Raw genomic sequence first — 116,461 nt, 5'->3', positions numbered from 1 at the left:
TAAACCTGAATGGCTTTCACTCCAAACTCTGTTGTGCACGTAGGAGGCTCTAAATCTGAATGATTGTCATCTGAACGGTTCTTACAGCAAATGTAGCAGCATGCTGAATGACAACACAGATGCTGGTATTTGCATTTCCACCATCTTCCTGATCGGTTACTTCATGGTGGGCCTCCCAGTAAATATGTGGATGGTTTGGCTCATTTGTCATGGAACCAGAGAGGCGTTGGCTTCAGAAATCTTTTTCTAAACCTGGCTGCTACTGAGATATTTTACTGTTTGGGAATTCCAGCACAGTTGTACTGTTTTTACAACTTTAAACATGTCAGTGAGGCCTCTGGTATCACGTTGATGGTTCTGGCGATCACGGCGTGGGTCGGGCGGCCCATCTTCCCGAGCGTTCTCTGTGTGGAACGTTACATTGCAGTGGTCCACCCGTTGGTCTTCTTCAGGTAAATGTTGCAGCATATTTTCCACAGTCTTAAAGTCAAGCCTGGTTCATTAAGTTATACCGCTGTGTTTCCATTCCCAGGTTCAAGCCCCTGAAGTACAAAGTGGCGCAGTGTGCTCTGGCCTGGGGCATCTTCTTTGTGGTCCTTTTACTTTTGTTCACATTACGAGGAGAAGACATTGTTTTATGGAGTCAATGCGTTCCCACATTTAGCATCTTTTTGTTTTGCTACTTCTCAGTTCTGAGTTCTCTGAAGCATCCCGGTCAGGAGAGAGCCAGGGGGACGGGAGGAGAAGAGGTGACAAGATAAAAAGAAAAGCCTTTAACACCGTTATGGTTCACCTGGTAGGTTTCTCGTTCAATTATCTACCCTTTATGATAACTGCATTTTCGAAAGAATACATTTATAGTTCACACGTTTTTACTGACCGCCTTCTGAATGCGGGAGCGGTCTGTGGGATCGTCCAACACTTACTTTACCTGCACAGGGCTGGGAAGCTATGCTTTGTCAGAGGGCGCTGAGCTGAAGCTTCAATGTGCAGAAATGTGTTTTAAACCCGGTGGTAGATGCAGTGGAGCGAGGTAGCTACATCTAAACAAACATGAACCAAAACATAAAATAATACTAACTACGTTATTGTTTCACAGCAGGTTGTGGATCATATCCTGTTCAATTATATATGAAATATAACAATGCAATGTCAGATACAAATGATTACGAAAATCCTACTCTCTAAGTCTTAGCATGTTCAAGATTTTTGAAAGATTGATTTGGGAAATTTTATTTCCACTTCCACTATTTTTCGAATGCATTCAATGACTTTTTAGACCTTTTTTAAGCATCCACAGGAACCACAGATAATACAGTTAGTTTTTGCAAAGCAGCAATGACATTGGAATTTGTCCCTTATATCTTACATGTAGATCCTGTTGGGAAGGGACATTTGGTGTGTCATCATGAACAGGCTTCATATTGACCTTAAAGTTAACACACGCTGTGACAAAACTTCTTTTCATCTTGTGCGATTACATGGCTGATCAATCATTAAACCAATATATCAACGTATCGAGATTATTGATACATCTTACTGACAGCCCCTATAGTCTTGTGCTTTATTACTTTTAATCCTTGCTGTTTTGCTGATTGCATGTCTACGTCTCTTTAGCTGAAATATCAATATGTTATAATAAAAAAGGCTGTATCCTTATGGTGTAATGACAAGCTGAGTTGGTTGGATTTTTAGACCCTTTTCAAATAAATTGTGTATTTAGTAGAATATCAATTTGCACAAATCTATCTCAGCTCATATTCAGATCAAAAAACCTCTTCTATAACTGGATTAAGAGCTGATGTTGATAAGATACTGTTTCACACTGCTTTCTCTCTTTCATGGGGACATCTGCTTTAAAAAACCATATACAGTGGGGCAAAAAAGTATTTAGTCAGCCACCAATTGTGCAAGTTCTCCCATTTAAAAAGATGAGAGAGGCCTGTAATTTTCCTCATAGGTATACCTCAACTATGAGAGACAGAATGAGAAAAATCCAGGAAATCACATTGTAGGATTTTTAATGAATTAATTGGTAAATTCCTCGGTAAAATAAGTATTTGGTCACCTACAAACAAGCAAGATTTCTGGCTCTCACAGACCTGTAACTTCTTCTTTAAGAGGCTCCTCTGTCCTCCACTCGTTACCTGTAGTAATGGCACCTTTTTGAACTGGTTATCATTATAAAAGACACCTGTCCACAACCTCAAACAGTCATACTCCAAACTCCACTATGGCCAAGACCAAAGAGCTGTCAAAGGAGACCAGAAACAAAATTGTAGACCTGCACCAGGCTGGGAAAACTGAATCTGCAATAGGTAAGCAGCTTGGTGTGAAGAAATCAACTGTGGGAGCAATTATTAGAAAATGGAAGATATACAAGACCACTGCTAATCTCCCTCCATCTGGGGCTCCACGCAAGATCTCACCCCGTGGGGTCAAAATGATCACAAGAACGGTGAGCAAAAATCCCAGAACCACACGGGGGGACCTAGTGAATGACCTGCAGAGAGCTGGGACCAAAGTAACAGAGGCTACCATCAGTAACACACTACGCCGCCAGGGACTTAAATCCTGCAGTTCCAGACGTGTCCCCCTGCTTAAGCCAGTACATGTCCAGGCCCGTCTGAAGTTTGCTAGAGGGCATTTGGATGATCCAGAAGAGGATTGGGAGAATGTCATATGGTCAGATGAAACCAAAATAGAACTTTTGGGTAAAAACTCAACTCGTCGTGTTTGGAGGAGAAAGAATGCAGAGTTGCATCCAAAGAACACCATACCTACTGTGAAGCATGGGGGTGGAAACATCATGCTTTGGGGCTGTTTTTCTGCAAAGGGACCAGGACGACTGATCCGTGTAAAGGAAAGAATGAATGGGGCCATGTATCGTCAGATTATGAGTGAAAACCTCCTTCCATCAGCAAGGGCACTGAAGATGAAGCGTGGCTGGGTCTTTCAGCATGACAATGATCCCAAACACACCGCCAGGGCAACGAAGGAGTGGCTTCGTAAGAAGCATTTCAAGGTCCTGGAGTGGCCTAGCCAGTCTCCAGATCTCAACCCCATAGAAAATCTTTGGAGGGAGTTGAAAGTCCGTGTTGCCCAGCGACAGCCCCAAAACATCACTGCTTTAGAGGAGATCTGCATGGAGGAATGGGCCAAAATACCAGCAACAGTGTGTGGAAACCTTGTGAAGACTTACAGAAAACGTTTGACCTCTGTCATTGCCAACAAAGGGTATATAACAAAGTATTGAGATGAACTTTTGTTATTGACCAAATACTTATTTTCCACAATCATTTGAAAATAAATTCATTAAAAATCCTACAATGTGATTTCCTGGATTTTTTTTCTCATTTTGTCTCTCATAGTTGAAGTGTACCTATGATAACAATTACAGGCCTCTCTCATCTTTTTAAATGGGAGAACTTGCACAATTGGTGGCTGACTAAATACTTTTTTGCCCCACTGTATATATAACCTGTTATATTAAGAAAAAATGTGACTGTCAAGAAGTAAAATCCAACTAAAGCTCCAGATATTTTAACAAAATTCTAATATTTATTCATAAAAATACATTTATCTCTTTTACAAAACACACATCAAATTGTTGATGAATAGAAATGGCAGGAATATGATTTGTTCTTCCTCTCATATTTTTTTCTCTGCAATTTAGTTTGTAAAACAACTCATTTGTTCCACTTATTAGCTCATGCTTTAAGAGCAACCTTACCAAACTGCTATACATCCATTATTTTCATTCTGTATTTCGGTGGCTATCTAGCAACCTTTTTAAGAAAGGAGGAACCCCTCTTCTGCAGTACAGTATATTTGACGATAGCTTTCAAAGTAACAGCGTACTACATTTGCAGTTTGATCGATCTTTCAGTCCAGTGTTTGTTGTTCATACGTCGTCTTGGTTCAGCAGCTGGTGAGAGTAGATCACATCTTGGTAGCGGTATTTCTCTGCTATCGCCATGATGGAGTCATTGCACCGGATTCTACTCAGAATCTTCAGCACCTCAACCACTGCAGACCTACAGGAGAACAGCACACAAAAGTGGATTACAGTATGGTCGGTTCAAATGTATGAAGTAGAGTCGTGACATCCGAGTGAATTTATACTGAATGCATTTCACATTTTGTCACTGAAGCTGCATACGTGATATGATGGGGCAATAAGGAATCGATGCTTAAGTACAAACAAAACAACAGCCTTTTTAATAAATACAAGTATTACAATTTAGCATTTGCTCGGCTTTTTGAAATGTGAACTTAATGCCATGCTGCATTACGACATAAGAGTCTTTTTTTCATTTCACTGTGACCAAGCTGAACTTAGAGCAAAACACAAGCTATTTTTCTTACTTGGTGTTTGGATCTTTAGGAGGCTGTTGTTTGCAGATGTTGTGAGCTTTCTGAACCAGGTGGTTTCTGAAATTCTGGAGCTGAGGCAAACATGAATTCTCTCCTTTGAACCAAGAGAGAGGCAGACTGTCTCCTATCTGTGCAAAGAGAGGGAGTGTGAGGTTAAGAACCTGAGGGGTAGTTTACAAACAGCCAGACCTTTATAAATCAAGCATAGACCAACACTGAAAATACACACATTCCTCATATAATAAATGTAAGCACCTTTCTGCATGCATGGACATCACTGTTGTACAGCGTCTGGCTGCACAGTGTGGTCATCAGGTATCGGTTCAGAAGTTTGTCCAACATCAGTTCCTTCAATACAGACTCAGGAAGCAGCAAATCCCATTTCCCCATGTTACCTAGCAGCTATATAAACACAAAACAACAAACATTTCCTTCACTGAGGGAAAAACTGAAACAACATATTTAAGTATTCATTTGTAAGAGAGCAGTACCTTTATGGCTGTCCAGAACTGCTGATCTCTGAAGCGACACTGAGCAGACGAGTTGTCTTCTAGGAACCTGTTAGAAAAACCAATGGCATTAATAACAGATTGAAAATGGAACATTATAAAGTAATTTGACATTATTTTCATTGACCTGATCGTTAAAACCTCAAAGTTAACGGATGTTGATTGTGTACTGTACACTCTGTAAAGTCCACTGAGACAAATGTGTCATTTCTGATATTGAGCTTTATAAATGATATTTCATCGATTGACAAACTTATCATAAACAGGGAAATATGTGTAAGAGTAACAATGATAACGCAGGATTAAGTATTTCCTGCTTTCTCCTTGTTCCTCATCCAAATGTTCAAACTAAAACAGGCAAGAAAAGAAACTGACGTTTTTGGGTACAGAGGGATGAACACATCTTCATCCACGCAGCTCCTCAGTTTGCTGATCACAGCGTCTTTGAAGGCCTGCAGGGGACATGAAGACAATAAATAACAAAATACATATTGAATATTAAATTACACTGGGGTTCATACAATTAAATATTGAGGACTCTTTAGTGTAACTTAAAAACCCTGAAGTAATAAAGCAGGGTCGTTTCTATGTGTTGGCTTTACCTTGACCGGTTTACTCTGCTCTCCTTCAAAGATGGAGTAGTCCTCCTTCAGTCGGTGACAAACCTCAGACAGACAGACCGACTGTTGGCGGGACATGGGATCCCACACTAGCTCCACATAGCCTGCGCAGAGACAGAGGAAATAAAAAAGATCCTGTTTCTGTAGTTTGACACATCTGTGGTCTAAACAGACAGAGGAGGTGAAGTGTATTGTTGAGGGATTGTTGAAACAAAATAAATAACTCAGAGGATTCCTGCTTCATATTTTGGAGCAGAAGCCTGTTAATGGAGCAGGGAGTGGAAGAGCAGGACACGAGGGGATGAGGGGGATTAGGAACATTTTGTTCTTAAAGAACAACAGGTACAGAAACTGGTAAGAATACATTTTTCTCTCGGAAATCGTGTACAGTCTTGTTCAGACTTGCCAGACTACATTTGGGCAAAACTACATTTTCAACCTGAATATAACGGCTTCACCTCCAAGGCACTTGCACCTCCAAATACACCTTCAAATAACAGTAGCTTTTTCCAATCATCAATTAACCTGCTGATTAATCTTTTTAGAATAATCGTTTCATCTTTTGGTTTAGAAATGGTCAGAAAATACTAAAACATTTTCAACCCAGTTTCTTAAAGTTCAAAGTGGTGTCTTTAAATGTCTTGTTTTGTCAGTCCAAAACCTAACAATATTAATATAAATATGATCTAAAACAGGCAGGAAATGTTTAGATTTGAGGCTGAAAAAGCGTTTCCTGCCAGATTTGCATTAAAAATGATGGGAGTTTCAATGAATCGATCAGCAAAAATAGTTAAGAGATTATTTTTCTGTATCTGTTCTGTTCTGTTCAAATAGCTTTTACCAACTGCTTTGTGCTCTTCATATTGCTTTCTAACATATTAAATGGCTCATTAGTGAGTGTGTGTATGTGTTACCTGTCATTTTGGGTATGACTGTCTTTTCTATGACGTTGGACAGTGTCTGTCTGTCCATGTTCTCGAGCTCTTCGTGGCCATGACCGTGACAAAAGGTCTCCACTGCTGCGAACCACGGGAGGTTTTCAAAGTCCACACTATCGCCCTGTAACAAACCAATTATAAAAGGTCAAAGTTGTGCTATGGCATCTGTGTGCATGTAAGAGCTAGTCTCTGTGTTTGTCTCCACATGTACCTTTAGTGGGTTCCAGGGGAGTAGCTGATGTCTTATGATGGGGTTCAACAACTTGGGCAGACACAGAGAGATGTAGGCACTGTGGTAAGAGTCCGAGTAAGACCCTCTCCACTCTTCAAATCGGGACAAAATCTTCTTAACGCTGCAAAAGTCGTCCTGGACGTCAGAAAACACCGACTTGGACATCGCCAGGATATCAGCTGGAGAGAGAGCAGAGGGAAGTAAGACATAAGCAACACTTCATCCAATTTTTCTTCATCAAGACTGTATCACACTTTGCAGAGTTCAAGCTGTTAGAATAAAATCTGATGATTCCTTCTCACCCGTCTTCTTCTGCAGCTGCTCCTCCTCTTCTGCTGAGGGCTGGGTGTCTTCCGGTATATCAAAATCTGCTTCAGCTTTAACACCAGAGTCTGCATCGCTGCAACATGTCAGACAAATAAAGTAGAGTATAGTACCTATTTCACCTTGTACACCCACCCAGCATTTATCCTTAACTATAGCAGCCATCTTGTTTAAGTAAAGGACATATTAAATATATAATAGTTCTAAAGAAAATAAGAAATAACAACATCTTTTTTACACTCACCTTTGAGTTTCTGTTCCATTAGTTGAACTTCCACCCTGCTCATTGGCGCTATCTAAAATGGTGGAATAGATAAAGCTGGGTCATGTAAATATTCTTTCCGGAAACCATTTTGGGACACATTGTACATTGACACAAGTGTAAATAAAGACAGGTGGACACACCAGTGTAACTTACAGCTGATCTGCTGAAGGCGGTCTGCCTGCTCCCTGGTCCTCTGTCGTCTCTGAGCCAACAGCGCATCCATGTGGTCAGACAGCAGGGAGTGCAGCTCCAGTTCCAGGGAGTTGATCTCAACTACCTGCCAAACATCAGTAAATGATCCCTTAACCAGTCAGAACATTCTGCAGCTTCCTGTTGTTTTAAGCCCAGGAGTAGAGAAACATTTGTTGCATATAAGCTTTAGTGTAAGCAAAACTGCCTGATTATGACATAAGAGTTTCGAATAGAAAGACAGATCAAACTAAAAGTAATGTGTCACATTATATGAAGTTTAATAATTAATGTACATATTAGCTTTTATATAACAGTTAAAAGTGGACATTAACAGAACAGATTTTCTCATTTTCTTACCTTCTCCCGTAGACACTCCACCACGTTGTGGACATAGAGGTTCATGTCCCTGTAAAACCTCAGCTGTTTCTCTGAGGAACTTTCCTCCAGAGTCTCGGCGGAGGCCCTAGCGTTCTCCGCATCGCCCTCCATTCTCCTCAGCTCAGCCTGCCGGGCTCTGTGCACCTCCTTCAGGGACTCTAGTCTAAAGAGAAAAAATGTAACTGTAATTATACAAATGTTATCAATTTAAAAGTCTTAAGAATGTTTTAAATATCAATATGAAGTTATATCAGATCAGTATTTCATTCATATATGTTATCACTGTTGAGTATAAAGCTAGGGGAAACTTACTTTCCAGTGATCCTCTTCTTGACCATCGACACACTGACGGCAGGAAAAGTTGGTATTTTGAGCCCTTTAGATTTTTTCCTTTGTCTGTTTCGCCTGCTGCCACTGCTGCTGTAGCTGCTGGATTCACTGCCAGATGGGCTCTGAAAGAAAGGAAACAGAAGGATAAAGGATGTCACAGCTGTAGTATTTAGGGGGATAGTCACACTTATGGAAGTCTTGAGTGTTTAGAAAAAGAGACAGTTCTCCTACTTAGATACAAAAAGAGCAAGACACAGAAAAATGACAGTAGAAAGAAAAGAGGAGGCAGTCCAAATATCTTTACCTGTTCTCCCGTCCGTCTCTTGACTCCCTTCTCGATTTGTGTCTCCTCCCAAAGATCCTGCTCATCTACATCAGATCCTGAGAGATTGTCATCACTGTCTCCTAGATTTTAAACAAAAACATACGAAATAGTAAACATCACATCCCCACAATTTGGTGCATAACAGATAGAGATTTTCAGACAGCCGGTCTAATAAAATGTAACTTTCAAACAACAGACCCTTTTAGGTTAGGTCTATTGTTAAACCAGTTAGAATGAATTCCCCCTGCTTCTCATACCAAGTTTCTCTGCAATCCTCTCCCTAATGCTCTTCAATCTTGGGGCGAATTCAATTCTTTTCTCATGATCATCTGGCTCATCATCGTCATCATCAACTCTGTCTTCGTCATCTTCCCTGCTGTAGTGATCCGGGGTGCTACCAGCAGAGCTGTGGCCATCTCTACCGAGGGAAAGGAATTCTTTCTGGGCTCGATTGGAGCGACGCTGCCATCTAGCTGCCTTGATTTCTTTAGCATTAGGGATGACTACTGTAAAGACAAAACGACACACGCATCGATTCAGGTATACTATATATATATGTATACATGTATGGCATAAAAAACAGTCTTAAATATTCTTAAACCTTTAACATACACATGCCAACAACTATCAGTGGATTTAAAATCCTGATGTTTTCCTCCCTGACACATATATATAGTATAGATACATCCACCAAAAACTCATACCAGGTTTAGTAGCAGAGCGGCTGGAGTCTGAGCTAACTGAGGGAGACCTGACATCATATCCATCACTTTCATTGCCATCATCATCATCATCTTCGTCATCCTGATTGCTGTCATCATCATCATCAGTACGGTGCAGATCATGTGGTGAAGCCTGATTGTCATAGTCTTGCCTGGGAGAAGCAGATGGTGGGACGACTTTACCTGCTGGGGCGGTGAGAAAGGAGAGGGACATGTGCCAAAACATGTTACAATATGATGATGTTAGCCCATATTTTTTCATTATTATCTGAATATATTTACAGAAATATGAGCAGACGTCTTACTACATGCATACCGTATATAAGCACCATTTAAAAATAAAACACCTATACACTCTTCAAAAATGTGTTTCCTACCACCGTTCGTTTTATATGTAGTCTTCCGTCATTTACATAAAAGTCAGACAAAATATTAGGGACGAGGACATTAGATCTAAAAAGCTTGCATATGAAATGTGTTTATTGGACGCACACTGTGTTTTAATACAAATCTATATCTGTAATACCACATCTATTAGAGTGACCTTCTGAGGATCATGTGTGTTTCATATGGGCCACAAACCTGTTCTTTGTTTGGTCTTGGCAGGTGATGCCTCCTTCTTCCTCACTTGGAACAGCACAGCTTTATCAGAGGACTTCTTTAGTTTAAATGTTGGTTCCTTAGCTAAGAAAATAATAAAGAAAATAGATCCATGAGCAAAAGTCTTCAAATGCAGCGGAAATAGGGATAATAAAATACATGTAAGTGACGATAATGAAATGGAGGATTAAATCCTAAAGGAACATTTCTAATAAGATGCATTCTGTCAGTACATCTACATTTTAGCTTGATATTGACTTTTTATTTCATATATGTTATTATTCTGATGTTGCTCTACGTTGGGTAAACGCCTGACCTGGCTCCATCTTTAAAACTATTGATTTAAAACTCCATATCTACACTTATTTACCTTCTTTTTCGTCAGAGAAACTGAGTATTGAGTTCGTTTTCTTCTGAACCTCATCTCTGTCTTTATTTTTCTCTCCTCCTTCTTCTGTCACTTCGAGCGTCTCCCTGTCCTCTCCGCTGCTGCTATCCGGCTTTGGAGGCGTCGCTTCCCGCTTGGAGCTACACGTAATGCCGCGGCCCTGGGACAGTTTTTCCGGCTTATTTATCGCAACCGGAGCTTCCTCAGTTTCCTCGCCATGTCCCCGGGGTTTCCGCTCTTCCTCCTCGTCACTGGAGTTGTCTTTTCTCTGTCGAAAGTTCCTCCGAGGCTTTTTATTGAACATGTTTTATTAACTTACATGGAGGTGGTAACTGGGTTGAAGAACCGTGGCACGACAAGTCAGAAAACGCTTTCACTGTCGTAAAGCGTTGTTGAAAGTAGCCGCAATGCACTGTGGGCTATGTAGTTTTGTTTGATTGAGCTGGCCATCCTGAATAAAAAACGTAGGCAACGTGAGTAAAATGTGGCTTTATTTTATCTTTACGGCACTGCAAGTTAAGTAATCTCCCATAAGTGTGTCAACTGTAGTTGGGGCTACTCTTTATTACCACTTCTTATTGGACCACCTGTTCTACTGAGTAGGAATAATATTCAGGATACATTAATAATGTATGGCTGTTGCCTCAGAAGATTATTCTAGGTAACATGTCAGCCAAAACAGGTGATGTGAGGAGCAAGACAGTCCTCATGTAATTTATACAGACTTTATACAAACTATCTATGAATCCACATATTATATGTTAGAGCACTCGTATGTCTCCTGACTGAAGCGCATTTCTGCAAGTATGCTTTAAGAAAAAAACAAGATGAATAACATCCCATAACATTAAGTACATCCAAAATAAGCTTCCTCAAAATAATGGGTAAGTTTTTCAAAAATAACAATATAGTTTCTCTATATATTAGAAATTATAATGACAGATATTCTCAAATTAATAGGTAAAAAAAAGAATTTCAATATAATGACAACGTTTTTGAAAATAAATACTAAGATCTCAAAAATAATAACCAAGTATTAAAGATAAATAACTGAAAGTCTTTAAAAAAACAAAAACATTTTCAAAACATTGACCTAACATTTTTTTTTAAATAGCATAGTATCTAAAAAAAAAAGCGTAAGTGGGCTATCTCAAAAGTATGACTTTATATCTCTAGATAATAACACCATGTCTCAAATAATTCATTGTTCTTTGACTCATACCACTAATATAGGTCACTATTTTGTGAAGGATTCTCATTATTTTGAGTAGGATCTTTCAAGCAGTTCAATCGGAATCAGAAATCAACTTTATTTAGGTACGTTGAAATGTGTAAAAATATCTTAATTTTCTTATACATCTTTGCTTAAAAAAAGACAGAATTGGGGTTGTCCTGTGTTGTATTCTCCCTTGTCTATCTCCCATGAATTGTCCCACTCTCCATCTGTTAACTCCCTCTCTCTCCTCCCACTCGCCGGACGCTCACACGTTAACAGCGATCCCTCGACGTCAGCCATGTTGTTGCTGTTGCACACTGAGCTGTCAGCAACAGGTTACTTTGAGGAGCGACGCTGCTAAACTTTAACATTTCTCCCACACATTCTGCTCTCTTCGGATTATAAACCTTTGCAGTGTGTCTGGGAACAAGTCCCGAAGTGGCGGATGATAGCTTTAGGGCCACCGGAAGCTCGGAAGTTGGTGTTTTTCTGGTCGTTGTGAGAGAGGTAAGCAAGCGAAACTGCTTATCTAAGCATGAGTGTAACTTTAATACTGTTAATGTCTCCATCGATTACTTTTAAGTTGCACACACGCTTTTGGACTTTGTGCATTTACACATGTTGATGTTTGTTTAGTTTATTCGATTCAGGAATATAAAAGGAAAACTATATTTAAAGGAGGTGATGCTTGCTGGGATGGGAGTTAGGTTAGCTATAGCTAAGTTATGATTTCATGATGGTATTATTATATACTGTGGTGTAAAGTAACGAAGAGGATTTACCAAGGTACTGTACTTAAGTACAATTTTAAGGTACTTGTACTTTACTTGAGTATTTACATTTTTTGTTACTTTGTACTTCTATCACATTACAATTCAGAGGTAAATTGTGTCCTTTTACTCATCTACACTCTCTGCACCTTTACCAGCTTTGGTGAACACTTTAATGCATCAATATTTATCATCAAATCAGATCTAATCAAATCATATATAGATTATTCTGAATTATCCAATCTGCAAAATACTGCAGAGTAGTTTTCTGTTTTTACTTTCAAGATTTTGATTGCAGGACTTGTACTTGTACCACAATATTCCTAGACTCTGGTACTTCTACTTCTACAATATAAAAGTACAATATCTTTTTCCACCTCTGATTATCGATACCTACACACTTAGTTCAGTGTGGTTTGGAAAGTTTGGAAAGGCAGATTTGCAGGTCAATCTCCTAAATTTTCTCTCTCGGTTCAAACGAGTTGAGCAGGTTGCAGGCTGGTGACAAGTGATCAGGGAATGTAACTCTATCAGTTTATCCTTCAGACTCACACAGGGAGGATCAACTCCCTTAGAGAGTAAGGGAGTTGAGAATTTTCTGGCCTCTTTTAGGGTTGTCCCATAGTGGGTGTCCTGTTCTGAAAATGTTCTTAAATGATATTGTCAGATCAAACAGTAAATAGCCATAATTTACAACTAGGGTTGCTAGGGTCACCACAGATTAATCTACTAATAGTTTGGTCATAGTTTATATATAAACTATGACAACCTTGTGGAAAAATGTCCATCCCAGCTCCTTTGTCGCACAGGATGTCTTTTAACTGTGTTATTTATATCCCAGAAACAAAGTTATTGAGGGACACAGAACAGCATTTTCTGTAAGGTTTGCACAAATATGACTTTAGTGATGAATCAAAATAGGATCCTTATTACACATTTTGTTGTTATTTAATAAGTATTAACTTACAGGTTCAACTCAGCGGATTGTGACATTTTTACCACCCAGTGCTGTTGCATACTCTTTTGTCTGATGACTCTTAAAAAAGTAGATTTTCAAGCACCTCTCATTATTTATTTATTTGATCAAATTTGCTATCTCTGAGTTGATGAGTAGCTATTTCTTTGCTTAAAATCTTAATTTTCAAATCACTTTGCTATTTTTTCTACACAGACGGATGATGCTTAAAAAGCTATCCTGCAGCAAAACAACATTATTTTATATTTAGCGTTCATTACCTGGCACTGATTGTTTGCACGTCTACAATTCAGCTTACTCTCATAGAGGCTTTTCCATATTCCAGGAACCATGGGTCTGTTGTTTCAGAAGTTCAGTATGGTTGTTTCAGTTGAAGGTCCTAATGTTGAAGAATCTGCTACAGGATGGAGAGTAGCAGCTGTTCTGTGTAAGAATATGATGCTAAATTACTTAAGTGACCCCAAAAGTGAAAGTGTGTGTTTGCAGGCGCATTTGGTTGTTAAAGGACTGTGTTGTTATATTATTGCTTTAACACAGTTTAATACAGAGATTGAAGGCTTGGCAAGCAGCTTTCATTGCTGTCACTACCTGTAACCTTGAAACCTTGAAACCTTGAAACCTTGAAACCTAATGTAAGAGACTCTCTGTTCTAGGCAGCTTTCTTCAACTCTTCGTACTTGAATGCTGAACATGGGCTTTAATTGTTGCCCTTTACCTAACTATTATTATATTATAATTGCTTGGCAGAGAAGTCAAAAGGAACTGATCAACCTGGTTTGACTCAATGTTACCAAACTTTCTGTAGGCTGAATATTCTTCAAAGCAAGACTTCCAGCTGAGCTTTACCTTTGACTTTTCTTCAGAGTTAAAGGTCAGGATGGCCACGTTAATCATTATAACAGTAGTAACATTATCAGTATGATAATCATAGGCTGCTGTGCCAATTTATTCCTTAACTGTCACGTTACTTGAGATTATCACCACTGTTGCAAGTGTGACAATATGCACTATTCCTCTCGATAGGCCCAGTATTGATTTGGTAAAGAGATCTAAAGTCTTATATCCCTACTCCTTCTTTATTAACTTGCATGAGAGGAAACCCATGCGCATATACACACAGTACTGCCAGAAATGCACTGTTTTAATTCTATCTCTAGTTCAGTTTTATAATATAACAATGTTTCTCCTCTCCTGTCATAACCTCCTGATATATTGACAAATCAGGGCGGGCCAAAGCAGACTAAAGGAGGGAGAGGCCTGCCTTGCCTCTTAAAAAAACAAAACAATCTGAAACATTTCAAAATGTCTTTGCAGCACTTGCTGAGAGAGGGAACCAGACAGAGAGACAGGAACAAACATAATAAGATGAATAGTCAAATACGCATAGGGTGATTTTTCTGTACATAGAAACTCTCTCTCTCACACACACACACACACACACACACACACACACACACACACACACACACACACACACACACACACACACACACACACACACACACAGGGAGATAGAGTCATCGGATGGAGTTGATGTCATTGGTGTGAGGTCATTGAGCGAGGCGGCTGAAAATCTATCATTTCGCTGGACAGACAGTGCTTGTTCAGAACAGAGAAGTGATGAGGACAGGTCAGGGTCACACAACTGGTATGGTATAGATTTAGCGATGGGGAGATAGATTTAAAATGACACATGAAAAGACAGAGAGAGAAAGAGGAAAAACTGACTGAAGACAGCCAGAGAATGAGGAAGTGAAGGGATGAAAAAAGGAGAAAAGGTTCATTGTAAATCCTCCTTTTTCTGTCAGGTTCTTCATTGTGTTCTGTATTTTCTTCTGTCAATGTTAAATAGTCTAAATGACAGCAAGGTGCAGTATAAAAGGTGCATACTAAACAGAGTACATGTCAAGCACAGACACATACAAAGAGAAAACTACATGCCGGGTTCAAAGCTACTACTGACACTGCCAAGGTCAGGGGCAGCCAGGCTATTTATCCAACAGTTTTCAGTGTTGTATAAACTAACGGAGAGAAGGAAATGTCCCAGTCTTTCAGCAGAAACCAAAGCAGAAATGAAGGTGAGGTTTGACCGCCATAAGCAAGGCATAAATGAAAAGAAACACTGCCCGCTGAGGAATTGTGGTGTGTCTTTTACCACCATACTCAAGCCAGGCATTAATTCATTATTATGTGTTTCACCATGAACTCTAAAGATATACTTCAATGTAACTGTTTATTTAATCCATATCAAAATGTGTGGGCTGAAAGAAGCTTGTAAATTTGCATTGGTTTGACGAACAGCCGTGTGTTAGTAGTGTTCAGGGCTTGAGAGTAACGTTTAGTAAATCCAGACTTTTTTAACTGCTTCCCCTCATTCATTTATGTCATAATGATCTTTCTGACATTAAACTGTATTGCACTGTTGCTTTTTTTCTTACAAAACACCTTTTTGTGGACTTTAAGAGAAGGCAGCAGAAGGATTGTAGGATGAGCACAAATGCTACGAGCAACCGGCTGTGCAGGGTGGATGGCTGAGAGTTTAATACAAAATTGGTCTCATCCAGTGGCCATGTAGCCTGAATCCACAACTGAAATAGTCCAAGGAATACTAAAGTATCCCTAGCTGTTATTACTCCTGTCATGGAGTACTGTGTTGTGTATAGAGGTAATTATGCTGCAGTGATCTGCATTGAATTGAATGCAATTCTCATAGAAAGCTACCACTATCTGTCTCTACTATGGACAATTGAGTTTGGTGACCTTTCAACCTGCAGGGAGACATTTTTTCTAAAGAATGTGGTCATGCTATACCGTTTGCATCTTCACCTGGCTGTTGCCCTTCCCCCGCTCCATGACTGTGGACGGGTTATTACGTAATCTACAGGTTGGGATTCAATATGAGTCATATGTCTATTTATGTATTCAACCATGACAGCAGTAATGGGACTACTGTGTTGACACAAGACCAGCATTAGGCCATTTGGAAAACATAGTGCTATCTTATTCTGACTTAATTCTTGTAATGTGTAACTGCAATATTGGTGAATTTACATTGTGGGGAGACGCCTTTTCAACTGTGTTGTATTCATCAGCTTTACGTTGTAATGCTGTGATGCTTCAAATAGGGTGTGTTGTTTTTGTATTATTGTTATCATTATTTAAATAACACGCTGATAGCTGTTGCCATACATTTATAATGTTTTATATTAGTAGTTTTTAATCTGATTTGTTGCTTCACAAGGACATTCAATAAGACACTAAAATATAGTTGTATCTGATTTGTTATCAGGATTATGCTTAATGCAGATTTTCCCAATCTGGAACAAACTTTTACAATTATTCCGAAATCAGCTTCACACAATGGTGTAGCTAGAGTTTAAATCAAAGTATTGCTTTCTGTTGAGAATTTATTATTATTGAAATGATTTTGTATCCAGAATGAACAGTTTTTTCTGAGCTCATAAAAATTGCTCAGCATGCTTTACATGTAGAATTCCCCATTGTTAAACAAACGTGTAAAGTTTCTCCTTTTTTGAGCTGCTGACGTCAAACCAGTGCATCTTTTACAGCAGCATTCCCGTAGCTTTTGTTATTCAGAAAGGTTTTGCATGAGGTTTGCAAAGCTGAGTCTACTACTGAAGGTAGTCAGTCCGTCAGGTAGGCCTAAACTCAGGGAAAGCCAGACTCCTCTCTCACTTTGGAAACAGTAAACCTGAAAGCCCACAGAAACTCCTACAGTGTTGCATTACTAGGGGTTAAACTTCATGACAAGAGCCTGACCTATTGTGAATGGTGGATAATGTCGCCTTATCACTCTCGTGTGTTATTGGCATGTTCGTTTGCGGGGACATATGCACAACAAGTGTTAGAAACATTATCAGGGACTCCAAACAGTGAACTACCTGAGATGTTTGGCATCTTGGGCAGAAAATTGTTGCAAGGGTACCTGTCTTTTGATGTTTCTGAGCTGGTAGTCCTTCAAACATGACCACTGAGTACATTCTTAAAGAAGAAGTGTCTATAAACAGACACTCCTACTTCAATATTTCACAAAGACTGCATACAAAGAACAAGGGCAGAGTGAAGGGGAATGAGACAAAAACGTGAGATTGAAACACAGGAGTCAGAAGGACTTGACACAGGAGGAATGAGGGAGAGAGCGACAGATGGCAGGCCGTAGATTAGCCTCCATGCTGTTCTTTGCCCCTTGTGAGAGCATGCATGTTAACAAAAACAGCACACTTCCACTCCCATTCTTCCTTTATCTCATTCATGCTTTCTTTCATGTGCTCATATCAGCAGACCAGTCATCAGTCATTTAGCTTCCTTTTAAAAAATCACTTCTCAGTCTGTTTTTCTTGCCCTGCCTCTTTTCCAACCCTAGCTCTGACTCTGGGTCAAAAAAAAAAAGAGTCTTGGACATCAAAGCTGTCTTTGGCCAAAATCCATGATCACTTCCTGTCAACTGACGTCTGACGAGGAAATGCTTGTGTCCGTGGATTACTGGGCAGGAAGTGTTGAGCAGAAGGATTGGAATTTCTTTCCTCCTTTTCCTCCTCCTCAGACTACATTATGTGAGTCTGACTGCAGGCTGATGGGGGAGATAAAGTCATAGAGGAAGCAGGTGTTCAGCACGCCAGTAGAGAATGTAAAAGCTACAGCACCTGATGGTGGTCTGATATCGAGTGTCTTTAAGATTAACGTTAAAAATAGATTTGAATGAGGTATTATATTACTTTTCTCATTCTGAAGGTAATTTAGTGCAATCCGAAATGAGGGAAATAAAACAATAGAACAACAAATGGATGCAAAACATAACGTGAATGAACATATGATTAGATTAGATTGAACTGTATTGTCATTGCGCATAGTAGAACGAAATGCATAATAAAATCATATGCGAAGGTAAAGTTATACAAGACTGCACATTATACAGATATTATTGTTGTTTAAATGTCTTAAAATGTTATCCTGAGAGTTGACATGGGGTCTTATGTTATCAGCCTCTTTATCGAAGCAAAGGTCTACACTTTACATCCATTGGGAAATCTGTTTTGGATCTGAAAGCAGGTTTGTGTTGGTTTTTCAGCCGGTGAAGCGGCGCTGCAGTCACAACCGTGTTGAGACCTACCATAGCCTTCCCTTTTATCATCCCAGGCAATGCTTAAAGTCACAGTTCCAAAAGATGTGGTCAAATACAGAAGCTCACTAGTTAGCTGACTGTCTTATCTATCATCGCTTCTGAGACATGGAGACACCGACACAGTGACACAACTCCACTTCGGCACTGAATATTGTCAGTAATGACAGAAAACGCACACAGTGTAACCTTGCAGAAAAAGTGTGTCCTCCCACTACATTGAACAAACAGGTTCATGTGAAGCAGCTGCTTTCCCACACTTTGCATCTGCTTGACTCAACAAGAGTGGGTTTAAAGCATGATGCAACATACATTTGAGGAAGGTGTGGTGACAGGAAGGAAGGTTTGAAATGAAACTGCAGAGTTGCTTAGATGGTGAAGTCATCATATATTTATCCGTCCATTACTTGATTCAGACTGAATTATGTCAACAACTGCAGGATGTATTGTCAAAGAATTCTGGACCAAGCCATTTAAGGTGAGATCTCTCAACTATGGGATGGATTGGCGTGATATTTGTTACACACATTCATGCCCTCTTCAGGAAAACCTGATGACCAATACCTTCAAAATATTTCCATAAACTTCAACTGAACTTTGTTAAGTGCAAATGAGCAAATATTAGCATGCTACCACACAAAGTAAAACAGTAAACATTGAACCTGCTGATACTCATAGTGGTGTATTGTAAGTTTGTAATCAAAGCTTACAATGAACAAACAACAACAAAAAACATGTCTTTTTAAATGTTTTTTAAACCCATAATAGATAAATATTGCTTTGGATCGTCACAAATAATAACTTGCTCACCATTGTCCAAAATGTAACATGTAGCCTTCAAATCTGGGCCGCACCATGCAGCACTGATACATGTACCAGGACACTAGAGGCCAAACATAGAGCTGAATAGAGTTTATACATCTGTTAATAGTGAGGATAAATCTAATGTGTGTTTTTGAGTCTAGCTCATTGGTGTTTTGTCTCTACAATGGCCCATGTGGGTAGTTTTAGAGCAGTAGTGTAAACGCTTTGGGATCTGGCCAGCTGCTCCTGACTGAGGAAACAGGAGGAGCCCTGTTTGACTCTGCTGACCGACCAGAATCTCTCTCCCTGCAGCCTCTCCTCCCTCGCTCCTCTCAGTGACACCCCTGTCCTGTCCTCGCTGCAGTATTGACTGATGACTGGGCTGTGACTGTGTGTTTTGCAGATGGCTGCGAGCGGTAGCTGAGGACGCCGTCAGGATTTCCCCCCCCTCCTCTGCTTTTTCCACCTGCAAATATGAATGGTAAGATCACTGCAGTGTGTGTGTGTGTGTGTGTGTGTGTGTGTGTAGAGTGGTTTGTGTGTGTGGCTTTGCTGAGGCTCACAGTGTTGGTTCTAGTAATAATTTCCAGTTTGATGCGGATGTGTGGCTGCACAACTGTCATAAACATGATTTGTTTGTTACTCTTTCTTACAGTTTGTATGAAAAACATTTAATCTGTTTAACAATCCACTGTCCTTTTCTTTAAATCTAACTTTTAGTACTTTTGTTCTGCTCTGTAGGGTTGCAACAGTTCTAGCTTCTAGTTTAAAAAAATAGCAATCTTTTAAAACAATGTCCTATAATTATATTAACAATAAACATATAGTGTAGTGTAAGAGTGTAGCCAGACCGGTCCTTGCACACACTCTTACTTTTACTGTATATATGATGACCATCAATTTTCATACCAAGGTATACTTTGACGAACGTAGCGCTCCGTGGACATCATGAAATCCATTTCTCTCTGTTTTGTCATGATGAAGTGAACAGTGCATTTCCTGTCTTCTGACAAACTGTGGTGTAAACTTCGATTAGTAGTCAGCCTCGTGAAAGTGTTGTTTTGCCCTCCTGTTTGCAGAAAGAGGCACAGTACCGTGTGTTTTATAATCCTTCATTATCACTTTGTCAATATCAGTTCACTCCCAACTCCTGACTGCCACCAAGCCTGGCCTTCTTCTCGTGTGTGTGTGTGTGTGTGTGTGTGTGTGTGTGTGTGTGTGTGTGTGTGTGTGTGTGTGTGTGTGTGTGTGTGTGTGTGTGTGTGTGTGTGTGTGTGTGTGTGTGTGTGTGTGTGTGTGTGTGTGTGTGTGTGTGTGTGTGTGTGTGTGTGTGTGTGTGTGTGTGTGTGTATCACTTAAACTAAAGAACTTCCAGACCGACGACATGGTCTGTGTGTGGCTGTGACGTAAACTGTCATGCATGTACATTTGACCAGCAAAAAATTGTTGTATAAGAATAATGGACCATGGACAAACACCTAAACACCGGACAGTTTTTGCAGTGCATCTCTGATGAGGATTAAATGACTACGTCCCATGTTTTCTTCTCCCTGCTTTAAATGTCTTGTTTTTTTTCTCTAGGTGGTCCAAGTGTGTGGGCGATCTCTCCGGAGGAGAGGCTCAAACATGATCAGAAGTTTGACACCCTCTCCCCATCAATGGGCTTTGTCTCAGGTACAAACATTAACACACACACATATTTCACAGACAGGTGCTGCGTCATGTTAACAGAGATTCCCCTGCCAGGACATTTCATAAGGCTGTTTATCCAGGATATCACCTTCTTTATTAAGCACATCGATCACAATAATTGACAGTTTCATGAACATACAGGTAGCTATGAAATACAAATAACTGGTGTTGACTTGCTGTGGTCAGCAACACAAACACACAAAAAAACAAAACTAAATGGTGATATAGTGGTATGCAGACACACACTTTTTGTTATGTTTTGAAATCTCAGTTTTCTTTTGATTCTCTGTTTCTTTTCTTTCTGTTTCTTTCTATAGGGGAGCAGGCCAGGAAGTTTTTACTCCAATCAGGGCTTCCTGCTTCAGTGTTGGCTCAAATATGGTGAGAAACACACACACACTCTCTCTCATCTACGGGTTCTCTGCAAGTGTTCACTTAAAAGTTTACTTGAAGCAGAAGATTTAACACTTTGATGACTCTTTGTTGTTCCTGCCTCTCAGGTCCCTGGCTGACATGAATAAAGATGGGAAGATGGACCGGTTGGAGTTTTCCATCGCCATGAAGCTCATAAAGCTAAAACTCCAGGGAACACTGCTTCCCTCAGCTCTGCCAATCATCATGAAGCAGCCTCCAGTGCCCGCCCCCACCCTCAACCACCGCACCCCAGTCCTGACCAACCCAGCCTACGGTACAGTGTTTGTATCATATACTGTGATGTTAGTTAGCAAATGAAAGAAAACATGTCTTATCTTCAAAAGTCACGCTGTTAAACTAAGAAAGAAATGGGAAGCTTAGAGATGCAACAACGTATTTTCATTATCGATTAACAACCAATGAAAACATCATCATTAGATATTTCCTCACTTGCATATTTACACATTTAAACACAACCAGTTTCATCCCTATCTTTATTCTGAAGGTTTATACTTGTTGTGTGTGTTTATAGGAATGGTTTCTGGTTCCAACATGATGCCCGGGACAAACCTTGCCATGTTGAACCCTATCTCCATGGCAACTCCTGGACTCTCACACTTGACACCAATGACAGGCCTCGCCCCGTTTGTTCCTACGGCAACAGGACTGAACCCTTTAATAGCCCCCTCCAGGCCCCTGATACCCACCATGGGAAACGGCACCATGGGACTTCTGCAACCAATCCCATCTGGAGCCATGGCTGCTGGTACACATTTCGTTTCCAGCTTTCATTTATCCTCGCCTCTTTTTTTCCGATACTGTAGTATTGTTTGTCACTGGGTCATAAGTTCAACCCCAAATACAAATTAGATATCCTTTAACCCTTTTCCCTGTTGTGCTTTTTTATCCATCTGGATTGTTCTGAAGTGGCACTCGGCTTGTAGAGCTGAAATCGGTTATACAAATGAATATGAAAATGCAACAATTTTTCCACAACGTCTCTTTTCAGAACTCTAAGTCTACTTAGGACAGTCTGCAGACCTTATCAGCAGTTTCATCTAGAAACAATTTTCTTTTTATTGAAATACACTCACCAATGAGTGAGCACAAGACTCTCATCCCTAAGTACTTCTTTGCATTGATAGGGTTGGAATTGCTTTACATTAACTGATGAACTGTCTCTCTAAATTGAATACATTCATTTCGATAATCACTTTGAAGTTGCTGATTTCCTTGCAACGCACCGCTTTGAGAGGAAATATTTGATGCATTTGCAGCAGAGTGTCGAGATATGTCTGAGGGAGGAAGTAGTCAAACGATTGAATCCTGGCTTAGTTTTGCCAAGTCAGTTCTCTCAGTCTCATCTCCATACAAATAGCCTCCCTTTCCTTGGCAAGCTTGGCTAGACAGTATATAACAGACCCACTGTATGACCCCCCCCCCCTTCCTTTCTTTGTGAAACTGAAAAAAATATATGATATTATGGTTGTGGTTAATGGCTGTAATAAAATGTCAAAATAATATTGTGGATGCTTTTGTAATGGATGTTTGCTTTGTGTTATCAGGCTTACCTCGCTCTGCATCCCCCTACTCATCTCCGCTTGGACTCTCTTCTGGTTTAAACATGGGCTCGCCGCTGCTGGACCTAGGATCCAACAGGTAACCTACCACTAAGTAACTTCCCTTTTTGCACAATCAGTGCCTCATTAATCTTGTCTGTCTCTTTGAAATGTAAAAACACAGTGGTCCTTCCGAAGTTTGGGTCACTCAGCTTGTATTTTTGTGTGGCCTCTGTTTGTCTTCCAGCTCTGCTTCCTCGTCCCCCTCTGTGATGTCCCCCATGGGTCCTGTTCCCAGCGACTGGGCTGTGCCTCATGCCTCCAGACTCAAATACAGGCAGCAATTTAACAGCTTGGATAAGCAGATGACAGGATACCTCAGTGGTGAGAACCCTGTCTGTATCTTATGTATGTGAGCAGTGTTTGGGTCATACATAACCAAAGTATGCTGGAATGCAGGCGTCGATGTTCCTGACAACAGTCACTCATGATCTATAACTGTGGCCTCTCTCTTTCTTTCTGAGTGAGTCAACCCTTAGCCAACTCTAAGGAAGTGGAGGCTGGGTCTGCCTCAGCTGTGGGTGTGTTCAGACACAACACACACACACACACAGCCAAGAATCCATTTGCCTTTTCGTTCTGTTACTGCAAGCCTTGCAGGACCAGTTCTTTGGAAATATCCACGATACAGTCAAACGACATTTGTGCATGCCTGCCCACATACACTGGCTCACTTTAGCCGTACTAGCAGATAATTTCCTCAGTGTTTTTTTTTGCATATTATATGTGCAATGTAACACATTACAAAACATACATGAATGGCTTTTAACAGCTTTTAGAGCTCACTTTAACAGAAACATTTGGTGTGTCATGGTAGAATCTCAAAGGATATTTGGATGTACGCCCCCAAAATAAAATAAAAAACATTTTACTTATTGCTATTGCTACGTTGGTTTGGTGTGAGATATGCGCCTGCCTCTTCTTATACAGTATGTAACAGAAGAAGATGCACTCTGCATGTGCTGCTTCAAGCACAAAAAAACACATTTGGTGAGAGGAATCATTGTCATCATCATAGCCTGTAAAAAAACAGGCGTCCAACTTTTTAAAATGTTGTTAAATAATCAAGTGAACCTGGAGTCAGTCAGGGAAATGATTTAATTCATGTGCACACACTGTACAGGTCTTAACACACACACCTTGGTTTTCCTTTATCCACCACACCCATACATTGTATATACTGCATGTATATGTTCTGACATTTGTCAATCTTGTTGCCAGGTCAACAGGTGAGAGGTGCCATGGCAACCACGATGCTGACTCAGATACAGCTGGCTTCCATCTGGTGAGAATAAGTGTGTGTGTGTGTGTGTGTGTGTGTGTGTGTGTGTGTGTGTGTGTGTGTGTGTGTGTGTGTGTGTGTGTGTGTGTGTGTGTGTGTGTGTGTGTGTGTGTGTGTGTGTGTGTGTGTGTGTGTGTGTGTGTGTGTGTGTGTGTGTGTGTGTGTGTGTGTGTGTGTGTGTGTGTGTGTGTGTGTGTGTCTGTCTCTGTAGGGTTGCAACAGTTCTAGCTTCTAGTTTAAAAAAATAGCAATCTGTGAGCTTTTAAAACAATGTCCTATAATTATATTAACAATAAACATATAGTGTAGTGTAAGAGTGTAGCCAGACCGGTCCTTGCACACACTCTTACTTTTACTGTATATATGATGACCATCAATTTTCATACCAAGGTATACTTTGACGAACGTAGCGCTCCGTGGACATCATGAAATCCATTTCTCTCTGTTTTGTCATGATGAAGTGAACAGTGCATTTCCTGTCTGCTGACAAACTGTGGTGTACACTTTGATTAGTAGTCAGCCTCGTGAAAGTGTTGTTTTGCCCTCCTGTTTGCAGAAAGAGGCACAGTACCGTGTGTTTTGTAATCCTTCATTATCACTTTGTCAATATCAGTTCACTCCCAACTCCTGACTGCCACCAAGCCTGGCCTTCTTCTGTGTGTGTGTGTGTGTGTGTGTGTGTGTGTGTGTGTGTGTGTGTGTGTGTGTGTGTGTGTGTGTGTGTGTGTGTGTGTGTGTGTGTGTGTGTGTGTGTGTGTGTGTGTGTGTGTGTGTGTGTGTGTGTGTGTGTGTGTGTGTGTGTGGTGTGGTGTGGTGTGGTGTGGTGTGTGTGTGTGTGTGTGTGTGTTAACAAGTAAAACTGCTCTTAGTATCAATTACCAGTTTTTTTTATTATATTTAATTATGTTAATTGTAAACTTAATGTTGTACTTCTTACTCTTTTTTCTTTTCTTTCCCAAAATCTGTTCTGTATGCAAATAATCATGAAATGTCAATGTAGATAGATAGCCATAAGTAGATGAGACGTTAAGTTGCCAACCTTAAAGGTGAAATAATAATGTACCTTAAGCAGCTAGCTAGTTTCAAGATATTTTCAATCCTGGAGAAATCCTTAATTTTTACTTAGTGAACAAGTCATCAGCATTGTTGTTCGATAGAGAACAACAATGAAATAAACCTTTTCTCCAGTTTAGCCACAATTTTATGATCCACTTTAAAGATAATGACAAACCTTAAACCTCTTATTTGGCGTCTACCTGCAGGACTTTAGCTGATGTGGATAAGGACGGTAAGCTGAAAGCGGAGGAGTTCATTCTGGCAATGCATCTCGTGGACATGGCCAAGTATGGACAACCACTGCCGCTGACACTGCCGACTGAACTGGTACCACCCTCACAGAGGTATGCGTAATGATATGGCACAATATTTAAAACGCATTACGAATGCCCTGTGTAGTAGATATATGTGTTTTCCACATTTAAGTGAATTCAACATGAACTACATTAATGTGTGTATAAACATTTGATTATGGGATTGTGTTCCAGGGGAGCAGTGAATGGATCCAGCTCCTCTCCCTATGCGTCGCTGACTGATGACTTTGACATAGAGCCTCCACAGAAAACCAAACCAAACAGTAAGTACACAACCCACCAACCCCAACTACACACACAGTGTAGCCATCTGTGTTAACATGCATCTTATTACCTGTCTGTCTGTCTGTCTGTCTGTCTGTCTGTCTGTCTGTCTGTCTGTCTGTCTGTCTGTCTGTCTGTCTGTCTGTCTGTCTGTCTGTCTGTCTGTCTGTCTGTCTGTCTGTCTGTCTGTCCGCAGCTAATATTTTTCTTGCACATTTATTACTGTTAGCTCAAGGACATCTATTGGTTGCCATGATTAACAACCTTGTAAAAACAATTATTTTCGCTGTTTGCCATCTACCACTGATTCCTCACTCCTCTCTGTTGGTCAGTACGGGCTTCAAATGCTCAATAACAGCTCCAGAAACAAAAGGCATTCCCGGCAACTGGCAGGCTGCCTTTTGCCTTTTAGTTTGTTCTCCCTTTGAACTTGAAGTATCTTCAGAATAATCACGATAAATATAAATAAAATAATAAATAGGTGATGAATAAAACACTGCTTTTGTTATCTTTAACCTTTTCTTTAAGGGAGCCTGGAGGCAGAATTTGGTGAGATTAAACTCTTTGTTTGAGAGGGGCAAAGGACACACACCTGCTTAATGCTATTCTAAAGTCCCTAAATCAATAATCCTGCTTTGTTTTTCTTTTGATTGCTAAATCCCACTCATCATGAAAAGTACACCAACACTGACTTTTTAAAAACGTTTTATTTGTCTTTTATTCAGTGTCGTTCGAGGATAAATTCAAAGCCAACCTGGAGCGAGGGAACGCCGAACTGGAGAAAAGACGTCAGACGCTGCTGGAGGCAGAGAGGAGAGAGAGGGAGCGTCGTGCCCAGAAGGAGAGAGAGGAGCGAGAGATGAGAGAGAAGGAGGCTCGGGAGGCCGAAGAGAGGAGGAGGAAAGAAGAGGAAAGGAGGCTGGAGCGGCAGAGGGAGCTGGAGAGGCAGAAAGAGGAAGAGCGACAGAGAGAGATCGAGAGAAAAGAGGTGAGGGGCTACGGTTGTATTCACAATGCATGAATGCTTCCTTTTTTCTAGCAGCATGGAGTAGTTTGTTTACACTTCACTGTCCTCTGTGGTTCAATCCAGGCTGCACAGCGGGAGCTCGAGCGTCAGAGGAAGGAGGATTTGGAGAGGAGGCGGCGAGGAGAGCTCAAGATAAAAAAGGAGCAGGAGCAGGATGATATCATCAGACTGAAAGCTAAGAAAAAGAGTCTAGAGATGGAGCTGGAGGCTGTGGTGAGACAGGCTGTAGTCATACAGTTTTTCCCTCTTTTGGTAAATGTTCTTTTACCAAATGAGAACACATTAGGGAGGGTTTGTAATGTTCTTTCATGCTCTCTGTCACTACCTCAGGGTAACAAACATCGTCAGATCTCAGACCGGCTACGTGACTTTCACAACAAAAAGAAGCTTAAGAACACAGAGCTGGATCTGACAAATCAGAGGAAAGAGACCTGCCACCAGGACATCAACATGCTGCAGAAACAATTGGAGGTGTGTGTGTCCCGTTTTTCATGTTTTTAAGCTTTACTCAAACTTCAAATCAATAGAAAACCTTTGAACTTCCTGCCAACTCTCCAGCATTTTCCACTTTCCTCAGAGCGTGCGATTAGCGACAAATTAAAAGTCAGATCATCAGAAAAAAATTGTAGTACATTTCCAATGCTGCTCAGATATCACAGCGGGTCTTCAGCCGACAGCAGGGGGTACTGTCCTCTCCTCTACATTTTGGTTTTCACATCTTCCACAACAAAGCCAAAAATCGAGCCTTAATGATCCTTATAGGCTTATAGGAAACTCTCAGAGTTTAGATACTCTTATATCTAAACTCTGATGCTGTCATTACTCTACAGCCATTACATTGTGCAAGCAAAATATACCTCATAATGATAAGTGAAAACAAGAAAGTAGTCTACTTCATTCAGTTCTCTGTAATTTGCTTTGTTCATTGCTTCATAAAGAGAGAATCTTTCACTGCTTTCCCAAACATTTTCCTCCCATGATGCATTTGTTGTTGCGATGATGCATTTCATCTTGTTCAGGAGTTCCAGAGGAAGTTGTCCCAGCTGACTCCAGAGCAGAGGAGACTGACGGAGAAACTCAGAAACATGTCCTTGAACAACCTGCCTGGTTAGTATCGATGGATAAAAGGACATTACAACAGCACCATTGGACTCATGTTAGATAAAAGAAGACAAAACATTAAGGGGCAAATTGGGTATTTATATGACAGTAAATTCAATAAAATAATGTATCCAACAACTTCCAAAATAAAACTACTAAATAAGTAAAATGCATAAAAAGATCGCAAATCTACAGAAAGTGGACTGTACTTGTATATTGCTTAATTCAGTCCTTACCACTCATCAAAGTGCTACTACATGTCATCATTCACCCTTTCAGACCTTTATCACACAGAGCAGTGCCACTTGCTCTAGAGCAGGGGTGGCCAACCCGCGGCTCTCGAGCTGCATGCGGCTCTTTGCCCAGTCTCATGCCCCCTCAGTACATATGGAATTTAATTGTGTGGTTTTTTTTGCGCATATGTATCCAGGTTCAAAGAGGGTTAACGACACACAAGTTCCAGGCCAATCGTTACACAGAGTTTTCGACACGGAAGTGCTTTAGCCAATCAGAATGCAGATCCTGCAGTACAGGGGGCGGGTTCTACTGCACTCGCGATGTGACAGGGAAGGGAGAGATCTGCTTCTGAACGGCGAAAATAAAACTCAGATAAAACCGTAATAACTCAATACAAAGTTATCAAATCAAAACGGTAATACTTTGCAGTTGTAGATGTGTGTGAGAGGGCCTGTTCACGGAAAGCTGGCCACCAACACAGAAGGACTCCTGAGTTGCTGAATCGCGATAACGAAATAAATAAGAGAGAAAGTGCATCTCTGTCAGCAGAGCTTCTGCCAGTCTTAGGGTTAGGTAAAAGTTGAGATAGTTATCATGAGAGGATAATTAACTAAAATACACTTCATTTATTTTTAAATAACTGTCATGAAGCAGTATTTGAACCAACCTTAGTCATGGGTTTGTTTTAAATACAAACATTTAAATATTGTAAGCCAGATTTGTAAAGGAGTGTTCAACGCAATGAATGCCAACTTAGTTCAAAAAACCAGCATGCATAGTAATACAAAAATAGTTTTCACATGATTAAGTGAGAGTGTGTGTGAGGCAGTGCACACATCTTAATGGCTGAAAATAACTGGCCTCTGATCTTAATACTTTCTGTCAATATCATGGTGTGTGACATTTACAAGATGTCTGTCTGTGTGACAGAGTGTGTCACTATTGGAGTGTGTGTCTTTGAGTGTGTGTGTCTGTGTGTCAATTATTGTACATTTTTAGATTTTCATTTTCGATGTGTGAAAGGTAGAGAGGGGCACAGAGGAATAGAGTGAGGGAGCACACCAGTGGCGTAGCTATACCTATTTTAGGTGAACTTCAGCCCACATAAAAAAAATAAATCCCACCCAAATGAACATTTTGAAATTGAAAAGAAAAATGTATATATATATTTTTTTTTATGTCTCACATTAGTGTTGAGAGTTGTGCCCCCTCCCCTTACCAAGACCACACAGTTGTATTGTGTAGCCTCTTAATTCTGCTCTCAAAGTGCACCAGAAGCATGCAATTCACTTTAAGATGTTTTTAAAAATCTGCCCGGGGAAGCATGCCCACGGACCCCCGTAGAGGATGTGAAGTCCACCCCACTCAAACTTCAAAACTAGCTATGCCCCTGGAGCACACAGAAAGGGTGAGAGCAAAAGAGAAAGGGCAAGAGAGAAGTGGGCGGACATACATCCACGATGTGTGTATGATGTGGCTCTTTGCAGTAACACAGTCAAATAATTGGCTCTTCGTCTCTGACTGGTTGGCCACCCCTGCTCTAGAATCTAACATCAAAACACATTCATACACCGTTAGTCAGGCCATTGGGAACAACTCAGGATTAAGTATCTTACCCAAGGATACATCAACCACTGTCGCCCCCTACATAGCAGTGTTTCAGTGCTGGAAATCCCTAGCTTCCTTAACTGTATTCCATCTTTTTTTTTAGCATCCACCGTATCAGCGCTGACTGTGGGTGTTACGGAGAAAAAAGGGACGTGCTTGAAAATGCGAGAGCAGCTTGGAGCTCTGGAGAAAGAGACGGCTGCAAAACTGTCTGAGATGGACCAGTACAACAAAGATATGCAGGTTAATGATTATTTACAGTTATCTGAATGTCCTCATTAATTGTTGAAGTAATGTTTAATCATGATAGAAGTCTTCTTTGCTGGTGCAGGCTCTTTATTGTACCGAAGCGACAGGAAACATTCAAGTAATGTGAGGCTTTAACACAGAACAGGCTGTTTTCCTTATAAACTAAAATCCCCACATCTTTATATCTTGTTTGCCTATTTTTTTCTACCACTTGTATATGTAAAATATGTGTGTTCTGATGTTTATTAAGTTCCACCAATACTACATACTCACTCACTACTGCAGCACGCCCATTAATTCCTCTTTTCTCGCCTCCATGTAACTATCCTAACTTTCTTTCTGACCTTCCTAACTAATCAGATCCTTCTGTTGTCTTGCCTTTTTCTTATTCCTCCCACTTATTCTCTTTTCATTTCCTTTTTTTCCCCCCATGCTGGATGCCTCTCTTCAATTCCTCCTTCCTCTCTCTTCCCTCTCACTCATCTCTTATCCCTTATTCCTAACCTGACAGTATGTGGGTGATGACGACTCTATGCTTCAGGCTGTCTTCTGTCTGCTGGCCTGCCTCCGTAACCTCTTCTACCTACTAAAGGTTTCGCTTTATGTCTCTTTGCTGTTCTCATATTTTCATCTCTATTTGCTACTCATGCTGATGTGTATCGCTTACTAATCTCCATAACTCTGACATCTTGTTTCTTTAGCTATTTCAACATCTTGCTTTCTACTACAAATGTCTCAATGTTTTAGGCCCTTACACTTTATATGTGCTTCGTATGTGTTTGTGCATGCTGTGTTTGTCCAGTCCCTAGCCCCTTATGTCCATCTTGTCAGCTAATTATTTTATTCAGTCCAACATTCTTTCACTCTTCGAGTAAAGGTGTTTAGTTTTATGTGGCAGGAACTGAGAGAGAGCCAGAGAAAACAGCAGGGAGCACTTGAGAAGCTACGGAGCATCAAAGAAGACAAACGGCGTGAACTGAGTCGAAGGAAGGAGGAGGAGGAGGCGAGGAAGAGGAAAGAAGAGGAGAAGAAACAACAGGAGGAGGAAAGGAGGCGGAGGGAGGAGGAAGAAGCTCAGAGGTATTTTGCTTTTACACAGATTTATTATTGATTATTTACATTTCTATGTGTCAAATTGTGATTTCTCAATGTACTGAAGAGGGTGCAGCACAGGCATAATGAGAAAAATAAAGACTTGTTTGAACATTAAAGCATTTAAAAAATGCCATAGTAGAGACACAACATACAAGTATGAAACCTGAACATTAGTACAAAAAGTTCTTATAAAAAGTTATTTCAAACGGATAAGGGAAAGACATTTATTCCCACCTTCATAAACACACTTTTAAAAGAGTGTTTGCTTCCTATTTACAGGCGAATTAAGATGGAAAAAGAGCGCCAATGGCAGGAGAAGCTGAAGAAGGACGAAGAGGAGCGTCAGAGGAGGATTCAGGAGGAGAAGGAGGCCAAACTGAGGGAGGAGGAGGAGAGAGAGAGAAAGACCATCATCCAGGCCGCCAAGGAGCAGGCCGAACGAGAGCTCAGAGCAAAGGAAGAGGCTGAGCGCAAGAGACGAGAGCTGGAGGAGAGGAAAAAAAGAGAGGAAGAGGATCGCATTAAGCAAGCAGAGAGAAGGAGGCAGGAGGAGGACAGGAGGAAGCTAGAGGACGAGCGGAGGCTCCTAGAGGAAGAAAGGAGGAAACTGGAGGAGGAGAGGAGGAAAGAGGAGCAAAGACGTAAAGAAGAGGAGGAGCGACGCCACAGGGAGGAAGAGCGGAAGAGGTTAGAGGAGGAGAGGAGAGAGGTGGAGAGGAGAAGAGAGAAAGATGAGGAAGAGAAGAGGAGACAGAGAGCTGCTGTGGCTGCTGTCCGAGATGCTGAGGAGAGGAGAAAGCGAGAGGATGAGGAGAGAAAGAAGAGAGAGGACGAGGAGAGGAGAAAGAAAGATGAAGACAGGAGGAGGCTTCAGCAGCAAGAGGAGGAAAGGAAGAAGCGTGAGGAGGACAGAAAGAGGATCGAAGAGGAGAGAAGGCGAAAAGAGGAGGAAGAGGAAAGAAGGAAAGCCGAGGAGACGAGGAAGCGGAAGGAGGAGGTGTCCCGTCAGCAGCAGCAGGCGAGCGGAGTAGGAAAGGTGGACATTCAGGAGAAACTGACGGCTCTGTTGAGAGGACTGGAGGAGAGGAAGGGTAAGACACACACACACACACACACACACACACACACACACACACACACACACACACACACACACACACACACACACACGTGCATGTGTTACATACTTTATGTTGCATTGTTGAAGGAGCCTGGGACTACATTTTTTAAGAAAACACATTTTCTATTTAAATGTTTATTAAAACCACTTTTGAAGTTAAACTCACATTCAGATCCCTGGTGCTGTTTTAGGTGGACAACCCAGAGCAACACATCACAGGAAGTCGGCTGCTCTAACCTCCTTCAAAGCTCTGTACCCGTTCACTGCCCGAAACAACGAAGAGCTCAACTTCAATGCAGAGGATATCATCGAGGTAGGATTGTAAATGAAATCTAATGAGGGCCATACGAAATGTTTTACTACAACAGTAAACAAATACCTTTTCTCCAGTTTAAATGCGTCTTTCTTCTTCATTTCTGTGCTCTTTAAAATGTGTTTCCCTTTAGCTTTCTCAAATATTTCTGTCTCCTGTCAGGTGGATGAGACGACGGAGCGGGAGGAGGGCTGGCTGTACGGCAGCAAACAGGGGAAGATGGGCTGGTTCCCAGAAAGCTACGTGGAGAGGGTTCCCCCATCAGATACAACTAACCATGTTACGGCTGCTGCTGCTGCTGCTCCTGCTCCTAAGTTGGCGCTCCAGTCACAACTTTCCAATGCGCTAGAGGCTGTCAAGGCAGCAGGATCAAAGTCTGCCTTTACACCAACACACTCACCGAACCCTGCGCCCTCTGACACACAAGGACAGGTGAGAGGTGTCAACAACAGGGTGTTTAACTACTGCTACCCTTTGATTATCACAGTAGGATTCTTGTCGGGAAAGATGGAAATGCTCAAATTGGGAGACAAAAAGTGAATTTTGAAAAGAAGATGATTAGGTCCACATGAAGAAGGAGTTAGAATAATGAGGAACTAGTGGGACATTTTTAAAAGTCGAAATTTTTCAGCAAACGCTGTGCGATCCCTCCTTGAATTCCCCCTCACTGCACTCTGTCTCTCTCTGTGGCTCTGTCAGCAGGTGGTGGGGAACCTGTTGGCTCAGGCTCTGTGTTCGTGGACAGCAAAGACAGAAAACCATCTGAACTTCAACAAGGACGATGTGATTCAGGTGTTGGAGCAGCAGGAGAACTGGTGGCTCGGAGAGCTGAACAGTGAACAGGGCTGGTTCCCTAAAACATACGTCACCCTGCTGGGAGAAGCCGAGAGTTTAGAGTGAGTCTTCATGAACACAAACTCTATTTGTTCACCATTATTAAACTAGGCGGCGAAAAATGCATTTCGCTAAAAATGAAAGCAAACTATTGGGTAAGCTGACCAAGTACCAGAACTGAGCTGTTTGACTGATATGAATCACAATAAACAGTATGCACATGATGCACATATTCTCAGATTCAGTTCACCAATATCATTATTTATTCACTCTGCCTCAAAAGCATATAGGAAAAAGTTATTTTACAACCACAAATGGTCTAATTTTAAAGTGTTCTTCAACATCAAAGTAATCCAGTCACAGTTGTCTATAAATCCATAGATACACTGCAAACAGGAACGACCCATAGCTTAATCTATAACGTGTATTTGTGAATGTAAACAAATAAAGGATAAAATCACAGGGCTCAGGTTATAAACCATAGTCATACTTCATTTGTAAATGTGCAAGGCTAATTCATTGATACATTTATTGTCAATGATATAATATATAAGGCTTTTGTGGGGAGTTTTTCCTTTTCCCCCAAGGGGGTTTAAGGACAGAGGATGGAATACACTACAGAGATTGTAACACCCCCTGGTAAATTTGTGTTTTGTGATATTTGGCTACTTAAGTAAAAATGACTTGACTTTGAGAAGTGGTTTATCTGAGAGTGAATCAGTCAGAACCTGCATCCGTCACATGATAATATCTATGTGTTAGTGAGTGTCTGAGTCTAAAGGTGTGGTCACTATTCCAGTAGGCATGTCAGGTATTCACTGCAAAAATAACTCCCTCCCTCCTCTTTCTATAGGAATGTGCTGCAAAAGTCACACACTTACAAATCACAAAGCCTCATAGTTAAAAATAGAGTGTGATTTCAGCTGGATTTGTACTGGACAGTTGTGAGGGAGCTGAGCCTGAAAGTGAAGCTCTTGATTTACTCGTCAATCCAGTCAAGCTATTGTGCAAACATTCACCTCTGATCCTGAGTTTTGGCGAATAACCAAAATAATATGAGTGCAGGTTGAGGAGCCCGGAGTAGAAGTGTGTCAGGCCTTCAACTCAAGATAATGGAGGTTGGGTGTGGGGTATTGAAAGATAATGTAGCTGTTAAAGCCCACATTTCTTAACCTGTGGGACATTCTAACGCCACGGTTGCATCAAATACACTGGTATTATTTATTGCATATCTTAATTTGCACACCACATTGTAAACTTGCAGTGGAATACTGTAAAGGAGAATTTGGCTTGCATTTTAGCTTTCACACAGTCTATATATAGCTATTAATATTTAAACCAACGCTTTTGGCTGACTCATCAGAACCTTTGTAATTAAACATCATGACACATCTTAGGAAGAAGAATGAACATTGACTTTATTACACACAAAGCAGGAGAAACATTTCATTCTCAGCATGTCTGTTTTAGTGGGGTTTTTTCTAATCCCACAAAGAGATGTCTCTATAAATCTATGTAAATAAATTATCCCTACAGTATGAACGTCTGACTGATGTATGCAGACAAATGCTTTCAGTGTAAATGTTAATTCCCAAGTTGCTGCACAATCTTCAGCTTGATTTAAATAATTAGTCACCGCATGTATGGCTGCTGGCGCTTATGGTCATCTCTGCCTTTTTACTAGCTTGACTCCTGGCAGTTTAACTCATAGAGCTCAGGGCAGACCATGCAGCAGCCGTTTGTCCCCATCTGGCTTAAGAAAGCTTTGCATGCCTCAGGAGGAGCTGGAGGTCACAGCGTCTGTGATCCAGAAAAGTGTAGTAGGATGGTTCGATGGATGCATTAATGAATACGTTTGGTAATGTAGTCTCTCGGTGTGTTTACAGCATGAAGGGCTCCCCTCCGGATGCTTCCGAGTCGAGCGACAGCCTGCAGCTTGACGGTACAGTAAAATATCCTCTGAAATATCAGCCTTAATATAAGTTCATTTTGTACTTAATCATCATACATCTCATTCACCATGAGTAGATGTTTTGTGCTTCTTATTTAAACAACCTTTGAGGATTTTCCAGGTGATTTAAGAGTCAACAAAGGCATTTCCTTTTAGATTCTACATTACGTTATATGTCAGATCACAATTTTACTTTAAAAATCCTCAAAATCTAGAGAAAGTCTTTAGGAGAATTTTTCAAATGGCAGGTGCGACATACCTTAATGCCACTGCAATTAATGTATGTAAAAACCATATCTAAGATAATGTGTTATAAATCTTAGTGTTGAGGTCATTGAAACCAAGCAACAGGCCTTGTTTAAGCTGTAGCATGAGTACATTGCCCTTTGTTTATGATCTTATATTATTTCCCTTCCCAGAATACACAGCGTTGTACACCTATGAGTCTCCGGAGCCGGGGGATCTGACCTTCAGAGAGGGAGACTTGATCCTGGTGAGCAAGAAGGACGGAGAGTGGTGGCACGGCTCGATAGGAGGCAGCTCCGGCGTCTTCCCCAGCAACTACGTCAAACCGAAAGAGATCGATGTAAGAACACACAAGCCGATATAAAAGAGAAAACACTGTAGCCAGTCTTTTGGTGTATATTAGGTTACTTTTTATCATCTCCCATGAAACTAGCTGCATCAAGACCAGACATCACAACACAAAACACCATTCATAAGAACACATATGCTTTTCCCTCTTCTTTCGTCACTCTGTCTATGTTTTTGTGTCGTGCTTCTAAAGCTATGTAATGATGATATTACTGTATTTTCTTCAGACATCCAGTTTATCTGCAAAGAAGAAGCCAGGTAAGCTCACCATCTTGTCTTTTTTTGGTCTAATCTTTCTGACTGAGTCACAAAAGACCACAATACCTGTTTTATTGCATTTTTTCAAAGTTGCATCTTGGTCTTGTGTGCACAGAGATCGCCCAGGTGATGAAGGCCCATCCCTCCACTGGCCCTGAACAACTGAATCTGGAAAATGGCCAACTCATCCTGATCCTCGGCAAGAACGCCACTGGCTGGTGGCTCGGAGAGCTGCAGGTCAGTTTTCATCCTCTGTTCACAAAAGTGTCCTGATGGTCTTAAAGCAGCCCTATTATTCTATTTGGGGTTTTTTGGGGTCCGAAAGCTTACGCCAGAGGAAGTTTCTCTCCGTCCACTTGGACTCAAGGGAGGATTAGGAGAACGTTTTTGACCAGCTTCTGTTCTGTTTGATTTAAATGTTATTTTCCACGTTTGTGACTCTAGGCCCGTGGAAAAAAGCGTCAGAAGGGCTGGTTTCCTTCCTCCAATGTCAAAGTATTGGGATCCTCCAGCGGCAAGTCTACACCAGCACCCCAACCAGGTAACTCACACACACACGCACACACACACTACCTAGACGTCATATGAAGTCCAGTGATAAAAAAATAACGAATTACACAAGAAATATAACTAATATAAAGGTGTAGTAAACTCTTCTTCTTTCTCAGTCTGTCAGGTGATAGCCATATACGACTACACAGCCGCCAACGGGGATGAGATGAGCTTTTCTAAAGGTCAGCTGATCAACGTGTTTGACAAAAACAACCCTGATTGGTGGAGAGGAGATATCAATGGCGTCAGTGGTCTGTTCCCCACCAATTACGTTAAGATGACCACTGCCGAATGTGACCCCAGCTCGCAGTGTAAGTAAATCCATTAAATATGAAATGATATTACCAAAAAATATGCAAAAGAAGAAGAGTTGCTCTTCTCCCATGTTGCTTCAAGTCACTGTGGCCCAATCCCAGTCCAGAGCCGAAACACTAAAGCTCCTCAGGCTTCATTGACGTTACTTTTGTACGGGGCAATGGTCCTATAGCTAAAGCCCCAATGCATTTGAAGATTTCCCAGTGAGGTTACCCTGATCCACCACCTATTTAGGAGAAACGCTCCTCAAATTATGTGAGTGCAGAAAACGGGATTGGGCCTATGACTAAAATGTATGCTTTGTTTATCTTTGCAACCCTCATCACTCATTACTGAATCTTCATCCATCCATCTCTTCGTCTGAATATGCTTTATTCTCACTGACTATTTCACCTTTCCTCCTGTTTTTCCCACTTCTTCTCTCACTCCCTTCCCAATCTGCGTTTATCCTTCCCTTTCTCTCTCGGCTTCTGTCTCTTTCTCCTTCTAGGGCGGTAGAAATTCCTCTTCCTCTTCCTTCTTCCTACTCCTGACTTCAGACAGACCCACTATTACACACTGCTCTGAAGTGGCACAGTGTCTGGACTCCCTTTCTACTAACTTCTCCCATTGAACTAATATCTGTGGGATAGAGGAATCAATGGGAGAGTCATGTATTGCCTGTGAACGAATAGTAATTCTGTGAATTTGAAAGCCTCAGTGCCTTTTTGGATTTCCTCACGACTTGTTCTGATTGTGAACTGATGATGCTACTTTAAGGCAGAGAAATAGTGGGTCTCTCTGTGGCTTTTCCCTCTTCTTTCCTTTGTTTTCCCCTCACAAGACACTTATTTGCCCACTTATTACATGCTGCATGCTGACACTCCTTCTCCCCTTGTCTTCCACTTTGTTTCTGTCATTCTTACTCTCCAGTTATGAGAGTCTAGCTCACACAGAGCCCACTATTAATCTCCGTCTCTCCTCAGAGTTGTGTCTTTTTTCAGCCATGATGTTTGAGTGTGACTGACCCTTTACAATGAATAGTGTCCTAACCATCGAGCCTGTTGATATTTAAAACAAATTATGCATGGTCCAAACTCTGGCCCAGCAAGTAAATACATCAGGAAAAAAGTAGTAAATATGTTCAACATAAAACTTGAAACAAGAGTATTTAAAATATATATATTCTATCTCTACAGACGGGAGGAGATGTAGCATTAGGTTTTGATTGCAACTTTTTCTTTGTGGGCTTTTGATTTTGTGCCTTTGAAAAGCTTTAGTTTTACTTCATTTAGACATGAAATGCTACAAGCAGAATGGTACATCTTGTCTCTTACACTTAAAAGCCATGCCTGGGTTATCAATACAGTTTTTGAAGTGAGATGAATCAAGTCTTTACCATATGATGCATTGTTTTAATGCAATTGAAAGACATTTTCCTCAAGGGGTGTCACACAAACTGCTGCTGCATCTCTGCTGTTTTTGCTGCTCCTCTGAATTTTTCTGAATACAAAAGCTCTTCTTATTTATCATGTGGTGCATCCTACTCTCCTCCTCTCCTTGTGTAAGACCTGAGATGTAGATGGAGGCAAAGAATAAACAGAGGGGAAAGAAGTTGAAGCAACAGTAATGAGACCTTCATGCTTTGGAGGCAACATTTAAAAGAAAATGTGAAAGAAATGAGTTGTCCTTGTATAGGCGCACTGAGATCAATGTATTCATTACTGGTAGGAAGAGAAAGGAGGCGTGGAGTCACAAAATATTGAGAAATGAGAAGAGCGTCTGCTAACAGTGTTCGACACAATGAAGGTGACAAACAGAGGTTACCTGGCTCAGTTAACTGCAAACTGCTCTTAGATTTGGGGAATAGGTTGAACCATACCGACAAAAAGCTGTATCCAGAGCTCAGAGAAAAGCAACCGCTATAAAAACTGATCCGACAGAATATACAGAACATTTGTGGTACAAGATGTGTACTAATATATTTTCTGATTCTAAAATAAAGTATACATAAACAATGTTGGTTTCAGATGAAAGTATTTTTTTGTTATTGTTCAAAGAAATATCTTTACGTCTATGGGGTTTTGTGTGTGTGTGCGTGTGTTGTGTGCAGTGTTAATATTGTCAACACCATACACAAGATTAAGATGGGCAGATATACAGAATGTTAACAACCTTTAAATGTTTTAGTGACCTGAATTGAAGGCAAAGTAAAACATCCATATGTGTTTCTTACTTTGGTGTTAATGTTTGGTATCTGATCTGGACATTTTCTACTAATGGTCTCTATTGACAGAAGTCAATGAAAGTTAGAAAAAAAACAACTTTATGTACTCCAAACATACGTCACAGGGTGAGAAACAAAGAGAGGATTCCTCTTCCTGTTTTGGTACCAACAGATTTGGCCTAGGAGAGGTTTTAGTCTGGTTTTGGCTAAGACGAGATAAGAGCACAGACGGAGAAAAAGACAAACAGGAGGGACAGAGTACTGGCAGACAAACACAAGTTAAGACATATAATTATTTTAAATACTTGGAGAGACAGAGTCAACACAATGACTTCACAGAACAGCTTTCACTTTTTAAACCTTTGGGATGAGACAGACAAAAGAGAGGAAGGAGAAAGCTCGGTGAGGGAGCAAAAGTCAGAGAGCATGGGACCCTCACAATGGTTTAATGGGACCCTTGTATCAGGTAAGTATTTACTGGTTTTGGCGTTTCACATTTGCCTTTTCATCCATTTTTGCCCTTCTTTCTGAAAGCTTCAGTCCTGAGCGTATAACTTCAAAAAGGACAGCATCCTGTTAAAGCCATATTAGCTCGACTGCATCTTGATGTGAACCTAACCTGTGAGAAATGTCAAAGGGAACCTGCCACTCCTTCCCATGGTAGTCGTGTCCTTTCTTAGTTTTGGTAGTCAGTCTTTCAAACTATATCAAGAACCTTTCACCACTAAATTCAGCCAAATCCTGTGGCTGCCTTTTTTGGCTTTGTTAGAGAACTGCAGAGCAGAATTGAATATGTTTTCTTTTACTTCCTCACTGGCTCCACCAGCCGTCTTACTAAAGTGGAAGGGTTCTTCTATTTATTCACATATTCTCACAGTTACTATTAAGGTATATTATGGATATCTTCTCTGTATTCCTCTACAGTTACAGTTTTATTTCATTATAGACAACCAATTTAAATACAAAAGAAAAGAAAAGAGAAGCAGCAGCATTTTTTATTTGTCCAATCTATCCAGCAGGAGGCAGTGAAGCAGTGCCAACAGTGAAGTGTTGCTGTTGTTTGAGTAGTGTCTTGGTTTGTGTTGCACTGGTTGAATGTTGGGTGCTTCTCTGCTGCAGGGTGTGCGGACTTGAACAGCCTGGACTCTCTGAGCTCACAGGAGAAGAAGAGACAGGGTTACATCCACGAGCTGATCCAGACAGAGGAGAGATATGTGGACGACTTGCTGATAGTGATGGAGGTAATGGACACGCGTCCTGCATAAAGAAACCGTTCACCCCAAAGTCAAAAATACATATTTTCCATCTAACCTGTAGTGGAACTTTTCAATCTAGACTGCTTTTGCTGTGTTTGCCCAGTTTTCAAGATATCATTGGTACAGATGTATGGCTTCTCTCTAATATAATGGAACAAGCAACACAATACTTTTGATAAGTCAAAGCAACTTCTCAATCATTTTCAGATAATCTAGAAACCTTGTTGTGCACTTTTTTATGTGCAAATTATTTTTCTTTCTACCGAACCACAAAAAAGTGTGAATCTACGCATGTGCGAAAGACTGAGTCTAGATAAAGAATTTTGTGTGGGAACTGTCCCTTTTTTAATAAGCAAGGTGATCCACTCTGTGTAAATCTGCTATTTCCTTTCTAATGTACTCTCTCTTTTCAATGTGTGTGTTTGTGTGTGTAGGTTTTCCAAAAGCCTATGTTAGAGTCCGGCAGGCTGAATACGGAAGAGATGAAGATGATCTTCGTCAACTGGGATGAACTGCTGACCTGCAACACTAAACTTCTCAAGTAAATAACCCAACGAGTCTGTGACATCTAGGAGAGAGAGTCAGTCTGATGGAGGGACATAACAGTGCACAGCAACATCGTGCAAGGTGTTTATAGTTGTCTTTATGTGTGCAGGGCGCTACGTGTGCGTAAGAAGATGGGCGGGGAGAACATGCCGGTGCAGATGATTGGAGATATCCTGACCGCGGAGCTGTCCCACATGCAGCCCTACATCCGCTTCTGTTCCTGCCAGATCAACGGAGCAACGCTGCTACAGACACGCATCGACAACGAGCCGAACTTCAAGGACTTCCTTAAGGTACGAAGGCTTAGAAAGCGAGAGAGGAGTGGGGAAAAAAAGGAAGTATTTTAGATCATAGTGGACAGGTGTCAAAGTACAGATCCTCTGAAGCTATATACATGAACATCGAAATCAAAATTCTGAACAAGTTTTTACCATTGTCTTTTATTCCCATTAGAAAATTGCTACAGACTACAGATGTAAAGGCATGCCGCTGTCAAGCTTCCTGCTGAAACCCATGCAGAGGATCACACGCTACCCACTGCACATCAAACACGTAGGCCAACTCCTCATTAAGTAGTTCAAATACTGACCTCACTTTGAGTAATTAGAAGGAAAAAAAGAAAGAGTATCTTTACCTTTTCGTCTTTCATTTCTGGGTGTAATTAACTTGTCTGTGTGTGTATGTCTTTGTGTTTAGATCCTTGAGAGCACCACAGAGGGCCATTCTGACCGAGGTCCTCTGAAAGAGGCTCTGGAGAGGGCGGAGGAGCTCTGTCAACAGGTTAACTTCCTCACTGATTGTGTCATTTAAGAACAAACGTGTTGCTGTTTTTACTGAATGATGTCTATGCTCTTTATTATTTTGTTGATCAGGTAAATGAGGGCGTGAGAGAAAAGGAGAACTCGGACAGACTGGAATGGATTCAGACCCACGTACAGTGTGACGGCGTTGCAGAGGTATTAAAGATTACCAATTAACTTGCAATTTAGTATGAAAAGATGCATAATCGCAGAATATCTCAGAGATTTTCTGGTAAGTGTATGACTTTAACACGGAAAGTTTTTTACAGTATTACCCCTCTCACCCAACCTTTTTTTCACCTTTAATGGTCCTATTACGTAGTTGTTAAATTACAGTTCTATAATATTGATCACCCTCTACGTTTATTTCAAAGTACATTATCCATTATATCTAATACTAAAGATAATATGAGATCCTTATGAAGTTTTTCTCTTCCTACAGAACCTCGTCTTTAACTCGCTCACCAACTGTTTGGGCCCCAGGAAACTGCTCCACAGCGGCAAGGTGAGGAAAGCTGAAACATTTCTCACCAAATGAATATTTTAAATGTTAAAAGGACCAGAGAGACAGGGGAGTACAGGGAAAAGAAATGTGAAACATTAGCGGGTCAAACCCCGGGCTGTCGATGTCGCATGTTACGAGAGTAAAACTTACAGTGAGCTGGTTCATCCGAGCAGAAACGCAACAGAAGGATCTCAGGCCGGGACGAAACAGAACAAGAATAATATTGTTAAACAACATTTGCTTTTTAGCTTGGGAATTAAATGTCATGTGAAACAGTTGACAGAAGTACCACTATCATTCTCATTGTTATAGTCATTTATAAATAATATATTCTGTATATATATTGCTTTTTTCTTCTCAGATGAACAAGGTAAAGAGCAACAAGGAACTCTGGGCTTTCCTCTTTAATGACTTCCTGCTTTTGACTCACGCGGCTAAGCAGTTCACATCGTCTGGGCCCGATAGGCTGTTCAGCAACAAGAACAACGTACAGCTCAAGATGTACAAGCCGGTAAGACACACAAAAACACACACAGGGACATGCTATGATTTAAGTTAAAAAAATAAAATGTGCATTTTCTTTGTGGAAAGTCTCTTTTAACGTTAGTGTTTAATAGCTTGTATAATAATAATAATGTCTGACTTGTATAATGTTTGATCTCCTGAAGCCTGTGCTGCTAAATGAAGTTCTGGTGAAGCTGCCAGATCCCTCCAGCGACGATCCAACCTTCCACATCTCACACATCGACAAAGTCTATATACTCAGGACCGACAACATCAATGAACGGTAGCTGCACGCACGCACGCACGCACGCACGCACGCACGCACGCACGCACGCACGCACGCACGCACGCACGCACGCACGCACGCACACACGCACACACACAAACACAGGTTATGTTTTTGGTGGACTGTATAATGTGTGTGTGTGTGTGTGTGTGTGTGTGTGTGTGTGTGTGTGTGTGTGTGTGTGTGTGTGTGTGTGTGTGTGTGTGTGTGTGTGTGTGTGTGTGTGTGTGTGTGTGTGTGTGTGTGTGTGTGTGTGTGTGTGTGTGTGTGTGTGTGTGTGTGTGTGTGTGTGTGTGTGTGTGTGTTCAGGACGGCTTGGGTTCAGAAAATCAAGGCTGCATCTGAAGAATTCTTTGAGACAGAAAAGAAAAAAAGGGAAAAGGCCTATCAAGGTTTGTCTGCACTCACCCAGCCGTACTGATGTAACCAATGTCATGATCTCCTTATTAATCCAGTGTGTGTGTGTGTGTGTGTGCAGCACGATCTGTGAAGGCCAGTGGAATAGGGAGACTCCTCGTCACCATCTTGGAGGCCACTGAACTGAAGCCAGCCAAACCTAACGGTAAGCAGGAATCACTCGTGTTAGAAGGTGGTCCTTACTCTTCAGAAACACACGTGAATCTAACATGTTTTGGTAGTATCCACATTTTAATCCCTGCTGCTTGCTGCACGCACTGCTGCATGGATGTCTAATGAAGCCAAGATGATAAGCCACATTTAATTACGGTGCTCTGTCATCCATTTTTTCATCAGTTCACATTCAGTTAGGAGTCCGTCTGTGTGCTCAGCACTTTTGCCTCACTTTAAAAACATTGCTCTTATTTCCTAGAGTTTAATCTTTCAATTTTAACCCTGTAAATAGCAGTTTGTTTGAATAATGCAAATCAGAAAAATGTGTGTGTCCAAACATATTAATGTTAGAAAAGGGCTAAATCTGGTAAACAGGGAGAAGCCACGGCTCTAAATGTAATGTCCTGTCTAATAGATGTTTTCTGAAATGGCTGTGGAATCAAAAATGTACTTTTTGCACTAGTGGTTTATTATAGTCTTATTACAGGAGCTGTGGTTGAACTTTCACAACTTTGAAATAAAAAAGCTTTTCCTAAATGTATGCCATACTGTATGCATTAACATAGCCACTTTTTATTCCCCGATCAGGACCCAAGTGTGAAATGCTCTTCCTACTTTCTTTATTTCTTTGATCCTGTCTCTCTTCTTCCCCTTGCTCCTTTTTCCAAATGTTGTTCCTCAATCTTAATCTGTCTGCTCACCTGTCTTCATTTCCCCCTCCAGGTAAAAGCAACCCTTACTGTGAAGTGACCATGGGAGCTCAGATCTTCACGTCCAGGACGCTCAACGACACACTGAACCCAAAGTGGAACTTCAACTGTCAGTTCCACATCAAAGACCTGTACCAGGACGTCCTGTGCATCACCATCTTTGAAAGGGACCAGTTCTCACCTGACGGTCAGTCACCTGCCCAATTCTGCCCTTTTTATATCTTAGTCTGCACTGACTCATTTATTAACATGGTTAGAATGGTTACTTGAGAATTGAGATCTGATTCAAAGTCAGTAACTTAATCCAAGTATCACAATATACAGTAGGGGTAAGATTACGTTAAATACTGAATATGAAAATATAGAATAGAAAAATGCTGAACTTTCCCCTTTATTTAGTTTAAAGCAATGAAGGGGAACAACAGCACAGACAATTTCAAGTTATACCTTCCAGCAGTAAAAATGCTGTCGTCATCCTCATCATTTGGCCACTCGATGCTGCTGGATTTTACCTTGGAGCAACCGCAGTACCCAGATAAATGAAATGAACCTATAAGCAACCTTCTTTTGTTCTGTAACTGTAAGCAAAGGTAGTTCTCTTTTTTATGTAACTCCTTTCAACATGCTCCTCTAGTCCGTAGCCTGTAGATTTCTCTGTAGAGCTGGAAAATTAGGCTCTAAAACCCTATTTAAATAAAAATGTTCCTTTTTGTACTTCTTCTCTTCATATCAGACTTTCTGGGTCGGACAGAGGTTCCTGTAGCCACCATAAAGAAAGAGTTGGAAAACAAGGGACCGGTGACGCGTCGTCTCCTGCTGCACGAGGTTCCTACAGGGGAAGTGTGGGTCCGCCTCGACCTGCAGCTCTTCGCCAACAAATAGACTCTTATATTTATAGGATGAACTGAAATAATAATGAAGTCTTCTACAGAGACGACAACATAAGGATATGTTAATCCTGCAGTGTAACCAAAAGAGAAAGGCTACTTCTTTCTCACCTAAACAATCTCAGATGGTTGCCCCCCCCCCCCATATATCAAACAACACTCTCCTGAACATGCATCACGTCTTAATATTTTAATAATAACCAGCACTAATAATACCTCTTCTGATGTCATCTGGATCTGCCAGTAGGGGATCAGGCTCAGAGTGACATCATTTGGACCCACCAATAAGAGACAGATATTTTTTCCTGTCTCATGATCTCAAATAGAAAGTGTAGCAGGACTAATGCAGCAGTTTACGCCTGAGCAGTATGTACTGTACACTCTGAAGGAGGGAAAAGGAACAACTGCAGCATGGCTTCTTAAACATGGCAGACAGTGTGGCATGAAGCTGAAGCTGTAATAATGTATAGCGTGGCTGTTAAAAAACAAAGTCAAAATATTATTAAATCAGCAAAACTTTACTTATATCTCTTAAAGGGATAGTCTGAATGTCTCGAAGTTGAGTTGTATGTTATCTATATCAGTGTATAACATACTGTAGATGGTGGTCGGCACATACACAGTGTGGAGAAGCGTACATGAGTTACAGGACAGAAGCAAAGTATTATTACGCTGTGGGCAGATGAACAAAATGAGTTTTAGTCACCAAGGCAAATATAGCTGCTTGAGTTCCCTGTCAGAAAGGGCTTTCTTGCAGCAAGGTAAAATGGTTTCAATATTAAAACAATAGCATCAACTTAAGCAGAAGTTTACTTTTTCAAGGTGTCTAAATTATGTTAAGTTGCTGCCCCAGTTCATTGCTTTATTTCAGTGTTGTAGCTCCTGTCTGCTTTTTCACTCCAGTGTAGATAATACACAGCCCATGGATAAGAAGCTCATACAACCCAAATTAAAAAACATCTCAGATACAGAAATTAGATTTGACACTTTGCCAAGTCTGGTCAACCACGGCCATGTAAGGAGTGTTTTCTCTTAATTTACAAGACATGTTTATGTTGAATCCTTTATTCTCAGATCAGATCATAACTGCAGTTTTCAAGAGACTCTGCTCTTTGATCTGTAAAATCTTCTCACAGTAAAATTACTCCCGCGGATTACGGACAGCAGCTGGGTAGCTCTGATCTGAAGTCAGTTTATCGCCGCAGATGGAAGATCTCAGGATACGTTGTTCTGGGGTTAATATTTTTCACTGTTTGTGTCTTTGGAGTGTTAAAATTAAGGTGAGATATAGCAATATACAAGTAACTTCAGCTGAGGGCTCCCATTATTTGGGATTATGTGGGTTTTGATTGTGGTCGAATTAATTAATTGCTTCTTTTGTGTGCAAAATCAGCAAAGGCCAAGTATAGTGTGAAGGATTTAGGTGACATAATGACGCGGAGTCCGCCTTTTCACTGTAGAGGTTTTTGAGGATGTCAGTGTTTTTTCTTTTGATGTAAGACAGATTGTCAGCAATAACAACCATTATTTACTCATTTTATTATTTTAGTTCTTAACATTTCCACCCTGCCACTCATTTTTTTAGGCATCATCCTTTAGCAACCGCCTCCTTGACACCAATTCTTTTCTCAAAATCATCCCCCTTGGAAAGGTTAAAAGGATGTAGTTTGTAAAAGCTTTTTATTTATGTTGAAGGAGGGATTTTTCGGTGTCTTCTGCCCTGTTTTTGTTCCTTTGTCCTTTGCCTCCAGTCCCTTTTCTAACTCTGAGCTCCTGCTGGTGCTCTGGATAATAACAAGAGAAGTGCTGTATTTATTTCTTAATTTATGCGTGTATGACTATCCAAAGGTTAGGAGCGGCTTTGCTTGCTGTGTCATATTGGATAATCAGTTGTTCTCAACTGAGTTTGTTTTGTGTGATGTCAAATATTAAAGTTGTGTTCATGTTGATACTGTTTTAAAAGACAATATAGCATCTTGGATGATTCTCTGGATGGGTTTTACTGTAAGGAGTCTAGTTCATTGGTCCTTTTGTTAGGCCTGCAGGTTTGTTATATATTATTCAATCCTAAATACAGTTTTTAAATCCTTTATTAACTTTGATGTTGATTTGAATCTGTGGAAGACGTGCAAATAGACTGGACTGGTCTGTGTAGAAGTTTGTCTTTATTTACTTTTTATTTTACGCAGCCTTCTGCATTGCCTGCTGCTGTGCTAACTGAGTTTTGAGGCTTCTCTAACCCAGATTGTCTCTAACCTGCTGTTTGTACTCACTTCGGCCTACACGTGGCGCTCTCTGAATCAGGGTTTCTCAAGTCAAATTAAAGACATTAAAAAGTAAACAAACTGTCAAATTATTGGCCGTGATATTTAAGTGACAGCAAACAACTTCCTGCAGCAGCACTGAAGAGGTGAGTGACCCAGCTTCAGCTTTAGACAAAATAATTATTTAGTATATAAATGCTGCAAGTTTATGAGTTAGCCTTGGAAACCATTAAAGAAAACTGACCTTTGCTGTTATTTTTATCCATACTTTCTGTTCTAATGAGGATATTACATGTTTGAGAGCTATCATTCAGTTTATTAGGTTTCACATTTGTATTTTTATCTAATACTGCCTGTGCTGCAGCACCTCTGCTCACCCTCTGTCTGAAACCAGAGCCCAATCTGCTCTCATTGGTTAACTGGCTGGCTCTATTGTGATTGGTCAACCACTTCGTAAACGGTCCTTAGCCTCTTACGTACAATGTGTTGGCGCACAAATGTTGCGTAGTGAGGTCACTATGTTCCGGTGGTAAACAGAGGATGCCAATGGAGGCGTTTTAGGCTGCGTGGGCGGGAACCTCCCTCTAGGGAACTTGCATAAAAACCTACATGGTCATAAGGAAAAGGGATGAACCCAAAAAGCATAATAGGACCTATTTTATTTTTTTGTTAAATATAGTCAAAACCTTTTCAAGGAATTGAAGTTCTGAAACAAGACAAACATATTAGGAGGATTTTATTATGTTTAATGGTTTCTGTTGGTGTCCATCAACAGAGTACGTGAAGTTCATTGTGCACAAGTATATCTCATTAAGTCCTTCTTCACCCTCGACTGGCTCTGGGTCCACAGAGCTACAGTCGTTATGTAACCTCACTGAGTGTCTCTGCGAGCCACACAGCTGCAGCTGAGTCGACATTCAGCCTCACCCTTTTGTAGCACTGTGCTACATTAGTGACATAGATGGCGGTAACTATTGGTAACTAGTATTTGTTATACTTGATTAGAAGCTAATGTGTCACAGATGTACAGTAGATGAACCCCTTGAGGAAATACATCACCCCCACAATGACCATTTGTATTTCAATTACTCAGCCCATGTTTACAAAGACTTTTTGTCTGCACGCCTTTGGGGTGAACAAAGAATTAAAAAAACAAATAAACTTATTTTAAATAACTAATTAATTGAAGGACATTTTTTATACAGATAACAAAACATAACTTGTGCAGTATAATCCAAGTTTCATTTATCAAGTCGTATGCCCAATATGTCCCATACACATGCACTCTGCCTTAAACCAAAGTATTTAACACGTAATTGTAAACAGTACTCACACAGGAGAGTGGCGCACCTACCACAAATCCATGTGTTCCTAAAATGCAAAAGCTTGAATACTTAGCATTTTAAATTATGCAATCTATTAATGGCAGCATTATTTTTTAGCAGGTCTCTGCAAAAATGACAGTGAGCATCTAGTCATTGAAGAGAGGCTGTGCTGAGCTAGCTAACATTGCTGCATGGTCATGGAGGACGCCATTGTTGTTAGCATCTCGCACAGCCACGAACCTTTCACATATGAGGCACGTTTTTTTGAAAGGTGATATAGGTGTAGTTTGGTATAAAGACAATCATTCCCACATGAAGTGTCTCCCAACTGGAATTGGTCTGTGGAGGATCTTGAGGTCATGAAATCTTCTTCCCAAATATCGTCTTCCATTGTGTTGAAAAGGAAAGACATTTAAAGGGCTGATAAGTCCAATACTAACCAAATTGTAAACATAGAACTGCACCTTCATGTAGAATCAAACACTACTACCACTGTTTATTTATATTTTCATCTCTTAAATATTAATTGTTCACGCGCTAAATGAAAAAACCTTGGGGCATTTTACTTTTCTATTTATTTATTTGACAATATGAACAGATGACCCTTTCTGTGAGTTCTCTGTTGCTACAGGCCACCTTTGCTCAGTCTATGTTTTTGGCCAGAACACGACCCCTCATTATTTCTTGTTCTGTGTGTGTGATAGTGCATGTGTGTGCGTGTGTGTGTTACATAAGACAGCTGTTCATGTGGTGAAAATCAAATCATTCCCATGACTGAGTCAAGTGGAACTGAGGGCCTCTCAGACTCATCCTCCCTGCACATGAACGTCTCTCTCTCTCCCTCTCCGTCTCTCCGTGTGTTTTCCCTTCTGTCTCTGTTTTTCTTTCCTTCTGCCTTCAAACTACTCTTCTTCTGCTTTACTGCACTTTTCTTTTATATTTTATCTCACACTTTACCTGGCTGTCACCCCTTTTACTATTTCTGTCGCACATACCGTACCTTTATTAAGAAATACTTGAATAAAATATTAAGAAGAGAAAACCTTTCATGAACCTTCAACGAAACTAATGACACTTAAGAAGATACAGAACAACTTTATTATTGATTTGGAGAGTGTTTGTGTTCGCCAATTAGTTTGGGCTGAATGATATAATAGGACAGCCGAGCTGCACACACTCTGTCTAAGGACTCACTGAAGGTGACTAGAGTCTTCCACAAGCTGCTAGCCTAACAGCTGTTAGTATTCACAACTGCCATGTTTGTTGTTTTACGTTCACTATCATAATTAGGGGAAGTGGCTTTAGAGAAAGGCCTGAAGAGATGGGCTATCATGTGTTACCATAGGGACCTTTTGCAAGACTAAATCAACTTCTGAGGCTAGTGCGGCTAGCTACTGCAATTGAAAAGGGATTTGCAATACTAGGTTGTTTTTATCCCCGGTTGTAACATTTCAAAATTGACCAACCAAGGTTTAAAGTCAAGCTTAAGTTTTCAGGTTTTTATGTCCCAAAAAATTGGGAGATGTACACTTTTTTCTTTTCACGTGAGGTGCTGACAAAAATAAAAGTATGAAACATGAATAGCATCATACCGTAAGGCTTCTGCTTGAGTAAATTCATTCATTTCACCACTGAGTTTAGGTAAAGCTGACGGCGCTTTATTTTTCTGATGGATTTGAACTGAGGCGGCCCACACTGGTTTACCACTTGGGTCATTAATAATGAAATGACCATACCGGCAGAGCAAAGGCTGCACTGTTATTTAGTCCAGTGTTCCCGCCCTACGTCTGAAACTCACTACTCTATCCCTTGCTAGTGTTGTGTTGTTTTTCATTCTGCATGCAGAGCAAGGTTTGGATCTGTGTTTATTTTAGTGACAATCGTGATCACAATTCATTGGTAGTGTCAATAAGGAATGATTTGGTGTTCTAATCATATTTTGCCCAAAAGGATATTTTTAGTTATACATTTTTTTTAAATGTATGCGTCCTGACTTTTACATAAAGATACACTATATAGACAAAAGTATTGAGTCACCCCTCTTAATCATTGAATTCAGGTGTTTCATCCAGTCCCATTGCCACAGGTGTATAAAATCAAGAACCTAGCCATACAGTCTGCCTTTACAAATATGTGTGAAAGAATGGGTCATTCTAAAGAGCTCACTGAACTCGAACGTGGTACAGTAATAGGATGCCACCTTGGCAACAAGTGAGTTCGTGAAATGTCTTCTCTCCTAGATATTCCAAGATCAACTGTATGCAATATTATTACAAATTGGAAACATTTAGGAACCACAGCAACTCAGCCACAAAGTTACAGAGCGGGGTCACTGAGGCGCATAGTGCGTAAAAGTCGCCAAAGCTCTGCTGAATCAATAACTGCAGAGTTCCATCCAGCTTGGAATTTTCACCAACGTTAACAATACACAACCTGGGGTGTGAATTGGGGTGGATTCTAAGACTATTGGCAGATGACCTTTAACTATTTCTTATTAATTACTGTTTTATTTTGTGATACAGTAACACAAGTGGGCTAAAGGTGAAAATGTCGCTTAATTTGTTGATTCAGTGAAAAGAAGATCACCCTGTTGCTTTCATTGTACTCAAAGCGGACCTGTCTAAAGGCAGCAGTTCATGTTTGACCTAAAAGCAAAGTTTGAGTGTCAGCCCTCGACCTGCTGGAGCTTTCTCAGGCTTTTACTTTTACGTAACATCAGCACGAAAATAGCCTGCCAACATGACAGGTCGGCTGATAAAAAATTCATAAACAGTATTTGATATCAACTCATTTTTAGGAAAGTGTTGATTTAGCACTGAAACATAATTCCCATGCACACACACGCAAAGTAGCAACAACAACAGAAGCATGCGTCTGTGTGAACATGTAGTAAGGAAGTCAATTCAGAAACATTCATAATACAAACAAAAGGTTATGAACAATGCACATTTGAGGCTTTTCAGACATTTTTTCTGTGGTTTCTAAATTGTTAAGTATATTCCTGCATCTTTGGTTGGGTCATATTAAATTATTTGAGTGTTGAGTGTTAAATAAATACACTTTTTTAATATAACTATATTGTAGCTCATGTTAAGCACCGTTGTGTGTGTGGTAAGTGTATATATTTGGCAGATGTAGCTTCATTCAAATATATACGCAAGTGGTCCCTTTTTCCCTATCTGTCCTCCTGCTACTGAGGGTTCTGCATGAAAGAAAGAGAAAGTGGCAGGGATTCTGCATTTTCCAACTATGCATGAGTGTGAGATATAGGGAGAGAGAGAGGGATGCAGACGTTTGGCAGGGAGAGAAGGCAGGGATTTGGCCGACTTGTCGGGGTCTTTCATGTCACATTTCTGCCCTGGGGACCTGACCCCTGTTTCTCTGTGTGTTGAAAATAAACTGGAAAAACTCAAATGGAACATCAGAAAACTCCACTCTGCAAAACAGTGGGACCACATCCCTCCTGCTGCCTCTGCATCAAAGAAAGAGGAACTGAAAGGAAGAACATATGAAAATGTTTCAATTTGCATTAACGTAAGAAAGTGAAGAGGAGAGCAGGGCTTGCATATGTGTGAACATTTGACAACTGTGGGAGGACGCAGAAGATTTATTCATTTAATTATAAGCCTAGTGTTTTTTTTCTTTTTTGAGGGAAAGGCAAAGAGCAGAGAAGAGATAATAGGAGAGGGGAGGAAAGGGGAGGAGAGAGTAGAGAGCAGAGGAGTTCAGAGCAGAGTGAGGAGAGGACCAGAGCAGAGGGAGGAAGGAGAGGAGGAGGAAGAAGAGGAGACAAGAGGGGAGGAGAGGAGAGGAGGGGAGAGGAGTAAACACACTCCAGATGGGATACTGGCATTAATGAAATGTAAGTATAAATGGTGTGTTTGCACGTGCGTGAGTTGTTGAGGTCAATGCTGCTGATGATAATTGTTTTTGTCAATGGTGTTAATGATGTGAAGGGTCGTATGTTGTTGGGAATTACTTTATTCTCCTCCATACATTATTACTCTTTCTCCCTGTTGAATATCTTTACACTTTCCTGCTCTATTTCTCTCTCACTCTGTCTTTTATGTTCTATTTCTGTGTACACACGGTCTCTCTCTCTCTCTCTCTCCCTCTGTGCTCTCACTGCAGGTCATGTTAGATAGTAAGGGTGCAGCAGCGGAGGGAAAGGACAGTGTCACATTGCATTAGAATTACACAAACACACACGCAGGGAGAAATACGCTCAAAGTGTGATAAGTGCATGTGAACAATGTGTGAGAGAGAGTATCTCCTGCGGGTATGTGTGTATAGCATGATTATGAATGAAGCAGGCATACCATACAGTCCTCTTAATCACATGGAGTATAAAAACAAAGAGCCATTGTGCCACATAAGAATGTGGCCAGACTGCGCTGACACAAAAGTGAGGGGAATAAATACAAGTAGAGGAAGAAGGAAATGTGTCTTGCTCCTCCTGATGGCATGTTCAATCTAGCCTTTAATCATAGAGCAGAAACTAACACATTGGATGATACAAAATGCATGAAGAAAGCATGCTTGTCCAAGTATTGTTATTCTTCTGTGGTTAAACTTTTTTTAACCGTCTGAATTTCTGCCATTGCCTTGTGAAGCAAAGACAATGTAATTTCACATTTTGGAAGATGTCCTCATTTGCATTCATGCAAGTAGCAGATGGCTAGCTTAGCATTAAGGTTGGAAACCGCTAGCCAGTCTGTCCAAAATCCACCTGCTAGCTACTCTAAAGCTCACTAAACAACATTATGTATACTCAGTTTCTTTTGAACACCTAATCAAAACGAATGCAGACTTAATTTATTATTACATTTTAGATATTCTTTTAATAAATGGCTAGTTGAATAAATGTTGTCAGATTTGTACAAAAACAAGTCAGTCCCCATTAGTGAGTACCAGCTGCACGTGCCCAAATCTGTTCCATGTCATCCGCTCTGTCTTCTTTAGCTATACTAATAGAATGTAATAAAGCCCAAAAAATTATCTTAAAGAAAAACAATAAAACAAGTCAGTGTATTTCAGGGAGTTCCGGGACTATTTCTTGACCATGACCAGTTGCAGAGTCTTCAATGATAAAACGGCTCCTAGCCAAGAAACAGTTTAGCATGTGTGCTAACCCTCGTGAATTGTCAAATTGTAGTTTTTGTTACGTGCGGTTCTTGCACAGTTTAATATCAAAGATGATGTGACAATTATTACAAATCCTAGAGATCTCCAGATAATACTATCATGCCATTAGGGTTTCAGACGGAGATCATCTAGCTGTTTATTGTCTTGGTGCTAAACTAAGCCAATTACCTGCTGGTGTACTAGCTTCATATTTATCAAACAGACACAAAAATGAACCCACTTCTTCTTATCTCACTTCCTAAACTGCTCAACAATAAAGGAATTCTTTTGGAAAAATGTTTTGGTTTGACAGTCGCATGCATGGATTAATACAGTACAATGAATGATAAATCCTCTCATGCATAAACAGTAGTCATATCATCAGTGTAAAAAGCCCCTGGGATCTACTGTAGACTTTTGGTTCGTAGAGGCTGTAATGAGCTGGCTGGAGGCCAGGTCTCATACTGAAGTCATTACATAACTGTTCAGCTGAATGATAGTAAATTATGGCACGAGTTTTCACTACACTTACCTGTTGAGATTGTCTTTGTGTTGTCTGCGCGCACTTGTTGTTTAGATTTAGAAGTCTCTGGTTTGAAAGCTGCATGCTTTGTGCAGCAACAAACTAACCTCAATTGACAAATCAAGAAGACAGAAAGAGAGAGTAAGTGCAGGAACAGGAAAGAGCGGGGGACAGTCACGTCCTGCAGCATTTACACGCAACATCCCAAAATGACCCTGACAGTCAGTGGGTTTAGAATTGCTCGGAGGTATGTGTTGTTGGGTTGTGTTAAGTTGCACTGCAATGTCATGCAATCAGTGGTCATGTTGTTTTCTGTTGCTCTTACTGTGTTTATGCACTGATGTTCAACATAATTACAGGGCCAATATTGTTATGCTAATGAAGATTAGACATCAATGCATTTAAAAGTGCACATGATTTCACTAACACAATGCAGATTTGTACTTTATTAACATCTCTGTTTCTACTAACATATCAAGAGTAAAAACAAACATGGTGCATTTAGATTTTCTCTGAGAGCATCATCCATATTGTATCTGTTTTTACAGCCTCACAACATGAGAGTACTAGGTTTTGGTTCCTTTTTACTTTTGCTCAATTCAAACTTTTAGACTTCACTATTCATTATTTAAAGATAGTGTTTTCGGGGTTAAAACATTTATTTTTCAACCCAATAATCTAGGAAGTCTGATCTTTCTTCATAAAGAGATTAGACCTGTTTGCAATCATTGATACCGTCTTTAATGGAGAAATAAGTCTGATAAACACCCATTGAGGACACAATAACATGTTATGAGATGAGTGCTTTACAGCTGTCAGCTAGGGAAATCAAAACACTTTCATGAAATTAAAAATGCTCGACAAAAACAGAAAACCAATATGAGTGTCCTTTTAACCCTGCCTCACTGTTTGCACTTTCATAACACGATTAACGCTCACAGAGATTCATTTCCTTTGGAAAGATGAGAAAAGAAAAGTTTTGGATGAGAACATCATGAAATGTTAGTGAAGAATGTCAGCCGAGGGCTTCACAAATTATAGAGTAATTATAGAGACACGCTTCAAGTACAGTTCACTGATATAAAATGTCGCTCACATTGCTTAGCTGATGTGTAACACTTTTGCTGATAAAGACAATAAAAGTAATTTAGGATGGAAGAATTAATTCTCCTTTAGAAAAAGCTTGAAAGGAAGTGTAAATGTTTGCAAGATTTGAGAGAACCCAATAAGTGGTGATAAAACAAACACGCTTATCTTACAATATTAAACAGGACTGCAAAGAGTTTAGATAGCAATAGCAAAGAGTTGAATGAAGAGGAATCTTCATTTACTTTATATGGGTGTTTTTAATTGGAGAATGAATCGTTCAGATACATTTGAAGCTAGCCTATGGCTGAATGTTCCACGCTTTATAATAAGTGTCAGGGAACTCACTTTGGTTGGTCTTAGTTCGAGCTTGATCTCAGTTCAAGAGGTCTTGAATAGAACAATGATTTTAGAGGATTAATGATGTATTGTGAGATATTAAAGCTCTTGTAAAGTGAAGAAAAAAGCACAATCTAAAACATGATTCGAAAGATAGATACTTTGGAGCCCTAATCAGAGCAGATCAGGTTAGAAAGAAAAGCAGACACAGTGGAGTCTCCTCTCTTTGCTTTCATCTTGTTTCCCTCCAAATCCTCCTCTCCTTTCAGATGGAGGACATCCCTGGATCATCTCCAGGACTTTAGCTCTGTTACTCTTTATACACACCTCCCCAGTCTGGAGCTGTAAAGTTAAATATACTTTATATTTATTATCAGAGCCATCAATAACGCACAGCCTCACACACTGAAGGTTTGTATAGGGGACTTCCCCTCTTGGTGTGGGGCTACATGTCTAGACACAATACGGTATACAAATATTTGTCTGCATCTCTACTCTACATTTAACCTGGGTGTTGCAAATAAGTGTTGGCAATAAATGGTATGTTGTATTGGTTGATACTGTTCTTGTCTCTGAGAAAAGTACATACAGTAAACACGTCCAGGCCAACAGAACATGTCTGCATCACTTCCATGTCTCATTTTCAGGTCAATGACTTAAAGGAATAGCTTGCATTGTTTAAAATTGGGTTGTATGAGATCACTATCCCTAGTCCTTGTACCTTGTATCTTATATCTCCTGTGAGGTAAAAGTGTGTGTGTGTCCACTAGCAAGGTCAGCTACATCTTGATTTCTATTTAAAACCTACAGAAAGTTGGTTTGGCTGATGGCAGTTTGTTGCCACCTAGTGGTTCATGTCAGAGACAATGACCTGCTACTTTACCATAACACGACTTTCTACTAAAAACTATTTCAGTAAAGTAGTTAACATTTGTGTGAAGTTTAATGTCACAGGGACAAAATACAACTTCCACACTAAACAGCCAGGAGGTCATGGCAGGCAGTTTCTACACTGAGGCTACAGTGTTGGCAAACTTGCTACCTCGTGCTTGTGAGGTTGAATAATCATATTTAGTTTATTGTTTGTGTCATGCATGAATAATATGCCCAGCCCATTTTTTTATAGGGTCATTTTGTACATGGATGCCAGAGGGGGCCCTCATAGCACCTGGTTCCTGTGTAGACACTTTCAGAAATCCATCCATGCTCAGGAAGATAATGTCAATGATTGGGTTTGAGGCTACAATATCTCTTGTAAATTGTCCAAGAATTATACTACTTTAGTTTTTCTCAAAGGCATATTGTGTGTGCAAACATTCTAGAGGGGGTTTAGTGCATGTTTTGTATACCTAATAAATAAAATATTTGCACAAAGCTTTCCTTTCCAGGCAGCTTATTTTTTAATCTTGTTTTCTCCCCTCCATCTTCATTTCCCTCTATGTGGAGACATCCTCCTCAAGTTGATATTATTAAAATGATGTAATTTGCCAATGTATACAGTACTGTTTGTTGTGTTTATCATTGTATTTGACAACTGACAATGCAAAACCATCAAAACATGTCTAATACATAATTGCATGAATGTGTGATAAATATTGGCATGTAACTGACAGGGAAAAGTCCCTTGCTAAACCCTGCAGGCGAACAGCTCAGGCATGTTTGTAACGACAGCGAAAGTGAAAAACGATGTAAAGATTAAGGTGTTAGGTGTCCAACTTTTCTTAGTACTGTAATTATATTACAAATTCTCTCATCACCTCGAAGACACGCTTTAGTTCTGGGTAAATCCAAATAAGTGGTGTTACTTTTTTTACAAGAGAGTATTTCTGAAAACACACTTTAATATTTCAACACAGAGTCTGAATAATTTTAAATGAGTTCTGATTATTTCACATGAATAACATTGACTGTGAGTCCCAAATCTAAGGGCTGTAAAACCTTGAAAGAGTAACAGGATAACTATCATCTTCATTTAAAAAATATCAGTTTTGACGTCATAGGTGACTACTTTATTTCTTTGTCTAAGACTCTAGAAATAACCAGTTGCCCACAGTGAGGTCATATTTATACAGTGGAAATGTTGACTCCTTGCAGTACATGTCTGTTTTTAGCCTCAGATTCTCAGGACTTAAATCCTAAGGTCACTGTGCTTTTGCCATCATGTTGAACTTTAGAACAACTGACCTGATGAGGCTAAATCTCTTCTTAAACTCATTACAGACTTGCCTTTGTCATTTATTGTTTTTATTCTTTTCTTTTTTGTTCTTCTTTATCTTTTTTTTAGGTGTTTTATCTTGTTTGCCCTTTAATGCTTGAGCGTCCATAGTCTTCTTTTTTAATTTAACCTTCATTTACATCTTGTTCTGTGGAGCATTACTGTTTGGCTTTCTGTTGTTATATTGCATTGTGGATATCCTGATTTAGATTTGTTCTGTCTGCTGAAGCACCTTGTAAACTCTTATTTAAGGTGCTATCAAAATAACCTTATCATAATTAGAGTTAGCAGGGTAAGGAAGTTCATTTTCAATTTTGGGGAAACTCTACAAGCTGTCTATCCATAACATTTCTTTCTATTTGCTCTTGTTTCTAACCTGCTAGAATGTCTTACTTCTGTCATTTCTGCTCAAGCCTATATTCTAGGGGAGGCATGAAGTATGAGCTCCACTGATCTCTGCAGGAGCAAAACAATAAGCTCAACTGGCTGAAATCATGAGCGCGCCAACGTCAGCAACCCCAAACATGGAGGTGAAGGTGGGCTACCAGGAAATGGCACTGCTAAGTAACATCCTGGCAGCGTACACCTTCATCGCAGGTATGTTTCACTGTGTGTGATCGTCATTATTCTCCTTTTGTGCTAAAAGATAGGAGGTATGAAGGGAAAGGCATTGTTCTCCATTCAGGGGATAATATGGGTTTTCTAAAAGGCTCTTGGAACCACTCTTGCTTAACAGTTGACCTGTGTTAAAAATATTAAATGTAGATGTAAATTATCATCTGAAACATTGGAATGTACAATCCTCTATTCGATAAAAATGATCAAACTAGAAAAGTGAAGATCTCTGCCAGGTGCTTCTCCCTCTCCCCTCCCGAACAAAGAAAAGGTTAACCTCAATGAACTGTTTTTCCTGCTCCTTTACAGTCACGATGGGGACAAAGTTACAAAAAGAAGGTTTATTCATCCCATATCGAGCCTTTGTTATGTGGTTAATAACATATTGTGTGTGAAATAAACAGATTACAGATCAGGTTCAAAATAAGCCACATTTTCTATAATTGTCAGGTTTTGAGCCAAGACTGAGGCCAAAATGTGGCCTTCAAAGACTGTGTAAGTCTGTGTTGTTGCCTTGCCAATAACCGGAAATGCTTTTTGCTCCTGAAGTAATTGTTGAACACACAGTGAGGAGTCAGCAGTCAAAGGTTATGCCTGGCATAGATAACTATCTAATGAGCAAGTAGGGCGAAGATCTGCAGAAGGAAAACTTGTTTCTATCAGGCAGCAGGTTAACAGGAAGCATGTAGTTGGCTGTTATAAAGGAGAAGATCAAAACTACAGGGTGGACTGGTGTTTAGTTGAGTGTAAACAACGTACGGAAAGTGCCGAAGAAAAACCTTTTGGGTATTCAAAACGTTTTCTTCCCTCTTTAAGACCAACCCGAGAGGACAGCCTTGGTGTTTCTGGGCAGTGTCTGTGTCGGCCTTCTCCTCACACTCTGCGCCATCGTCTTCCAGATACACTGTAAAGCAGACTGTCACATCGGCAACAGTAAGCACCATCGCCATAGGAACAGGCATCATCATCATCATCATCATCATCGACATCGCAGCTGCCCCCTCCATCCGGCCATTGACAATAATCCGGACAGCACTGCTGTTGTTCCGGTCAGAGGGCCAGGGCCTGCCGGCGACAGCGAATCAGAGGAATGGGACGACACATCTGACCTGTCGGCACGGAGACGAAGACGCTTCGAGAGAGCTCTGCTGAACGCCACCATGTTCACATCAGCCGAGGGTATTTTACACTCAGACACACACTTATAAAGAGTCATGTCTCATATTAAGACCATTAAATTAAACTGCAGCGCCTCTTTTCACCCTCTGTCTGAAACCAGAGCCCAGTCTGCTCTGATTGGTTAGCTGGTCGGCTCTGTGGTGATGGCTCAACCACTTAGAGGTGTCTCGTCCCTTAGCCTATCACGCACAATATGTTGGAGTGCTAACTAATAGAAGTTTGAATGTTACGTAGTGATGTCATTATGTTACTGAAGTAAACAAAGGAGTCCAGTCCAGTTCAGGCAGGGAGGGAGTGTGTGAGAGAGAAACTCCCTATGAAGGGAACTTTGGGATTTTAGCCTTTGCAGACCATTTACATGCACAAAAACCTATATAACACACTACAGGAAAAAAACAAACACTAATATATTTTCCCGTATTTGGATCCCTATTAACTTTCACAAAGTGGTTGCTCTTCTCCCTGGGGTCCAAACACCTTTTCTCCAATATAATGGAACTACATGGCACACAAAACGCAATAGGAAAGCATTTTTCCAGAAATCATGACACAGATTCTCCAAATAATCGACAGACCGTATTGTGAGCAGTTTCACATAGGAACTGTTTTCTTTCTACCACTGAAATACTACTTTATCAACTTGCAAAAAAAACGGTGCTACTGCTTATAGGGAAGAGGCAAACAGACAGATGTAAACATGAATGCCGTTTTTCTTTGGTGTTTTGGAATTATGTCTTGAAGATACTCTGTCAGTGTTCATTAATACTCACACACAGACTGTTTATCTCTATGAACACTGCTGTCATGCTCATACTTTTAAATAGTCTTCTCAACATTGATGTGAAATGTGATGGTTATGCAGTTGAACGGTTGTGCTTTAACCCCTATGTGTGTGTGTGTGTGTGTGTGTGTGTGTGTGTGTGTGTGTGTGTGTGTGTGTGTGTGTGTGTGTGTGTGTGTGTGTGTGTGTGTGTGTGTGTGTGTGTGTGTGTGTGTGTGTGTGTGTGTGTGTGTGTGTGTGTGTGTGTGTGTGTGTGTGTGTGTGTGTGTGTGTGTGTGTGTGTGTGTGTGTGTGTGTGTGTGTGTGTGTGTGTGTGTGTGTGTGTGCATGTTTGTGTGTTTGTGTGTGGATTGTCAGATCTGGACCGGACCCAGAGGCTAGAAGAGCGGGAACGGATTCTCAGAGAGATCTGGATGAACGGACAACCAGACATCAGTACAGTCACTCAAAGCCTCAACAGATATTACTGACGCACAATTAAACAGACTTATTAGTCACAAGGATATACAGACAGGCTGCCAGGCAGATAGATGAAGAGCAAACAATTATAAGAAATACACTGGATGGGCTCAACATAAACCACCAAAGAGACTCTTACAAATCCAACTATAGGTGACAGTAGAGCCAGGAGCTTCCCCTCCGCTCTGTAAACAGGAAAACATATGAGCTGTGATCTTAATACATACAGTCTATGAGCTGTGATGCCTCAGCCTCCAATGCAGGGTGACACTGAAGTGTTGTGAAGAATTATGTCAACAAGGAAAGACACAACGGACCTACAGAGCTCACACTGCGATGCGTGACTGCTGTTGGTGGAGACTGTACAGATTTTATAACTTTTGAACATTTTTAATGGTGCTTTTAAGAAAGATAGAGCTGGTTCACAATGAGAGTTCAGTTCATGTGTGTGGTTTATAATATAAATCTGCAACTATTAGACGATTGAATATAATCGCCAACTTTTAAATTATCAATGCTGTTTTCAGCTTCTCAAATATGGAGATTTCCTGTTCTACTCTGTTTTATATCAAATTAGACTTACATTACTTACATACTTTGGTTTGTATGTGACATAACAACACATTTAAAGACATAACCATAGATCCCTAAAACACTGCAATGCACATTTTCCCCATTTTTGGACATTTTAGCACTTGTATAGACAAAGTTAATAAATTAATCTGGACAACAATGGGCATTAATAATGAAAGTAAGTTGCAGCCTTATTGAAATATCAGTGATATTATGTTGTTGCACTGTTTCTCAGCTTATGTTTTTTTGGGGGATGAAAGATCAATGCCAAGACACACAAACATACTGGTGCTTTTACTGCTGTAAATCCTCAGATAAGAGAATACTAATATGATGGACACTTAATGGCTGTTTGTTGATAAAATATGTAAGATACAACATGACCAGACTGTTGGTTGCATCTAAGGCTGATCAGCTGCAGGCGTTTTTACACATGGACTTCGAACAGCAGGTCATCCTTTTTCGATCATCCTATGCTTCTTGATTTGTCTCATTTGGTAATGAACTGAAATTATAATAAACTGTCATTTCAAGAATTAATGAAAGGTGTTTTCTGTACATATAATTGAGTAAAGTCCCTCGTCGAATTTAAATATTGTGGCCCACATTTCTTTAACAGTTTTTGAGTGCCTTTGGGTTTGTTGTACACACTGTATGTCTCATCTTTTGTGACCTTGTTGACGGCATTAATAATAAATAGCTGTGATGCTGGCATTGCATATTATTGTAGACCAATTCTGAAGTTAGTATCATGCTTGCTCCTTTACAAACAAAATGATTAGATTTCTGTGTTGGATTTCGTTATTATTGCCAAAAGCTCTGTTGCAACAATCTTCTAATGTCTCCAACTTTATGATTGTTTGTTAATGCAATTGGCAGAAATAAATATATAACATTAACAACAACAAAAAAATGTATGACACATTAAAGCTTTACATATCAAGAGTGGGGTATTTACTGACATACTGGGAACAAATTATGCTAAAGGTCTCACCACGTATAATGCACATACTTTATACTGTACTTTTTTAGACAAACACTTCTAAGACCAAGCATCGCTGGACACAAAGCAGGCCGGGTCTCTGAGGTAATGTACAAAGACCTGGGTTGACAGTATTTTCTGTGAGAATGGTCAATTTTTGGAGTCGGACTCGCCCTGGTATTCTTAAGGGGCCCCTGTGACACAGACCAGCCCTACACTCTATACAGCTTTAAAAGTCAAAGGGTGGGTGCCAAACGAGAAACTGCTCATTCCTATCATGCAGCAACATTTCTGTTCCCAATTCTACCCTTTTCTCTTCTTTTAAATATGTTTAAATGTGTATAATTGCCTAAAAGTAGCTATATATTCTTGTCCTCTATCACATCAACATAAAATAATGCACATTCAAAATAACTTTGATATACTTTACTAAGCCTTTGTTTAGTATGCATGCTCAATTTCACCATTCCCTTAGTGAGAACCATTTTCCCAGTGAAATATTCCAATATAACTTCCAACATAACTATAAGCCAGTCTAAAACTCTAAAATACTCAAAATATTATAATACTGGCCCAAGCCAATCAAACTGTCTCTCATTCACGTAAAGCAACATGCTATATGTAATTGTTCAAAATATGTTTACATTAAAAAAATAATTTACATATCTAAAATAAATGTTAAACCTGAATTTAAACTTCGAAACATTTCTTATTAAGATTTAACTTCTCACATTTAAAAAATCGTTACAGATTACATTTAACAAGTTGCTTAACAATAATTGATGTCTTAAATGATAAGGATTTATTTTTGAAAATGTAAAACCTAATGTATAGGCCTACATTCAATGTCATTCATTAATCTATTATGTAGGCTACACGTTAAACTGAAAATGTTTCCTAACATATCTCAGGTGCCTGTCTGCTTCTGTCTCCCATACAGTGCTATCTCTTTAACGGGACGGTGGTGACGTTGGGACGGGGAGCAGACAGAGCTGCAGCAGCTGGACCGACTCCCGCCCGGGACCAGAGCATCCCTCCAGCCTGCGGACTAACTCAGTGTTTCTCAACGTAGATCTGACCGTCCAGGTCCTCCATCCGCCATGAGAGACTACTCCTCCGCGCCGGGACATGGGGGCGCCTGCATGCCGTGCTGCCAAGTTTGCGTGTACGCCTTTACTGCATTTCTCATCGTTGCAGAGAGGACAGCGCGTGAGTCTTACCTGGGACACACACACGCGCACGCACACTCAACACACACACGTACACGCCCTGCGCAGTAATTACAAAACACCGAATGCATTATCACTGTCACTGTGTATGTTAATTATAATGTGGTGGCATGTGTCCAGGCGCGACCTTGTTGTATGCTATTTGACTTTTTTAGGCGTGCGCGTGCATGTGGCGGCGTGTTTTATTTTGGGCCACAGAAAGGATGTACAGTGTCAGTGTGTGAGAGCTACATCGGCTGCAAGTCAGATGCTCGCACATTGTACAAGAGAGGGTTCTGGATATCCTTTGGTGTATTTAAAATCGATAATAATCTTACATATAAAGTTTGACATGCGTGTTCAATTCAGCCGACATGAATAATAGAGTCTGAGTCTGCAGTGTGCACCAGGGCGCCCCTTTCCTATTTTTATACACTGCATAATATGAAATCCCATATGCAGCAAAACTGCAGACTCATGCTGGTGATTCCCAGAGTTACTCTGGTAAACAGCTGTGTCATTTCAGCTTCTGTGGGATTCAGGGGAAAATCACCGGAGCCATGTTGTCATATTTCAGCGCCTTTTTTTGGAGGTGCTTGAATGGACGAGGGGATGGGCGTACCCCATGATGGGGCCTGGTGTGTCCGGCCAGCCCGCCCGTTTGGCAGCTAAAACGGTTCAGATTACATGGGTGGAGGCAGAGCTGCAGAGCTCAGGGTGATGTGAGGGGAGTTTGTAAGTGAGAAGAGGAGGCAGCCTACTGTTGTCAATAAACATTAGATGGGATGCAGGATGGAGGTCATATGAAAACAAAATACAGCATTCTCTATGTTCTGGCACGCTGATGAAGACACTTTTGTTCTAAGCACTGCAACATTTATAAGCAGAATCATACAAAACACTGCTACACACTTGGCTCTAAGTTTATCGGAACATTTCACAATAACAACAGAGCTATTATCTTAATGCTGTACATTAGTGATATATTACGTATTAGTTTATCGAGCTGATCTGTTTTAATGGCTTGCAATTATGTACGAAGGCAAGGATTTTCCTAATGTGCACAATGTGATTGATCTGTTGATCCGAAATAGTTTTAGGATTCAATCCATATTTTATATCTATGTGAGTACTTTTTGTATTTTGTATTATAATTATCCAGTCTTGGCAGTAGATTCAAGCTTTATTTTTTTGTGTGTGTCGCCTCTTTCCCCAGTGATCTATTGCTTTGTGTACTATCTTTGGGTGGGTCACAACTACTGCTATGCCCATCTTTCCGGCTTCACTGCACTGTTCTTGCTGCCAGGTGAGCTAACAACAACAACATCAACAACAACCACAACAGCATGTCCTTCCTATATTTACAAGAGAACAAGGGGTCCTCAATTACAGACCAACCACAAATGTAATGTGATAGATAGATAGACAGATAGACAGATAGATAGATAGATAGATAGATAGATAGATAGATAGATAGATAGATAGATAGATAGATAGATAGATAGATAGATAGATAGATAGATAGATAGATAGATAGATAGAGGAGACAGACAGACAGACAGACAGACAGACAGACAGACAGACAGACAGACAGACAGACAGACAGACAGACAGATAGATGCATAGACAGACAGACAGATAGATAGATGCATAGACAGATAGATAAAGTTTATATTTATAGTTGTTTCATTGGGTTTCCCAGGTTGGGGTCCTCAGTGGCTCAGTTATCTGTGGTACCTGTCTGATGGACGCATCCGCAGGAAGTCTCTCACCTGGACACACATACTGCACCTCGGTATCTTCAAAAGGTGGGCAAACCTCAATAACACCAGTTATGACTTGCGGAAATGGAACAGTTTTCCCTCAAAAATCAGACATGCTGGGAGTGTGTTTATGTTTGATTACATAACGATCTGTATGGTGGCATTTCATATTTGTTTCTCTTTTTAATATATATTCCTCTTCATCTACCTCTGGCATCCACAGGCTGTGGGAGTGCATGTGTCTGCAGGACTATGATTTGTATGGAGAGATCATGCAGCAGGCTGACGTGTCCGCCTTGCGTCTGTTTGAGGCGTTGGTGGTGACCCTTCCTCAGACACTGCTGCAGACTTATGTCCTAATCTGCACTGATATAGGAATCAAATCTCCAGGTAATGAGAGCCTGAAATGTAGAAGTCACGTGGCCCAGTTGACCTGCATAACATAATCAGAACAATGTTTAAAGCCGCCGTGATTAATACAGTATCTTTCTATGCCCGTGAAAGTCAAATCCACAGTTATTATGTTTTTGGGAAATCTATCTTTCTCATTGTGAAACATAATATCTCAGCATTACAATCTGAACAGTAGCTTCATAATCTAATTGAAGTAGTACTTTTGCGGTAAAATAATTACATAATGAAGCTTAAAACCAATCGATTTCTCTGCCTTCTATCTCCAGTGTTTAACTTACTGTACATAAACATGATGTAGCATAACTTTATATCAGAGCATTCATTTTTGTTCTCCTCTCCGCCTCCTTTTTCCTCCCTCTACCCTGCAGCCTCGGTGTGTTTTGTGGTGTGTTTGTTATCTCTGTCCTGGGCCTTGGTCCTTTACGCCAGAGCCTGTTTACTCATCAGACCTGGACACCTGCAGATGACCCCTGCTGCCATGCTCTGTCGACTTGTGTGGAGGGTAGGCATCTTCTCACATCTGTCCAACAGACAATAGTATACACACCAAGTATGAGTGGCAAATGCACATGTTTGATTTTGTACACGTGACGGGTGTATTTGTTTTTCCTGCAGATCAGTATGTTGGGATCTCGATTCGCGATTCTCATGCTCTTCACACGTATCTTCAAACAATGGATCCTGGGAGTCATTGGTAAGTCTGACTGCCAAGACTGGTAAGGGTGAAGTTTACCTGTTCTGCTAATGAGTAACATGGGGAAAAAATGTGTGTGTGTGTGTGTATGTGTGTGTGTGTGTGTGTGTGTGTGTGTGTGTGTGTGTGTGTGTGTGTGTGTGTGTGTGTGTGTGTGTGTGTGTGTGTGTGTGTGTGTGTGTGTGTGTGTGTCTCTCAGGTGTGCACTGGCTGGGTGCAACATTTTGGATGGTGTCTCAGCAGACTGATATCATTCGTTCAACTAATCGATGGAGACTCTTCAACCTCGTTCTGGGAGCAGTTCACATCTTCCTTTTCCTCAATGTGAAGTACGGTCAATCCAGATACCGCATGGCTGGCTTTTACCTGGTATGTGTGTGTGTGTTTATGGTCAGCTTAAGTCTGTGTGACAGACATTTTGGGCAGGGCCATTAAGAAAATAAAAGAAAATCAATACATAACATTTGTGAAGAAAGTAAATCTCCATCTGTTTGTTTTTATTCTTCTTCAGGCCATGTTCATAGAGAACGCTTTTCTTTTGCTGGCCTTCTCGTGGCTGTTTACCATGGTGTCCTGGGACACTGTGGGGATCCCAGCTGCAGTGTTCTGTAGCTTCCTCATTGGTGAGACACATGGCTATACTTTAACAAGAGTAAGACAAATGCTTATGTCGGTATGCTAACATGCTACAGGTAAAACTATTTCATATTCACCACCTGAGAATAGCAAAATCACTTTTGAGTTTAACACTGAACACACAGTACAACTAAGGCTGATCAAATTGTCAATATTTTTTCTTGAATTTTGGAAACTACAAATGTTCACCACATTGTTGTGTTAAAGGTCAGATTATCACCAACCTCATAAAAAAAAAAAATCAGGAAATTTGTCCTCTGGGGAACATGAATGTATCTACATATTTGCTGCTGGCATGGTTATAAAACTGCATATAATATTATAAATACATGCAACTGCGATACGACACGCACCTTGCTTACCTAGATTCCAAGTCATCTCCGTTTTCTAATTTATACTTGTTCCTCCCTTTCCAGGAGTCATAGCGTTGGTGCTGTATTATCGTTTCCTCCACCCCAAGTCCTTTGAGATTTTCCAGAGTATTCGCCACAGGGGGATAGGTGGAGCCTGTGCGGAGCGTGGATCTACGCTGTCATTGGAGGAGAAAGTCACGCCCACTTTCCATCGCCATGCAACACTGACCGGTCTGTTTATCTATCTATCTATCTATCTATCTGTCTGTCTGTCTGTCTGTCTGTCTGTCTGTCTGTCTATCTATCTATCTATCTATCTATCTATCTATCTATCTATCTATCTATCTATCTATCTACCTGTCTACCTATCTGTCTATCTATCTATCTATCTACCTATCTATCTATCTATCTATCTATCTATCTATCTATCTATCTATCTATCTATCTATCTATCTATCTATCTATCTATCTATCTATCTATCTATCTATCTATCTATCTATCTATCTATCTATCTATCTATCTATCTATCTATCTATCTGTCTGTCTGTCTGTCTGTCTGTCTGTATCGATCTATCTATCTATCTATCTATCTATCTATCTATCTATCTATCTATCTATCTATCTATCTGTCTGTCTGTCTGTCTGTCTGTCTGTCTGTCTGTCTGTCTGTCTGTCTGTCTGTCTGTCTGTCTGTCTGTCTGTCTGTCTGTCTGTCTGTCTGTCTATCTATAGATTTACTATAGTTGTCTATCTAATCAGGAGGTGGGACCCTCATGGATCTCCCTATCCAATGGGAAGGCTGGAAACATCACCACTGGCTGCTAATTCGCTTAGCCATGAAAACCGGAGATGTGTCTAAGATCTGGTCGTCGTATGGCGAGGGGGGACTGGCCGGACTCATGGGTCTGCCTGAAGAAATTCACTCTCCTGATGTACATCATGTCCCTCGGGTTTGTTGCCTTTTTATTGAGCAATTAGATTTAGTATTGAGATAAATTCCTGTTTCACTGGAATTAGATCTGACATTAATTAATGTGCAATGTATATTTATATGACATAAAAGCGGTTTCTCATTGTTAATTGTCCTGTGATCCATCAGGGTCCACTTATTCCGCCACAGGCTCCTCAAATCTCGCAACCAGCCCCTCAACCATCTCCTCCAGAGGTGACCCCGGCTCCACAGGCAAGATCTTTGTATCTTTTATCCCTCTTTATCAATTACTTACCCCGTGTTCCCCTGAATGTTTAAAGAAAATGTATTGATGAATTGAAGTAAATGGTGGGCACGTAAAACATTAGCAAAACTAAATCAAAGTTACCATGGAAAAATTCTTATACAATTTGTGCAGTATAATCCAAGTCTCATTTAATAAGTTGTATACTCACTACTACCAATACACATGCAATTTTGAGACTTGAGACTGATTATATGCAAGTATATTAAATAGGAAAGTAATCGCGAGGTGCCAGATCATCTCCTGGGCCACTGCCGAGATAACCTTCAGCAAGGACCCCCCCAACTGCTCTGGGCGCCAGTGGTTCTGTTTCTGTATGTGTTAATATCACCCTGTGTCTCGTCCTCAGGTTAGAGAGGAAGTCCCGCCTCCAAAGCCTGCTCTCTCTACTGTCATAGCCAGACCAGTGAGAAAAGCTCCACCCACAACCATCCAGGATTTGAGAAATTTCCCAGAGATCATCCCGGTCCAGGAGGTCATCATGGAGGAGTCTGCAGAAGAAGAGTCCAGAGCTACACCATCAGAAAGATGTTGGTTTAGCGGTTAATTCATTAAAATGTTGTTAAAGTTAACTGAGTATATGTTTGTGGTACTGTAGGTCTTTATTTTTTTTATGTGATAATACATATCATTTGTAGTCATTGTATCTTAAGCCTGATTTTACCTTAAGAGATGTGTACTGTTTTAAATACACTTAACCTTTTTTTTCAAGGTGATGAGGACTATCTGAGTGCTGCTTACGCCTCTCCCTCACTTTCCTCTCCGCTGCAACCAGACAGCCTCTGTCACATCGACAGCAATGTGTCCCTGACCGAAGCCTCATCTTCCGTACACTCACTGGACATCAAGACTCCCGGCTGGTCACCTGAGCGACGCTCCTCTCTCATGATCACTTCCCCAGATAAAAAACTCTCGCTCCCCGGAGAGTCCAGCACCACGCTGTACTTCAGCGCAGATGCACAGTCCCCCTCCAGTGGGAGCTATCTTGGCTGGGGCTCCGAGTTGTCGCCCATCTCCACCTACAGAAGTCCCTACCGGATCAGGGAGGCTCGCTTCATCACGTCCACCCCACGTCTGGAGCCTCGAGCTAGGGCTGAAAGTCCAGGTCCATCCTCAGTGGTTATCATCCCTGCCACTCCTGGTACAACACCAGGCCCGACCCCAGGAGGAACCCCTGGTACATCGACCCCTACAGCTTCAACTCCCGGTGCTGCAACACCTGTAGCTTCAACCCCTGGTACTGCAACACCCGCTGCTTCAACCCCTGGTACTGCAACACCCGCTGCTTCAACCCCTGGTGCTTTGACTCCTGTTGCGACCACACCCAGTGCTCAAGTCATTCCCCTCACTCCGGTCATTTCCCACGCTCGCAAACAGATAGTGCAGTATGTGGACAGCAGAGAGAGGATGGTGTAAGGAGGATGGGGGGTGAAGGGGAGGATGTGGGCAGGGATGTCTTTTTTTAGTTTAGCAGTTAAGGATATTCATAAATTCATGCATTACCTATCTTGGCTATCTATCCAGGCTTAAAGGGGAATTTGAGGAATACTTCAACCCCCAAAATTAACATTTGTATTACAATTACTATTAATTAACTGGGGTTGCGTTTAACAACAGCAGATCTCTCAAAGCTGTATCAAAACATCAATTACAATTCAAGTCTCATTTAACAAGTCAGAGACATATTACTTCCCTATCACATGCAATATTGCTAAACCTTACTTTTTGTCCAGGAACGCTACACGGCAATGCTAGTCAGACGAGTTTATAGGGAAGTTTTAATTTAAAAGGCATGAAAGAGCAGAATAAAACATTTCCCAGTTTGAGAAAGTACATCCTATCTTATCATGGGAGAAAAGTTTTGTTTAAGAATTCAAGCTTACACAGGGGGACTTATTGATTAACAAATAGTCATTTTTTGAACGATATAAAGTATCACTTATTATTAATATAGTATTCATTATTTTTCCTGACATTAACATACATGGGGTTACTTTTACAGAAAATGAGCGTGCATTGGTAGCACACTTGCCAACCACAGGAAATGATCTCAATTCTCAATAATAGTATATCTGGCTTTGCGATACGTATTACAGTCTTTTAAAGGAGAATTCAGTGATACATTAGGTCCTTGTTGCTGCACATTACTGCTAGATGGTTAGAGTGCCTGCAGAAGGGAGGACAATACTATGAAAATTGCTTGCTACTGTGAAAAGGCTAAAAGGGAAGCATCTGGCAAATTTCAATGTATGAGGCTAGGCACGTGGTGATCTCATTCCTGCCGAGGCCATCGCAAGCCATCCTAATATTCAGTCCTATAAAACCGTCAATAAAAAAGAACATAGATCACAATACAGATCATTATGAAGAGAAGATTGAATCTGGGTTAATCATTAAGAGAACACACAGATTCAAAGGTGCTAATGAATGTGGGGAATAGCTTTCACCTTTTTATTTATTTAAGTAACCACAAGAAATCAAATGCTGATGTTGGTGTTAATCTCTTCTTAAAATAATCATAAATACTATGGGCATATTAGAATTATGAGCTGTGAGGAAATCAAAATGAACCAGGTATTTAAAATAGTTTACAAACACCAACATGCTGAAACCCTTATAACTCACAAATGCAACTCTCTTTTTTGATTCTGATACAATCAAACTAATAATCTGCTATGAAATATGAAAGTATTGCAAATCCAAGCATACTTTCAAAGGCATTGAAGTTAGTATGCTTGCAAAAATTTCTACGACGATGTTGAACAACCCGTCCAGTATTCATTCATCCAACCAGTTACTCACTGTGTGTCCGATACAGTACAGTATTCGCAATCTGTCAAATAGTTCAAAGTCTTCTCACTGATATCTTTATTAACACAGAATCATGAGATAAGCATATTACAAAAAGTAAAGGTTTGAGGGAAAAGTATTTAATAAATGATGCTATACTTTCCGTAATACTAATTTTAATTGCAAACATTTCAGTTGGCACTTTATAGCAGAAGGAGGCAGCTAAAGTATCAGGATGTTGTGTAAACTACACTATGAGTATAACATTAGAATATGAAAGAGAAATTGTAGTAGAATATCCAAATATTAGAGGGGTATCAGATCACATTTAATTACATGCATTTCTTTGTATTGATAACCTTTTTTTTAAAGTTATTGATGGCTTGTTTTTATCCATTTTTACAACGTATTGTTTGTTATTAGATTTCATTGAGTGACTCCTTCTCTTTGTGATAGCTTTCAGAATTATTTTGAGAAGTGTAATAGCAATTTTGCTAAGAAATAACTTCCTCAAATGTAGAGAGGAAGTAATACAGAGGAGAAACCTATTTTAACAATGTTTAAAATATAAATATATAACCTCTAAATCTATCTAATATGCTCTTTTAAAGCCCACTATACTCATGAATAGGTCTTGTCCTATCTTTTAGTTGAACCTCCTATCTTAGTAAAACTGAATTCACAAGTTACCAAAATGATTTCTTATTTGTTTATGTTGCAATGAGAAAATGTAATGTCTCACTGAAAACACATTTGAAAGAAAAAAGGGAACAGGAGTTTTAGAGAAAATACTAAAGGAAAAGTCCTGGGTGTATGACCTGCCATAACTGTCAAGCTTGGTCGATGCCAGTATTATGTAACGTTATGAATATTATTTATTTTAATATGTGAAATCAGATTGTAGTCATAGAATGAAAAAGACCAGTGTTCCTTATATATTTATATTCCATTTCTAGTTAGCTGCTATATTATTTTACTTTTCTTTCTTTCTTAAGACATAATAACATTATGGGAATATCATTTGTGGTTTATGGAACAATGTACAGAGAAAAACCACCTGAAATTGTGTGAAACTGTTATCCATAAACTGTACCTGCTGATAGACACTGCATGTTACTCCTTCATCCAGAAAATTGTATCTGTTCCTTTAGAGAAAGAAAGCACTTGTAACTTCATACACAAACACACACACTTCATAATACTTAACACACTTGCTAGAATGTATGCGTTTGCCAGAGCAATAAGAAAGCTAATGAAATGTATCTTAGTGCACAAAAAAATAAGAATCTACGCACACGCTTCAGAGTGCAGCGATGCTTGGCTTGATCATCCTGACACAGCGCTTTGCCTTGTAGACTGACAGTCGCTTGTTAATAAAGTGTGTATTGCCTTATGTTAGAACAATATGCTTTGCTCTGTGTACCTGATGTGTATGATAATCTTTGCTTGTCTTTCTACTTTGTCTTGTTTTTTATTCTTCTTAAAAATCCTTCTTTTATATTGATCACATGTACTGTTATGAAATGTGTGGACAGCCACGGTGCGGTGTGTCAAGGTTTCACATGTGAAATTGTTTTAGAGACAACATTGTTTTCAATGACAGACTGAATTAGTTTGCTGGTTGATTGTAACGTCACTTAGACACTGGAAGGCCTCCATTTATCAACATGCTTCACCTCACCTCTACAAGGATCTCCACAGTACTGTGGCTGGTGGTAGTGAGTCATTAACTGTGCTATTGATGTGGCAAAATAAAGTCATTAGTCATGATCAAAGAGTGCTGTTTTGTGTTTTATTGATGGTCCTTGATTCATTAACAATTAGTGATGTTTTAAAATGTGTTTCTGCTTACACGGATAGGTGGAAATGCATAATCCCAGTGTAAACTCATAATAGTGTTCTATGACCATAAGATTAGCTGCAATAATGAATGTGTTGAACCAAGAATCAGGTAATGAAACAGAAATCATCCAACAAGGCTCCAAATATTTTGAAGTTGATATTTTGTCAATAATCCAATACAACTTTATATATTCTTGCAAAAAACAGTAAGCAGCAGCTCACCACACAGGTCAACAAGAGCAACCCACTTTAATAAGGATCTGTTTATATGTCACTTTATTGGTAAAAGTTATAATTAAAGTTGGTGAGCTGCACTATTTTTGTCATCTCATCATTTTTAAGGTCGAATGACTGACTCTTAAAGGGAAGAGAAAGCACATGGGGGATCAGCATGTTTTATGTGGTCAGGGATCGACAGCATGAAACTAAAAAAAAACTTAAAAAATTAACAGAGAAATACAAGTAAATGCAATATCATATTCTCACTATACCTAGAATACATTCTTCAGTTTATGGTAAAATTATTGCTCTTGTAAAATATCTATCACATTAACGAAGGTGTGCTTCAACAGTCTTCTTTTAAAATAAAACATACATATTTGCAAGATTTTTGTTTAGTTTAAATTGGGTGTTAATAGGTAAATATATATGTATATACATATATATTTAACCTCATTATACCTTACCTTATACCTTTTTAAAGTCGACTACTATATTGAAGATACATTTAATTTATGATAATGATAATATTTATATTTATAATTCTTATTCCACCACTACTAATACCACTATTGCTACTACGATTAGTACTAAAATAATTATAATGAAAATAAAAAGGTTGAAAAAAATAGGAGAGAATTACAGAAATCCAGCATAACTTAGATTCCAGGAAAGTCAAACAAAATAAATATCCAAGCGTTTTTAGTTTTTAATAAATCAGATTTGTTTTTGTGTTTTCAGAGAGTGTGGTTCAGCACCACTAAGCGTTCAGATTGAAGTAATGCAGCTTTACTCCACAATGCTCTCTTGTCATTTAGTTTTTACCAGCTGAATCCAGATTCAGATAATTTGTCGGTAAATAAATATTTTCTGATGATCTTACAAAGCGCCCACCCAAGAAACCCACAAATTGGAACAAAAACGGGAGTCATCTTTTTAGAGTCGTTACTGGTAGTCACATGAGCTGCATTCATGTGACCGGATCACGTGGTGCCAGCAGGAGTAAATAAAACAGGAGGACCATCTCGTTAATGAATCACAGTTTCTTAACCTGAGCCAGCTAGAGACAAGAGGAGGAACCTGGAGCTGAAGATTTAAAGTTCACACATAAAGCTGACACACAAGCTACAGGTAAATTATCTATTTTCTTGTCCCTTTGTCCTCCGCTTTTTAACACTTCCGGTGTTCAGTTAGTTACAGTTTGTTTACACGATGAGTAAGCAATTTGCTAACCTAGCTAAATATGTAACGCTTTGATTAATCTAGTAAAAAAACAAAACACAACTAACTAAACATATGTTCAGTGACCTGACTCATTTCATACAAACATGTCCGTTTTGTTGTCGTATCTTTATGTCTGTTGTTGACTGCCTGACCTGATTTCGGTTTCATGTTCAGAGGTGATAAGATACAGATGGAAAGGCGGTGGCTAACACACATCTAATGATTAAAGGACACATGCTCGGGGAATATAGTGTAGGCAGCATATGTCTTTAAAGAAAGAACGGAAATAACTTAAAACCTGATGTATAAATGAATATGAAACCTAACACTAAACTGTCGGGCACATTTACACAGTGAAGTGTAAAAAGAAACTACGTTTGTGTAAGAGCTGCTGGAAGCCATTCTGTCCTCTGCTTCTACTAGACAAACAACAGTTGCTGAGACTTGTTTTACAGATGTATTAACATGTCTGAGGATCAAAGGGGGGGGGCATAAGTTTATGAAACTGGAATAGGTTGTCCCTTTTTTAAATATGGACTCAATTAAAACACCATCTCTACTTTGAAAAGTAAATGGTGGTGGGGGGGGGGCATGAAAAAGTGTTTACATTTTCAATCACAAGCAACATTGTCATGGACCCTTTTCTCTATTGAGTAAATCAAGTATTGGTTTCATTGTTCTCAGTCAGCAGGCCCTCTGCACTTCATTTGTTTAATCTGTTAGTAGATTAAGTGATACAAATACAACTAGATAGATTGTAAAGTGTTACAGATTTATCATACTGTGGGTTGCCTTGATTATCTACATGTGCAGGTAAAATTAATGATGTACTTGTATAGTAATCTGGCTCTAATTTCAGGTATTTGTTAGGGAGGGGGGGGGATAATTGTATAATATAAGAAGGAAGACTTAACAGAACATTGCTTTGTCCCACATACAGTAACTGAGTACCTCTAATTTGAACACCCACAGCTTGAGTTTAAAGTTTTTTCTCTTCAGAGCTATAGTGATCAGCATTTTCCTACAAGACAACTCAACCCTGAGTGTTGTAGGGCTCGTCATGTGAAGATCATTGGTTCCACATATAATATCGGAGGTGGAGAGGAAATTAAATGCCGTTTTGCTTTGGCTCTGACTCACCCATTTCTGCCTGTATAACTTAAATCTACCACAATTCACTCCCCCTCACCTTTTTTAAGGGAAGCTGTTGGTTAGCAGCAGTTGCTCATCAAGCTCAAAGCGGGGCTTCCAAAAATGTTGACAGTCTTGATTGGGACTCAGCAAGTGTAATGTTGCTTTTGTGAGTTGTGCTATGATAACTGTTGAACATCATGAGACTGATTTTGTTTCAGACAGATCATAAGGCTAAAGTCCACTTCCCAAAATCACACCTAAAAGCTTTATCTGCACAACAGTTATGTTTGTGTGGTTGAACCACTTCTCTATAATCTAAAAAGATAAACATGTCCTGTCAATGGAATTTCTGTATTAACCCAAAGCTGAATATATATTTTGCCCAGAGAAAAGAACTTTGCAGATCATCAATATAGTTAGAAAAAATGTATGACCCTGAAGTCCCTACAACCAACCTGTAACCACAACCTAGTAGTAGATAATACACGTCTAATGCCCACAAAAAGACTGTCCATTTCTGTTGCACTACATAATCAGATAAACAGTTGCTTATGGTATTAAAGAAAGCTGAGCACACAAGCCTGGTTTAGATTATAGAGAAAGAAAAACAAGTGGTTTAAGATCTCACTCTGTAAAGGGGAATGCACAGTCTTACTTCACCCTGTGTACACTTTGTTCATTATATTTCATTAGCTGCAGTCATGTGATATTATACCAGTTTCTTTTGGTTTCATATTTTCTGTGTTCCTCTTTTTCTTTCTAAGTAATCGAAAACAGGCTTAAACGGGTGCGCTAGTGACAGGGACAGACTTTGGTTTGCCAGATCAAATGTTCGTTTGGCATGAGAATGATTTCAAATGACGTGTTTGCTAATCTTGCTTGGAATTAAAATATGTTAATATAGGAACACAATATCTCAATGTCTCAAACAAAATTCCTGCATTCTTTTTTTCAGTTTTTATTCTATAGCTAAATCATTTTGTTATCTACTACTGTTTGGCTAACCTCATCTGTTGTCCTCTTTCTATAAGAGTTTGAAGCTGCATGTTAAGTCACTCCCTATCTGCACTGGTATTGATTTTTGCTGGACTTGAAGCACTTTGCCAGCACATTCCATGTCCTTTATTTAATAGCCTACATTATGGTTTCTAATGGGTCCTTGTCTGGAGCTGATTTCATTTCTCACCAGTGCACTTCACCTCTCATGTGTACTTTTGAGAGCAAACTTGGACCATTTCCACCATTCTTTTATCTAACATCTAAAAGACTGCATACATTTACATTCACAGGGGGTGTTTTCTGCGGAAATGAGGATTTTTTTTATACCATAGCTTTTTAAGATGGGAACTGAAACCTAGTGATGACTCGAAAGTATAACTGAAAATTACGGAACTGTTTATTGTAGATGCCTGCTGATGCAGTGGGTTTAACCTTTGGAAAGACTTGTCAAGCATGACTGAAAGTAAGAGGTTTTCTCTGCTCTCTGTACACTGTGTGCTCATGTTCCACTTGTAGCTGCAACCAGACTGATGAAGTCTACTCAACTGTTTGTCATTTTTAAACAGAGGTTTGAGGAGTGTTTGTGAGTGTGTTAAGGCGTATCATTGGATCGTATTGATTTACAAACGTGCACAACTTTTCTCCGCATTGTTCTAGATAGGCTAGATAGGCTCATGTTTTTGTTCTTATAGCTTTCTTTGTCAGGCAGGGTTCTCCTTTAAGCCTACAGCCTTCACTGTGATTGGTTGAGGAGAACAATCTAAATGGGTGTTCGAAATGAAACAGTTCTTTGTTTAAGATTTAGGTTATCATGGTAGTGCTTACTTACTTAATTTAAAATCATAATATATGTAATGAGATTGCCATTGCGATTGTTTTTACTGGCAATGCAACAGTAGATTGTAATTTTTTTTTGGGGGGAGAGTCTTTACAATTCAAAAATAAATGAGTATGTAGAATAGGATTTGACCGGGACGTCTCTGCAGACAGTAGTAACCTCAGAGTGGTATTTTGCCATATAAAATTGGGATTTAACCCTATATATTGATAACCTTTCAATACATTTTCAAGCCCTTAACAAACTTCTCCTCTTCCCTTTGTATTTTTCAGTAAAATGTGGCGTGCAGCCTTCCTTTTATTGGCTGCCAGCTTGTCGGTGAGCCTGGCCAGACCCCGCCTCACTCCACTGTCCAGTGAGATGGTCAACTACATCAACAAGATCAACACTACCTGGACGGTGAGTTTTCTTTTCTTCTTATTAGTCTTTGCTTACCTAGAAAAACAATTTTATTTGAATAAATCTCACCTCTCCTGCAGGCTGGTCACAACTTCCATACTGCCGACTACAGTCATGTGAAGAGACTCTGCGGTACTATGCTGGATGGACCTAAACTGCCCGTCATGTGAGTCTCATTAGTAAAACCATTTCATTAGTATTTCATTATGCTTTACATCCATTTTAAACTAATATTTGCAGTGTTGTACATCCCTTAATTCTACTGTGTACGTTACAAGCAGTATAGACCAAACCCTCCTACCCTACCTGTCCACTATAAAATGGAAAAGTTAATCAAGGCTGCTTCAACTGTAGCTGTAAGTTGTAGTGCGCAGGACTACCTGACTCTGTTTTCCTCTGCAGGGTTCAGTACTCTGGAAACATTAAGCTGCCTACAAACTTTGACTCCAGAGAGCAGTGGCCAAACTGTCCCACCCTGAAGGAAATCAGAGACCAGGGCTCCTGTGGGTCCTGCTGGGTAAGAGGTTTAACACCTTTTCAAATGAACAGGTTATTTAGGGCAGTCATTTATGATTTAGGCTGTTATTGTGTTGAAGGGTCATACTAACACCTACACTATATGTGGGCATTCACAAGTTTAATTCTATTTTAATTACACTGCCAGAAAATGGAAATAAAGTGGCTCAACGGATTAAAATAGTTTGTCTGGTAATGCTGTAAAAAAAGTTGTTTTAAAGGTCTTGGCAATCAGCAAATGAACCGTAACCCCTTAGTCCCAATAAGTGGAAAAGTCTGTGACATTTCTTGGATCTTCTGCATACAGGCATTTGGCGCTGCAGAGGCCATCTCGGACCGTGTGTGTATCCACAGCAACGCCAAGGTCAGCGTGGAGATCTCCTCCGAGGATCTGCTGACCTGCTGCGAAAGCTGTGGCATGGGGTGAGCATCACTAACATGTGAAGCGTTTCACTACGTTTTTGTCTTGAGATGTTCCCAGTAAATGATTTGTAGTGACCGACTGTACTAATGTGACCCATAATTCGAAGCTCAGTAGCAAACATGTGGTCTGAAATTTGAATTACTGGGTATGTAATGGTAGAAGTGTTTATTTATAGGAATGCAGTTCAATATGAAGAAATGCCAACAACACCCAAACTGACCTTATTAAGTGGATCAGGTATCTGCCATGACAGAACTGATCTACTGGACAAACATCCACCCCTATGTTAGCTCCCTGTACATAAAGAGGACATCCACAGACTGAGCTATACAGGTATATGGTTCAAAGTGAGCTCTGTTAACGAATCAGTTCTTATTATCAGCTGCTGCAGTACTGATGTGAGCTTGGGTGAGGGAAAAGTTTGCAAGTTGCCTCCCTAATGTTTGTAGTTTGAAGCAGGGAGTGATAGCCGTTATCTATGGAAGTGGAACATGTAAATGGTTTTTCTTTTTTTCAGATGTAATGGTGGCTACCCTTCAGCTGCCTGGGACTTCTGGACCAGTCAGGGTCTGGTCTCTGGAGGTCTCTATGACTCCCACATTGGTGATTATTTTTTTTAAACTATTGTTTCAAATACTTGACTTCTTTCTTTTATGCATTAGTCAACTAATTGTCCATTTTGGTCTCAATCAACTAAGGGTTCTCCAGTAGATCATTTTTTGGTCATAGATGTTTGTGTTTCTTTCTTCTTCTTTTGCTGAATTTCTTACTTCCAAGAAGTTTGAGCCATCTCTGGTGATCATAAGGTTTAAAGTGGTGCTTTTGACCTTTCTTTGCGAAAAACTGTTGAAGATTTCTCTATTAATCAACCTTTGACTGCAATAAAAATGCGTTCGGGGAATCAGAATTTTGCTTGTAGAGAACAACCCTAGATTGTCTTGAGGGTGATAAAATATATCCTATGTATAATTGATATGGTTTTACAATTCCTCCTCTGCATTGAGGAGTTGCATGTTTGGTCTATAGTGTTTTGCCAGCAACACTCATTGACTTCTTGGAATATTTACTTTGTACGCCCTCTGGTGTTTCAGAGAATACAATGAAACAACCTGCTGGGCATAAACGCCTTCATATCTTACACGACATATATGGAGACCCACGTCCCATGAGATATTAAACAAGACTTTACTCTTTATGGCTACAGGTTGTCGGCCCTACACCATCCCCCCCTGTGAACACCATGTGAATGGCAGCAGACCCTCCTGCACTGGGGAGGAGGGCGATACACCCAATTGCGTCTTCAAGTGTGAAACTGGATACACACCAGACTACAAAGCAGACAAACACTTCGGTAAGAGAGGCAGAAGTCAAAGTCAACTTTATTGTCAATCTTTCAATTTGTGTGTACAAACAGAACGATCAAAATGCTGTTTCTCACAGTCCCAAGGTATTAAATCAAATAAATGTAAGTTTAGAATACTAACATTAGCTTTGTGTCTTTTAACTTGTTGTTTATTAAAGAATAAATCAAATATGAACGTGTACCTTTATTTTGCTCTGAACCCTACCTTTTTCAAGGTTTAGTGTTTCTGTAGACGTTGTTTTGATATAAGATTTATTGTCATGCACAGTAGCTACAGTGTAGATATGACAATGTTCTGTTGATGTATGTATGAATAGTGAACAGACTCATTTAAATGAGTCTCATTGTATGTAGTGTGCATTCAAATTAACATCCCATTTGTATTTATGCATGCATGCACAGGACACTAACTCAAAGTGTGTTGCAGGTAAATCTTCTTACAGCGTGCTGTCGGAGGAGGAGCAGATTCAGAGTGAGATATTCAAGAACGGCCCAGTAGAGGGAGCCTTTACCGTCTATGAAGACTTCCCACTGTACAAGACTGGTAAGATGATGTGCATCAGACACAGTTATAAGCAGTAAAAACACATGGAAACTGAGTACTTGGAGCACAGGGTAACACTGAAGGCAGATGTTGCTGATTGATTCTGTAAAATGTTGTTTGTGATTTGAAACTCTTGCTGACCCTTCCCTGTTTGTTGTTTCTTGGCTTTTTGTTTTTTCCGGGCTCCAGGTGTGTATCAGCATGTCTCTGGTCCTGCTTTGGGGGGCCACGCCATCAAGATGCTGGGCTGGGGAGAGGAGGATGGTGTTCGCTACTGGCTCTGCGCCAACTCCTGGAACACTGACTGGGGAGATAATGGTGAGCAAACATGCATGTTTTATACTTATAACTTGTATTGTTTAATGTTGGTATGATAAAAAAAAATGTCCTCATCCCGCCTTCCTTCCTTCTGGGGCCAATAAAGTAAATTGTATCGTAAATCAATTTCATTACTATGTATAACTTTTTGTACTGAGTATAGCTACCTCTTGTGTATGAGAGACAAAAGCATATATCATAGTGTCATAATACTATACTAATATTCTACTTGGAAACATGCAATTTTTGTTTACTGACCACTGGTATGTTTCTGTTTTTAGGATTCTTCAAAATCCTGCGTGGATCTGATCACTGTGGTATTGAGTCTGGGGTTGTGGCTGGGATTCCGAAGTAAAAGCTAAGGTAAGACAACTAAAATCGTCTTGTATCAAAATGAATACATAATGTTTATATAGTGCTTTTCCCAGTGCTCAAAGCGGCTTCAGACAAATGTGTCTGTTTTACCAAGTCCTTTTACAGTAGAACTCTGCTCTGTTGCAACCTCCATAATTCTAAATAGTGGTACATGGATTTGTATTGGTGCATGAACCTCAAAGACCTTGGTTGATTGATGGTTTACCAACCCATTTGTTCCTGTTCAAGTATGAGACGTTGTTGTGTTTATGAAATCCTAAACAAGTTTAATACTTTGTCTGCCATCCTGACTGTGTTTTTTGTCTCTTGCAGGCTTTGGGCTGCAGTTTCCATTACATGATCACAAAAGAGACCCTGAGCTCTCAAGTATAACTTATTTCCCAGCTTTTAGTCCATTTTATTAGAAGACGCCAACTGAACAACTTGCCCACATGGCATGTGGCTTTCTTTTGACACCACACAGAGACCTTCACCTCATTTAGGTGGACTAGCAGCAGGAGGAGTATGTGACTGAGCACAAATGAGCATTCTTTGATTGAAGGTGTTTTTTGTGATGGGGTTGTTGTGGTAGGGTCTTTTTTCTTCTTCACTTCTTACAGCAAGTGAAATCAAAAAATATTTTTAATTAATTTTGTCTCAGGTGATTTGGAGCAAACTTTCGCTGTTTTAGAAATGTTTTTGTCCCCTTATATTCACATTTTTATCTGGCACTAGTGGAAGTGTTTGGCATCTTCAGCAATTCAGCCCATGATTGAAAGAAGTTCCAATAAGCTGCCTTTCATACTTTGATATTTGTATTCAACATATTATCTCAATGCCACTCCATAATGTTAGGAAGAACTCCTTATGATTGTTGCCTTTTAGTGTTTTTACATTTTAAGTATCAGTTGTCTTTTTTAAAATTGGTTATTGATAATGGGATGTTTTCATTGTCTAACTATTGGCTCTAAAATATTGGCAACCAACTGTATGTTCTGGAATAAAGAAAACAATATTTGGTTCTGAATGTGTTGTTACTCTTTAATGTGCTTGCTGGCTTTAAATCATTTTGTTTTCTTTATCTGAATGATTTGCATCCCTGATGGGGTTGAATCACCAAGAATATGTGGGTCAAGCAGTTATCTATAATTTAAAATAAAATCCAAACTATCCTGATTGTTTAAAAAAAAGTGTGTTTGTTGCATCTAAAATTTGAATCCAAAAAGATTAATGAAGGTAACCCTAATTTCCTGTAAATTAGTGTTTAGTTTTGGGACAAACATTCATTCATTGCCAATTCTGTTACAACCTACAGTACCAAAGGTGTTTCTACTTTATGGACTTACTGTGCTGCTAACACTCTTACAGTTAAAACGTTTAAAAAGATCATATATTTTGTCATCACTTTGTTTGATCATATTTGTAATTAAAACATCTTCCTTTTAAAGTCATACACAAGTTTTACCCTGCAAAGCATTTTCTCAAGAAGTTTAAGGATGATGTATATCAATTTGACTTTTCGCACTGCTCGACCTTAAACCTGCATCTTGTCTGGCATTGTAAGTATTTCTTAAAATGGTTAAATGTTTCAAAAAGGACTGCATTGTAATTAACTTGTATATAATTATATTACATATTTAGAAAATGTGGATGCATTATATTCACGTAGATTTGAAGTGTATAAGCCAAAAGACCCTTCCTTTTACTTTGACATTTAACAAACTTTATATAAACAAACATTAACTGCAACAACATATTAAAAGGGGCCATGGGGTGCCTGTAAAGCATTTAAATAAAACATTGGCGATTGCGGATAAAACATTCCTCTGTGTATTTACCGTTTCTATCCTATGTATGTGTTTATTTTTGACTGTTTTGCTCAACTTCTGCGGTTGCCCCTCTGGCATATTTTATTTACGCTCTATTTGAATGTCTGCATAATGCACTCACTTCCGCCTTGCTGTCAGCGAAAACAAACACTCCCCCTTCATACTACAATAAGAGTTGTTTGTTTTGTACACAGGCCTATTCCCATGACAAACCGTCATCGGTGCTTGAGTAAACGAGATATCACAAAAAAATAAGCTTTCTTTACAAATAGATCATATAAATAAGTTATTCACAGATAATGAAACCCAGTTGAAGTTGTGACGTTTTGAATCAATTACAGAAATTAAGGATCCTGCTAGTAGCCGCATAGTTAGGTTACATCCGGGACACTCCGACCAGTAAAACGATCAAACTCCTCAACGCACCGCTTGTTCTTTAACCAGCGGTGTGAGCAACCGGATCTAGTAAGACAGCGAGCGATGGAGAGAGAAGGAAGGACTTCGTGGATGAAATATGGGCCTGTTGTGTCCCTGTTTGTGATTCTTTTGGCCGTCTGGTTCCGGTCACCCCAGGATGAAGTACTGGACGACCGGCTGGACACCGTCCTGTCCTCTCTGCTCCGGGCTGAAGGCAAAGTCGGAGTGAACAACGTGGCCCGACCTAAAGTGGCAGTGGGTAAGTGCAGGTGATGTTAGCTAACGCTGCCTAGCCAAACATCAATTAGAGTCTAAATACGGAGTTTATCGGCTAATAATCAATTATGTCTAAAATGAATAGTATGCAAAATAGCTGGTTATGCTCCATATTAAATAACGAAAAATGAAATGCTCTTTAACATAGCAGGACAACACAAATACAAAGTAGAGTAAAAGTACAACTAGATGAGTGTAGGAATACTATGTTACAAATAAATGTCCTGTAGTCAAAATGTACTTGAGTAAATGTACTACCTTACACCACTGAATGACATTAGGGTAAACATTTGCTAAGGGGGTCATTCCTAGGTTTCCAGGTTTTCCTTATTGTAAAAGATTGGCAATTATGGAAATGATGGAAAGCGAAGTTGATGTTTCATATGCACTTTACATGTTAAGAATCAGTTAAGCTTAAGATGTCAAAGTCTAAAGGTAACACATTTGTTGTTAGGAAGTATAACATCAGTGGGCTTTAAGCTATGTTTGGGTGATTTGGACACATTAACCCAGGGACACGTGTTGGATATTTCATCTAGGGAATTTTAAACAATTCGGAAACATAAAATGATTTGAAAGATCTCCTTAATGCGTAAACTATATTGAGCTAGGCGGCATAGGACCCTGGGAACATACACTATGAAGCAACCTAGCTACGCATTTCCCTTTTTTTTGGTTAATATGTGGAGGTTTGTCAGCAAATGACAGACTTATTGTTGTATGTTGACTGTAGTTTGGAAGCATTAGGAGGTTACAGAGGGGTGACCATTAATGATCAGCGCTTTTAAACATCAGGCCACAGTTCAGAGGTCCTCTATCCACCAACATTGTTGAAATTCTTCACCTGACAAACTACTTAAGATAGTTTACAGCAAACAACTCCATTTGCATGCTGGCCTGTCTTTGACTATCCCGATCTAATCCTAAAATCTAGTCCTTTGAGCCTTGTTACTAACACACAACAGAATCCCCATATCAGTCCAACCTTTACCCAGTTCAACATGCTTAGCCACGCAGTCACATCGCTTACATTGTTATTATTCACAATTGAATCTCATTGTATCAGTGTATAATCATGATAACGTTTTGAAATTAGGTGGTTCCAAAATGATATACACATACTGGCCTTTTGACTTTCAACCAAATCAGTAAATATGCAAATTGTGCTGACCATGTGGCCAAATAATATAAACAGGTCTCCTTGTTTATGTTCTTGAGCCAAATGATCAGCACAATTTGCTAATTATTTCAAGGGAATAGCAGATGGTTGTAGGTAGCTAAGAGCATTGAAAGAGCAAAGCAAACAAAGCAGCAGGAAGTTAAGCTCCAGTCAGACTAATTTAAATATTTAAATTCAAATGTTGATTCAAGTCAAACTAACTTTTTCCATTGCCTTTTCTAACAGCTTGCCTACATAGCCAGGCTGTCTGGGTTTTGTTGCAAAGCGTATTGGCCTTGGTTCTGACTTGACAGAAAATATTGTCGATGAAAGCTATGCGTTGATGACTCTTCAGCTGAAACTGTATCGATGTGTCGGATCATTTGACCTGCCATGGTGGCAGAAAAATTATGCAGCCCAAAGCACAGCAGCTGCATGTGAGGACATGCTCAGTTTACTCAAGCTGCGCACTGCTGTACGTGCAACTCGCATATTATTAATGTGTCTATCATCTTCTAGATTAATGGTTTTGTTAATAACATGTCAGAAACTAGTGAAAAATGTCCATCCCACTCCCTCTATGTCCACAGAGATGTCTTCTTGCTTTATCTGTCCAAAACCCAAATATATTTATTAAAGCTATTTAACCCATTTAGATGTTTACTATGATTTATAAACGAGCAAATACATAATTAGCATTTTTTTTAAGAGTCTGAAAACAATATTTTGTGAATTTATTGTTTATCAACATTTTCCTTATTTTTCTCTCTATTTCATTTAGCGATAAGTCGACTTATCCTTGAAGCTTTGGTGTCTAAAAGACAGTGTAGGCCATTGCATAATCTTCTTCATTTTAGCCCAACACATGAGTTTAATACCTGCTTCTGGGCATGTTTTATTTGATTATTATGAAACACTAATATCTCTTTCTTTCGTTTTCTACCCTTCTCTCTCACCCACAGGTTTTGGAGGCTGTGTTGACCTGATAGTGGACGGGGTTTCGTTGCTGAATAAGATTGGCCTCGCTCACACAGACCAGCCCCTGCATCATGACCTCATAGAAAATGAAGTGCAGCTGGCTCAGAGCTTTGCCTACTTCTTTGCACCGGGAGCTGCTGCCGAGTAAGTTCAACATTTATATAATTCTTGATGAAAGTGAAGTAAAAAAGGCTAGTTTTTGACAACAGAAAATATACATAAAAACCCCCGACAGCAAACACTCACTATCTGAGTCTCATTTTTCAAGGCGCTCACTTTTTTCCAAGTGCATTTTTACTAAAACATGTCTAATAATTAAATTCTAAATGAATAAGAAGGAGGGGGAACATGAGGTAGATAGATACTTTGTCAGGATTAAGACAAGTTGGGCTGCACGCCTCGGGCTGCTGTTCCCCTGACTCAGTCTGTTTACCTCATATGATCTTTCACAAACTATCACATGAATGTGTACATTTGTAAGGTCCATATACGCATACATATAAATAAGTACAATCAAACACGCTATTTGCTCTCCTGGTCATCTAGTTTTAGCATAAAATAGACTTACTAGATAGACTACTTCAGTGCTTATGTGAATTGCTCTGTGTGTTGCTTTTGATCAGCCACTAAAGTGTTCATTTTTTTTATGCCATTGAACTCATTTCCCCTCTCTTCATCTGTTTTGGCTGAGCCTGCTGTGAGCCCTTGTTCATTGTCTTGAAATAACACCTAAAGGCAACATGCTTACAAATCATTAGGGACAGAATGGGCAAGGGCATGCGTGTGTGAGGGAAAAGCAGGCTTCTTTTAGCTCAAATTTAGAGTTATTTCTCTTGCCTCATTCCTGCCTGGTTTCTTGTGGAATTTGATAATTTTAAAACCTATCATTTGTAGGCACTTCAGCCAAAAAAGACAGAAACTTGATCGGTGCAAAGGAGAAATTATTGGGTGTCTCTGCCAAGTTTAGAGCAGGCCAAACCACGTGTGTGATAGTTTTATTTGCTGTGCTTAGCTTTTACTTCGGTTTCGCTTCTGTCTCTATGTCATTTCAATAGATGAAAGGGAATAATGGTCTGCAGAAAGATAGAAAAATGTATACACGCATAAGCATGAAAATATAAGCCAGAGAAACAATAGGTATAACCAGATAAAGGCTCATGTAATCAAAAAGCAAGCATACTGTACCATGAAGCTCCATGCACATGACTCATGCTTCTTTTTATTTTCCATGTGATGGCTTTATGTAGCACTCACAATGACTGGGCAGAAATATTTCAGGTATTATCACAAGGATGCCACAGTGCTTACATAGTGTCAGGTGTCTCATGGCAACAAGGAAAGCCACTTCCTGTATCTCCTAAACACTGTCAAGTTTGAAGAGGAGTTTAAATCGTCTTCTTTTTGGGATATATTGGCTTTGCTCCTAATTTTTTCACAGATCTTCAGATTCACATGTTGTCCAACCTACCTGGGATAACAGGTTTCTCAGGTTTAATTTCTTTGGGCAAGGCACATTTATTTAAACAATTATTTAAAAAGCAGTGGGAATTCACAATCTTCCACAAATTGCATCTAAACTAAAACAACATGAAAAGAAAGAAATGAAGTTTTGAAAGGAATTTCTTTTAGCACTTTCAAGTTTCAATTTTTTTTGACTTATTGTTTTGTTTGTCTCGCAGGCGTTTTGTGCTGAACGACACCCTCTTCAGCGAGCTGGTGGAAGCGTCCCGTGACTTACCCGGCAACAGATGGGCAATAGGCGGCAATGCCCCGGTAATGGCGGGACGCATGGCAACCGAGGGCTGTGATATATTGCTAGGGGGAAGTTTCAGCCCCGATTTTATTGATGTCCTGTCTGAACACATTACAGGTATACACACACACACACACACACACACACACACACACACACACACACACACACACACACACACACACACACACACACACACACACACACACACACACACACACACACACACACACACAGTACACTTTCCCCTTATGTGTACTTAACCGACCCTGTGTCCTTCACTTCTATGACCCTGTACTGAACTACCTCCGTGTTTCCAGTGGCAGGGAACATAGTTGAAGAGCCAGACATTCATCTGATCCTGGAGTATCCGTCTGGGGCTAGCTGGGGTCAATATACATCGCGTCGAGCCAACAGGTATGTGTTAGAGATGCGTTCGGTAGACACTTTGGGAAGCTGGAGGGAACTGTATATGTGAGAGTATTGAAACCAGAGACACATTCCATCATGCACAGTAGACTGAAATGGATCGATGTTGTCAGCATCAGAACCTGTGTGTGTTACTTCAAACCTCTGCAGTATTTGAAGCTCACTTATTTTGCCCCTGTAGATATATCGTCCACAGCGATGACCATAACCCCTACTTGGACTCCATGGCTGCATTTGCAGAGAAACTCAAAGGCTTTGACCCTGATCTGCTGGTGGTGGGTGGGCTTCAAATGATGGATAACTTCCCCTTCCAGTCAGGTAAGCGGAATAAGAGGAATATGGTGAAAAGGGATGGAACAATATAGGATATAGACTCAGAATAAGTTCCTCCTGCTACATTGTGCTACACAGCTAAATTGTTAAAGTGCTTCACCTTTTCTGCTGCCAGCCTGTTTGGGTACGCGTTGTCTGCATTTCTTTCCTTTTTGTAAGTTGTTGTTTTTTTAATTCCAGGTGAGCGGGAGGCTCTCCTCTCCCGCCTCGCCAACCTCCTCTCCTCCTCGTCTCCTACGATTGGAGTCCACTTTGAGATGGCTAGTTTTGTAGAAGAGAGTATAATGGAGGAACTTCTTCACTACGTCATTCCTCATGTATGTACGACTGCATGTTCAACTTTTCAAATCAAAACATTACTTAACATGTTAGTACAATTAACAAACACAGGGTTATCAAAATAAAATCTTCATCCCAAAAAAAGGGAAATAATAAAAAGGTAAAAGGTGTTTGAAACTGAATTTGCTTAGTCAAATGTGTTGAATACATTTCTACGCATTTAGTAAACAAAAGTGATGAAATATAACCAACAAAAACAATGCTGTTGAAACATGAAGTTCGGACCCCATTTGAAGGTATCATAAGAAGATGCACAGCTCAGTTAAAGGCATTCAGTCATTTAATTCTCTCCCCAGGCCGACTCTTTAGGGATGAATGAACAGGAGCTCCCCAACCTGCTCAGTCTGCTGAAAGGCTCCAACATCACCGTGTTGTCAGACCCAAACCCCCGTGTCGCCACCGTCCTCGACCAGATGAGGGAGGTGTATCGCATCGTGAACCTTCGCTCAAAGGAAGGCAGCGACACGAACAGTGCTAAAGCGAAGCCGCTGACTCGGCTCCACGTCCACACGCTCGCCTTTCAGGCCATGATTGTGACACACGGCTCCAAGTGGAAGAACACCATGTCTGCCACCGCCAAGGCGTCTCTCACGGCGAACCGCCACGTCTGCGGCTCTGATGACATTGACCCCAGCAAGGCCAGGCTCATCATGGACGACTCCTTCTCTGTGAGCCGGCGGGAGGGCAGCCAGCGGATCCCTCTGCAGGAGACCCGGCCCGTCAGCTGCTGGGACGAGGAGGACTACGAGATCTGTGTAGCGCCGGTGCTGGTGTGCACTGAGGTTTACCAAACTGCAGGCGGAGGGGACAACATCTCAGCCGCCGGCCTGGTGCTGCAGATCTAGAGAAGGACACTGTATTGTCTATCTGTGTGTAGTGCTTTCCACTTGTTGGCAAACAATGTGACCCTGGAAACTTGATCTAGGTGTGATACAAAGTACCCGGCAAACATGGGTACTGATTGTAAAATGTATCAGGCTAATGTTGTTGCCCTGGCAGCTGCTGGTGGACCAATGGGAACAGTGAATATCATTTGTAGGAGTCACATGATGGGTTCAGGGGTTATTAATCAGGTGTGATCTCCAGGTTTCAAAAATATGAGCTCTGTTTTTAGGTGGATGCAGATAAAAAAAGGTGAAGTCAAACATTTCAATTTAGTAAATTGACTGCAGTTAATTCTCAGTTAGGTGTGTTGTGAGTTTACATTAGTTGGAGTGCACCATCGCTGGTTTGGTGTTTCTTTTATTGACGTTTTGTACATATAATAATATTTGTACGCTGCCTCTGCCTGAGTGCAAATCCCTTTTGCATCCAGATTATTTGTTATAACTAAAACTTTAGAAGACACAATGCCCTGCTATAATTCAGCATACCCAACGTCTTTGTTAAGTCCTCGCTGCCCATCATCTGACTCCTCTCCTGCTCTACTTCCCAAAGGCCTTACAAGACTTGTCTTCAGTCCGGATGAAGTAGAGTGATGAGGTTTTGTTAAAGTCCATAAAATACAAGGATTGGAGCTGATAAAGCTACACAACTTAAACAGGATAACTCTTCTTTGTTATTTAAACCTTTGACTTCACTATGCAACACACTTGTGTAAAAAGTGACTTTACGCTAAATCTTCTTTTTCTTGGAAGCACTTTTCTCAGATGTCTCCTCCTTAAAACCTAATTTCCAACGGGGTGTTGACCACTCCTGCCTTGCAGCATATGCAGTTTCAACCTGAGGCTGAAAATTAAGCTACCTGATCTAAAGGGGAATATCGTGAAAAACGCTTACATCTGGAGAGTTATTGTGTCCTTCCTACATCAGAAAACAAAGGACTCAACAAGCCATTTATATTTGGCTCCACTTCCTAGACTGCAAGCAGGGTCATTAGAATGAACCTGCCCTAATTTAAAACATGAAGCACATAAAGATGTTCTGGTATGAACCTAAAGTACAAATATGAAAATCACTTTAATATGTCTCCTTTAAAGGTCTCCCTTTTAATGAGAAGCCTCCTGTCTCTCCTATCTTGTTTTAGGACTTAAAATAAGAAAGCTGGAGAGGTTATCGCCTCCTGTCCTTCCTGATATATGTGAAAAATGTGCGTTCTCGTTGGGGGTGTTTTGATTAATTGTTGATGTCATTCTTATGTTGCAGTGTACCAATGCAAAAACAAGACCACTGTTGGTAGCTGGAAATGATGTCAAAGACCTCCTCTCTACCTCCATGCTATTTATGTTTCTCCCCTTTCCTCTTTTCGTTGATACTTTGACACACTTCTTATCATCTTTCATATATCTTCTTGTGTTTATTTATGTTTTTTAAAGACCAAATAACCAGTGTGGACTGCCCCTGATAGGAGGCATTACTGGTAGACACTTCTCATATTATAATGCTGCATACAGTGACACAGCCTCCTCTCTAGTTGTAGTTTTATTTAAATCATAAAGTTGATCTCAAGCTTTGGTGTACCTCACCATTAATCCCCTTAACCTGTGACATTTTGGCATAAATAGAAGGGGCCCCTGTCTCTAATTGACCTCCCATTCGACTCTCTTCAGAGTAGAAATGACTTTCCTTTGAAGCTGTGTCTGACTGAAATGGGAATAATGGTTCACACTACGTCCATATAACGCATTCCTCCACAGACCAAGTTCAATAAGTATCTTCACAAGTGGATCTGTATGTCAACACTACTCATGGATGGCGTTTTATTTATGCTAAACCGTAAATGAGCCTTATTCTGTTTGGACTTTTGGTGTTTAGGGATAAAGGAATGTTTAATACAGACTTTCTTTATACCTGCAGTCTTATGTTTTAATTTCTTTGTCTTGATTGAGTGATTGGAAGTGAGTAGTGGGTCATGTTTTTACTGTGAAATTAATTACTTTAAAGCAGAACTTCAGCATGCATTCATTTTCAGATAGGGAACTTCTTGTGTTTGCTACCATATCATATCAAAGCTTCAGATAAGTCCTGTCATCCAAAGCTGTGTGTAACTTCTTAATGCATGTTAACTATTCAATGCAGAATCACCTGAGATAAAACGCTGATAAAACACTCATTGCTTTGTTATTTTTTCATACTTGGGATCATGTTTCACGTCCATCTTCAAACTGCAGTTTCAAATAATATTTTGGACAATCAATCACTTGAGTTGTTACATTTATTGTGAACGAGTTAAATGGGATCATCACATCATGGCTTCTTCGTCACAACATCACATCTCGCCATGATGAGGGCGGTTTCTCTCCTAACACTCCAATGCTAAACACACTTCATGTTTTGTTTTGTGCATTGGCTGCACATGCTATCCAAACATCTTGTCCAATGAACAGATGTCCTGCTTATGATACCACCACTGTGCCTACATGTAATCGGCAAATAAGGACGATTCTCAATAGAGGTACAGAGAGTTTCTTTATTAATCCTTTCTGTCGGTTTAACTTTAACTTTGTATATTGGCAGGCCTGTACCCTGCAGCTGAGGGTTTGAATCCTTGACTATTTTAAATTATTTTTAGAGATGTGAAAAACTGCCATTACTGCAGAGTATAAGGACCCCCTCAGCAGCTTCAGGCACATGAAAGCACAAGTTTAAAAGAAGTGGCATACATTATTTAAAGAAGTCTGATGTTTTATTTAAAGATGAATGGTTAATAAGTGTACCGTCATCGTCGTTGCAGATTTGTAGACACAACTCAGCGGTGAAATACTGCCTAATATCTATTAAATGTAACAACAATTTCGAGACTCATTAAAGTGAGTCAGTCATTTGGTTTTAAACATCTACCCGATTGTGGAACCAGATTGAAGGAAAATATGATGGTGTTAATCTCCCTGGAAAATGTTAGACCACACTATTTACCTAGTGTCACGTGTGAAGACAGAGGATAATGGTGCTGAGCTAACTGAGAGACGTGTTACGACTTGTTTTACTCACCTAGCTGCAAAAAAACTAGCCAGATGTGCGATTCCCCTCCTAAATTAAAATGGAGCAAAGCAATGAAATGTTTCCTTTATTTTCTTCAGCTGTATCAATTCATAAATGGGTTGAAAGAGTGAACAGACAACATTTGAACACGTTGTTGTTCATACTGAAAACACATGTCAAGTTCTCAGATAGACTTTGCATTGCAGATAATCACTAATGTAATTTTAATGGGGACTTTCTAACCACCTAACCTTTACTGATTTTATGGTTTCCAACTCCTTCAGGCACATTAAATCATCAAAACAAAACGCTCACTAGATATACACTAGTGCATTCCAAAAAGACTTGACTGCCTAAATGGCCTCATTTTATTCAGTAAATTAATAAATCATTGAGAAATTCCAAAGGAAGACCAGATTTAATTTCATGGCAAATCAGAGTGTGTCTTAGCACACTTGCTAAACTGTGTGTAATAGAGAGCAGTGTAACTAAACAACAGTCTGGGTGCAAACCCTGGCATGGCTCGGACATAATAAGGCCAAACAGTGCGTTCATGAAAAGCTGTTTCTATAAAGACAAACACATGAACGTTAAATACATGCTTCTTCTTTCAGGTATGCTAGAAAAACTAAATAAATACAAGTGAATAAAACAAAATACACATCTTGTGCTTTTCAAATTATTTAAAAAAGATGAACAACGGTTTCACTTTGCATGGAAAATAAACAAATATTCAAAAGTACTTTATCAATTAGGGATGGCTTCTGTTTGACTTATATACATCATATTGCTTTTTTAAATGTAGTCGTTTTCTCCCTTTTTCAGCTCTTCATAACTAAGTCATTTTTGCTCACTGTAGAAAACAAATGCAGTGAGCGGGACATTTTCAATACATTTCTCTTTATAACAGATACTTTTACTTTGTATAACGGTTATATTTGGTTGTTGGTATACGTACTTTCATTGTGCTGCTACTTTTTTTAACATGGTTGTGTACTTGTTTGGTTGTATTACACATATGCTAGCCTACGTATCTCGTTTTGAAGAGATTTTGGATTCTTATTTCCTCATGTATCAACCATCTATGTGTTAATCTTTCAATTGAATTGGATGTGTGTATCACATATTGTAATCAAGATAAAGATAAGGTGTAGGGATAAGATTAGAAGTCCTCTCAGTGTTTTTAGGTATTTTTTCAATAGAAACTATCCACAGTTTGTATGCGTTCACATCTCTGGTTGTCCCTGATGGACGGGTACTTGGTGGTGCTGCCCATGTTCTGCTGCTTGGGCTTCTGGGATTTGTTGTCCTTGCTGTTTGTCCACTTGATTTATGAGCTCCTCTTCCTCTTTCTTTACTTCCTGTTGATGTTTGTCTTCATCTTGAAGCAGCAACTCCTGATGAGCCTGCTCTCCTTGCTCGGCTCGTCCTGCCTCCTCCTCCTTGTCAGTCTTCTGGTTTGACAGCTTCTCCTCAGCTGCCACCTTTTGTTCCTCCTCCTGCTCGTCCTGGTGAGGTGCTTTGTTGTTGCTGGAGTCCTGTGGAGGAAAACTTGAGTTAATGTTACTGCAGTCTACCAAAAATAATGCTGAGGAAAGAATACAGCTTAATAACGCATAATGAAATTCAGAATTAAAATGTAAAACTACCTGGGGCTGCAACCACCCTATATTTATATTCTGTCAATTAAAAAATAATAATCAAACAAGTTTTTGATCTTTAAAGTCTATAAGTTAATTAATATAAAACAAATGAGACAATATCTGAAAAGCTGAAACAGCATTCTGCTGTATTTGCATGAAAAATAACTAAGTAGTTTGCAATTATTTTATGAATTAACTAATCAAGGCAGCTGTAATCCGTTCATTTGTGGTAAAACCTGAAAACGTATCCTTAAAATCATGAGACTTTATTTTCGGTGTACTCCCTCACCTTACTATGTTACATTAAGTATACAGAATGTGCCGTACCTGTTTGTGAGGTAATGAGGGAGACAGCAGCTCCGACGGGGCCAACAGGCCATCCTGGTTTATGTCCTGAGTCTGGAGTAAAAAATCTACCATTGACACCACCTGTACACACACACACACACACACACACACACACACACACACACACACACACACACACACACACACACACACACACACACACACACACACACACACACACACAAGAATACAAACACACTAGGTCAGATAAACAGGCTTAAACAGTTTGAAAGTGTTGGATATGTACAAGATGGCCGCTCTTCCTCACCAGTTCATTGGTCTGCTTTCCAGGTGTATGATGGGAGTTGTAGACTGAAAGTAGTTTCATCATCTCCAAGCCATCCAGGAGCTCACTGCGGTCAAAGTCATAAAGACGAAACAGGAAGAACACCTCTGAGACAAAGCAGGAGAAGACTGACGGTTAATACCAAACACACACGTGATGTCCTCTGCAGTTATACAACTCATATTGTACACACACTAACACAACTTCAGTAACCTTTATATGATTGTTTTGGACACCTTGTGCATTATCTGCTCATCACACTATTTACTAGATTATTCAATTAATCATTTTGTCAATAAAAACACAGCGGGGAAAAAGTCAATTCTATTTTGTCAAAATATAAGATGATTTCTTTAAAAGTCTTGTGTTGTCACTTCAAAACCCAAAGACATTCAATTCAATATCATGAAACAGAGAAAGCAGGAAATAAGCTAATATCTGCGATTCTAAAAGACATATTTTCACAATAAAATCTGACTTTTCGATTATCAAATTAATTGGTAATTAGCTTTGCGTTGATTTAATAATCAATCAGTCGTCTACTGTAGCAGCTCTACCTCAGAAATGCTCAGTATTTTCATTAAAACTGATTTCTGTATACTAAGAGCATTTATGTTTGGTGATGATGATGATGAGGGTTAAATCCGTAGGTGGGATTGTCTACCTTGCTCCCAGGTGCGGATTTCTGGTCCTCCTTGGTCTTCCTTCAGACTGGATTGAACGTAACTTTGCAGGAATCTGTGCAAAGAGTGGACATCAATGAATCAGTGAATCATTTAGAGACAAGATTTAACACTGAGGGGATAGATTTGTTCAACCCTGACTCTTTGCGGGTGAGATCTCAGTGTTATTGTTATTATTGTTGTCATTTTGTAGTTGTGACCCTTTCAGATTGTGTTTGTTTACATGGAAAGTAGCTCAGCAATACCATGTTTTGTTCTCTTTAAAAATGATGCTTCACAGTAGAAACATTTTAAACCACAGATATGTTCAACACTGCAGCAACTTAGTAATGTAAATCTCCCCGTCAAAAAGTGCAGAATTTGTGGATACCGGCTGTAGTATAAGTCGTAAACACACTGCCTAATTACTTAATACAAACCCACCTGATTAAATCAAACCTGTCTCATTAGTGGTCAGTTCAGACTACTGTACAGGGTAAGCCATTGTATTTGCAACTAATTTGACCTGTAACTTACATCTTTCTAAAAAGAAGAAGTGTTTCTTAATGACAACATAAAGCAGCGTAATTGCACGTGTAATCTTATCAGTTTATGGTGCAGGCCACATCATTAGCACAACACAGCAGACAAAGTCCACAGAGTGACAAGACAGCAGCTACAGTCCACTACAGCTGACTGCAGGTTAAACACATTTGGATCAGTAGTCACACTATTATCAACAATGCATGACTGTTAATATCTTAATTCTGTGTGAGATATATTGAAACATCCTCTGAAAATGTTTTATTTTTTACTTTCAGGATGCATTTGAAGTGGCATACTACTTTCTACTTAGGGGCGACATCAATCTCTCCCTTTATAAGAAAGCACTTAACAGCAGTCTTATAATTACAAAGTGTATCATGTGTGTGTGAAACGTCATCATTTTGTTTCATTCACCTGCGTTCCTCTTCTCCAGAGCCAAAGGGATTGGCTAGCGCTACTAAAGGGGGGTGGGCATCGACTGCTTCCTCCCTGAAGATAAACAAATAAGGATTCAAATAAATGTTTCCTGTTTTCCTTTGCTGGCATTAATAACAGAAACATTCACCGCTGGTCATGTTTTGCCAAAGGTCGACTTCAAATATCCAGCATCATATGTAACGATGTCCATTCCGAAATTGCAACTGTTGGTAATGTTGTGCAAATTTAAGTGTTTTGACCATAAAAAAGTGGAAAAAGTAAAAAAATGTATACTTGAAAATATCTGTATTATATTGACTTGAAAGACAAAACATGTTGTGTTTTGGAAAGTGTGAATAAAGGCAACCGTTTATTAAGAGAGATGGAGTAACCTTTGTGTCCCAGGTTGACCCGGTGCAGCCTGGCACAGCTGTATGAGAAGCAGGGACAGGGACAAGACACATGGGGCAGACCTGCCCAGGTGAGACTCCATGAACACACCTACAACACACAACCATGTTATTACCTCACATCACATCTGCACAAAATTCAGTGAGAAGACGCCATCAGGAAGTCATAGATTTACTGATAAAACATGACCAAAATTAATATTTTGATGGATGGAAAATACTACAACAACACTAAAATAAACCGATACTCCTTCTTTAAGACATAGGGTAATATCAGAGGTAGCCTTTTGTGTTATTGGCTGTGTCAAATAGTCTATCTACATGTGACACCTACTGTACTCCCTGCAGACAGAAACCACTTATTGAATAAATGTTTAACTGTGTTGCAGATACAAAGACAGTGGACATCAAGGGACATAATGCTTAAATCAATTAAAACCTCTCCATGTGTTTAAAGCTTAGCACATTGATAAAAAAAAAAAAAGAAGAATCAAAAATATTTTAACAAAGTCTGCATCTCTTACAGCTTATGGAAGAGTATTCTGTATTTTGGGCAAAAGAGAAACCTGCCCTGCCAATTGACTTCACCCTGTATGACAAACCGGCTAGCGGCTATGTGAAGTAGCAGTGATGCTAACAAAGCGAGGCTCACACTCAGGACCCTCACCACCTCACTGCAGCACTATCACAGCCTGAAGTGGAGCACAGTAACATAACACACACTGATGCTTTCTGATAATCAGTGTCTTCCTGCTTTGACATTACAGCCCTAAATCAAATAAAAGAGAACATAAAAGCATGTCAAGTTGTGGCGTGAAAGAGTATCGGTGAAAGAGAGTACGCATTCATTGAAATGTAGCCCTACTTAAATATATGTAAGCTGAAGTAACATACGCGTATTGAAACCCTCGTTTAGTGATAGTAATAATTCAGATAAACACAAGCCGTGTTACTTTAAATCTTTGTTCAGTCGTTAAGAACTTACCCATCTTCATAGTTGATGTACTGTGAAGCTTTATTCCGGGCAGGTTAAAGGTTCACATCTGGAGAACCTCTGCCCTGCACCGCCCTGCTCGCGCGCCTCCGGGTCTGCACTGCGCAAGTGTTTTGGTCAATCACAGGGGCCACGTGGAACAACAGTCGTGTCAGTGAGTTTGCGCAGGCGGACCCTCTTTGTGCTCCTTTCTATCTTCCGTCTGCATACAGCATATTCAGTGCGCTCCTCTCTAGGGTTTCCGCCACGTCCTCACCCACACACAGATTCCGGTAGTGCGCGAGGAGCGTTTTAAAGTGCTCACAGCTGTGGTTCATATTGTGAGCTGCAGGCCAGCTACATTGGAGCAGAGCAACTGAGTGAGTGTATTCTAGCCCTGTTCGATACATAGAGTAAGTACTGAGATAGGCAACTTTTAATCAACTTTTCCTAATTATGCTGCTTATTTTTGATCCACTACTGAGGCAAATATTGTTCACTATACTCCACAGCATATATGAGAAACTTTTACTAGCTATCATTATTTTTATTATTATTATTCAATTATATAATTATATAATTATTGCAACATAATTGTAATGCTAATAATAATTATAATATGATAGTGATAACAAGAATATCACTGATAATAATGTAACATAACAAAGAAATGTTGCGAAATATTATCGTGTGAAATTAATAACATTTTAAATATTCACATCCAGTTAAACAGAGAGAGAGAGAGAGAGAGAGAGAGAGAGAGAGAGAGAGAGAGAGAGAGAGAGAGAGAGAGAGAGAGAGAGCAAACAATATTATATTGCAAATACAAATGCCTAATTGGTAAATCCATTGTGTGACATGAAGTATTTGCGTCTTTTTTTCACAGGTACACTCAAAGGAAGAGTTTGCACCGCACGTTTTTATCCACAAGATGTCTCTGTTACTCTAATTCAATCTGATGGTTACTGTAGTAAGTCACAACATACTCACATCTAAAGAACTCGAATACACTCGATTAAAAACAGGTAGTTATTATCTCCTAACTTTACTTTCTCACAAAGACTAAAATCAGTTGTCTTTTCTTTTTTGTCCAAGTTGTTTATTCAGAAGTAATGTACACAACGGATTAATCCACTTACCGTTTCCTAAACATAGAGATGAAATGAAATGAAAACTTTGAGTAAAATTGTCCATTTCTATGTTTACAAAACCTGTGACGTGTTTCCTTGGTTCACGACTTGAGTTAAAGTTGCTACTTTAGATTAGCACACACACACACACACACACACACACACACACACACACACACACACACACACACACACACACACACACACACACACACACACACTCACACAGTAAATTACCCAGTATTATGTCATAGCTGCACAGTGTAATCGTCGTGCTGATGTCCCATTGGCTCCCCAGGGTGTGTATTGTATCTTCTGTTAATCTCACAGCACTGATGAATGTTTTGACACATTTAAGAGCTTTCATTGGCCCCAAAGGAGATATTTGACTTAACCAACCTTGTACTGCTGTCTCCAAACTCTGAAACAGCTGAGAATTCAGGTCTCCTTTCAAAGGTTTTAGAGAGAATAAGCTCACTTTTCTTACAGTTTGCTTGTTTCACATATTCATTGTATGCTCTGACCCTCTTTAAACTGAACTGCATCCTAAATACACTTTAAAAGATAGTTCCCTCCGTTATGATAAACATAAGGTCAAAAAATGAACAGTGCATGTCATAATAAAGTACATACAATGCTCATTTTTGGTGAAACTGAGTAAATTCAACATTTCCAAATGAAAATACTTCATGTGATAGACACACACACACACACACACACACACACACACACACACACACACACACACACACACACACACACACACACACACACACAGATTAAAACTCATGTTAACAATTATTGGATAATCTCCCTTCCTGTAAGTGAATGTTAGTAGGATGTTTGTGTACCAACCAGCTGTGAAATAATGAGTGGACACAGTGCTCAGCCTCTCAGTGAGTCAAACATGGGGATGTGTATTTCTGTGATTGTGTGACTTTGACCTGGTTCATGCGCAGGTTATGAAGGTGTGACGGTCTTTCCCACTCACAGGTCTCAGATTTTACAGTGAAAAGACAAACATTTCCCTCCTTAACCTTCATAAATGTGGGTTCAGCCGCCAGTCCGAAGTCAGTTTCCCCTGCATCTTCATTCAATGCATTTCTACTCTAGTTCTTGACCAATTTGATTAATTTCTCATGTTTAATGTCCAACAAGCTTTAAAGATTCATCTATATGTTTGTTATGGGTTGGTCAGTGCTAATGTAACACTGACAGTCACTTCTAATACAACAATTATATTACTTCAGAAATGAGTAACTTCCAAATGAAATGTACATATACTGGATTGATATAGAAATATTGTATATAACTGACTTCAAAACATTAAATCGTGCCAGAAAGTCAGCTGTGCTAGTAAAAGCTGAGCTGAACCTTGTACTGAGGAGTCCTATAAACACATGTTTATCGCTACTTTAAAGAACCACTTTAAATCACACAAGATAAAATGACTTTCATACTTTGTTATAAATCACAGCTTAACGAATACCACCGATTACTTTTTCAATAATAACAATATTTAACATGCTGGTCCTAGAATACATGCAACTCAATTCTTGGAGACAATGTTTGAGATGAACCCCAGCGGCAATTTTGACCAAAGCCGTTGGAAACCACATTTTATTGTTAATACAAGTCAAAATGAAAATAGCAGCCACTTAACTGACGAAGGTTTGGCAAGAATGAGAGGTGACATGGAAGCAGGTTACAGTAGTTAGCAGTGACACTGTCCTTCAACCACACAGCCATAGGTCTCAAACAGATGGAGTTCTCCTCTGGGATCCACAAATATCCCGACATCAAAAGATCAGGGATGTTTGTACTGACCTTCTGCTGCAACTGGTATAGATTAGACAGTGTGTGTTGTGTGTGTGTGTGTGTGTGTGTGTGTGTGTGTGTGTGTGTGTGTGTGTGTGTGTGTGTGTGTGTGTGTGTGTGTGTGTGTGTTTGTCTTTACAGATGTGTTTGAGTTCAAATTTTAATCACCCGGATGATTGGACTATTACCAATAGAACTGCAATCACAAACACACGCATGCACGTACACGCACGCGCGCGCACACACACACACACACACACACACACACACACACACACACACACACACACACACACACACACTCACACACACACACACACACACTTATTGCATTGTGTTGTAAACAAATCTCTTTTATTTCAAACTATTTCTTCTGCTATGCAGCCTCAATCTCAAATCATTTTTTTCCGTGTACCCTTTTTTGTCTCCATTTCTCCTAACCCCATGTAGTTTCTCTATCACTCTATTCTGTCACTACTGCTTTTTACCCCTCAATCCAATCTTAAACAACTGCAATGAGACAGCAAACTTAAGTTTGTTTGTGTGTGTGTGTGTGTGTGTGTGTGTGTGTGTGTGTGTGTGTGTGTGTGTGTGTGTGTGTGTGTGTGTGTGTGTGTGTGTGTGTGTGTGTGTGTGTGTGTGTGTGTGTGTGTGTGTGTGTGTCTCATGGCAATGCATTTCATTCAGAAAACACTTTTACTTCTCACGCACAGCAGGCAAACAGATGCCAGATTGACGCAGAACTGATGCAGAAAATTGGACCAACGGGCAGCGACTCACAGATCACACCACACAGAATGTGCTGTTATTGTTAACACGAGTCTCCTGTAGCCCCGACTGTGTTTGAGTAACCAGCATAATTAGTTTGACCATGCTGTGGGACAATATGGCTTTCAGCCACAGATGCTTGTGTACTGTCGAGGACAAAAAGTCAGTGGTCACTTGCAGTTAGCCGTGAAGCTTCCCCTTAATTTTCACAATGTTTGAATTTTGTGCAAAGTTTAATTGCACCCACAAGACAACAGCTCCAAAAAAACAGCAACAACATGTAAAATAATGTACATTCACCTTTAAAAGATCTAGAAGTAAACTAGGAATGGTATTTTCTGATGGCTGTTCCCGCTTCCCAGCATCATGTCACGCAACTGCATGGTTGTGTTTGTTTTTAGCATAGCCCAAGTGCATTCACATGCATACTCACACAAGCCTGTACACTGGTGGACACATACCCCCTGCACACACACACACCCAAACACACACACAGTTCCTATAGAGAAGCCCTTATGTAAGACGGATTAGGTGCCACTATCTCATGGCCCCAACAGACAAAACTATGCAAACTATTTTTAACCCCGGACCTCAATATAATATCAACAGACGCTTACCAGAGTAATGGCAATATTAAAGGTCATTGGTGTTCATAGGGTCATGTTCTCCTAACATGTAAATCCACTGCATGGGCTTCAAATAACAACACCAACAGCCATTGTCCCTTCATCAACACATCAGAGGTCGCAACTCAAAGCTTTGGAATTATTTTAAGACCCTCAGTGAGTCTGACTATAAGTATAAGTAGAGCTGAAGCTTTTTGCTTCGTCATGGTGAACAATCAATACTAGCCTACTGAACAAGAACAAGTGTTCAAAAGTAGTGAAGTTACCTTGAGTGCAGTCATGCTACCATAGTTTATGTTATAATGTCGGAAGTGAGAGTGATAATGCTTGTAGATTGAAAGCAAAGATAGATGTTGGATGGATGCATGTGGAGAACATACTGTAGCATTCAAATGCCTTCACTGAGCTCTCACATCTTTTACGTTTTCGCAACACAGCTATAACCCTCGGAAATTGTTGTATTTTGTATCAAAGGTGTACATTTACAAGAAGAAACTTTCTTTCATTTGCAAGATTACATCAACGTCATCGCTCCACAGACACTGCTGGTGAACACACACATTAGTGAGGAGGTGCTACCAACATTGTTACCTCATTTAAATAATTTATTTTCTGAATACGCCTGATGTCAGGACCCTTATTATAATGTGATGAGACTGGGCTAAAATCTATTTAGCTGATTGCAAATTATAATTTGAAGGTCATCAACTGCAGGCATAATAAGCTTTAATTTTGGAGAATTCTCTGTTTTTCTCTGAGCATTATCCCCCTCCCCCAGCTAGATAATTTTCACTGTTATTTTTGACCTACAATAACCTTAATAGGTCATCATAGTACAACAACTAATAAGAACTTTCGTGACAAGGAGAACATGGAGTAAAGAAAACAAGTTAGGTTCTGTTGACTCCAATTTGGACAAAGTGTGTCCTATTAGCAAAACGTTTTGCGTGACCTGCAACCTACACACACACGCGCACACACACACACACACACACACACACACACACACACACACACACACACACACACACACACACACACACACACACACACACACACACACACACACACATGAACACACACAAACACATTTCCGTACTATGAGTTTGTTTGAAGTAGTTGCTGTCACATTCCACAAGCCAATTCTTCTGGGTTCAGGTCATTACAACTAGAAAACCTGAGGAAGCACTAAGTCTATTAGAGGCCCACACACACATGGACACACACACACACACACACACACACACACACACACACACACACACACACACGCTCACACACACACACACACACACACACACACACACACACACACACACACACACAAAGAGAAAGAGGGCAGTTTCTACACGACTGACGGAGAGAGGATGTTTCTCTTGCACACTGGCAACACATACTGTATACTTTACTTCTTGACATACACACACAAACACAAACACAAACACACACACACACACACACACACACACACACACACACACACACACACACACACACACACACACACACACACACACACACACACACACACAAACACACACACAAACACACACACAGGAGAGGGCAGTTCCGCTCCACGGTCACTTAATTGCAGGCTTATGTCCAGCATTTCTCCACAGGAATCTGAGGGGGCACCAAAATGTCATGACCAATGACCTGTTAGAAAAACTGTGCTGCTCAAATACAACTTCATAAACATCCATTACACAGGTACACATACTGTTTGTGCACACTTACACTGTGCTGAAGAGCCCTATAACACACATGCACAGATGGAAATAAAAAGGTATAAGTGATTGTGAAGCATCAACAGAAACTCATTTATTAAGTCATATTGCTGTGGTCATGTCAGAAAAGGGCAGGAAGGAGCACATTTGTTTTTCTACCAGTTCAGGAGTTAAGGTTTTCCTCGCTGTGTCTCGTGTTTATCTTCTTATGTCTTGCCCCTGTGCAAGTTTTTCTCATTAATTACACCTTATTTCATAACTTCCCCATTAGATTTACATCAGTGTGTGAAAACAAATGTGTTAAGCACAGTAGAGGTACTCACAAGTCATTACCCTACATGGCACCAGTTAGACGGGTTTATCCAAAGCGACTCAATACTGTGGGCGATCCCCAGAAGTGTCTTGCCCAGGGACACTACAACATGCTGACAGTGGAAATGGAATAGCCTCCCAATTCAAAGCTTTGTCTGCACATACTGCTGAATAAAAAGGTTCTTAACCCATGGAAATATTTATCAACTTCAAACCAGATTCAGTTTATTGACCTGAAGGTATAAATACATTTGACCAATTACCTAATTTACTGTAAGAGAGTTTTTATTTTGGGAAGTAACTGTGTTTTTCTGCATGAATGAGACAATAATGGTTGGTAAATTAAAACAAATACAGGTTCAACCAATTAAAACTCACCACTGTTGCATGAGGAGAATTGTTTTCTTTGTTCACTTCTTAATTAAAGGTCTACATGATACCACTTTTTCGTGATGACCATAATTGTAAAACTAATATAGAGTTTAAACAACATTTTTGTTGAGCACAAATTGTTGAATTGTTTTAATTAAAACAAGGTTTCATTCCAAAGCAGGAGAACTTATTTTATTTAAAGGTACCCTTCAGACAGATTGAATAACACTGATAATAAATGATGGAAAACAAGCTGAAACGAGACTTCTATATTTGGTCACTGCTGTGCAAATTGACTGTGACGAAGTATCAGCGTCAGTAATTGTCATGCACCAGACTGACTGCTATCATTAAGCAATCAATTTCTTAATTTGCTCCTGCAGCCCCAGACACAAAGATACACAGAAACAGAGGCACGTAAAACACAGCTGGAATAATATTTCTCTCAAGTGTTAGTCATCAGTCTATTTTTCACTCAGAGGACCAACCTGTGTGGAGTAGAGTTATAAATAAACTAGCACATACAAACATATGTAAATGTGTTCAAACTAGATTCATTTGTACTGTTTAGGTATTTTAAACAATTTGATAACTAAAATATAATGTCAATGTCAGTGAGCTTACATAAGGGCTTTAATTATCAAGGTTATCAAATTACTGTTTTCACTGAGCAGCTAAGAAGGAGAGAGACTACAGATGCAAGAAATGGACACATTATAAACAACGTTATACAATAAACAATAGCAAACTGATCAGGAAATATTATGTTAAACAGCAGCCCAATGAATGAATAAAGGACAGGTGAACAGACAGGTGATTTCCAGTCTTCATCAGCTTTCTGTATTACATTACATCAAATTACATTTAATTAGCAGACGCTTTTATCCAATAAATATATACAATAAATGCAATCACCCATGAAGATAAAAACTCAAAACATCTTGGCCAAGGAACGGTTGAAGCAAAGTGTTCAATTAGAGGGTAGGTGAGGAATGACAGAGTCAGGAAAAACAACCACCTGCATTCAGTGTTGTTAAACACGTTAGTCAATTGGACAAATAGCACAATGCATTCTTAGTAAATGTGCCATCAATGCATTAAGAGACTGTCCTCAAATCAGTTTGGTTCACTAAGAAACTGCAAATACAAGCAATAACGTAACATCAATGATGATATAAAAAAAAGAGTTTAGTTATTAGACTGCACTGATCAGCAGGTTCTGCACACTGTAAAAGAACAGGGACAAATGTGGTCTTTTGTCTGCCTACACTGAGCAGCAGGTGTGTCGATACATTTAGACAGGTGGGGCGAGACTGTGACCCTTGATTATGCTCTCTCTCTAACACTAACACAAACACACACACACACACACACACACACACACACACACAGGAGCCATGCACAGATACAATTGAGCGTGTTCACTTACACAAGGACTACATGTAACACACATCCTACCTGCCCACACACACAAACACTACATGTGTTACAAAGAATGCAATTTACACAGAAACCCACATGGAGTGCCCACACACACACTGTCACAACACGCACACACACACAGTATCTATCTTTAGCTGTATAAATAGGCGTGTAATTAATGTTAAGATGTTGAAGTCATGAAGTGGAAACAAGAACATTTAAACTGCTATTAATTTCCCATCAGGGGCTGAGAGACAGAGGCGGGGGGGGGGGGGGGGGGGGATTAATGGAAAGAAAAAGAAAGAGAGTAAAACCAGTGGAGCACGAGAGATGGATGACACCAGATCAGTGTTTATTATAGATACTTAACACATAAAGAGCAAACCGTTTTTATTAAGATAGCTATGGCTTCCTCAACTAACATACATTCTTAGTCAATCCACAAAGAATCAAGCAAAGGCACCACTTTGAATCTTGTAATAATTAGAGATCTGCTCATAAGAAATTAGGAAACTCAGCCTCTTTAACGACCCAAACACATTTACATTACGACCATGGAAATATTGCTTTATGTCCTTGAGCAAATAGGATGTGTTTGATTGTAGAGGATGAGTGTGATAATAAACCAGCGTTTTGTTCCCTCAGAGAGTTTATCTATACTGGTCAAACATCAAGAGAACATTTCCATTGCATACATGACATACTGCAGTTTAAACAGACTGGACCTACAATGGGTTGTTTTGTTTTCCAATGGAAAGCAAAGTGAAAAGAACATCTCCAACCCTACCAAGCACGCATGCAGATCATGGTAAAAAATGTGATTTACATATAAAGGAATATTTAAAACCTCATAAATAATTAACTTAATCCATTTGTTTCTATTAGACATCTTACAAACACAGCTCTTTGCCCCAGCAGCAGTTTCCAACCTTGGGGGGACCCCTCAATAAGGTCAAAGGATTAAAGTATGAGGACTCGACATGATTAAAGGTCTGAAAGGCAAACATAAACTTGCATTTCTTGCCATAAGATGGATAAGAGGCCAGAAGAAGTTTTAGATCTTTTGTCCTCCAGAAAATATTCAACAAGTTCTGAAAGTTTTTTCCACACCTGATGCAACATATGCCACAAGAGACAAGACACTGGACAAGACTTCACTAGGGTTGGGTAGTGTAGTGTAACCTAATTACAAAAATAAATAATGTTTGAATGTATTAAGATATGTAATTAGATTACTACTTTAGACATTACAAGAGCAATGCAAACAATGCATTTTATTTTCATCAAAAAATAAGAAAGAATATTTGTGGAAACAGCCTATACATTTTCTTCTTGTTCTACATTTCTAACTGACTAAGTAATCCGACCTAACTGTAGGCGTCAAAATGCGTGGGAACAATTGCTCTAAGAACGTTGAATCTGACTTTATAAGACTGAAACTACATCAGAGTATCTTGGCCTCTATCAGTATTTTCCTATACATGAAGTGAATAATCATAGAATATGTACAGGGGGGGCTTTTGAAAGCCTGTATGGCCTCCCTCTGTGTTTGGGAACCACCTCCCTGTCCTGCACCTCCACCCTCCCCTCCTCTCTCCCCCTCTCGGTGATATCCCGCCGCTGTACCGGTGCGCTCAAAAGCCGGAGCGCAGGCGGAGCGGAGCAGATGCTGCAAACTGAAAGAGAAACACCGGAGGAAACATCTCTGCAGTGACATGTGGATGCAATAAATGCATATTGGTAGTGCAGCAGCATCGGTGTCCGGTCAGCGGTAAAAGTAGAGGAGAGCCACGGAAGAAACACGGAGCGCTTGTTCGTCCCCCCGGGTCAGCACCGCAGGGAGGAGACACGCAGGGGAGGAAAGATTCCCCTAAACGCAGTGAGAGCGTCGGATGAGGAGAAGAGGAGAGCGGAGGGCATCGGATAGGCAACAACAAGGAGTAAGCACACAGAGGAAAAGTTGTTCTGAAACTTCAATTTACTCTAAATTTATAAAAGTGTTAGAATATCTCTTGTGTTTCACTTATACCGTTAGGCCTACTTGTACTAGTATTCCTATTGTCCACTTGTTGCTGTTCTGTTACCTGGATTACCTCTCGGGGATTAATAAAGGTTTATTTTATCCTATTTTATATTTTCCTATCTTATCTTAAACTTGAAACTGGATACATTGTTAGATACATACTATTAATGCAACCCAAGCTAGCTTTACAGTGACAATTTAAAATATGGTTTATTAAAGATAACATGCAAGTCATTAAGTGGTTCATCCTATTTAGTCCTTCTAGATTCAAGGATAGCTGTGTGTGTGTGTGTGTGTGTGTGTGTGTGTGTGTGTGTGTGTGTGTGTGTGTGTGTGTGTGTGTGTGTGTGTGTGTGTGTGTGTGTGTGTGTGTGTGAACTGCTCGGTTTTCTGAAGAGCCACAAGTTTGTTTTAATTCACAAATATTCACAAAGCCAAAAAAAATTCTGCTTGTCAGACAATCGCATAAATGGTTCTTACATAAATATCTAGAGTTTCAGTTGTTATAGTAAAGTATTATATTCCTCTGACATTATTATATTAAAGTCATATTTCTTTGTTTCACACTGGACAACTAAGATGTGTGCAAAAGAGTGCTTTCAACCAGTGTACTGTAGTCCAGGTTATCAACTTGAGTGTATATCGCAGTGCCATCCTCAATGTACAGCGCCAGAAATATGTGGCACAATACAAGCTGTTCAGTTTGGTTAATATTATGCAGTGTAGTTTGTTTATATTAAGGGGAAAAGAAGTAGATTTGGGTTGAGAAATTATTTCACTGCTGTGAATGGACAAATTCCTTTTCCTGACCCTACCTTATCCTCTCCTCCTCTCTGCCGCTCAGCTCCCTCTGCTTCTTTATTCATCCCCCTCAGACATCACACACACACCTTCATACTCTCTGGGATGCACAATAGGCAGGGCGGTGCTCTCGGGATTTACAGAAGTGCCATTGACCACCCAGAACCGGTTAGGCCGCCCCCTACGAAAACTCAAACGTAATGCTTTCATCTCCTCACTCCTAGATTATTACAACAGCCTCTTCAATTCGTCTCGATCAAGAAATCACAGCTCGTTCAAAACTCAGCTTCGAGGCTTTTAACCAGAAACAAAAGGCCCATCACATCACACGACACCACACCTCTCACCACACCACACCACACCACCACACCTGTTTTACACTGTCTGGTTTAAGATATATTTGGGATCTTATATATTGCATTTAAGGCTCTTCTTGACCTGGCTCCAGACCATAATTTAAACTCTGTAATTCCATATGAACCTAATTTTAAATTCTCAGGCAGGGATAAATCACTGAATTGGACTACTGGGCACAGCCTGTGGGGCCCAGCAGGTTAGAGGAAATCTTGACTGTAGCCTTTATTTTAAGCTACTGCTTCTTTTTTCTTGTTAGGATGTCACAGAGAGAAACAAAATAACCCATAGACATGCCAAACTACCAAAAGAGACACCAAAACACAAAAAACACCTCCAAAGATTTAAAACATCTCAAAAGACACGCATCAATAAGGAGCACATGCTTGGTGTTGTGGAAAGATGTTTGAGGACTAAAATCTCAATGTCATTTTATCTAATTTCCCCTGACAGTGGCAGCTCCAGACTTATTGGACCCTAAATCCGCCACTCACAACACCAAGCCCCGCCTCTCCTTCTCCACAAAGCCAATCACACTGACTCCCCGGGAGGAGAGTGAGGTGAGAGAAAAAACAGAGAAGTCCAGATTTTTAAAAGTAATTTCTCTATCTATTGATTCACGCGGTGCTTATTCAACAGTGGGGGAAAAACACATATTTTTTAAAGTTTATAAAGTATTTATGTGAGTTGATTGATCAGTAGAGGTTTTGTAGGTGGTTGCCACAGTGATGAAATGGAAGACGGTGACGGCCATCTTTCTCTTGGTGGTCCTGTACCTGGTGATGGGGGCAGCAGTCTTCAGATCCCTGGAGCAGCCTCACGAGAGGTAGGCGGGATAAATACATTTACAGCTATCTGTTTGCAGCACTACGAGAAAAAACATCCATCTATCCATCTCTAAATCTATTTACCTGTCACACCCTTTTTCATGTTTTATGATGACTTGAGATTTCATTCATGAAATACAGATACTTTTGTCTGCACGAAAAAAAACAGGCTGAGCCACCAATTAATTTGTTACCCAACAATCACAAAAAGCCTTGACCCCAGGTTGGGAATCACTGCTGTAGACTTAGTGCTTTAGTAGGCGATTACAGCAAGCAAACAACTGTATTTGATTACCTTTTTCATACTTTTCATTGAAGTGCTATGAGCCAAAATGTGAACTTTCACAAGTCAAATCATTTCCACACAGTTTGAAAAAGATAATCATATTTAAATTTAAGAAAATGTGCCGTAAAGTCATCAATCAAAGTTATTACTGTATGGCTTTTCAAATAAGGGTTTGGAGAAAGGTGGATTTATTGTGAATGTTAAATTATGATCACAAACCTTTCTCACATACTTTCTCTTTAGTGCCCAGCGTTTGGCCATTCTCACCCAGAAGCTGGAGTTCCTGTCCACACACTCCTGTGTCAACCAGAGCCAGCTGGAGGAGCTGGTTAAGGTTAGACCTACCTCACATTAAAAACAACATACATTTTATTGTTTTGTATTTGAACAGTTATAATGCTGCACAGCTGCAGTGGTTTCAGCACCATGGACAGCTCCTACATCTTCTTAGGAGGAGAAGGAAGAAATGTGTAGACAGGGGTTTTGTTTCTATTTTTGATAATCTCATTCAGTTTTTTTCTGAAATAGTAAACTCTTCACAGGCATTCACACTTAAATGCATTCTAGGTGATGGCTTGGCCCGCCTAGTTTCAAAGTTACATGTACAGTATCTTCTATCTGTTCCTTCGTCTAGCACTACAAGAAAGACAGAGCTCAAAAGCAACAGCTCAAATGTTTCGTGATAATATTTACTGCGCAACATACTCATTGTTGATCTGAAACACAAATGTAAACACAAACATCTCTATTCCTCTCTCTTTCTCCTCTTCAGCAAGTGGTGTCTGCCATCCGCTCAGGAGTGAACCCAGCAGGGACGCTGACCAATCACAGCAGCCTGTGGGACCTAGGCTCCGCCTTCTTCTTTGCTGGGACTGTCATTACAACCATCGGTAGGACACACAGTGTTGATCCCTCTCAAATTCCTCCTGTTACCCTTCTTTATTTCGTTTTGCTTCTTTTGTCAGACATTCATGTTTCATACATTTTTTCAATGCTTCAGATGTTCAGAGGGTTCAATCTAAAAGAAATGTAGATCAATAAAATGTTGTAATACTTCCAAACGGGTCTTTCTTCTCTGTCTGTATGTGTAATTGTAAGTCAAATACTTTGTCCTTACTTCCTTTCATTTGTTCCACATTTGTTTAGCTTTAATTGAATTGAATTGATCTATAAATAAATGATAGACAAATAGTGATTGACCGTACCTGTTGCTTTGGTATACCTGAGAATCTTCTAATGGACAATGCATTATTTAATAGTTTTACCTATGAGCGTTTTCACTGTTGTAGGAAGCATGAAATGGTGATTTACTGTATATCCTCTTTTTGTGTCCTCTGTCCTCTCTGCAGGTTTTGGGAACACCTCTCCCCACACAGAAGGAGGAAGGATCTTCTGCATCATCTACGCCTTGTTAGGGATTCCTCTGTTCGGCTTCCTCCTGGCTGGTGTAGGAGATCAGCTCGGCACCATATTCGGCAAGGGCATCGCCAGAGTGGAGAAAATGTTTGTGGTAAGTCCGGCGGGAAATCAATCACGTATGGTGTGAAGACACAAAGGTATTGTTTTTCATGTTTGAATTCCCTGATTTTTTATATTCATCTGTACTGTCTGTCTGTAAAAAACAGTATTTCTTGGATAAGATGGTTGAGGCTTAAAAGTGAGGTCCTCGGCATTGTTATTCAATTGTTAGTGTTCAGCTCCCAATAAGAGAACCAAAGCTCACAAAATGTGTGTTTTTATGCTGTTTATAATATGCTTTTAGTCTTGAATGAAACGAGCTGAAGTGTGTAATGTAGAACGATTTGCTCCTTCTGCTACTCTCAGAGCACCCAAGGGACTGAGTAATGAATATAATGATTAAAGCTGAGGACAGAGGACAAAAGTTCATTGTGTAAGTCTGTGTCTGTGTGGGTGTTGTCAAAGCCTTTTTGCTCTGTGCCCAGAGTGTGTGAGACTGCAGCATTATCCTAAGCGAACACTGTGAATGTCTTTTCTTTCTAAGGCACCCAGGGGACCAATTTATGGAATAAGGCTATTATTAGTTTCAGCATCTGGCTGTTTTCCCCCACGAAAACAGTGGTCTCTTTGGTCGATACTGAAACATCTCAACAACTGTTGAATAGATTGTTAAGAGATGTTGTAAAAACATTTAGGAATCCCAGAAGATGAATCTTATCACTTTTTCTTACTCTATGTGACTTTTGGTTTTAAACTAAATGTCAGAAGAAATACTTGAATGCATTGCCCTGAAATGTTGCTACTAAATGCTAACATTGTAATGTAAATGGTAAATGCACTAAGTTACAATGCTAACAATGATATCCAATAGACATATACACAGTGCTATTTATCATGTATGTGTATGTATAGCTGTAAATGATCATTGGATTACAGGTTTTTAGTCATACACCAAAGTATTTTATTATAAAGACATTCTGAGTTGATGCTGCTGACAATGCTTTAGTAAAAGACAAAAAATGATGTCCTTTTCTTCAATGGTTGCATCCAGACAATGCTAACTATCTTGCTATGGTTTGAACAACAAGTGCTTCTCAAGGATGGATGCATAACATTTCTACATTGGATCTTATTATAGCAAATTGCTAATTGCTACAACTCAAATGAAGAGTCAAATAATTTGATTCAAACAAACAGTGACGACTAAAGCTTCATGTGTATTTACAGTGATAACAAACAGCCCAGCAGTAGAAGTTTCAACGGTAGCTGATACATCATGTTTACCTCTGCCTTTCTCTCCTGCAGCACTGGGACATCAGTCAGACAAAGATCCGGGTCATCTCCACCCTGCTGTTCGTGCTGTTCGGCTGTCTTCTGTTTGTGGCGCTCCCAGCCGCCATCTTTAAACACATCGAGGGCTGGTCTGCGCTGGAATCCCTTTACTTTGTGGTCATCACGCTGACTACCATAGGATTTGGAGACTTTGTGGCAGGTACAAACACAAAGTCAATGACTGAATACCAAAATCAGACCGCTAATGTAAAGCTGTCTGTCTCAGTATCAGTATCTGGTGAACTCTTCTTGTCCTTGATGTGTCAAACTCATTGTCTCTGTCTTCCTCTGTCTCTGTGTCTAGGTGGTTCAGAAATAGAGTACTTAGATTACTATAAACCAGTTGTATGGTTCTGGATTCTGGTGGGACTCGCCTACTTTGCTGCCATCCTCAGCATGATAGGAGACTGGCTCAGAGTCATTTCTAAGAAGACCAAAGAAGAGGTATGAGACCGCTGGTTTTATTTAGTGATTTCTCCAATCTGTTTACAACAAAATGCAACAGATTATTAAAAAATACATTGTTAATAGATAAAGTGAACATTTATCACATTTTCTTTATTACGTAATGCAGTGTTATTACAAATGTGTTTATCTTTCAATGTAGTTGTGTCTTTCAGTAAAGTGACACTCCGGTTATTCATGCTTCTGTTACATTGGTATTCAACTTTTGCCCTCTGCTTAACAACGTTTCAATGATTAGACTGTTTTCTAATCCAATCCACGTCTGCCATCCAAACTCATAAACGCACTCGTATGCCATTACTGTGAGAATCTCCAGAGAAGAAAGAGGTCATTCAGACAACATGAGAAAAGAAATCTCTAATAGCACTGCTCGTATCTTCAACAAGAACATGCTGACATGACATGGTGTAGCCCTAAACATAATTAGTTGTATTATACTGGTTTGTAACTGAAATTGTTAAGTGATGATGTATAATGCATGTGTGTGTTTGTGTGTGTTCTTATTAGTGGGATATCGTCAGAAGTACAGGCATTAGTTGAGATGTGTTAACAGAACGGCTCTAGTCCTCTTTTAATAAGATATAAAGACACAACTAAAGCTAACCCTTAAGCATAAAATATCCTGGTTCAACACATTAACCAAAAACTGTATTAACAAATAAAATATCAAAACGATTTTTAAAGGTTATGTCTCTTTTTTATTATTTTATATTTTGCTACTGACATGAAATTGTCTTTTTTTTTTTTTAGAAGTGCCTTAAGTAGTTCCTCCCTTAATCTCTTTTTATTTCAATCTGTTTTTCTCCTTGCAGGTTGGGGAGATCCGAGCTCACGCTGCAGAGTGGACGGCTAACGTCTCTGCAGAGTTCAAGGAAACACGGCGGCGTGTGAGCGTGGACATCTACGATAAGTTCCAGCGTGCCACTTCAATTAAACGCAAACTGTCCACTGATCTGGGATTCAACCCCGGCCCTGAGCTCACCCTGCCCAGGAGGACCGTGTCCGTCAACTTCAACGATGAGCGGAGCGAGAGGGAGGCTGGGCTGCAGGGCCTGACCACTCCTCTGGCTCGAAACGGCAGCTTGTTCATGAACGGTTTGGACCCTGAGCGAGGAGATATCATTGACCACTTCAAGTAGAAAACCTGTTATTCATCATTGGTGGCCTCAGTGAGGAGAAAGAAGTGTTTGCGTTCACAAAAACAAGTAGAAAATGAGAATGTGATACTTTGTGACCCCAGATGGGACATGTTCACCCCACTGCAGGAATGTAAGCCTTGCTAAAGATCATTTGTGGATACAGCGGGACACTTTTCACCGCCAGTGAAACAAAGAGCAAGATGGAGGACATACTGAACAGTTGATCTGGTTGGAATCAACATTAAGTGAGTGTCTGTCAACTTAATCCCACATCTTGGAATTAAGCAGAGTTGCCCATTGATGACAATTGAAAAACTACAGGATAAAATAAATGAAAATGTCCAACATACTGCATATACTAAATAACAGTATTGAAGGCCCTAAGATTTCAATGGTGCCTGTATGTGTCCAATATTTTACAATTAAGGATATATTTTAACTACAGAGCTTTAAACTACGAAATATTTGTTTGGGGGAATTTTCGTAGTGAAGATGCAAACAGTAAAAAGATGCAGAGACTGAGAATCAGAAAATCAGACCAAAAAAAAACAATGACAGACTCTGGTGGTCAGAGGCCGATTTGGGATAAACGACTGCAGAATATAAAGATGTTGAGAGAAGGGTAGTACAATCAGCAATACTAAACAACTTCATAGACGGAAGATTGTGTTGCTAAGCAAGCTATATACTCTAGCTTCTATTGGAGCTGCATTTATCTGACTTTGAAAATGAAAAGTCCTGACCCAAATATATAACTTTTAAGGGGCCCTATTATGCTAACTTTCAGGTTTATACTTGTATTTTGTGCATCTACTTGGACATGTTTCCATGCTTTAATGTTGAATATGGTCTTTATTTTTCTCATACTGCCTGTGCTG

The 116,461-nt window shown here is 39.9% G+C and overlaps 8 protein-coding genes across 13 annotated transcripts in view; 6 read left to right on the top strand and 2 right to left on the bottom strand.

Annotated features, from left to right (window-relative positions):
• Positions 1–3,539: 3,539 nt before the first annotated feature.
• gcfc2 (GC-rich sequence DNA-binding factor 2) lies at positions 3,540–10,588 on the bottom strand. 2 transcript variants are annotated; one of them, XM_063882591.1, is made up of 18 exons: positions 10,183–10,588; positions 9,795–9,896; positions 9,195–9,398; positions 8,748–8,996; positions 8,470–8,570; positions 8,148–8,287; positions 7,815–7,998; positions 7,419–7,542; positions 7,245–7,296; positions 6,979–7,076; positions 6,656–6,855; positions 6,421–6,565; positions 5,489–5,610; positions 5,262–5,338; positions 4,869–4,935; positions 4,633–4,779; positions 4,369–4,505; positions 3,540–4,037 (listed from the first exon to the last, which is right to left on the bottom strand). In XM_063882591.1, the coding sequence occupies exons 1-18, from the start codon at positions 10,502–10,504 to the stop codon at positions 3,905–3,907; spliced, it is 2,604 nt and encodes an 867-aa protein (XP_063738661.1). In that variant the 5' UTR covers positions 10,505–10,588; the 3' UTR covers positions 3,540–3,904. The 2 variants fall into 2 exon arrangements, with proteins under 2 accessions (XP_063738661.1, XP_063738662.1); XM_063882592.1 differs by having other exon boundaries at positions 9,195–9,395.
• Positions 10,589–11,696: 1,108 nt separating this feature from the next.
• Positions 11,697–47,616, top strand: itsn2b (intersectin 2b). Of its 3 annotated transcripts, none has more exons than XM_063881221.1 (40): positions 11,697–11,923; positions 19,510–19,587; positions 20,688–20,780; positions 21,116–21,179; positions 21,299–21,486; positions 21,745–21,978; positions 22,778–22,871; positions 23,019–23,155; positions 24,053–24,116; positions 25,376–25,513; positions 25,658–25,746; positions 26,473–26,735; positions 26,838–26,987; positions 27,105–27,245; positions 27,794–27,881; positions 29,824–29,963; positions 30,868–31,049; positions 31,344–32,155; positions 32,376–32,497; positions 32,660–32,929; positions 33,200–33,393; positions 35,218–35,273; positions 35,702–35,868; positions 36,104–36,134; positions 36,250–36,371; positions 36,579–36,675; positions 36,803–36,997; positions 40,327–40,448; positions 40,898–41,004; positions 41,119–41,302; positions 41,463–41,561; positions 41,706–41,789; positions 41,882–41,965; positions 42,252–42,314; positions 42,676–42,825; positions 42,983–43,101; positions 43,414–43,496; positions 43,583–43,666; positions 44,398–44,571; positions 45,118–47,616. In XM_063881221.1, exons 2-40 carry the CDS (start codon positions 19,581–19,583, stop codon positions 45,264–45,266), a joined length of 5,640 nt encoding a protein of 1,879 aa, XP_063737291.1. In that variant the 5' UTR covers positions 11,697–11,923; positions 19,510–19,580; the 3' UTR covers positions 45,267–47,616. The 3 variants fall into 3 exon arrangements, with proteins under 3 accessions (XP_063737291.1, XP_063737289.1, XP_063737290.1); XM_063881219.1 differs by having other exon boundaries at positions 33,197–33,393; XM_063881220.1 differs by having other exon boundaries at positions 11,714–11,923; positions 19,419–19,587; positions 33,197–33,393.
• Positions 47,617–52,545: 4,929 nt separating this feature from the next.
• Positions 52,546–62,462, top strand: eva1a (eva-1 homolog A (C. elegans)). Its single transcript, XM_063881929.1, has 4 exons — positions 52,546–52,722; positions 58,561–58,744; positions 59,579–59,941; positions 61,080–62,462. The coding sequence occupies exons 2-4, from the start codon at positions 58,642–58,644 to the stop codon at positions 61,190–61,192; spliced, it is 579 nt and encodes a 192-aa protein (XP_063737999.1). The 5' UTR covers positions 52,546–52,722; positions 58,561–58,641; the 3' UTR covers positions 61,193–62,462.
• A 1,258-nt stretch (positions 62,463–63,720) lies between these two features.
• Positions 63,721–73,605, top strand: xkr5b (XK related 5b). Of its 2 annotated transcripts, none has more exons than XM_063880673.1 (13): positions 63,721–63,945; positions 65,161–65,250; positions 65,647–65,752; positions 65,931–66,097; positions 66,490–66,623; positions 66,737–66,815; positions 67,015–67,184; positions 67,327–67,438; positions 67,868–68,035; positions 68,568–68,755; positions 68,905–68,988; positions 69,390–69,570; positions 69,753–73,605. In XM_063880673.1, exons 1-13 carry the CDS (start codon positions 63,837–63,839, stop codon positions 70,454–70,456), a joined length of 2,292 nt encoding a protein of 763 aa, XP_063736743.1. In that variant the 5' UTR covers positions 63,721–63,836; the 3' UTR covers positions 70,457–73,605. The 2 variants fall into 2 exon arrangements, with proteins under 2 accessions (XP_063736743.1, XP_063736742.1); XM_063880672.1 differs by having other exon boundaries at positions 68,565–68,755.
• Positions 73,606–74,855: 1,250 nt separating this feature from the next.
• On the top strand, positions 74,856–83,031 carry ctsba (cathepsin Ba). Its single transcript, XM_063881448.1, has 11 exons — positions 74,856–75,022; positions 78,359–78,485; positions 78,566–78,651; positions 78,888–79,002; positions 79,309–79,424; positions 79,943–80,028; positions 80,630–80,776; positions 81,216–81,332; positions 81,522–81,650; positions 81,932–82,013; positions 82,338–83,031. Exons 2-10 carry the CDS (start codon positions 78,363–78,365, stop codon positions 82,003–82,005), a joined length of 993 nt encoding a protein of 330 aa, XP_063737518.1. The 5' UTR covers positions 74,856–75,022; positions 78,359–78,362; the 3' UTR covers positions 82,006–82,013; positions 82,338–83,031.
• Positions 83,032–84,266: 1,235 nt separating this feature from the next.
• Positions 84,267–92,569, top strand: adpgk2 (ADP-dependent glucokinase 2). The gene is made up of 7 exons (XM_063881794.1): positions 84,267–84,509; positions 86,648–86,807; positions 88,343–88,533; positions 88,737–88,833; positions 89,027–89,163; positions 89,359–89,495; positions 89,814–92,569. The coding sequence occupies exons 1-7, from the start codon at positions 84,314–84,316 to the stop codon at positions 90,360–90,362; spliced, it is 1,467 nt and encodes a 488-aa protein (XP_063737864.1). The 5' UTR covers positions 84,267–84,313; the 3' UTR covers positions 90,363–92,569.
• Positions 92,570–93,508: 939 nt separating this feature from the next.
• cgref1 (cell growth regulator with EF-hand domain 1) lies at positions 93,509–98,967 on the bottom strand. Its single transcript, XM_063881795.1, has 7 exons — positions 98,736–98,967; positions 97,733–97,841; positions 97,338–97,412; positions 96,380–96,453; positions 95,698–95,822; positions 95,409–95,510; positions 93,509–94,976 (listed from the first exon to the last, which is right to left on the bottom strand). Exons 1-7 carry the CDS (start codon positions 98,743–98,745, stop codon positions 94,665–94,667), a joined length of 807 nt encoding a protein of 268 aa, XP_063737865.1. The 5' UTR covers positions 98,746–98,967; the 3' UTR covers positions 93,509–94,664.
• Positions 98,968–108,642: 9,675 nt separating this feature from the next.
• The window catches only part of kcnk2a (potassium channel, subfamily K, member 2a), an 8,709-nt gene continuing 890 nt past the window's right edge, over positions 108,643–116,461 (top strand). The window contains exons 1-9 of one of the 2 annotated variants that reach the window (XM_063881862.1): positions 108,643–108,838; positions 110,530–110,636; positions 110,790–110,902; positions 111,433–111,523; positions 111,962–112,079; positions 112,539–112,699; positions 113,953–114,139; positions 114,284–114,423; positions 115,257–116,461. The exon at positions 115,257–116,461 is cut by the window's right edge and continues 890 nt beyond it. In XM_063881862.1, the coding sequence (XP_063737932.1) occupies position 108,838; positions 110,530–110,636; positions 110,790–110,902; positions 111,433–111,523; positions 111,962–112,079; positions 112,539–112,699; positions 113,953–114,139; positions 114,284–114,423; positions 115,257–115,583 (1,245 nt within the window). In that variant the 5' untranslated portion in view covers positions 108,643–108,837 and the 3' untranslated portion in view covers positions 115,584–116,461. Of the gene's footprint in view, positions 108,839–110,529; positions 110,673–110,789; positions 110,903–111,432; positions 111,524–111,961; positions 112,080–112,538; positions 112,700–113,952; positions 114,140–114,283; positions 114,424–115,256 lie in introns of both variants that reach the window. The other variant, XM_063881861.1, reaches the window with a different exon arrangement.

This window comes from Eleginops maclovinus, chromosome 4 (assembly GCF_036324505.1).
Source record: "Eleginops maclovinus isolate JMC-PN-2008 ecotype Puerto Natales chromosome 4, JC_Emac_rtc_rv5, whole genome shotgun sequence".
NCBI lineage: Eukaryota > Metazoa > Chordata > Actinopteri > Perciformes > Eleginopidae > Eleginops > Eleginops maclovinus.
The sequence above is the reverse complement of the archived record's forward strand: the minus strand, read 5'-3'. Positions and strand labels throughout refer to the sequence as shown.

Coding starts and splice junctions, on each gene's coding strand:
- gcfc2 (XM_063882591.1), bottom strand. CDS start 10,504: ATGTTCAATAAAAAGCCTCGGAGGAACTTTCGACAGAGAAAAGACAAC. Junction 8,288..8,469: donor AGAGACGGACGGGAGAACAG/GTAAAGATATTT, acceptor CCTTTCTTTCAG/AGCCCATCTGGCAGTGAATC. Junction 7,077..7,244: donor AATGGAACAGAAACTCAAAG/GTGAGTGTAAAA, acceptor GACATGTTGCAG/CGATGCAGACTCTGGTGTTA.
- ctsba (XM_063881448.1), top strand. CDS start 78,363: ATGTGGCGTGCAGCCTTCCTTTTATTGGCTGCCAGCTTGTCGGTGAGC. Junction 78,486..78,565: donor AGATCAACACTACCTGGACG/GTGAGTTTTCTT, acceptor CCTCTCCTGCAG/GCTGGTCACAACTTCCATAC. Junction 81,651..81,931: donor CACTGACTGGGGAGATAATG/GTGAGCAAACAT, acceptor TTCTGTTTTTAG/GATTCTTCAAAATCCTGCGT.
- adpgk2 (XM_063881794.1), top strand. CDS start 84,314: ATGGAGAGAGAAGGAAGGACTTCGTGGATGAAATATGGGCCTGTTGTG. Junction 84,510..86,647: donor CCGACCTAAAGTGGCAGTGG/GTAAGTGCAGGT, acceptor TCTCACCCACAG/GTTTTGGAGGCTGTGTTGAC. Junction 88,534..88,736: donor CCTGTCTGAACACATTACAG/GTATACACACAC, acceptor CCGTGTTTCCAG/TGGCAGGGAACATAGTTGAA.
- itsn2b (XM_063881219.1), top strand. Junction 35,869..36,103: donor TCAAACCGAAAGAGATCGAT/GTAAGAACACAC, acceptor TATTTTCTTCAG/ACATCCAGTTTATCTGCAAA. Junction 36,676..36,802: donor TACACCAGCACCCCAACCAG/GTAACTCACACA, acceptor CTTCTTTCTCAG/TCTGTCAGGTGATAGCCATA.
- cgref1 (XM_063881795.1), bottom strand. Junction 96,454..97,337: donor TCTGGAGAAGAGGAACGCAG/GTGAATGAAACA, acceptor CTCTTTGCACAG/ATTCCTGCAAAGTTACGTTC. Junction 94,977..95,408: donor CCTCATTACCTCACAAACAG/GTACGGCACATT, acceptor TTTCCTCCACAG/GACTCCAGCAACAACAAAGC.
- xkr5b (XM_063880672.1), top strand. CDS start 63,837: ATGAGAGACTACTCCTCCGCGCCGGGACATGGGGGCGCCTGCATGCCG. Junction 66,098..66,489: donor TATAGGAATCAAATCTCCAG/GTAATGAGAGCC, acceptor TCTACCCTGCAG/CCTCGGTGTGTTTTGTGGTG. Junction 66,624..66,736: donor TCTGTCGACTTGTGTGGAGG/GTAGGCATCTTC, acceptor TTTTTCCTGCAG/ATCAGTATGTTGGGATCTCG.
- eva1a (XM_063881929.1), top strand. CDS start 58,642: ATGAGCGCGCCAACGTCAGCAACCCCAAACATGGAGGTGAAGGTGGGC. Junction 58,745..59,578: donor AGCGTACACCTTCATCGCAG/GTATGTTTCACT, acceptor TCCCTCTTTAAG/ACCAACCCGAGAGGACAGCC. Junction 59,942..61,079: donor CATGTTCACATCAGCCGAGG/GTATTTTACACT, acceptor GTGGATTGTCAG/ATCTGGACCGGACCCAGAGG.